Below are 144,179 nucleotides of genomic sequence, written 5' to 3' on the forward strand. Positions count from 1 at the left end.
GGGATCAGGACTCAGCAACACTGTTTCCTTTGTTTCCATCTATTCTCTATATTCCCACCCACTCTAAGCAGTCTTACTTCAAAAAATTTTTCTCCTCTTTGTCTCTTTCCTGTTCTCTCACACTCCAATGCTGATCTCCAGGCCACTCCCCTTAGCCTAGGGCATTTATGCCTGCCCCATATCCAGCTAGGTGAGCTCCACCCTGTATCACTAGCCCGAGACTAGGGGAAATCCTGATTTCCCTCCTGGGGATAATCTGTCCAACTTCTTACCAGGGTATTCTTGCTGTGTACCTGGGGGCACAAGGCAGCTCAGTCAACATTCTTGGTCAACACTCTTCAACATTCCAAGCTATTGCAGGAACCTCTTCCCAACCTCTGCAACACCAAAGCAGGCAGCCCAACAGCCTTCTGGGGCATTCCCCTGTGAGGGAAGCCACAGGAGAATAAAGTGATAGGTTAATTCCATAGTGAAAATAGCTGTAGGCAGTTCGAAGAAGCATTCCTACAAGTCTCCCAGAGAGCCAGTGCTCTTCAACTTCCTGGAAATGGCACTTGGCTCCTCTAAAACAACACAATGCAAACAGCCATTAGCCCCCAATGACTTTAACAAAAAAGAAAAAAAAACAGAAGCAAAAAAGGCAATGGCAGAATATGTCCCGAACATAACAAAATGAATAGAAGAAGCAGACATTGAGCTACCACAGAAAGAAATTTTCAGAAAGCTGCTTGAAGTCATACAGGATATGAGGGAAACAATACAAAAAAAGGATGAAATGACAGAGAAGATAAAGGCCATACACCAAAGGGAAATACAGGAGCTTAGGGAGGAGATAACAAAAACCAGTATCAGAAACACGGACCTCGAGAATTGATTGGAGGAAGCAGAGAACCGCATCAGTGACTTGTAGGACAGCTAAGCAGACTTTACAAGCACGAACAAAAATCTAAAAAACAACTAGAGAAGCTGAAGAAAACCTAAGAGCTTTGTCTGATGCTACGGAGCAGAACGACATTAGAATTATTGGCTTACCAGAGGAAGACACAACAAAGAAGTCATCTGCAACAATAGTGAGAGAATTCTTGGAGGAAAACTTCCCCAGTTTAATGAATGAAAACCAGGAAACCATTCAGGAGGCTGAAAGAACACCAGTTATACTGAATCCCAAGAAGTCCCAAGGCACTTAATAGTTAAACTATCCAACTTTGAGGAAAAAGAGAAAATCAAGAAAGCAGCTAGGGAAAAACAAGCAATCACATATAAAGGTTCCCAAATAGGAATATGTTCAGACCTATCAGCACAAACAATGAATAAGAGGACAGAGTGGAATAACATATTCGAAAAAATTGAAGGAAAACAACGCAAAACCAAGAATACGCTACCTAGCCAAATTATCGATCAAGATAGATGGAGAATTAAGAGTCTTCCCAAACAAGGAAAATCTCAAAGAATACGTTACAAGAAACCCAGCCTTACAAAAGATCCTTGCCGACCTAGTATGGGCAGAAAACCAACACTCAGCAAGCATAAATAAGAGACCATCACATAGAACAGCCTCACCCAGAGAACAAAAAAGAGAACACAGACCCCAAGATAGCAATGGCTCAAGGATGGAAAGTACTCAAGAATGATACACATACACATGCGCACCAGGCTAATGAGAAAGGAAAGTAGGAAAACACCCAACACCAAAGGTATAAGAGGACATCACAGAGTCCGCAGATGAAGATAATAACCATGAATTTCAATGGCCTGAACTCTGGCATTAAAAGACTTAGACTAGCAGACTGGATTAGAAAAGAAAACCCATCAATCTGCTGCCTATAGGAGACACATCTCTAGGCTAAAGACAAAAAATAGGCTGAGAATCAAAGAGTGGAGAAAGTCATACCAAACAAACAGCAATTCAAAAAAAGCAGGGGTTGCAATCCTGATCTCGGATAAAATCGACCTCAAAGTGCAAACCATAAAAAGAGATAAGGAGGGACACTATATAATGCTTAAGGGAATGGTAGATAAAGAACCACTAAGCATTGTAAACATATATTCCCCAAATGAGAGACCCGCTGAATATGTCACCCAAACACTCCAAAGGTTAAAAAAGAAATCACTGCTTCAACAATTATAGTGGGTGACTTCAACACACTGCTGTCTGAAAAAGATAGATCACAGGGAAAGAAACTCAAAAAGGAGGCTCAAGATCTAAACACTACAATTAAACAATTTGACTTGATAGATATTTATAGAGCTTTTCATTCAAATATTAAAAAGTCACATTGTTCTCAAGCCCACAGGCACATATTTGAAGATAGACCACATACCGTGGCATAAGGCGAGGGGGACCTACATAAATTTAAGCACATTGATATACAGACCTCTCTTTCTGACCACTGTGCCATAAGGCTGGATATCAACAAAAGGAAGATGAAGAAAACCAGAGCAAACAATTGGAGGATGAATAACTCTCTACTACAAAAGGAGTGTGTACTGGCACAGATCAGAGATGAAATTAGAAAATTTCTAGAAACCAATGAGAATAAGCACATGACAGACCAAAATTTATGGGACACAGCAAACGCAGTCATCAGAGGAAGGTGCATAGCAATACATGCACACCTGAGAAAGAAAGAGAGATTCATGATTGATATGCTGGCACACAATTAACAACAACTAGAGCAGAGTCAGCAGGACAATCCTACTAATAGCAAAAGAAAAAATAAAAAGCAGGGCTCAGATTCAGGAGAGGGAAAATAAGAAAACTATGGAAAAAATTAATGCTGCTAAAAGTTGGTTTTTTGAAAGGATAAACAGAATCAACAAACCACTGACAAACTGAACCAAAGAAAGGAGGGAACACATTTCAATAGCAAGCATAAGGGATAAAAGAGGGGACATTACAACAGAACCTAATGAAATCAAAAGGATAATCACACAGTACTACGAAGGATTGTACTCCAATGAATTCAACAATTTGGAAGACATGGACAAATCCTTGGAAAAACAATGCCTCCCTAGACTATCCTCAATGAACGTGAACAATCTCAACAGACCCATAGCACAGGGAATACATAGGCTATCAGAAATAGGGGTGGACACAAACACAGAGGAGGCACAAATTGACAAATGGGATATACTGAAGATAAAACATCTGTGTACAGCAAAAGAATTCACCAAGAGAGTAATAAAAGAGTCCACGGACTGGGAAAACATCTTTAGCAATGATACATCAGACAAAGGCCTTATTACTAAAATCTACAATACTCTGCTAGCTTACAAAAAGAAAAACACTAATTGCCCACTTGAGAGGTGGGCAAAGGACCTGAACAGAAGTTTCACAGAGTCTGAAATCCGAATGGCCAATAAAAATGTGAGAAAATGTTCCCGATCTTTAGCCATAAGAGAAATGCAAATTAAAACAACAATGATGTACCACCCAACACCCTCAAAGGTAGCCCAATTCAAAAAATCAGAAAGCAACAAGTGTTGGAGAGGCTGTGGGGAGACAAGAACCCTCATCCACTCCTGGAGGACTTGTAAGTGTGTATGACCACTGTGGAAATCGATCTGGTGATAACTAAAACAGATGGAAATTGAGTTACCATATGATCCAGCAATCCCCCTACTGGGCCTATACCCAGAAGAGGCAAGAAACAAACCAAGGCCAGACATCTGTGCTCCAATGTTCATGGCGGTACAGTTCCCAATTGCAAGGAGCTGGAAGCAACCCAAATTTCCACCAACTGATGATTGGATTAAACAAGTGTGGTATATACATACAATGGAGTATTACGCATCACTTAAAAGCAGTGATGAACATATGAAGCACATCGCCACATGGGAAGAAATAGAGGAAATCATGCTAAGCAAGTAAGTCAAGCACAAAAGGACAAGTACAACAGGAGTCCCCTGACGTAAGCTTAAAAAAAAAAAAAAGATGCAAGGGGCATAGGGAAAAAGATACTATATAGAAACGTTCCTGGGGTGAGGATCAGGTAATATGGCAGGGACCAGATCAAATACAGAGATACATGTGGTAGACAACTAAAAAGGAGGTAGAGAAATGAAAATAATAATAATAAAGAAATGGGTAGTGGTGACACAGGGCACTAACACACCCAAGATGAGGGTATTGTTTATGTCTCCACAGGGAAAGTGAGACCAGACATCAACCCAGTGTTCCAAGATGTGAATGCAACATGCCGGCGTGGAGTAGGGAACCAGTGGAGAGGCCTGGGGGGTTGGCCCCAATCCCAACTACTAAGTGGGCACCCACCCCTCTCCCCAGAAGAATTTATTTCAAAGGATGGCATTGAATCTGTAGCTCCGGGAGAGGGACATATCTGATCGGATCACATGGGTGCTGATGAAGGGGGAGGAGGAGAGAGTGCAGCACATTCTGGCCCACAAGGCCTTGAGGACAATGTTTCCGATTAGAGCAGCCAGTCCACAGAGAGTACCACATGACTGGCCCCTCTATGAGACATGACATCCCTCACTGACCCATACCTCTACAGAGGACAGCACTGGAGACACAGTGTGGGAATTTCACCCAATCTGATTCGGCCACACCGAGGAAAAACACTAATGGAGTGCAACACAATAGCAAAGGAGTGGAGCAGCCAGGTCACCAATGAATGCTGAAGATGCACTTTGGGGCCAGGGCGTGGTGCCCCAGCAGACTGGACTGGGAAACACTCCTAAAGGTCAAAAAATGATCCTTGAACTAATAAGTTTTTCTTTCTTGTTGTGTTTTGTTTTTGTCATTGGTTTGTTGTTGTTTTGTTGTATATTGTTGCTTGGTTTTACTCTGTCTTGTTTTTGTGCACGTTATTATCTCCACAGATCTGTCTAAATAAGATAGGCTGGATGAACAATCTGGAGGAGAAAACAACAGGACTGACAGTTCTGGTGGAACATGGGAGAAGGAGAAGTGGGGGGAAAGGAAGTGGTGTCAACATACCCAGGGACAAGGGAACAACAAGTGATCCAAATTGATGGTGAGGAGGGTGTGGGAGGCCTGGTAGGACATGATCAAGGATAATGTAACAAAGAGGAATTTCTGTAACTCTGATGGGGACTGAGCATGATACTGGAGGAAAGTCAAGGGAAATAGAGGAAAGAGCTGGGAGGCAAAGGGCATTTATAGAGGTCTAGACAAAGACATGTATATATGCAATTATATTTATATTTGAGGATCGGGAAATATATCTATGTGCATGTATTTATAGATTTAGTCTTAACGTAGCAGAAAGATATTGGGCCTCCACTCAAGTACTCCCTTAATGCAAGAATACTTTCTTCTATTAAGTTGTCATTCTATGATGCTAACCTTCCCATCACAACCACTGTAGACAAAGTGGGTGCATAAGCAAATGTGGTGAAGAAAGCTGATGGTTCCCGGCTATCAAAAGATATAGTGTTGAGGTCTTAAATGCTTGAAGCTAAATAAGTGGCCATCTAACCCAGACACAACAAAGCCACATGGTGGAAGCACACCAACCTGTTTGATCATGAGGTGCTGAAGGGATCAGTTATCAGCCATCAAAGAAAAAAAATCATATCATTGTGTGCTCACCTCCATGATATGGTTGCTGGAGACAAATGGTTGCATAAGCAAGTGTGGCAAAGAAAGCTGATGGTGCCTGGCTATCAAAAGATATAGCATCTTGGGTCTTAAAGGCTTGAAGGTAAATAAGCGGTCGTCTAGCTCAAAGTTCACATGGAAGAAGTACACCAGCCTCTGTGATCACGAGGTGTTGAAGGGAATCAGGTATCAGGCATCATCAGAGCAAAAAATCTTACCATAGTGAAGGGGGCGGGGGTTGAGGAGTGGTGACCAAAAGCCCATTTGTAGGCCACTGGAGATTCTTTCAGAGGGGTCTTGGGGAGGAGACAAGCCAGACAGGGTGCAATGTAGCAATGATGAAAAATACAACTTTCATCTAGTTCTTAAATGCTTCTTCCCCCCCCCATCCCCCCATGATCCCAATTCTACCTTGCATGTCTGGCTGGACCATAGGATGGACACTAGTACAGATAGGAACCAGAAACACAGGGAATCCAGAGTGGATAATCCCTTGGGGACCAGTGATGTGAGTGGCGATACTGGGAATGTAGTTGGAGTCTGGTTTGAAAAGGGGGACCTAATTACAAAGATCTACATATGACCTGGGGGATGGATAACATAAAAGTGAGTGAACGGAAATGTTGGACAGGGCAATATATGACAAAACAATAATTTATAAATTATCAAGTGTTCATAAGGGCGGGGGTAGCGGGGATGGAGGGTAAAAAATGAGGACTTGATGCCAGGGGCTTAAGTCGAGAGCAAATGTTTTGAGAATGATGAGAGCAATGAATGTACAAATGTGGTTTACACAATTGACGTATGTATGGCTTGTGATATGAACTGTATGAGCCCCTAATAAAATGATTTTTAAAAAGGAAAAGGAAAGGGAATGGAAGCACACAAGACAGTAGAAAGTGTGCGTACGTAACCCACAGAATGAGCACAGAACATGTTTTGGCAGAAGGCGAGGCTACAGAGCTAAAAAAATCTATAACAGTGGCATATACAGGGTGTGCTAGTTAGAGCATTTCTGTCAACTTTAAGATGTATAAAAGTGTAGGAACGGAATCCAAGCTGTCAATTAGGTCACAACTTGACACTGTTCCCTTGGAGGTGGAGTCTTTGCATAATGAGGATCTTGGGAACAGAGCATTCACTCTGCCACTCTGCCTTCCTGCTTGTTGGGGCTCTGGTCATTACGCTGAGAGTAGTTAGTGCCCTGCCATGTTTCTGTCGATATTGGGTTCACAGGATTCTGCACCCATCGACTTAGGATCTTCCTGCATTCTGCGTCACACATGTGACTGTGTGCATCTGACGAGGTAGTATCAGCCTTATGAACTTCAGTTGGATGAGGCTAGTATGCTTTCTTGATATATGAGTATCGATAAGAATAATGGCTTTCACTCTGCCAGCACGATGTCAGTGTTCCAGGGGGCCAGCTAGATCACAAATGAATGTAGCATTCATCGAATGGTTGATGCCAGTAGGTGCATGTGTCTCATTTCTAGTACCCTAAAGTCTGCCTGGAAGGTTGAGGCATAGTCTGTCAGTGTGTACAATGCAGATACATACCTGTGCATACAGTGCCATTCACAGTCTTAATACAATATATAATTCATATTGTTAAGTTTTAACGTATGTTTAATTACTCTAAGAGGTTGGAGAACAGCCTTTATTGAGATGTCTGAAGTTAAAGTATAACCATTATATAATATAGTTTGAGTAGTCTGCTTAGAGAAAAAGATGAATCATTGTATTTCAGATGCAAGGACTCTAGGATTCATTAATTATTATGTAAACATGTGACCCAGAGAGCAAATGTGGCTTGTGATTGCAACTGCATCCACATGCTAGTGAAGGTCAAGACAATGGCATATGTCCAACCTAAATGACTCTCAAAATAGAAAAGATATATCTGAAAGCATCATTTTCTCTGTAATAAGAACTCTACCAATCATCAATATATATTGACCAGCTTCTTTGTGTTTTCATATCTGCTGGCAATAATGCAAGAAATAGGAGTACTGTCTTCAGATATTCACTATCTGAATGGACAACACTGCCATAACCCTACACGAATGTAGTGCATCTAACTGTGTTACATTAGCTATGAGTTCTTGTGAAATTCATAAATAGTGAAATTTGGTGAAAACTAGTGTAGTCATATTTATATAAAATGTTAATGGTATTAATATGAACTAATGTAATACGAGCTAATATCTTACAATGTCAGGCATATAACAATAAACACATAGTTCTTATTACTAAATCCCAGGCACTGTGATAAGAATGTTTTCTGCATTTTATAATTATAATCATCATCACACATATTATTATTTTATAATAATCATAGCTTCTATTAATGACACAAATTCCACCATATGTGTTTATTGTATACATTAATGAACAAAGTGGTGGAAAAAATAAACTGAACTCTCAAATGATTAAAGAGCTTGTGTAAGTTCATATGACAGAAAGATTTGAAACTTGCGCTTAGCTCAAAATGCAGAAAGCTGTTGGACAGGAGAGGAGGAGGAACATGCTAAGCAAAGCAAATGACAAGAGGGACGGTTCAGAGGTGAAATGAGCCCCATATTCATATGGGAAAAAGAGATTGAGACAAAAGTGCACGAACTAGGTGTGTATTTTGGTAACGATGCAGTCTGTTGAAGGAGAGGAATAAAATGATGCCACAGTGGCAAACTGGTGCTTAATAAAAGTGCAAACTGGTGCTTAATAAAAGTGCAAACTGGCAGCGCCAAGCAGCAAGGATTTGGCAGAAAGACTGTAATTTGATCTAGGAAACAGCTGCAGCAGTCTAGACATAATTATAAGATGTAGATTTCACCAGTGATTACAAAGGAAATAGAGAAGTCTGAGAGTAATTTCCAATGAAGAATATAGACATAGAAGAGAAAGAAATGAAATTAATGAAGAAACTAATGTTTCTTGGGCACCTATCAAATTATGACTTCACTAAAAAACACATCCTAAGAATAACATAGTTATTGGGATATGTTGCTTGATCCTTCACAAAAAGAAAATTTATTTATAAAGAATACTTGTTTGAGGAAAGATAGTCATATGGAACTGGAGGTGATAGTGTCACCTGAAAATTACAATATTCTATGCCTGGCTAAAAGAAGAAGAAGGACAAAAATGGTATTCATCGTGCTTGCATCCTCTCCCCACACTCATTCAATCTGTATACTGAGTCAATAATCCGAGACCTGGACCATATGAAGAAGAACTTGCCATCAGGATTGGAGGAAATTCACTAACAGCCGGATATATACAGATGACACAATCTCACTTTCTCAAAGTGAGGAGGACTTGATGCACTGGTTAATGAAGATCAAGGATGGCAGCCTTCAGTATGGATCACAACTCAATGTAAAGAAGACCTAAATCATGACAACTATATCAACAGATAACATGATCAATGGAGAAAAGTTGAATTTGTCAAGGATTTTGTTCTACTTGGATCCACAATCCATGCTCAAGGCACCAGCAATGAAATGAAATGACGCAGTGCTTTGGACTAATCGCTGCACAAGAAATCTTTAAAGTGTTGAAAAGCAAGGATGTTACTTTGAGGACTTGTGCCTGCCTCAATCCATGCCTTTTTCAATTGCATTAAATGCTTATGAAAGTTTGACATTAAATAAAGATGACCAAAGAATAACCAATGCATCTTAATGGTGGTGCTGGTAAATAATGAAAGAGCATGAACTGCCTAAGGAACAAACCAATCTGTGTGGGAAGAAGTATGGCAGACTGTCAAGCAAGAGCCAAGGATGGGGAGATTTCATCTGGAGTGCATTGGACATGAAAAAGACATCATACTTAGGAAAAAAAAAGTGGAAGGCACTGGACAAGATGGATTGCCAGTGTTTTTAACTCACATTGGGCTCCTTATGGGGATAGCACAGGGTCAGGTGACCTTTCCTTCTGCTGGACATAGGGCTGCCCTGAATTAGAATGGACTTGAAACACCTAGCAACAACAATACACATGATTGCAGTAGGACACTGGTGCCAACTCAGGCTGACTTATCAGATTTTTAAGGCATGGCATGAAAGAAGTATTTTTAAGAGCATGGGTAGCACCCAGTTTAATTTAGGATGGGATTTAGTTCCCAAGACCCAATTATAAATGGGTTCTGAATACCCTTTTAAAAATACTTTTTTGTTATTATTGCCTTTTTAATCAGTATTTTAATAAATCAGATTGCTATTTGTCTTTGGGGATTGGCATGAGAATAACAACACCAACAAATTACAAAGTGTAATTTGTTGTTGTTTTAGGGTGCCGTTAAGTGGGTTCCAAACCTTAGTGACTGTCTGTACAATAGATGAAACACCGCCTGGGCCTTTGCCATCCTCACAATGGTTTCTGTGCTGGAGCCCATTGTTCCATCCAGTGTCCATCATCTCCTCGAGAGTCTTCATAGTTTTGACTGCCCCTCTACTTTAGCCAACATCATGTCCATTTCCAGGGACTGGTCTCTCTTGACAACATGTCCAAAGACAAAATCTCACCATCCTTGCTTCTAAGGAGCACTCTGGTCATATTTCTTCCAAGACAGATCAGTTTTTCTTTCTAGCACTTTAAGTCACTTTCAATTTTCTTCTCCAGCACCACAATGCAAATGTATCACTTATTCTTTCTTCGGTCTTTCATATTCAATATCCAACTTTCATATGCTTATGAGGCAATTGATGAAACATTGAAATAGCAAATGGAGTTAAGTGCTGTTCTCCTAACTCCAATGCATCTTAAATATGTAAATATATAAGAGGGGATCCCTGTTGGAGTAGTGATTACATGCTGGACTGTCATACTCAAGGTTAGCAGTTCAAAAGGGCCTGAAAGACTGGACTTTTTACTCCCATAAACAGCAATAGTCTCAGAAACTCACAGGGGCACTACTGCCCTGTTCTATTGAGTGGCTGTGAACAGACACCAACTTGATGGAAGTTTTTTGGACCTTGTGTTAGGCCAGGCTGAATAGAGAAACAAATGCAGGGATATTCATATGTATGTAAGAGAGAGCTTTATATCAAAAAGCAATTTTATATTCAGAAAACATTCCAGCCCAGTCCAGATCAAGTACATAAGTATGATATTAGTCCATATGTCTGATACTAGTCCATAAATTCCTCTTTAGACTCATGCAGCACATGCAAAGATGCTGAATGCAGGAAGATCACAGAACAGTGGGTGGAAAGTCCTGTGGATACAATGGTGGTGGACCCATCTGGTGAACAGCTGTGGCTGTCATCAGAGTGGCCCCATGTAGCTTGTCAACAGGAAGGTAAAGCAGAGAGAGAGAGAGAGAGTGAGTGGCCCAGATACAGGTAAGAAGAGAGGAAGTTCCCAGAATCTTCATGAGAAGGCCATGCCCACAAGGAGGCATCAGGCTGTGACCTGATTGACAGGCTAGACTCCACCCCTTCACTCTTAATATCATCAAGTTGACCCCAGATTATGTAATTACCACAGACCAATATAAGAAGCAGACTTGACTGAAGAAAGGATCAAAGTTGAATTCTCATTGTGAAACTGAACTTGGGCAAATCACTCACATTTCTGCTTCAATTGTTTTTGTCCGGTGTCATCGAGTCAGTCCCGTCTCGTGGTGATACTATGCACAACAGAATGAAACATTGTGAGGTCCTGCACCAGCCCCACAATTATTCTGATGTTTGAGCCTCAGTTACTTCTCCTTTAAAGTAGAGAAGATAGGAGCTACTTTACATTTTGCATATATAAAGTTCAAGAGTTTTACAACCTATAGCAGTGGTTCTCAACCTTCCTAATGCCTGGACCCTTTAATACAGTTCCTCATGTTGTGGTGACCCCCAACCATAACATTATTTTTGTTACTACTTCATCACTGTCATTTTGTTACTGTTATGAATCACAATGTACACAATGTTACAAAAACAATATGTAATTGTATATGGTGAAATATTTATTTCTAATTACAAATAAATGAAATTTTGTCTTGAAACATGGTATAGCACAGGTAACAGTCTTCATGCTGGTTACTTGTACATGGGCGCATCTGCATGTGGACAGAACCACCTGGAGACAGATAGAGGAGCACTGTCTCAATTCCAAAGACCATTGGAAATATGTGTTTTCCGATGGTCTTAGGCAATGCCTGTGAAAGGGTCATTCCACCCCCAGAGGGGTCATGACCCACAGGTTGAGAACCTCTGCAGTGTAAATCTGTACAGATTAATATACTACTATATCCTTAACATCATGAGAATTGAGAGACTTTTTAAGTTAGATATAATGGTGTCTCAGTTGTTTAATAACTCCAAGCTTGAATTTTACAGTTCTTTATATTCTGTCCTTTAGAGGCCACACCAGAAGGAGCCGGTGTAGAAATCCCCATTCAGCAAACTGGGCTTTACCTCAAATTCACTGGTAGCAGATTTAAAGAACTGACATATTCCCTTGTACTGATGACTGAATTTCCCTAGTGTGAGAGGAAGCAGATGACTGCTATCCCAAGGTTATGAAATTGGTGGTCATTGGACTTTGGCTTGGAGCTTTTTCTTTGATGGTGGCCTATACTATACATTTGTTAAAAACATGGAAGTTGAGAGGTGAGTCTCCTTATTTTGGACCACATCTTACTATACTACAGAATAGATGATTCATTATCCCTAAGAGACATCAAAAGGTCAGTTGGCTTGATTTCTTTGGAGTTTGCTTAATTGATGAAAAACAACAAACTATCCAAATTTGTTTTAAAAGTCCTATATCATATTTCCACAGCAAAAAACATTTAATATTGTTTAAACTTATTCTATATTACCTTTCCAACCTTGAAATTATATAATAATTGTAAAACAAAAACACACACATCGAGTGCTTGATTTAATCACACACAATCTATTTATAAATTGCATTAAAATTAATAACACTTTTTGAAAAATTGAAACTTAAGATGTCTGAAGAAAATTTAAATTCTCAGAGAAGTAGAAAAAATAACTATGGTATTTTTGTCCTTACACTGTAGACAGAATGTCAACATTTTATTTGTAAGGCCTGAATGGAAAGTATTTTTAGCCATTGTAGTGGAATAATACTTAAAGGTCTTAATATTTAAGGAAATTACATCAAATTTGGGTAAATAATGACAACTTGTCTAGTACAAATTCCAAATAAATTATAATTATATTTCATTTCCCTTTATTTTTATATGCTATAAAAATTCTCACCTACTTATTACAAATGCCATTTTCCCAATATCCAGAAATATTTAAAGGAAAATAAACCAATTACCTTAATTCTCACCAAAATGCTGATGTCTTCTTATCAATAGGGACCATTTCTTAACTTAATCCTTGCTTCCTCAGAACCTTGGACAGTATTGCGCACACACTGGGCACTTAACATGTATTTTGAAAGACGAGAATGCTAGAGTGATTTTAATGTGATAGCCATCTGTGTACTATGATGTCACTGAAGAACCGAATCACCACAGATTGAACACCTTTCACTTTTGTTCTAATCATATTCTTGTGTGTAAAACACTACCAAGCATTTCTGTTTTACTCAATGCAAGATGTTACGTCTAGAAAATAGAATCACTCATGTTAACACAATTTTTATTTCAAGATAATATCCTCATTTCCTCTAGATACTACCACATTTCATGGAAATGATTATAAGTTTAGAAAATGTCCTTTCAAAAAACAGTGTCACCACACGGTGAATGTATGGATTGTGCTAAGAAATGCAAGGGCCCCAATAAAAGTTTTGTCACTTTTATTCTCATCTTCAATATCACAATGGAGTTTTAGAGGCAGGGCGACATCAAGTCTCTGCCTTTTGGGTAAGATCAAGTGTAGAGGTAGCGTGAAGTCCCCATAAAACTGGGAAGAAGGATTAAGAAATAAACTTGAGAGAAGAGGATTTTCTATGGAAATTTAAAAATATTACTGTAGGACAAAGTGAACTAGGATAATTTTCGAGGGCGTATATTCTAAATTATGATTCCTGGTACCCACAGGCACTGAAATAGAGCTATTGGATGGATACTCCGGCAATTGTTCCCTGTCTTCACAGTAGAACCTGGAACGTAATAAAAGAGAAAGGATGAACACATCGAAGGCCAATCTGCCTGCAAACGGTCTCTGTATACTGGTTATTTATTCGTGCACGATATCAGTCTTGACTTTGTAGAACCCTTTGTCTGTGGGATGTGCTCTGGGACCCGGAGTCTGGTGGCTCCGCCCTGGATGGCGGAGGGGGCGGGGCACCGCGTGGAGAGCGCGGCTGAGAATTAAAGTGAGTGAACAAAGGGAACTCCCCGCAGCCGCCCGCCAGCGCCTCGCAGCTGCGCTAAGAGGAGACGCCCGTCCTGCCAGGATGGCTGCTTCGGATCCGCCTCCCAGGGAAAACAGTTCAAGTAAATAATTGATGGACATCAATCCGGCCCGGACAAAGCTTTGCAGAACCAGAGTGTCCGATTTCAAGTCGTTTTGGAAGCTGCTGCCAAGTACGGGACGGATCCGGGTGCAGAGCGAAGATTTGGAGCGCCGCTGTAGCGCTCACATCTCGGGCGGGGCTCTGGCTTTTTTGTCTTCTAGCCCAGCCCTGTCTACTCCACCCCACCCTCACTTCCACCCCTCTACACCCCACCCCTGATCGCTCTTCTCTTTCCGCTTCAAAGTAACCTCCCTTTGGCTACTTCTGCGGGTACTCCCAGCAGCCCCGCCCCTCCCTGCACCCGCGGGTGAGGTCAGCCCATGAATCTCACTGCACTTCCTGGGGAGCGTCTGGCACCGCTTGGTACCTCGCTCAGAGCCGCAGCTCCAGCCTCCTCGCCGCCGAACGCCGCCAAGGAAAGCGCCCTGGGCCTGCCGAGCTGACGTTAACGTCTTTGTTCGGAGAAATCCCTCCAGTGCGGAACTGGGACGAACAGGTCCTGCTCAGACAGAAAGTCGCAGCCAAGACAAAGTCGAACTTTCCAGGCCTCTGGAAAACACCGTCCTGTGGTCCTTGAAAGATCAGAAGAAAAGCTATTGGTTTGCTTCAACTTCAAAGCTTCGCCTCTGTTGAGAAGTGAGCGGTTCTGGGTTTCTAAAGGCATGAGGATGAGAGATGGGCTGGGTCAAAGTGTTGGTTTGAGCCCCACTGGGGTTGGTTGGTTTGCAATTTCTACTGGGGAAGCCTTCAGGAGATGCAGCGTCTTGTCACTTGTGACAACTGCCAGGTAACCTTGACTGTGGAGTAGAGATCCAGAAACGCTAGAGTTTTCTACAGGGTAAAAGCTGTCTGGGGACTTAGGTTTAAGAGGTCCCCAATTGTATCCCAGCTCCAAGGTGATTCTGCGCAATTAGATGTAGAAATAAGGTTGCACTGGCAATGTAATTTGCCGTTAACTCTCCTTAGGGTGACTCATTAGGATGAACTAGGCCGGACAGTTTAAGAGCTCTATGGTTCCTTGGGAATAAGTTGATGGGTAACATTTTCCCCTTAATGTCTTCTTTGTGCTTCATTGTTTTCCAAAGTGAGTTGGAAGGAGATTGGGGGAAGAGAACGTAGGAGAGCGCCCTCCAATACTATTTCTTTATAAAATGAGAAATTCTTGCATGTCGACTCTGTTATAACCTTTGAAATTAGCAAAAACAGGAATAATGCAAGTAAAGGGACTGGCAAGCATCTCTCAGCTTAATAGGAATAATTTTTTAAGGAAAATATTCCGCCTAGTCATGGCATTTTCCATTCTTTAGAGAGAAATAATAGTGTTAAAGAAGTTTCTAGTTGATAAAGCGGGTCAGGTTACTAAGGAGAAGAAACCACAGGCAGTTAGCTGCCTGTTTTCCAGACTACACAAACTGATGACTAATTTGTCTTGGAGGAAGAAACAATGGAGATGTACCCTATCAAGAAGAGTGAGGCTGCTACACTCATGGGCGCATGTTATTCTGCTATCATTTAGGTCTATGGAAAGAAGTAGGTATTTTAGAAATACTATTGTGTCCATGAAGTCAGCACCTCAAAGATGATTATGAATCAAAAGATGAAGAGATTTAGCTATTTAACAATTATACTTGAAATTAGAGTGATTGGCAGCAAAGAGGAAACCCAGTCATCTTCTGTAACAGAAGCCCAGCGACCTTTCTATAAGTACTTACAATATGTATTTCCCAAAGACGGAACAATCCCTTTGTGGTTGTGACTGACTAATCAATATAGGCGATTCTTGAGGTTGTTCTCTTAAGCCTTAAGTTGATATATTGAAAGTCATCGTTGCTTGCATTTCTTTTCAGTGCCACAGTGTGAAGAAAGTGAGTATTTTGTCTAAACAAAGACAATATTAGGAGTTGGCACTATGAGAGAAAAGTGCCCTTAATCCATAGAAAAATTCCTGTAGGAACCCAAATCATAGCCATTTTCCTTCCATTGAAACATGGCAAAACTACTACACTGTACCTGTAATGCACATTGGATGCTAAAGCATATCAAAACAGAAAACCACATGCTGACAACTCTGGCATGTGGGTATCACTTTTTCCTTTTGAAGTTGTTTTTTGCTCTCCTCCTCCTCCTCCCCCTCCCCCTCCCCTCCTCCCCCTTCTCCTCCTCCTCCTCCTCCTCCCCCTCCTCCTCCTCCTCCACCTCCCCCTCCTCCTCCTCCCCCTCCTATCGCCTGCTCTATCAATTCTTTTATGATTATACACCTCTCCTTTCCTAAAGCCTGCTGTTGTGAGAATAGGTCAGGTGCAACTGCTTTCAGATTGGTCATCATTGTACTGAGATGGCGTGAGATGGAGACAGCGCCCCCCTGGATGAAAAGGAAAATGACACCTTTGCATTCGGCCTCTTCCTAGTACCAAGGCTCATTTGGTCCTTTCCCCCTTAAGTGCAAAATGCTTAGTCGGCGCCTTTCAGATCTCATCATTTTCGAGTGTTTCTCTTTGCTCTCTAACAAGACAGACATGCTGTGTGCTTCCTTTCTTTTGTCTCTGTTCTAGCCCAGAAAGGAAGGTTTGTGGTGGCGAGGAGGGACGAGGATGACCCGGTAATGGACGACTCCAAATCGCATCCGGTAGGTTCTTCCTATACGACCATGAGTCAGCCACCGACCGGGGGCGCTGCCCCTGCGACTGCAGCTTCTGGCGCCGCCGGTGTCGCTACGGAAGCTCGGCTGCACCCGGAGGGGAGCAGCAGAAAGCAACAGCGAGCTCAGTCCCCCGCCAGGCCCAGGGACAGTGCGGCCCGACAGACCACCCCGGCCAGCCGGTCCCTCGTGGGAGCCGGCACGAAACTGAATTCTGCCCGGCAGCAGCAGCTGCAGCTGCAGCAGCAACAGCAGCAGCACCAGGGCAACAAGACCGGTGGCCGAGCCGCGCCTACGACCAGCGCTCGGGGCGGCGGAGGTGGGGCGGAGAAGGCTGCGGCCCCAGCGCCCAAAGGCCCTGGCTCCGGAGCTGTCCAGTCTGCGGCTGGTGCTGAAGCGGTCCCCGCAGGGACCCTGGCCGCTGTGGGCGGCCGGAGACCAGGCCAGCAGGAAGAGTCGCCCCGGGAGGTAGACTCCGTGCCTTCGAAACTCGGGGAACCCCCTCCGCCCCGAGAAGGAGGGGGAGGAGGGGGAGGAGCCGGCAGCGGGCCGGGGGAGCGGGAGGGGGGCGCGCCGCCGCCGCCCAGGGGCTGGCGAGGGAAGGGCGTGCGCGCTCCGCAGAGGGGCGGCAGCGGCGGGGAGGAGGCCTCCCCTTCGCCCTCGTCCTCGGCTGCGGGCAAAACCCAGGGCCCCAGCGGCAGGAACCCCGGCAGCGGCGTTGCGGGGGCCGCCGCCGGCGGCGGCGGGGGCTACTGGAAGGAAGGATGCCTGCAGTCTGAGCTAATCCAGTTTCACCTCAAGAAGGAGCGGGCGGCCGCGGCGGCGGCCGCGGCTCAGATGCACACCAAGAACGGCGGCGGCGGCGGCGGCGGCCACAGCCGCAGCTCCCCGGTCGCCGGCGCCACCGCCGTCTGCGAGCCCCTCGCCGTGCTCTCGGCCGCGCCTATGGCGGCGGCGGCGGAGGGCCCCCAGCAGAGCGCGGAGGGCGGCGCGAGCAGCGGGAACATGCAGGCAGGGGCGCCCGCGTCGTCCCAGCCGCACCTGCAGCAGCTCCAGGAGCAAGAAGAAATGCAGGAGGAGATGGAGAAGCTTCGGGAGGAGAATGAGACGCTCAAGGTGAGGGGGTGGGGGGAGCCGCGTGGGGGAAGGGAGGTGTAGGGAGGGGGAGGGGAGGGCGTGTCCGGCGGGCCTGTTGGAACACTTAATGAGGGAGGGGGCCAGACAAGGAGGAAGAAGGCATCCTAGGCCTTGCCCAGACTGGAAACGGAAACGGAGCAGAGCAACATTAGGTTTAATTTAAATCTAAATCGGGACCTGCCTGCCTTCCATTTTCATGAGTTACACCCATCTTCGGAGCTAAAGCGCTAGGGGCCCGTTTTCCTAGTGAGCTCGCTGCTCAGCTCCCTGCTCAACTCAGGCCTTTCTCATGGAGAGCTGGCAGTAAAGCTGGGCTTTTGGGAGCTGGGATGGGGTGTGTCTGGTGCCTGTCGGAGGGACTGGGGACCAGGCTGGTTTTGACCCGCCACCTGTCCCTGCCTCAGAACGAGATCGATGAGCTGCGGACCGAGATGGATGAGATGAGGGACACTTTCTTCGAGGAGGATGCTTGTCAGCTGCAGGAAATGCGCCGCGAGTTGGAGAGAGCCAACAAAAACTGCCGGATCCTGCAGTACCGCCTCCGCAAAGCCGAGCGCAAAAGGCTCCGCTACGCGCAGACAGGGGAGATCGACGGGGAGCTGCTGCGCAGCCTGGAGCAGGACCTCAAGGTCTGCAGCGGGCGCTGGGGCTCAGGGGCGTGGCGGGGCGGTGGCTGGGGGAGCGGTCCCTGCCATCAGTGGGGCGCAGAGCCTCTCGGTGGTGACTACGCATTGCCAGGCTCGCGGAAGGGGGAGGGCAGGTGGGTCTGAAGAGTGGAGGGTGTGTAGGCCTCTAGGAGACTCACGTCCAAGTGCTCTCCGGTGAGTTAACAGCGGCTCTTCCGGAGCTCTTGGGAGAGGGCGTCACCCTCTGGGCTGAAACAAAGGCGTGGCTCAACACAGACTAGCCCTGATCTGCCTTAGTCTGAGTCAATTAAAGGCCAGGTGAATTCTGGCCTTCAGATCTACGTGACAAAGACAACTCAAAACGATGCGGCGCCACGGGACCCAGAATAGCAACGGAATAGATAAGAGTTAGGATTTCTCTCTACAAGTGATACCCTCCGTTTTCTTCTTCCAAGATTCCTTCCTTTCTGTACATAGCCCTGGAAAAGTCACATAAATAAAGGGACCCCCTTCTTACTAATAAATTGCTCCTTTAAAAGCTTACTCAGTTGAGAAATCCCAATCTTAAAATGCATTTGTTTCTCAACAGATAATCCAGTTCAGTGTGACCACAAGCAGATTCATTGACTATGCAAACCAGATATTTTCTTGTGGCCTTGAACATCCAAATGAATATAATTTTATTTGCATTAACCACGAAACATGAACGTTACACATAGTTATGCTGTATTTCTTATAAAGAGAGTTATGATGAAACGTCTTATGAAAGTCATTATATGATTTCCCCCCCAGAAACATTTACTGAGAGGTCACTGTGCACCACGCACAATGACAAACAGTTACGTGTTATTTTACTTGGAATAAAGAATCCTATAAAGGGGAGATTAATCCAAGCATCATTTTGCAGATGCAAAAGCTGAACCTTTGTAGAAGTTCTGGGTATAACTCTCTGGGAGGGCGTAGGTGGCCTGACTGGCTCCCTGCCCAGATTAACAACAGTATTCTAAGCCTTTATACCAGGTCACACCACTTCTTTTACACTAGCTGAAAATTTCCAAAGATACACATAAAGCATTGGTCAGAAATGGCTTTCATCGTTAAGAAAAAGAAATAAATAATCCCAGGACTACCACGTGCTTCCAAAAGGCATCTGAAGTTATATTTACGGGTACAAAATTCAAAAACTGCTCCTCACTTGGAATTGAGCACATGCATTTTCCATTCTTTCCAAACCAAAACCCAAATCCACTGCTAATTGAGTTGATTGCAACTCAGCAACCTTGTAGGACAGAGTAGACCTGCTTCCTCGGGTTTCCATGGCTATAAATCTTTACAGAAAGAAGTATATTGCCAGGCATCTCTGTCCTATGGGCTTTTTTTTTTTTTGAGAATTAGAACCTGTGTGTAAAATTATTTACATGTGATAAAACACAATAGGAGGTTTATAACCCTGGTGTGGTGTAATAGTGGAAGAATCCATTCCACAAAATTGTGTTAGGATGATAAACCATAATAGGACATTTATGATTATGGGGTCACAGAGAGAGAAAAAGAGAATAAGTAGAGTCTAGCCAAGAATTAGCACTATATCCCTGAACAAGTTACTTCAGATTTCGGAGCTTTAGTTTGCGCATCTTAAAATAATGCCTATCTTGTGGGATTGTTATGAAGGTTGAATGGAAATATATGACTTGTTCAAAAATAAGGCATTTGGCACATTGCCTGGCACATGATAAACTATGTCAGACTATGCTCTTAATGGTTGTGATACGATAAACTCACTTGTAGTGTCATTGACTCTACATAATTGTTACAAACACTTTCATTTAGGTTGCAAAGGATGTATCTGTGAGACTACACCATGAATTGGAAAATGTGGAAGAAAAGAGAACAACAACAGAAGATGAAAATGAGAAATTGAGGCAACAGCTTATAGAAGTTGAGATTGCAAAGCAAGCTTTACAGAATGAACTGGAAAAAATGAAAGAGGTTAGTATTCACTTAGCTCATGGTTTGCTGTATATTTTCAGAATCTCAAGGACTAATATGATTGTTGGAAAAATTCTCTTTTTTAAATGACTAAAGGGACAATTTGTTGTCCTCACACAACATAGCAAAGACATGATTCTGTACTGAAAATGAGCAGAAAAGAAAGATGAGCAGAGGCTTTTGATTGAAATTCATCTTAGCCTTGCCTCTCTGTGAGCTGTACTTGTAAGCTGTGACTAGGTTTCATCAGTGTCTTATTGAATATGCACAGTCAAATCAAACAAAATGTATAAAGGAATAAGCTTGGGTCCATTGAAGGGAAAATTGCTTTTAAGGTCATTGAACCATAAAATTTTAGAATTTAGAAAAGGGCCAGAAATAGAAAAGAAGTATGTTTAGAATTCAGGTGTTTGTCATTAAAATGAAATTTTTGCATAACAATTTTTGCTATCCTCCAGGGAGAAAACTAAAAAGACAACTTGCAACAATAAATTAGGGTAGAGTCTGTGAGCTTGGCTCTTGATTTGTCCTTGTATGTCTTGCAAAAGCTTCTGTTAACCATCTGCTGGCTGGGTTGTAAAATGCAAGCATGTTCAATTTCTTGATGAGTGTTAACCAAATGGACTATTTTGTCATTGTCATATCCCATCAGTGGAGAGAATACAACTGGCCTCTATTCTTCATTATGAAGAAATGACACTAGTTATGAAACAAAATCATAAAATGTTCAAATATATTAGAGAAAAACAGTATTCCAATTACCAGACTTTAGTTCCTTATGTAGAGTCGTATAGATGTGGAACTGTGTTACTGGGACCAATTAACCATCTGTTAATGTTTGGAAGCCATTTGCTAATGGTTTAACTGGCTTCAAGGGTCTCTATACCGTCTCACATCCATCTGCTAATCTTCTCTTGAGAGTCTGGAGTAGGCTCCTGGGAGTAAGAAAAGTTGATCAAAGGCAGAATGAGGGTAATTAGTTGAGTGTACTGCAACCAGTTGCTGGTTTTGACTCAGTTGATATCCTGCCAGATGCTAACAAGAGAGACCTCTTAGGATGCTGTCTTAGAGTCTCAATGGTGTTTTCCTCCAGATTGCAAAACACTGATTGCTAGTTACTACCAGCATTATCCTTTCTTGTTGTAGTAAAATGACTTTAGCTTTATGTAACCTGGGGAAAATGATGGGCTCTCTTTCAGTGTCACAGAGAGAGCTAGGTTATTGTACAAGTTATTATTTTGTGGAAATAACAGGTTGTTTTAGTCCAGGTTGATGTACAAATCGGATCGAGTAGGATAGGTAAGAGCGGCTCCAGAACACTTTCCCTTTGAATTTAAGTTGAGGGTTGCAACCTTTCCTGAAGTTCTGATTTTCAAAGATCTGAAATCCCCTGTGGGCTTCAGAATGCAGAAATCTTTTCATATTACTTGAAAGGTGTAGCACTTAGAGAAACATTAATGATGTACATTTCAGCAGATTAATAAATCACCCATCAGAGAAAGAACCTTTGACGATGGAATAGGAAGAAAGAATAACTGAGATCGGATGATAGGAACTCTTTGCTAGATCATTTTATTTTGAATCTGTTCATTGAAGTGACTTTTCCATCACCCTCCCATGAGTCTTAAAAGAAAATAATTATCTTAGCATTTCCCAGTGTTTGCTCTAGAGGCTCTTAAACAGCCTATTGCAATAGCTGTATCCATCTTGGGACTTTAATTTTCTGTGCACATGGTTCATCTCTTGTACCATAATGTACTTTCATTCTAGAACACAAAAATAATTAGTACTATAAATTTCAGCAGTGGTGTCTCTCTTGTCTGTCTTTGTACAGATCCTTTTTGCATATAGAATATTATAGTACATAAATATTTGCTCAGTATATTTACGGTGAGGCTATAGGTTAGGCAAGGTTAACTCTTCAAACCCGTCATCTGCTCTGAGGGAGAAAGATGAGATTTACAGCGTGAGAAACTCTCCGGAACGATTTCACTGTATCTTACAGGGCAGTGCTTTGTTCTGCTGTACACAGGATTGTTGTGAGTCAGAACCGACTCGAGAGCACATAGCAAAAACAAAAACCGCTGTGAGATTGAATAGACTAGATGGAAGGGAGTCTTTTGGGTGCTTTGTCTTCTTATGTCAAATAAGTAACTCATCATCGCTATATTTAATATTTATAGGGTGTATTCATCTAAAACATAAAGGGTAAAAAAAATATATCAAGTAGTACATTAGGGGGAAAGCAGCCCAAGAGGTAGTTTTAATGGTGGATTTCTTTGGCATTGTATTATTTCTCTGGTTCTGATCATTTGTGTATACCTAGTTTTAAAATGAAACACTTTTTAATAAAAAGTTGCCTTAAATCTTTCTAAATGGATCCACTAAACGTAATCACTTTAGTCACAGCTTCTCAGACCTAATAGTTGAAAAATGTAAGCAGGAATAACAGAGACATTAAAGCAAAGAAGAGTGTGCTGGGAAGTATTAAAAAGTTGTCTTCCAGTAACAGCATGCATTATGAATGGATATTTTAAAATGTTATTGGTTTTATTCATGAAATTAAAAATACAGTTATTTATACTCTGACATGATTATTCAACATACACTCTTGGGTCAGTGGCTCTCCTTTATTTTTGCAAATTGCATCTCAGCAGAAACACAGTAGTAGGCAGATCAGCAATACCTGTTGGCTAATAATTTAATGGAACACATTGAAATTTTATTACAAACTGCACATTTCTTGTCATTTACTGAAAACTACAATCAGTGTTATATTTCCTGTATGTGATGCCACAAAGTTGAACCTTTTTTGGCTGTAATTTTTAATTGTTTATATTCTTGAAGCTTTAAAGACTAAAGCCACTCTAGAAATATAGGTTGTACCTGATTCAATATTTCCATTTGAGTACCTTTGTTCTTATTCAAACTACATATCAATAATTATACATTGGAATGTTTGTTGCGTTCTCTGAAAAGATGTACACCATTGGAGAAAGTCTCCAAACCTGGAGTCGGCTTGCCATTGTGACAAAGTGCCGTTCCATCCGTCCAACTCCCAGTGACCACATGTACAACAGAACCAAGCACTGCCCCGTCCTGTGCCATTCACAAACCGATGGATTGTCCACTGTTGCAGCCATCGTGTCAATATGTCTCACTGAGTCTTCCCTTTTTGTGCTGACCCTCTACTTTCACCAAGCATGATGCCCTTTCCAGATTCAGAATAGAATGTTCAAAGTAGGGGAGACAAATTCGTGCCATCTTTGTTTCTAAGGAACATTCTGGCTTTACTTCTTCAAAGACAGATTTTTATGTTCTCCTGGCAGTCTATATATTTTCAAATTTCTATGCTGCACCGTAATTTAAAAGCATCCATTCTTCTTCGGTCTGCTTAGAGGCCATTTTGACATGAGCCTCAGACTCTAGGCTGACCGCTAAGTGCTCCTGCTCTTATCTGGATTTATCATTCCCGTGGAAATATGTTCTTTATGTAATTATTGCAAGTTTTGATTTTTGTACCCCACCCATCTTAAAAATTGATTTGAAATGGTTCATAATAAAATCATAAAACTATTGAAAAAAAGGTTGATAAAAACAAATATCAACATGTGATTAAAAAAGACAGCCTTATATGAGGGAACTTCAACAAGTTTATGGAAAAATTCCATTGTTCCACAAGCCTTTTGAAGCTACTGGTATGTGTTATATTTTGACAATGCCTCTGCTGTTCTGTTCCACATACTTAGATTTGTATTTTCTCAGTAAATCCTCACAACACTATCTACCCTGTAAGCTCTATGAGGACAGGATGTACACCTATTTAGACCTGTAGACCCCTGCCACCCATCTGCACCCAGTGTGCATGAAGTCAATTAGCCTATAGTATCTTGTAGTGTTATATTAACTATCACTTAATACTTATTTTATATGACTTTGTTCCACTAGGCTTCCTGAGGTTAAGTTTTTCTTTGTTCATTGTGTGTTATAACTTCCAGAAGAGAACTTGGCACACAACTGATATAAAAACTAATTAAATTTGAATAACAAATAGATGAAGCATTTCAGATCTTACTTTGTAAATGGAAGTAAACCAAAATTGGACAGAATCAGAACTTCCCAATAGCGCTTAGTGTTGTACAAACAAAATGAGAAGAGACCTTCCAGAATTAACAGTCTGCTGACAGTACTCACCTTCTAGAACCTTCTAATCCTACATGTTGCTTCTTTCATCTCACAGTTATCCTCCAGCGCAGTGAGCCTTTTGTGAAACAAAGTCATATAGGCTTGTCAGGAAGGGGCTCTAGGGCAAGAACTCAAGAATTAGAGGACCACTCTGGTGGTCTGGACATCAGCTCTCCGATTTAATTTCTGGGTACTTTGGGGAGAAAATATGAGAAGCAGACCTAGGGAATAAGAGGACAGCATATCCTGTGGCTTCCAAAGACTATCCAATTTAATTTACTTTAAATCTTCAATATTCGGGACAGTCAGTTCAGCAATTAATTTGGCTGGAGAGATGGAAAACTACCCCAGGGCTGCAAATGCTCAATGGCCACCAGTGCTGAGTGCTAATTGTGTTCTTGTCTCCGCACTTGTGGTATGTTGCTAATATTTCTGTTTTATAGATGAAAAGTCTAGGGCCAGGTTCTCTGCCCAAGCCCGCCTGGTTCCAGATCTGTGCTGGCCAATAGGCCACCACAGTCAGTCGGTCATAGTACAGGAGTCCTCAGCCCCGTCTGTCTCCACGACCACACCCATGCTCTTTGTGATTCCAAAATGGCCTCCTTTCTTTAGGGACCTCAAAGCTCCCAGAGCTAAGTAATGGAGCATATTCAGAGCATATCCCCTGAGTGCGTTTTGAAAGAAGATATCCAGCTGCTTACAGGAACTATCTGCTTTGTCTTATGGCAGGGGTTTCCATGAAGTGCTAACTAGAAGCAGGTCTAGGACAGGGTTTCCCAAAGTGGGAGATACTGTCCCCTGAGAGCACTGAAATGTCCGGGGATGGGGGGGTGGGGGGCTGCAAAAGCAGGTACCTGCACTTTACCCTGAACTATGGGCTATCGGACAAAAGGTTAACAAAATATGTAAGGGGCGGGGTAGGCTAAATAAGATTGTGAACCTGTGGAGTAGAACACGAATCAGCAAACTTCAGCTCTCAGCCCATACAGCTTTTTCGGTATGTCTCCATATGACTCTGAAGTAAAATTGAAACATTTTAAAGCATATTATTCATATAGTGGTGATTTCATTTGTTTGTAAAAAATATATTTATGACTTTCAAATATCTTTAAATTGTGAGGGACGGGATGTGCTCTTCTGTCGCAAAGTTTGCCAACTTCTGGACTAGAACGTTATATTCAGGTCTTTTGGTTCTGCCTCCTGTTTCAACAGGCTTAATAGTCATTTCAATCAAGTCACTTTATACTAAGCCTCAACTTAACTGTTAATGAAAATCAATATTTTCCTTATCTAGTCCAATCATTGGCATAACATACAATAACATGGGTGAACGTGCTTCAGAAATGGTGAGACCAGACAATGTTTTTATATGTTGGTTACACAATAGAACAGCACCATTGGGTTTTACACAGTAAAACTGCACCGTTGGAATTTTTCTGCTACAAACTTTACAGAAGCAGTTTATCGAACTATTCTGGGGGAGATAGGTATCAGATTACTATTTTTGTTACTATCATCACATAGCTTTACATAAGCTGATTTAGATTTCTAGAAAAATTTTAAGTCTAAGAGATTGAAACTTCAGCTCCATCGTCTATGATTCTATTATTTTTTACAAGCCTAGCCTAATGAACACTTTCGTTTAGTTTTTCCCATGCTCTCTAAAGTTCCCCTTTACCCTTCACTACATTACAAAGTTCCTCTGACTCCTTCCACTTAGACACCTTCTTCTGCTAGGTGTATTCCTAGTTGTTAGTGTTTCACTACCTATTAGTTTTGCATTCTCAAATATGCAAGCAATTGACATGCACACAATCCAGGGACACTACTTCCGCATTCACTGACAGAGCTGGATTTCTTTGGCTAATTGCCTCTCCTATCTTGCTACTCTATGAATATTTTTACTGATTGGAAACATCTGAGCAGAGAGAAGCAGGCTGTTCTTTGATCAGAAGTATGCAAACACAAGATACTCGGATTGTTGTGTAAAATCTATTGACGTCACAGCTAAACTCTGAATTGGAGAACCATTTTAATCTTCGCACACATCTATACTACCATGCACACACAATCATTCTAAAATATTTGAACACAGAAAGAGTTGTGAAGATAAGATTGCTGTTAAAGGAGCCCATTTTTTTTAAACAATTTATTGGGGCTCATACAATTCTTATCACAGTTCATACATATACATACATCAATTGTATAAAGCACATCTGTACAGTCTTTGCCCTAATCATTTTTTTCTCCTCTTTTCTTTTTTTACATTTTATTAGGGACTCATACAACTCTTATCACAATCCATACATATACATACATCAATTGTATAAAGCACATCCATACATTCCCTGCCCCAATCATTCTCAAGGCATTTGCTTTAAAGGAGCCAATTTTTATCTCCTTATATTAGAATTTTTTTTTACTGTTTCTTTGTTATCCAATATTTGCATTATTCTTCAGTAAATACAAAATGCAATGCCACTGTATACTGGGAAGTATTTTCAGCTATATTTTAAAGATTTTAGACTCAATTATATTTTAATAGCAATACAATCCATCATTTGATTCTGTGTGCTAATTCCACCACTGCATTTCAGGGTCCGTTAAACTGATCTTTATCCAGATGATAATGACATTTAAAGATGACATTTGAAGTTATCATTTAGCTTCTCTCCTGACATTTTTCATTTTATATGTAGGTCTTTCACGTAATGAGGTTATTTATATTCAGCACGATTCAACTCAGAAACACTTAAAATTAAAATTTTAAAGTGTGCAATATTCAACTGGCTGGCTCAGTTATTCCAATTTGTCTAGCCAATTAATGATAGTGCTAAATGGCTATTGAAATTAACTACTTTATTGTTTTGCTTCCTTGTACAAAGCAAGCACCATTAAGTTGGCCAAGAACCTTGAATAATAGTTACAAATTAGGCAGCCCAATTGATTATATAATTCAAGCTCATAATGAGTGAGTAACATGTTGGTGTATGGTTGTGGTTACTTTCTGCTTGCTCAAGAAGAACGTATTTTCACAGATGTATTATAGCATTCATCCTTATGCATTTAGGAGGTTTTATATTATGGAAAGTATTGGCATACAAGGGTAAAACAGCAATTGGAGTGGCTAATTTTGAGGCATAATTACTACATTTAATTTAGCATAATTATGTTCTAAAATGATATGGAGGGCAGGCATGCTACTTTTAATTCTACTGGTGTTAACTTTTAAGGATTTTTTTTGCAATACCTGTATGATTCTACGTTATCCAATTTACCAAAATCAATTAAATAAGGAGCTAAGAAATATTTCAGTTAATCCGACCCCTAACACCACTGCCTTGGCTTTGTACTATAAACCCTAACATTATACTATTAAATCACACTTTTTTATAGCATATGTCAATTTCTGCTAACCACATGGTCACCAGTTCAAACCCACCAGCTGCTCCTTGGGAGAAAGATGATGCTAGGCTGTGTGCTCACATAAAGATTCAGAGTCTTAGAAATCCATCTATGTCGCTATGAGTTGGAATCCACTCAGTGCAGGAAGTAGTTTCATTTAGTGGAGATATTTTGCTTCCCTGTTCCATTTTAGTCACACAGACAAGTCTCTATGCTCAGACTATCTCAATGCTTAATTTCAATGATTTTTAACCATAATGTTTACATTTCTGAGATTTTTCCCTTGAATTATTTAGATAACTTTCTTTATAAAATAGTTCTATTGACATAATTCATTATCATTCAATCCAATAGTTTATATATATATATTAAAGAGTATGTTTATCACCACAATTTTAGTGCATTTTCTTTTCATCTTTGTACCCATTATTGTTAGCTCCCTATTCACCCCAACCTCCCTTGTCATAACCCTAAACAACTATGGATCGAGTTGTTAACTCTATAGATTTACCTATCTTAATTTCATATAAGAAAATTATACCAAAAAAAACCCAACAACACAAAAACTTAAGAAAGCAATAAAAAGTAAAATAAGATAAAAGTGACTTAAAAAGGAAAACAGATGGGTCAGCTGTTAAATTTTAAACCAACTATATCTGTAATAAAATGCTTTCCAAAGCACTTTGTCTGAGGAGAAGACTATTCACATCTTTGGTCAATGGACTGAAAGAATTCAATACAGGCTTAATCCTTGTGGGAGCCATATATATGGATTTTGGAATTTCACCGTCATCCACAGCCTTCTGCAAGCCAGGTACTCCTATTTTAAGCTCTCATAGAGTCACCCCATCTGATTGTGGATTTTATTGTTAATAATCCTTTGATCAGACTGGCTGGCACTTCTTCCTGTGATTTTGCTTTCACCTCACTGAGATGGCTGCTTGTTTTAAGACACGCCTTTAAGACCCCACACCAGTTATATAACATTCTTGACTTCACTACCCTGACTGCCTGCAGCTCCGCTTCCACGTCCACCGCCAGATTACTGTGTGGATGTTATCTTTATTTTTGAGCCTTTGCCCTTTTGATTGCCTTCACACATGAATGACAGAATGAAGTCATTGCCTTAAAGTTTACCCCACCCCCAAATATATATTTTTCTATTAGCTTTTAGCATTCATTTTGTAATGGAGAAGTTAAGAGATTAGTCTGATTTTTGATTGCTTTGAAGATTGAATTATTTTCTCTCTGAGGTTATACAATATTTTTCTTTACTCTTTGTATTAGTAAGAGTCAATCAGTAGAAAGCAATATTCCCCTGATGGTTCAAGTGAAGATATTTCAAAAAGTAGGCTAACTTGTTATGGTGTGGGATAGATTAAGGGAATAAACCAGGGGCTGATGAGGCATTCAAAGAAAGCTGACAAGAGTTGAAGCCATTGCTGTCTCTGGACGTGAACACACAAGCTGGGGAAATTACTGGTGCCACAACTATGAAGTGAGGTCCACTCAGAGGCAATTATGAGGGGACTTAAAAGATTTTTTAAAATGGAATTAAAATATAATAGTATTTTTTTCACAAACTTATTGAAGCCATCTCATATTGTCCAGAAGAGTTTTAGTTACTACCCAAGCTGTGTTAATAAAGTGAAGGAGTAAAGAAAATATCCCGAACAATCTCTTTTCCCACTCTCAAAATTTCAGCATTCCTGCAAATACCTTCTATTGGTCAAATTCAACTAGGAACCAACTAGTGGGACAGTCTCAATAGAGCACTGTGCAGAAACCAGTTTCCTAGAGGCAAAGCAGGGCAGAAAAAGGGCAAAGTGGATCCACATATCTAAAGAATAGTGGACTCAAAACCAGTGTTAGGGCATATCCAAGAGATATTCTTTTTGATTAATAGTCCTTGATTATATAAGGCTTTATTCTGAAAATTTATCTAAAAGATAAATTTATTCATTTATCTCAGAAGGTTTTCTGGTAGTATCTCACTGCCATCGAGTTGATTCTGATTGACAAGTGATCCTATACTATAGGTATAGGTAAGCTACAGGTACAGTTATAGGTATAGGTGTATAGTATAGATAGCCCTGTCCTTGTAGGTTTCCAAGACTGACTCTTCAGGAGTAGAAAGTTTCTTCTTTCTCCTGCCAGGCAGCTGGTGGTTTTGAACTGCTGACCTCTACAACACTTCCGGGCTCTTTCTTGTACTATAAGGTTGGTAACCCTATGGGCCCTGCTTTTTACTTCTTATTATGTTCTGCATTTGGTATGTGTTACCACTATCTTAAGGAGCTCTGGTGACACTGTGGTTTAAGCAGTGGCTTGCTAACTATAAAATCAGTCATTCAAACCCACCAGAAAGATGAGGCTGTCTGTTGTCATAAAGACTTGTAGCCTCGGAATCCCTAAGGAGCAGTTGGGCTCTGTCCTAGAAGGTCTCTAATTGGAATCCACTCACTGTCGGTGCTGTCTACTATATTTTCGCCATCTTGGCTTTTCCTCTGTGATTTTAGACAATACACCAGTGTGTTCTCAATGTCATTAAATCACTTTTGTACCATGTCAGTCTCCCACTTTAGACCGTAGTGAAAAATTTACTTCTTGTTCTGCATCTCAGATATCCTTTGTGGGCTTTCTTCATCCAAACAGCCCCTACTCCTCCAATCTTCTCTCTCCTGAGGGGCGTCTGTTGGTAGTCCACATAGGTCAAAGCTGTTTTTATCTTATTCAGAACATGTTTCGAAAAACTGTTTGTCTATAGCAAATATTGTCTGGTGTTTTTTTATTAATGGTAAATATAGCCTTAACCAACCACTAAATTATTTCCTAAATCTATAGCTTTGTCTCTTCTGGACTCAATTTGTGGCCTTTTGCATCTGGCTTCTTCCACTATTCTAATGTTTTTAAGGTTCACCAGTCATGGCATGCATCAATAACTCATTTCTTTTCATTTTCAAATAATGTTCTATTGGGTAGGTATGCTGCATTTTGTTTGTCTGTTCATGTAGCCATCATGGGTGCTTGGATTGTTTCTACTTTTAAGAATAACATTACTCTAAAAATTCACATATGAATCTTTGTGTGCACATATAGTTTTCATTTCTCTTGGGTGGGTATCTAAGAATAAAATTGCTAGGCCCTATAGTGAGATTATGTTTAACTTTTCTTTTTATTATTTAAATCATTCTTGGGGAGCTCGTACAACTCATCACAATCCATGCATCCATCCATTGTGTCAAGCGCATTTGTCCATTTGTTGCCCTCCTCATTCTGAAAACATTTGCTCTCCACTTGAGCCCTTGGAATCAGCTCCTCATATTTTCCCTTCCCTCCCCACTCCTTCCTCCCTCATGAACACTTGATAATTTATAAATTATTATTTTGTCATATCTTACACTGTCCGACGTCTCTCTTTACCCACTTTTCTGTTGTCCACCCCTCAGGGAGGAGGTTAGATGTACATCCGTGTAATCGGTTCCCCTTTTCCACCCTCCCTCCACCTTCCTGGTATCACCACTCTCAGCACTGATCCTGAGGGGTTCATGGAGAAATTGGAACCTTCATTTACTGCTGTCAGGAAAGTACAATGGAATTCTTTATAAAACAGTTTGGCCGTTTCTTTTAAGGGTTACACATGTTTCTCTCCATATTTTAGCCAAGGTTTTTGTCTCTCTTATTTATTACAGTTATCCTAGTGTGTATGAGATGGTACCTCCTTTTGACTTTCTTATATTTCTCTAATAATGCCGGCAGCTATTCATGTGTTTATTGCTCATTTATGTATCTTCTGTGAAATATCCATTCAAAACTCTGACCATTTTAATTGCCAAAAAGTCTAATTATGATTTAGTTCTAATTTAGGCTCTTTATATATCCTGGGTAAAGTACTTTATAAGATATGTAGTTTGTAAATATTTTCTGAGATTTTTTAACTTTCTTAATGGTGTCTTTTGAAGAATAAACACCTCTTATGCTGCAGTTTGATAATGGTTTTTGGGATTTTTAAAAATGTCCTTTGAAGCTTAAACACCTGTTGTGCTTTTGGTGTCACATCTAGAGAATTTAACCTAAGATCATGAAGATGTGCTCCAGTGCTTTCTGCTAAGATTTTTGTAGCTTTAGCCTTTGCCTTTAAGATTATGATTTATTTGAGTTGATTCTTGTATATGGTGTGAGCTAGGGAGTAGAAATTATTATTTTTGCATGATGATGTCCAACTATTTCAGCATCATTTGTTGAAAAACTTTCCTTGCAAAAACTTGAATTGCCTTGTTATAACATAATTTTAATCCTTCCCACTTTTCCTTTTTCAAAAATCAGACAAAAAAATCCTCTAATGTCAAACATTCCTTGAAGATTCAGTGTTGGGTCAAGACACTAAAAACTTTTTTCAGGACTTCTCATTGACTGTGAGGAAAATTTGTATCTTAGAATATTTGAGGTAGCGTGTGGTTGTCCTTTGTCTATTTTTAGAATATGATAAATAGTAAACTGCAGCATATATACTCTCAAAGTATTTCTGCCAATGTGTCTACCCATGCAAGGTGATATCTCATTGTTCATTGCAAAATTAATCATCTAATATTTCCCCCAATTCTGATTTGTATGGTTATAGTAACAGAAAACTGCTGGCTGTTAGTTGGATGATCACATCTCCACATGCTTGTTAAAGCAGTCTCTGTGCGCATTGTATGCATATATCGCGGAAAGGAAGATTGAGATGCAGAAGTGCTGCAGTGTTTGTTTATTAATAACTTTTGTGGCATGTTTTACATATATAATTAACTCATTTGAGCTCTATAATTCAGTGATGTTGTATTAAAATTTCCAATGTATGCAACTCTGACCATAACTCAGTTTTAGGACCGTGTTATCACCCCAGTAAGATCCCTTGTGTCCATTTACGTTTACGCACATTTCTCCCTCCCCTCTCCTTGTCCCAGACAATCATTAATTTACTGTCTTTAGCCATAGATTTCCCTTTTCTGGACATTTCTTGACTCTTCTTCGGTGGCACAAATAGTTAAGCATCAACGATGAGTAGAAATGCTGCAGTTCAAAGGCAACTCCAGAGGCATGTTGGCAGGCAAGCCTGGTGATCTGTTTCCAAAGGTCACAGGCCTGAAACCTCTATGGAGTAGTTCCTTTCTGCACACAAGTAAGAGAAGAGCCCGTCAGGGTGCAGTGTCGCACCGATGAAACACACAACCTTCCTCTAGTTCTTTAATGCTCCCCCTATCCTCCACTACCATGGCCCCAACTCTTACAAATATGGCTAGACCAGAACCTGTGGATGGGTACAGGTAAGAGCTTGCAACACAGGGAATCAAGAACAGTTAAAACCCTCAGGAGCAACAAGGGGAGCAGTGATACTAGGAGGGTAAGGGCGGTGGCGGGGAGTAAGGGGAAACCGATCACAATGATCAATGTATGGCCCCCCTCCCAGGGGGAAGGACAGCAGAAAGTGGGTGAAATGAGACAGTGTAAAAAAAAAAGAATTTATAAATTATCAAGGGGACATGGGGGAGGGAGTGGGGAAAATGAGGAGCTGATGCCAGAGACTCAAGTAGAACAAAAATGTTTTGGAAAAGATGATGACAACATATGTACAGAAGTGTTTGACACAATGGATAGATGTATGGATTGTGATAAGAACTTTAAGGGCCCCCAATAAAATAAAATTAAAAAATAGAGGCATTGACCTCTGAACTTATATTTATAAGGCAATACACTGAGGTAGCAGACAGACTTCAGGCCTCTGCTCATGTCCTTCCTCAATACTCATGATTTAAAAAAATAAATTTGTAATGACTTAGCTCAGTCTTTCTTCTTATACAATTTATTTTCAAGATACTTCAATTATGTCCCTAGTTAATGTCTATCATGTTCTTAGTAAAAGTATAGATGGAATTCTCTGTTAGTAGCCAAACATACAGGCAAAGATAGAAAGAAAATCTAGCATGATTTCAACATACTGGTATGCTAAACTCAATAAGATAAAATTTAATATGAATGCATGTGAAATCTGTGGTTGATTTATTTATTTATATTTTTAAAAATTCACACCAATAAAAAAGGAGAGAAATAAATACCTTCACAGATATTTACAAAAATGAGACTCTGAGTGATGTAAACAGTTAATATGCTCAGCTGCTGACCCAAATTTTGCCAGTTCAAGTCCACCCAGAGGTGGCTCTTAAGAAAGGTTTTGGGATTTACTTCATAAAATCAACCTTGAAATCCTAAGGGGGCCAAGTTACCCTGACACATATGGGGTTGTCATGAGTCAGAAGCAGCTCAATAGCAACCAGTTAATTCTATACACACACACACACAAATACACATAGATAAAAAAATACTTCGAGATCTTAGTTTACTAGAAGGATATGAAAATATAAATATGACATTGATTTTATATGAGGAATGTGTGAAAGAACTGGGGGTTTTACTCTGGAGATGAAAATACTTGTTCTGTAATCATTTTCTTCCAATATTTGGAAGGATGTTATGTAGAAGATAAAATACATTTATTCTTTGAGTCACTATATAGCTATCTCACCCAAAGTAGATTTGATGTCAGGGTAAAATCATTTGATCCATTATATAATCCAGAAAGAGAATGCAAGCATGTTCTTGGTCACCGGAAGGGCTCAGGTCAGGCCTGAGTGGTGTTGTTGGTAGGATTCGTGCAACGTAACGAAGAGGGAGTGGGTTTCCGGGCTCTTCCAATCAAGATGTGACCCTAATAGGCCAACGCCACCACTTGTCGTTCAGTTTGTCATACTACAGTGACTCATGTGTTACTGTGATGGTGCAAGCTGTCACTGATATCTCAAAAGCCAGCAGGGTCATCCGAGGTAAACAGGTTTTGGTAGAACTTCCAGACTAAGACCAGAAAATGAAGAAGAAATTGTCTGTCCAATTCAGGGCAATTGGCTGCTGAAACCTTTATGCATAGCAAAGAAGCCTCATCAGATTCAGAAGGCATTGTGTGAGGTACTGCCAGAGGATGAACCCCTTAGGGCAGAGAACATTCAAAATATGACTGAGGAAGAGGTGTCTTCTCAAAGAAAGTCAACCGTGATGAAGTGAATGGAGTAAAGCCTGTGGGAGTAGAGCCTTCGATACGTTCATTTACTGAGGGGTCATGACTCAAAATTAGGTGAAATAGCAGCAAAAAGCTACTAATAATCAGAACTTGGAATATATGTAGTACGAATCTGGGAAAATTAGAAGTTGTCAAAAATGAAGTTGAATGCATAAAGACTGATATCGTAGGTATTGGTGAACTGAAATGGACTGGTGTTGGCCATTTTGGATCAGAAAATCATGGTTTACTAACTGGAAATGACAATCGAGGGATGGCATTGCATTCATTATCACAAGGGAGATTTCAAGATCTCTCTTGAAGTATAATGCTGTCTTGAGATAGGAGTATATCTATCTACATAGTAGGAAACCCAAGCAATACAACTCTTACTCAAATTTATGCACCACAACTAGTGATGAAGACGTTGAAAATTTCTACATCTTAAATCTGAAATTGACCAGATATACAATCACAATGCATTGATAATTATTAGTGATTGGAATTCAGAAGTTGGAAATTAAAAAGACCAAAGAAGAACTAATGCATGTGGGAGTTACATAATCTGGTGTCAGTTTGAGGATTCGGAGCGTAGGAGTGAAGTCTAGCCTGTCAATCATGATATAGCCAATGTGGCCTCTGTGTGGGCATGGCCTTCTTGTAAGGATTCTGGGAACTCCTGTATTTCCTTCTTGGAGGTGGGAGAAACACTTTCTCTCTGCTCATTCCCTTTGAGACATTTCTGAGGAGAAGCCATATGAGGCTACCCTGAGGCAGTCAGAGTTTCGTTGCAGAAGGAACCATGTGGAGACCCCTGCCGGCACTAAGATGCTTATAATGCCACTGTATCCACAAGACTTCCAATCCACTGGCCAATGATCTTCCTGCATTCTGCATCATTGCATGTGTTTTGTGAGTCTGAAGAGGACTCTATAGATTGGTATTGGACATATGGGCTAATATTGGACTTATGGACTCGATCTGGACTGGGCTGGGATGTTTTCTCAATATTTAATTGCTCTTATAATTAAGCCTCTTTCTTATACACATGAGTGTCTCTGGATTTGTTTCTCTAGTCGACCCTGACTCACACAATGCATTGGAATTATGGTGGTGGCAAAGAATATTGAAAGTGCTGTGAACTGTCAAAAGAACAAACAAGTCTGTCTTGGAAGAAGAGCAGCGAGAATGCTCACAAGAGGCAAGGATGGCTAGACTCCATGTGAAGTACTTTGGACATGTTGTCAGGAGATAGCAGTCCTTGGAGGACTCATGCTTTGTACTATAGAGAGGCAGCAAAAAGAGGAAGACCTTCCACAAGATGAATTGATACTGGCTGCAGCAATGAGCTCAAACATGCGAGTAAGAACAATTGTGAGGATGGTAGAGTACAGGCTATGTTCCATTATGCTGTACATAGGGTGGCTATGAGGAGGTACTGGCTGATGGCGCCACCACCAGGCTAATGCAGAGATGGAGTATTCCAGGGTCACTGGGGCAAGCAGCTCATAGGAACGAGTGAGTATGGCTGTGTTCATTAATGATCATGGGGCAGACTAGAAATGTCTGTCTCAATGGTCAGATTTGGATTTATTTAATACCTAAATCGCTCACATTAAAAAAATTAGCAATGCATAATTTTGTAAATTTTTCAAACACATTTGTGGACTATGACTTTCAACCTAATCGAGCAATTATCTGAGTAGCTTGCTTTTACTCCCTTTTTAGTACATTTAAAAAATCATCTTATTGGGGCCTCTTATATCTCTTAAAACAATTCATACATCAAATGTATCAAGTACATTTGTACATATGCTGCCATCATAATTTTCAAAACATTTTCTCTTCATTTCTACTTGAGCGTTTGATATCAGCTCCTCTTTTTCCCTCCCTTCTCCACCCTCCCATCTTTGTGACCCCTTGATAAATTATAAATTATTATTATTTTCATATCTTACATCATCCGCCGTCTCCCTTTACCATGTTTCTGTTGTTCATCCCCAAGAGGCAGGGGAGGAGGTCTCACATTGATTGTTGCAATTGGTTCCTGCATTCTACCCCTTCTCCCCCTTCTCCTCCACCTTCTCCCTACCCTCATGGTATTGTTACTCACATTATTGTTCCTGAGGGGTTTATCTGTCCTGGATTCCATGTGTTGAGAGATCTATACCAGATCTGTACATGCTCCAGTCTAGCTGGTTTTGTAAGGTAGAACTTGGATCATGATAATGGGAGGGAGGAAGCATTAAGGAACTAGAGGAGTGTTGTGTGTGTTTCAGCGGTGCTATACTGCACCCTGGCTGGTGCATCCCTTCCTTGTGACCCTTCTGTGGGGGGATGTCCAATTGTCTACAGATGGGCTTTGGATCTCCACTCCAACCCCCTTGTTTGCATTGATATGATTGTTTGGGGTCTTCTGATGCCTGATACCTGATCCTGTTGACACCATGTGATCACACAAACTTCTGTGCTTCTTCCATGTGGCCTTTGTTGCTTCCCTGTTAGGTGGCTGCTTGCTTAACTTCAATAGACTGTAAACTTGTATGGGAGCAGATAACCTGAACTCTCTCCTATGGAGCAGCTGGTGGGTTTGAACCTCTGACCTTGTGGTTAGCGGTCTAATGCTTACCAGGCAGCACCACAAGGACTTGTCTTCTGTTTTAAAAGAGTGTTTCTCCAATGTTGTGAGCATTGACCTTTATCAGAACTTGTCTTCCCACTAACCTTGAGTCCCTTCCCAGAGAAACATAGAGAACCAGACACCAGTTCTAAGGACCCAAGAAAGATTTGAGTCCTAAGATATGGACCATTCAATAAAATGCAGAGAGTTACTTTGTCCAAATTTGATGTTTAAAGGGAATGTTATCACAAACTTGTTATAAATAACGCTTTAACTCTCATGGTGTAAACTCTAGTTCCTTTCTATTTCTACTTCCTCTGATTTTATAGCAAGCACATTCCATCAATGGAGAAGTCTCTGTTTCTTTTCTTCTCTCTGATCCCCCATAGCACTTAAGAACTCATAGAGTTTCTGGAGTTCATTTGAACATCTTGATTTTCACTTTTCTGGTTCACCTAAGTTTAACTGTCCTCATCATTGACTGTGAGTCTCAGCGCTATTAATTAGGAATGTGCTAGGAAGAGAACAGAGATATCCGTTTTTCTTTAAATCATTTTATTGGAGGCTCTTACAGCTCTTATCACAATCCATCCATCCATCCATTGTGTCGAGCACATTTGTGCATATGTTGCCATCATCATTTTGAAAACATTTTCTTTCTACTTGAACCCTTGATATCAGCTCCTCATTTTCCCCCATCCCCACGCTCCTTCCCTCATGAACCCTTGATAATTTATAATTTTTCATGTCTTACATCAACCCCTATCTCCCTTCACCCACTTTTCTGTTGTCCATCCATCCCCCTGAGAAAGGGTTATATGTAATCATCTCCCCCCACTTCCCCTTCCCCTTCTGGTATCCTTATTATTGGTCCTGGGGAGTTTATCTGTCCTGGGTTCCCTGTGTTTCCAGCTCTTCTGTGCCAGTGCACATGCTCTGGTCTAGCCAGATTTGTAAGGTAGAATTGATGTCATGATAGTGGCAGAGGGAGGTTGGGGTGGTGAGCGGGGAACTATTAAGGAACCAGAGGAAAGTTGTATGGTTCATCAGTCCTATACTGCACCCTGATGGACTCATCTCTTCCTTATGACCCTTCTGGAAGAAGGGGGTATCCAGTTGTCTACAAATGGGCTTTGGGTTTCGACTCTGCACTCCCCCTTATTCATATTGATATGATCTTTTTTTCTGAGTCTTTGATGCCTGATACCTGATCCCATTGACACCTCTTGATCATACAGGCTGGTGTAAGAGCAGAGATATTCTAAAGCAATTATTGGCACCAAAGAATGACTTAAAAACAGACACTGTATAACTCTAGTGCTATTCAAAGTCATTTGGCCTTAAAGAATTAACCCTGATTGCCCCACAGAAGATTAAAAAGTTGTCTCATCACAGGTAGCCTGGTTCAATAACATAATCTGTAAAGTTCACTTGTTAATAATATTCCTTATCAGTAAAGAACTCACATAATTGCATAGTGAACCTGATCTCTGCTAGAGATGTCTACTGCAACATACAGGGAAAGACACAAAGGAGCCAAGAAAAGAGAAAGTAATTGGACCCACTTAAAAAAATAAAAAGGAAATGATTCCTTTCCATTTGGCATTGGTTTGAGGTTTTTTGAGCAGAAAAGTAGTTTGCTGAGCTTTTAGATGAGGTTTTCGGTGGAGTTGGGGAAAACTGTGCAGTCTCCTAAGTCAGGAGTTAGGAATAGGGTCTGGGGTTAGGGAGGGGAGGAAGGAGATAACTGTCTGGCATAAGGGAGGCTGAGTTATTGTTGCAGATGTGGCTCCACACCTCTGTGATACACAGTTCTATCAGCCACGTATGCCTCTCCATCGCTTAACATATTCTACCATATCAGTGTCCAGAAAGAGGGGGGGTCAAGGTGCGGATTGCCACCTTTCCAAGATTGAGATATCCATTGTTTATTTAATGATTATTATTAGTGCTAGGGAACAAATTCAAGCTTTCCATGATCGAGCAACATCTTCTCTTTTATTAAAAAAATCATTTTATTGGGACTTTTAAAATATTCCCTTGGTTTACATCAATTGTATCAAGCATATTTGTACATACACTGCCATCATTATTACCAAAACATTTTCTCCTTGAGTGCTTGGTATAAATTCCTCTTTTTCCCCCTCCCTCCCCTACCTTCCCACCCACAGGAATTCTTGATCAATTATATATTGTTATTATTTCATATCTACACTGTCTGTTGTCTTCCTTCACCCGCATATCTGTTATTTGTTCCTTTGAGGGGGTATATATCCAACTTTGTGATAGGTTCCCTCTTTCTCCCCCTTCCTCCTCCCCAACTATCCCCCTACCTTCATGATAATGCTACTCCCACTGCTACTCCTGAGGGGTTTACCTGTCCTGAATTTAATGTGTTGAGAGCTCTTATCTGTACCAATGGATGCCCTCCAGTCAAGCCAGATATGTAAGGTAGGACTAGGTCATGGTAGTGGGGAGTAGGGGGGAGCTTTCAGGAACTAGAGGAATGATGTGTGTTTCATCGGTGCTACACTGCACCTTGGTTGACTCATCCCTTCCATATAACCCTTCTGTGAGGGGATATCTAATTGTTTACAAATAGGCTTTAGATATCCACTCCAACCCCCCTCATTTATATTGATATAGTTTTGTTTTGGATCTTTTGATAGCCTGATACATGATCCCATCAACATCTCATGATCACACAGGCTGATGTGCTTCTTCCATATGGGCTTCCCTTCTAGATGGCAGCTTGCTTAACTTCAAGCCTTTTAGGCCCCAGATGCTATGTCTTTTGATAGCCAGTCACCATCCGCTCTCTTCACCACATTTGCTTATGCACCCATTTTGTCTTCAGTGTTCATGTTGGGAAAGTAAGTAACAAAGAGTGCTAGGTTATAAGAGCAAAGTTCTTGTGTTAAGAGAGACTTGAGTAGAGGCCCAAAGTCCATCTGCTATCTTAATACTTAACATATAAATATATGTACATTAGCCTCTGTCCCTTTAATATATTTACATATGGAAATGCCTATAACTATACCTCTATAAATAGCTTTTGCCTCGTTTCTTTCCTTGATTTCCTTTCACCTTTCTCCTATCCCACTATCATGCTCACCTTCCATTCGGCTGTCAGTAATTCCTCTCGGATACATTGCACTTGATTGAATCCCACCAGGCGTTATACACCCTTCTTGGCATCAATTTTAGATCTCTTGTTGTTCCATTTTCCTTGAGTTTGTCGGCTCCCCACTTCCCTTCCCCGCCCCCTCCTCTCCCATGTCCCCCCAGAGTCACCAGTCCCCATTGTTTTCTTCTTGGGATTGTCCATCTTGCCTTATATAGATAGACATAGGGCAAAAGAAAAACCAACAAACAAAACAAAACAATGGGTAGTTCCAGACCTGTCTGCTGACTCTTATGATGTTTTCCAATCTAGTCTGATGAGGTTCCAAGCCCAGTTCCCCAAGTCAGACATCTATTTTCAGGATTCCTTGGGGACTTGGTTACATTGCTCCCCTTGCTGCTCTGTTGCACTCCCTTTGCATTACACCCTGCTATGCATGGGACAGATTGGACCCCTTTTCACACAGTGTTTCCAGTGCTGTCCCCATAGTGCTACGGGTCAGTGAGGGCATGTTATGTCTCCTGGTAGGGCCGGCCCGAAGGTCCCCTCTGTGCCTTGGCTGCTCCGAGCCAGGATGTCATCCCTTGGGTTTGGTGAGAACTTCCTTTCTTAGAAGGAAGGTGTGAAGGACGTTTCCTAGTATAAATGAATGAATGACAACTTCCTTTCTCTCCTCATTTCATTCTTTTCTAAATCCTGACTTTTTTGACTAACAGAGGACACTGGGGAAAAAAACTAACCTGAAATCTCAGTTTTCGCTTTACTGGGTTCAACTTCCATGCATTTATCGTTGTGTTCCGCCTCTATAAGTTAACATAAGTAGGGAGCCCGCTGGAAATATTTTCCTTCCTCTCCTTAGGGGAAGCACAGAAAGGGAAGGGAAATAAAATTTGCTAAAACGAAGGGTGGGATTGACGGACATAAAACAGCCTGAGCTCCAGGGGAGCACTGTGAAGTTGTATGTGTGCCTTCTCCCTGAAAATGAAGGTTAAAGTGAAGTGTAAGGAGAAGAACACTTCAAAACTGCGCCACGCCAGCAGATCCTGTAATGAGCTGGAGTGTTAGGATGAGTTTTACCAGCTTTAAGTCATATCACACCTTCAGTGATAATTAGACACCTGCTGCTATTAAAGGAAGTGTATGCAAGTTCGAAGTTTCTCATTTGAATAATTTAACAAATTATTTAAAGCTCAGTTTTATTTCAACAAAACCTTTTGGCAATCATAATATTGGCAGAGGCAGTCAGGAAAAAAGGAGACTATACCGAACTTTGTTTTCTCCTACATCAGATAACCTCCATTAACTCCTTTCCTGGCCTTTCACAAGTAGATCTTTTACTTTTGTGGGCTCACAACAAGGAATATTTCTTGGAGATATCCATTGACTTCACTTTTTCTTTTTCATTATCCTAATGAATATTTCCATCCCTATGGTGAGAAACAGTTGAGAAATGTCATCAGTGAGCTCTCAGTGTGCAGCAAACCATCTTAAAACTTAATGACTTAAAACAAAAATAATTTATTTAGCTCATAATTCTGCAAGTCATCTATGTGTTATTTTGATCTCAGTTGGGTCCTTGCATGTAATTGTAGTTAGCTGGTCATATGGAGCTTTTGCCTGCAGGGGTTGGATGGCCAGTTGCTGGGGCAATAGTAGAACCCACTATCTAGACTGCGCTTTTCCTCTTGGATTAAAGAAGTCTGAAGCCAGATGACTTGCATTTGAGTCCCATTTCCAGTTGACTGACTTGCCTACAAAGTGTTTAGAAAGTACATGTTGGTGTTGTATTGTTTCTGCTGTTGGTTCCAAATCATAGCGACCCGGTAAGGCAGTGTAGAACTGCCACCCAGAGTTACCTAGGTTGTAATCATTGTGGACGCCTATTGCCAGGTCTTCTGCAGAGCTGCTGGCAATCAGGTAACTGTTAGCAAGTGAACTCTTAACCAGTGTATGTCCAGGGCTCCTTGAGAAAGTACATGATCTATATTTAGTGCTCCTTAAAGTCTAGTGTGTTAGGCCTGGTTGACTAAAGAACCAAATCCATTGATACTTGCTCATTGTATACGGACGAGCTTTCTGTCAAGAAGTAATTCTTTATGAAGATAGCATCCACGCCCAGTCCAACTCTAGTTGGTCCGTAAGTCCCATCCTAGTCCATAAGTCCCTCTCCAGACTCACACAGCCACATGCAATGATGCAGAAAGCAGGAAGGCCACAGGCTGGTGGGTGCGGACTCAAGTGGGCCCAAGGTCTGTGGAAACATGGCAGTTTCTCTGGGTGGCTAGCAGCAGGACATGGACATGGCAGTTTCTCTGGGTGGCTAGCAAGCAGGACGGTGAGGGGGCAGAGTGAGAAGAGTCCCCAGGGCCCTCCTTATAAAACAGTCACATCCCCAAGGAGACAGCATCTGCTGTTCCCTGATTGACAGGTTTGACTCCACCACTAGTCAGGAGTGTCTAGTTGACAAAAACCATGTAACTGCCACATGTAGTTAATAATTATAGGTTTCATCTTGATTGAATCATGCAAGTGAACTTTTAAACTTAATCACAATATAGACGGCTTTTGTGCACACAATATGTCTTTCAGTCCACTTTAGCTTCTCTGTTGTTTAATTACTGAAAACATAATAATGTTGCAGGTTAGTAAATGGACCAAATTTCAATTGACAAAGAGAGAAACATTCAAAATATTTCTCAAACATAAGCAATCCATTTAATGTAATTGCGGTGCAAGCATAATTGATCCCTGGCCTTCACATCAATAAAACAAAAGGAAACAAAAAGCCAGCAGTCTCCTTTTTTCCAAGCTGAAGTTGGGAAAGCTAAGAATTAAGTTGACAATCACACACACGCAAAAAAAAAACTGAAGAATTTTTTTCAAAACTGTGTATTCAATTTTTTTTTTTTACAAAACAAACAGCACTTTCAAGGTACTCTCCATTACACTTCATACATTTCTCAACTCTGTGATTCCATTCTTGGAGACGGTTTTCAAACTCATCTGTTTGGATGACTGACAGCACCTCCCTCATTTTTATCTTCACCTCTTCTTCATTGTCAAATCACTGTCCTTCCATGTCCCTCTGAATTCATGGAAACAAAAAGATGTCACACGGCACAAGGTCAGGTGAGTAAGGGGCGCGGGACAAGAGAAGCATGCTGTTTTTTGGACAGAAAATGGCACACTGGGATGGCTGAGTGAGCAGGTACATTTTTTGTGGTAGCAAAACCAGTCCCCTATCTGCCATAAACCAAGACTTCTTTGGTGCACGCTGCTCTGCAATTTTTTCAGAACTTCTCCATAGAAAGCTTGATTCACAGTCTGACTTGGTGGAAAGAATTTCAAATGTACTACCCACCTCACATCAAAAAAACAAATGAGCAGTGGGTATTTTTGGGAGGGGGTATCCCTTTGTATATATCTAGACAACCTTCAGAAGTGCCTGGATTGCAAACAAAAATAAAGTAAGATTTTGTTCTGGATCCCTAAGCCTCTTTCTGTGTAGAGGTTATTAGGCTTAGGGAATGAAGGTGTCCAGGAGGAGTGGGTGGATGCAGGCAGCAGAAGAGACACAGTTCCAGCCTCACAGGAAAGGGGTTGTATCAACCTTCGCTCCTGCTTTAACTCTGTCGAATAAACTGCTGCCCATCTTTGTTTTCATGGGAATCAAAAACTGAATGGAAGTTTATTGGAATATGCAAAGGTGATTAAATACTTATGGAAACTTTGTGTATGGTACTTGAAGTCCTTGTATTGCGGGGGCACCTTGAAGGCAATATACTTTTCTCCAAGAGGAAATCTTTGTGCAAAGCTTTGTCTGAATTTGACACCCTTCCTGATTGGTATTTAAATGAAATATAATAGACAATGCCTCCTAGGGAAGAATGGCCTACTTTCAGCATATCTCTGATACTAATTTACCAGGCTCATTTAAACATTGCCCACAGGATAAAGTCTAAATTTCTCACCTCAACATGCTGACCTCAATCTTTCAGCAGCATCTTCTATCCCATTTCTATAGTGACCCTACCTCCATGATGGAGACAGGAAGGGTTTTCTCACTTTCCACATGGGAAACCTTTGTTAAGGCTCTTATTGCTTTGACAGTGGTTTGAAGCTCTGCATAAGGCTTTCAGGGGCTGTTTTCTCAGCAGTGGGGGGCTAAGTCCTTCTTCATCTGTTCTTAAACTGGAAGCTCCATTGAAGCCTGTTCACTTTGAGTGACCCTGCTAGGGTTTGAAAACCAGTGGCTTGGCTTCCAGCATGCCAGCAACACACACGCCACCACACTATGAGAAACTGACAGGCAAATGGTGAAAGGAATTAAGAAGACCAGAAGCATCGATGCATTTGAATTATGGTGCTGGCGAAGAATACTGACAGTACCATGAACTGCTGAAAGGACAAACTGATCTGTGTTGGAAGAAGTACGGCCAAAGTGCTCCTTAGAGGCAAGGATGACAAGACTTCATCTTACATACTTTGGACATATTGACAGGAGAGACCAGTCCCTGAACAAGGACATCATGCTTGGTAAAGTGAAGGGGCAGTGGAAAAGGAAGGCCTTCGATGAGATGGATTGACACAGTGGCTGTAATAATGGCTCAGACATACAACAATTGTGAGGATGGCGTGGGACCAGGCCATATTTTGTTTTGTTGTAGATAGAGTCACTATAGGTTAGCGCCGATGCAATGCCACCTAACAACCATATCATCCCCTAGTCTATCCCCCAGATCTGTGTTTATGTGTGTATAAACACTGTGTGTGTTTGCATGGGATGTTTGATTGAGGATAGATTGTAATTATTTCATTCTGCATAAACTCAGGGAAAGTCTGTCGTTTCAAGCTATAGTAACTCCAGAGCTGGAATTAATGCCATACCCCCTTACAACCCACCTTTTTTCCCAATTATTTTATTGGGGGCTCGTACAACTATTATCACAATCTATCCATCCACTGTGTCAAGCACATTTGTACATTTGTTGCCATCAGTGTTCTCAAAACATTTTCTTTCTACTTGAGCCCTTGGTATCAGCGCCTCATTTTTCCTCTTCCTCCCTCATGAACCCTTGATAATTTATAAGTTATTATTTTGTCATATCTTACACCGTCCAATGTTTCTCTTCACCCAATTTTCTGTTGTCCATCCCCCAGGGAGGGATTTATATGTAGATCCTTGTAATTGGTTCCCCCTTTCTCCTTCCCCTTCCCCTCCTGGACTGAATGTAGTAGCAATTTTACAACACTGCTTGATGTGACTGAACTATGGGATGTTATGATATCTATAAGAGCTCCAAATAAAATGATTTTTTAAAGGAAAAAACCCCAAATACCAACCATCTTCAATTGTTGATAACAAAGCCTTCCTGAAAGTGAGGAGGATCTGAAGCACTTTCTCATTATTGGTCCTGAGGGGTTTATCTGTCCTGGATTCCCTGTGTTTCTAGCTCTGATCTATACCAGTGTACATCCTCTGGTCTAGCCAGATTTGTAGGTAGAATTGGGATCATGATAGTGGTGGGGAGGATGCATTAAAGAACTAGAGGAAAGTTGTATGTTTTATCAGTGCTATACTGCACACTGACTGACTTGTCTCCTCCCTATAACCCTTCTGTAAGGGGATGTCCAGTTGCCCACAGGTGGGCTTTGGGTCTCCACTCCACTCTCCCCCTCATTCACAATGATACGATATTTTTGTTCTTTGATGCCTGATACCTGATCCCTTTGACACCTCGTGATCACACAGGCTGGTGTGCTTCTTCCATGTGGATTTTGTTGCTTCTGAACTAGATGGCTGCTTATTTACCTTCAAGCCTTTAAGACTACAGATACTATATCTTTTGATAGCTGGGTACCATCAGCTTTCTTCACCACATTTACTTATGCACCAACTTTGTGTTCAGCGATCATGTCAGGAAGGTGAGCATCATGTAATTCCAGTTTAGTAGAACAAAATGTTCTTGCATTGAGGGAGTGCTTGAGTAGAGACCCAATATCCACCTGCTACCTTACTTCCAAACCTATAAATATATGCACATAGATCTACTTCCCCATTGTCATATATAAATATATTTACATATGCACATGCCTGTTTTCCTCCCGGCCCCACCTTCCCACCCTTATGAACCCTTGATAGATTATAAATTATTATTTTCACATCTTACACCGTCTGCTGTCTCCCTTCACCCATGTTTCCGTTGTTTTTATCCTAGGTTTGTGTATTGGGGAGAGGAGAGTAATATGTTGGTCATTGTGATTGGTTACCCCTTTCTCTCCCTACCTTCCCCCTACCCTCATGGTATCACTGCTTCCATGTTGTTCCTGAATGGTTTGGCTGTCCTAGATTCCATATGTTGAGAGCTCTTTTCTGTACCAGTGTACATTCTCTGTCTGATCTTCATGAGAAAGTGCTTCAGATCCTCCTCACTTTCAGGAAGGCTTTGTTATCAACAATTGAAGATGGTTGGTATTTGGGGTTTTTTCCTTTAAAAAATCATTTTATTTGGAGCTCTTATAGATATCATAACATCCCATAGTTCAGTCACATCAAGCAGTGTTGTAAAATTGCTACTACATTCAGTTTCAAAACATTTTCTTTCTTCTTGAACTTCTTGATATCAGCTCCCCATTATCCCCTCCCTCCCATCCAGGAACTATTATTATTACTATTTTTGCCATATCATATACCAGCCAATATATCCATTTATTTACATTTTTGTTATTCTTTCCCTTCAAGTGGGGTTATACAATCATCAGTGTTATCAGCTGCTAATGGGACATTGTATGATACCTTTCTGACACAATTGCTGAAGACAAAATGGGTGTAGAGCAAATGTGAAAAAAACGGATTGTGCCCAGCTATCAAAAGATATAGTGTCTGGCATCTTAAAGGCTTGTAGTCAAACAAGCAGACATCTAGCAGGCAAGCAACAAAGCCCACATGGAAGAAGCACACCTGCCTGTTGGGAAAAGGTATCAGAAATTCAAAACCAAGCAACCAAATTGAAGTGAGAGGGGTGAGAATGCAGTGGAGACCCAAAAACCACCTGCAAATTAAAAATTGTACAGTCCCTCTCAGAAGGGCCACACAGACAGGTTGATAAACCCAGGGTGTGGTACAGCACTGATGAAACACATAACTATCCTCTAGTTTTTTAATACTTACTCCACTTACTTTTATAGTTTTTATTTGTTTTACCTTATTTATCATGTTAGACTTGCGTATGTTCATTTGTATAATTAAGATAGTTCAATACATGAAAGCCAAGATAGATAGCCCTTCAGAAAGTGTAACTGAAGGTAGTTAATAAGCCTTCCGCTGACCCCAGGCCACAGTCTTCTTCATATACTCCAACTTCCCAGATTATTTGCTGAGCATACAATTTGAAAAATATGGTCAAAGATACAACCCTGACACACACTTTTTGATTTTAAGTCATGCAATTTTCTCTGGTTCTCTCAGAAAAACTGCCTTCCTCTTGGTCTGTATACAGATTCCTCATGAGTAAAATTGATCTGGAAATTCTGTTCTTCTCAATGTAATTCATAGTTTGTTATGATCCATACAGTTGAATGCATATTCGATGTGTTCGTCTGGGTAGTTTAGAGAAACAAATCCACAGAAACTCATGTATAAGAGAGAGTTTTATATAAAGGTTAAGTGTGCATCAAGAAAACATCCCAACCCAGGGCTGCCCAAGCCCACAAGTCCAACATTACCCTATTAACCCATATGTCCAACACTAGTCCACAAAGTCCTCCTCCATCTCATAAAACAGAGGCAATGATGCCTACTGCAGGAGAAAAGCCGAGTCAGGGAATGTGTAAGCATCTCAGTGCTGGCAGGGGTCTCCACATGGCTGCTCCAGCACCCAGGGCTGCATAGGCGTAGGTCCAGGGGGCTTCTCCTCAGAGATGTCTTGCAGGAAGTGAGCCTTGCCAGCAGGGAATTGGTTAAGGCAGCTGCGCCCTGGTGCCACCATCACAAAGCAAGAGACCGAAGAACGAGAAAAGCGAGGCTCGCTGAGCTGTTTATCCCTCCGCCCTTCAATTAACCCCACATATGTTTATCAGCCAGGTTGATACAGTAAAATAACTACCTCAGTCAATAATACTCAAGTAAACATGGTAGTTTTTGCTTTCAGCCAAGATCCATTTGACACTGACAGTAGTATCCCTCCTTCCATGTCCTTTTCTGAATCCAGTTTGAATGTCTGGCAACTCCCTGTTGATGTGCTTCTGCAACTCTGTCTTAATTATCTTCAACAAGACTTTCTTTGCGTGTGATATCGTCATATTAGAACCCATATAAGTTTAAACACACACACACAAAATAAAACTCAGCGCCAAAGAGTCAGTTCTGAGTCATCAGGAAGGGTCATACAGCCCAGGGTATCACTGTACCTGTGAGTTTCCAAGACAGTAACACTTTACATGAGTAGACAGTCCAGTCTTTCTCCCTTTTAGCAGCTGGTGGTTTTGAACTGCTGGTCTTGTAGCTAGCAGCCAAACATTAAAGGCCTTAAAAGAATAAAAATGGAATGAAAATTAATCTTCCCAGAACTATTTGTGTTTATGCTTTGTTTCAGTTATCTTTAAAAAGAAGAGGAAGCAAAGACTTGCCAAAGTCTGAAAAGAAGGCTCAACAGACTCCTACAGAGGTATGTGTAAATAAAATTCTATTTCACAAATCACACATTGCTGAATGTGCATAATAGGCTACATTGTGAATGGAAATAATAAAGCTAAATGTTGTATATTCAATTTTGTAACTACAGACAGAGACAGTGTTCAGCATCCCATACATGTGCGAGTAAGGCTGGGCTCACCTTCCTGTTGCGATTGCTTTAGCGTCGTACATGCGTTCCGTGTGACTGTGCTCATAGTTGAGAACCGTACCCGTGGTGCTAGTCTTGTTCTTTCATCACTAATAAGGTCAATAGAACGGCTGTCTATAATTATCAGAGGGGAGAAAAGAAAGGACTGGCGAGAGAGATGGCAAAGCTCCTGCTGTCATCCGATCTCCCGAGGATGAGCCATTTTTTTATACTAGTAATTAGGGAAGCAGAAAAAGGAACGGAAAGGATAACAATAAAACAAAGCTTGCCCTCAATAAGGGCCTGTTAGGAACCATGGGAACACAGCCCCCGTAAAGGCTGCCTCTGTTTCCAAGGTGAGCAAAAAGTACTGATGGCTTTAATGGAAGGGACTTGAAAATGGAAAAGGAAAATATTTGGGACAGAAGTGGTGTTGTAGGAGATGCAGCTAAACACTTGGCTAGAGACTGAATTTTAAGCATGCATGTTGGCATCAGTAATAATTTTGTGTATCCTCTTTTATACCTGTGATAATAGTGCTAATAAAGAAATGTTTGCATATTCAAACTTTATAAAGCTGATCTCAGTTGGGGAAGGAGAAAGTGGGCCATATGAAGATGCTCCTGATACTCCTCTGTACTCTGCTCCGTGCTCTGTGCTCTCCTTGTTCCTCCACTAGAGTTGGTTTTCTCCTGATATTTGCACAAAGAACATTTAGAGCTGTCGGCATTTCTAAAATACCAGGAAGTTTCATACCAGGATCTTCACTTCTCATGTACTTTTCCTACAATGTCTCCACGTATGCTCTATCACTTCAGCTGTCTCTGTCATGTTGACTGCCTCCCTCTAAATGCTTTGCTCGATCACTTCAAGTGAGCCCCTTGAAGTCCCCACACCACTCTGTTCTGCGTGTGCTCCCTGCTCTAAAACCTTAAGTTTACTTTAATCAGCAGTTTTCTTACATCCACATATTAAGCCTCTTACCTTTAAACGAATGCAAACAAAAAACATTTCTGTCCAGTCGTATCCAACTGATAGTGGCCCTATAGGACACGATAGGCCCTGTAGGACAGCTATGGACACTATAGCACTACCCCCAGGATTGATAAGGCTGTCAAGCTTGGCCGAAGCAGACTGCCACGTTGGCCTGGTGGGTTTGACACCCAAACCTGTTAGCAGTCAAGCACTGAGCCATTCTACCACTAAGGCTCCCTGCTTCTCATGTTAAAGTTTATTTCTTTCAGCAATATTCCTTGATCCATGAATTTTACCATTTTATTCATTGTTCTGCAGACCCCCTCCTACATGTGTGCACTGTTATGCAAAAGACATCTACAGCTTTCATCAGTCTTTAAAAGGACCTGGGACTTCACAGAAGATCAGATAGATTGCAATCTACCCACTTTTATTCCATGGACATAAACTTTGGAGAAACATATAAATGTACTATAGTGACACATATAAAGTCTGTGCTATTTTCAACATACTTGGTTTAAGAAGTTACTATTTTTCAAATGTTCAATCCAGGATCTTGATCCAGACTCTTGGATATTCACTCTCACTCACTGCCAGAGTGGATGCTGACTCAAAGTGACCCTGTCAGACAGGATGTAGCTTTGGGTTTCTGAGACTGTAATCCTTATGGGAGTAGAAAGCCCCATTGTTCTCCCCGACTCATGGATAGGAGATCTGAATCAGAAAATGGACTAGACCTGATTCTGTTGCTCCATCAAGATTAAGAACCACTGATTTCTACTTACATTACAGCAGGCATCACAGTCTGTTGGAATTCTTGTTGACGCAGTCTCTCCTTCTTAGCCAAGGTCATTCTACAGGCAGAAGTCATGGTGTTTAATTTTGAATCATCACTGTCTACAGGAATGCCTGGTATTCTGCATTTGTTTAATGTGCACTTTTAAAGACTCTCATGTCCCCATTTTCTCATTTGAACCACATGAAATTACCAGCATGCTGTGACAGGCCTTGACCTACAGGAATGGTGATTTCTTATGGCTCAGTCTAATATTCAGAGAATTTTGTATTTCATTTTGATAATATACTTTAGCTTCTTTGCTCTATTCCTTACATATGACTTTCCTGTACCTCAGTTTCCTCATCTCTAAAATAGGGATCATAAAAGACATATGTTGTGAGGGTTAAACAAGTTATTATAGGTAGTATTTAAGCCAAATACAGTATACCATATTTCTTACTAGCATTTCGTCTTCAAGTTCCACATTCTTATCTTCTCATGAGCAAATCTTTAACATATACAAAATTAAGAAACAGACTTCAGAACAGTAAATATTTCGTGTGCCTGTCATCCCCTGATCTCCATCAGCAAGAGCTGCAAGTCTCCCTCACTTTCAGCACGCACGGTTATGTAATCCTCACCTAACATAACAACATTCCCTGAGGAAAGCAGGAGCTAGCACGCACTGTGCTTTTACCATAGACTGGGCATGTCCTATGAAATCGTTGGTAGAATGTTGCAGCAATATATCTGCTACTTTCATACTCAGTTATAAATGCGGCCTAAAGAATTAGGTTATGAGAGTGTAAGTCATGTCCACCTACAGAATTCCTGAACTCTTGATTTTCACGTGGTGTCACGCTTTGGGATATTTTTCCCTGAACAAAATGATCACTCTGTAGTGAATAGCATAGGGGTCATATCTGACTTCCCTATTGCCCTGAACAGACATGCCCCCAGGCTCCATCCTTCTTTACTGAATCTGACATCAAGGGTTCCTCCCATGACATTACTTTTATGTTGGATTCCATAATTTGTTGTAATGAGCACCCAAAACTCACAGACAAACCTCACAATTGTGGCACTTAGGGACGTCAATAGGCTACCACAAGTCAGGATCAGAAAATAATACGTATACCGTCATCGGTCCACAGCCACACCTCTCCTCAGCCAGCAGCCAAGTCTCTCTCAGGTCCGAAGCATCTTAGCCCTGTTTTCTCTTGGCCTCTGCCTCTGTGAGTCAAGAAGCTCTCCAACCCCTCTGTCTCACTGTCCTGTAGTCTTGGCTCTGTTGCTCCTCCTCTGCCCTACCGCCTCTGGTGTCTCTGGTCTTGCACTTGAGGCAGAGATCTGGAACTTGATTTTCCAGTGGTCCTGGTCCTTCTCTTTCTCTGCCTCTGCTCATACTTATAGGCAGGGGGGTGACAATGAAAACTGACCACTCCCTTCTATTCCTATTATACATGCCCTATTTGCATAGTCCCACCCAATCATTTGTGGGAGTTAACAGAGAAATTAATAGAAGAGCCTTGTTAAGAAATTTCTCTCCTCCACAACCCCACCCTCCATTCCCTTGATGCACTTCTCTTGACAAGGACTTTATTCCATGCAGCCCATTATCCAAGTTAATTCCCTTGGACCAAGAGTTTGCATGCATACAAGTCAACTTTTCATTTTCATTTAATTCAACCCAGTGAAGTATTATTTGACTCCAACCTGTACCTCATATTTTCACACCATTATTCTTTTGGTTAGTTTCACTCTGGAGCATTCTGCCAACATCGTTTTTTGTATTAGCTAATACAGCATTTGTTCTGCAATCAAGGACTTCCACACAGTTGTAGCCCTACCATAGATACCCACCAAACCCTAGGTTATAAAACATATTTACTAGTTTGGGTCATCTTTCTTTTTTTTTATCATTTTAGTGGGGGCTCATACAACTTTTATCACAATCCATACATACATCCATCGTGTAAAGCACATTTGTACATTTGTTGCCATCATTATTCTCAAAACATTTGCTTTCTACTTGAGCCCTTAATATCAGCTCTTCATTTTCCCCTCCTTCCTCCCTCCCTCATGAACCCTTGATAATTTATAAATTATTATTATTTTGTCATATCTTACACTTTCCGACATCTCACTTCACCCACTTTTCTGTTGTCCATCCCGCAGGAAGGAGGTTATATGTAGATGCTTATAATCAGTTCCCCCTTTCTGCCCCACCTTCTCTCCACCCTCCCAGTATCGCAACTCTCAGCACTGGTCCTGAAGGGATCATCTGTCCAGGATTCCCTGTGTTTCCAGTTGCTATCTGTACCAATGTACATCCTTTGGTCTAGCCAGATTTGTAAGGTAGAATTGGGATCATAATGGAGGGGAGGAAGTATTAAAGAACTAGAGGTAAGTTGTATGCTTCATTGGTGCTATACTGCACCTTGACTGGCTTGTCTCTTCCCCACGACCCTTCTCTAAGGGGATGCCCAGTTGCCTACAGGTGGGTTTGGGGTCCCCAGTCTGCACTCCCCCTCATTCACAATGATAGGATTTTTTTTCCTTTGATGCCTGATACCTGATCCCATCCACACTTTGTGATCACACTGGCTGGTGTTCTTCCATGTAGGCTTTGTTGCTTCTCAGCTAGATGGCTGCTTGTTTATCTTCAACCTTTAAGACTGCAGACACTCTCTCTTTTGATAGCCAGGCTCCATCAGTCAAGCATTGTTTCTTATCTGTTCACTTCTATGACCCTATACTGTCTCTTGCTCCAAACCAAACTTTTGACTTTTTCTTATTCATCTCCCTTTATTTTCTTCTCATTGGGTGACTTTCTAGTAATTAAATCATTTTCAGCCATCACTCTGTGTATTTGATACACATGCAAATCTTTGGCCTGAAATCTATATCCCGGTTGAAAGATATTGTCACCATTCTTAAAGATGGTGTTCTTAAAAGTCAAACCATATTCTTCACAGAAAACATGCCCCCCCCCTTTATCCTCTGTCCCTATTATTGGAAGCAAATCCTGCCAGGCGATGAAACTTAACATTTCAGGAGCATCTTTATCTATGGATGGGATACTAACGAATGCAACTTGTTCTTGGATTCAGTCGCATTGAATTGGAAATCCCCATGCATAGTCTCTTGTAGGACCATGGCTTCTTTCTTCCTCTGTGAAGTGGATTCTCACACCAGACCTTCGCACACGTTCCCTCTCAGCCTCCACTGTGATGACTGCGGTGCTCTCCTCTGTTCTTCGGTGCCTCTCTTTTCTGCTAGCAAGCGCTTCTAGAGGAATGGGACAAGCTAGCGCATTTTCTCCTTTAGTTTTACATCACTGGCCTGCTACTTGTCTCCTCCAGTGCTTGTTCTGTGCTCTTCTGAGGCAGCATGTGCAATGAAATGAGCATGGGCCGAAATATAGATTGGGCTCTGTGTATTTTTCCATAGTAATAAGCTGATCGAAAGCTCCTCTGCCTCATCTTTTAAAGGGCAATAGTGTTACTTAAGGCGCCCTGGTGGCCGATTGGTTCCAAGTTGGGCTGCTGACTATAAGATCAGCAGTCCAAAACTCCAGCCATTCCACAGGAGAAAAGTGAGGCATTCTACTCCCATAGATTTACAGTCTTGGCACCCATGGAGGCAGTTGTACTCTGTCCTCAAGGCTTGATCTGAGTCTAAATCAGCTCAGTGGCAGCGAGTTTGAATTTTTGTTTGAGTATTACCTGCCATAGCTGATGTGAAGACTGAATGATATATGTGAGGGTCAGGCTCTGCACACACCCAGCAGCTTTCACCCCCCCCCCCCATAGGCCTCTTCGTAGATGGGGAGGATGAGCGATAAGTGCCTGTTCTCCACTTGTTCCATCTTAGAGGCTCTGGGCCCAGTGTACTGGGCATCCCTGAAAGGAGCTTATTTTTCTCCTCACCTTCAACAACAGTGACTTCTGCTTCTTTTCTGAAGTGCATCTTAAACACAAGTGACTGTGCTGTAGCAGACAGACTATTTTATTTAAAGACGAGGCCACCAAAGTCCACAACAGTTTTTTGATTTGTCCAAAGTATATACTCAACTTAATGGCTTAAGACTAGAACATTTTGTAGGAGTCGTCTAGTCTCACTGACTGTGAAAATGTGCTTCTGGACTGTCTGTACCCACACATGCGCAAGCATAGCAACACTGTGAGGACGTCACAGGACCAGGCAGTGTTTTGTGCTTTGATACATAGGCTCGCTGTGGGTCAGAACCGACTCAATGGCTCCCAACAACACCAACGTCATCTCTGCCAGAGGAAAACAGTTGACTGCTGTGTCACCTATCCTGTGCTTTTCAATTTAGCAATAGTCGCTAGGACTCAAAGGTTGTCTTGAGAAACATGAACGGAATGCCTATGGCGATAATTTCCTTATCTGCTCCCCAGAAAGGACTGACTCTGGGCATTTCAGACTAATGGGAATACACCCTATTATCACAATGACCTACACAGAATACCTAGCAATGCCTCCTTGGATGGCCATTCCAATGTAAATCTTTTCCTGCTGAAAAGGTCTTTTAACAGGGCTTTCTGCCTCTGCAAAAAATTAGTCTCAGCTCTACCCTGTCCTATAAGGTTCCCTATTAGTCACCATTGACTCCACAGCAGTGAGGTTGGTTTAGAGCAGACTAGAGAGCAGATTATGTTCTGTAAGGCAAATGATAATGAACCTGAGCATGGTGCCAGTTAGAACTGAATTAGCTGTGTGACCTTGACCTTCTAGCTTCCTTAAACCAGAGATTTTAATGTTTACTCTGCACATTAAATTAAGTGATATGTGTCAATAATTTCACATCATTTGGTCCAAAGTACATCCTCAATAAATGACACTGATTGCAAACTCACCATATCATCTTTCCAGGATATAAGTTTCTATTAATTAGTTAGAAACATTCGAACCATGTGAAACAGCCAGGCAAACACACGGAAGCAGTGCTGGTGAAGTGACTGCCAAGCAGCACAGGCAGTTTCAGCCTGTAACACCAGAGTTCTGCAAAATTAAAATAGGTGTTTCACGGTACAGCGCCCTCGCTAATTTCTTATGACTGCCTGCGATATTCATTGGAATTATGTATGAGTGGAAACTGCCTTAAAGTCTGTAAACTGTTGGCCACGGTTTTCCTTTATTTGTTCCCTGAGCTCCCCCACCCCGCCTGCTTCCTTTTGTTTTGCATTGTTTCTAGGGTGAGGTATTGTTTCAGGGAATCCTGGTGGGGCACTAGTTAGAGCATTTGGCTGTTAACCAAAGCTCCCCACTACAAATTCATCAGCTCCTCCCTGCAAAGAAAGATGTGGCAGTGTGCTTCTGGGAAGATTCACCGCCTTGGCCACCCTATGGGACAGTTCTGCTCTGCCCCATAAGGTTGCTTTGAGCGGGCTCTTTGCAGGAGTACAGACTTGGAGAAAAATGTACAGCATCCTGTTTCGAACGAACCCTTGACTCGAATTTTCGTTACAAGAAAAGGAACATGATTGTTACAGGCATCCTTTTTAGATTGTTCTTTCATCTTACATGAATATGCTCTCTAATCCCCTCGCCTTCTTTCCCCCAAACGAGGAGGACAGTGAAGATCTAAAATGCCAGCTGCAGTTCGTCAAGGAAGAAGCCGCTTTGATGAGAAAGAAAATGGCCAAGATTGACAAGGAAAAGGACCGATTCGAACACGAGCTCCAGAAATACAGATCCTTTTATGGGGATCTGGACAGTCCTCTGCCCAAAGGAGAAGCCGGGGGGCCGCCAAGCACGAGGGAGGCTGAACTCAAGCTACGGCTGAGGCTGGTGGAGGAAGAAGCCAACATCCTGGGCAGGAAAATCGTGGAACTGGAGGTGGAGAACCGCGGCCTGAAGGCCGAACTGGACGACCTGCGGGGCGAGGACTTCAACGGCTCGGCCAACCCCCTCCTGCGCGAGCAGAGCGAGTCCTTGTCGGAGCTGCGGCAGCACCTGCAGCTGGTGGAGGACGAGACGGAGCTGCTGCGGAGGAACGTGGCCGACCTGGAGGAGCAGAACAAGCGCATTACGGCGGAGCTCAACAAGTACAAGTACAAGTCGGCGGGCCACGACAGCGCGCGACACCACGACAGCGCCAAGACGGAGGCCCTGCAGGAGGAGCTGAAGGCGGCGCGCCTGCAGATCAACGAGCTCAGCGGCAAGGTCATGCAGCTGCAGTACGAGAACCGCGTGCTCATGTCCAACATGCAGCGCTACGACCTGGCCTCGCACCTGGGCATCCGCGGCAGCCCCCGCGACAGCGACGCCGAGAGCGACGCGGGCAAGAAGGAGAGCGAGGACGACGCGCGGCCGCCGCACCGCAAGCGCGAAGGGCCCATCGGCGGCGAGAGCGACTCGGAGGAGGTGCGCAACATCCGCTGCCTCACGCCCACCCGCTCCTTCTACCCGGCGGCGCCCGGGCCCTGGCCCAAGAGCTTCTCCGACCGGCAGCAGCTGAAGGACATCCGCTCGGAGGCCGAGCGCCTGGGCAAGACCATCGACCGGCTCATCGCCGACACGAGCACCATCATCACCGAAGCCCGGATTTACGTGGCCAACGGGGACCTGTTCGGACTGATGGACGAGGAGGACGACGGCAGCCGCATCCGCGAGCACGAGCTGCTCTACCGCATCAACGCGCAGATGAAGGCCTTCCGCAAGGAGCTGCAGACCTTCATCGACCGCCTGGAGGTGCCCAAGTCGGCCGAGGAGCGCAGCGCCGAGGAGCCCATATCCGTGAGTCAGGTACAGTTCTGCCTAGTGCGAGCCTTGGCGATGGCGAGCTGGCCCGCGGAGCTGCGCTCGCTGGTGGGGCGGCCCCAGCACCCCCTCCAGGCCCCGCTTGCGGGAAGGGTTCTGGCTGGGCGCTGAAGCCCACCGTGTGCCCGTTCTTTTACACTGCCCCTTCTCCAGCTTTTTGTCACTGGACCACTTTTAATGATTCTCCCCTGTCCCCTGTCTCCCTGTTTTTTTGGGGGGTGTGTAAAGATGAAAGGTTGTTTGAAACTTCTTATCTTTAGAAAGCCAACACTTCCTATATTACCCTAACTACTTGTTCAACAGATCAAGCTGCAAGGAGACTGAATGGCAATCTTCGTTTGTAAATTTGTAGTCTCCCCAACAAGATATAAGATGAGGTTAAGCCAACAAAATCGATGCAGAGCTACTGATGAGATGTAGGAAGCCGTGCTGCAAGAGAGATGACGTTGTGTCTAAGGCCCCACCAAAAGGAGCAAATGGAAGAGTGTCTCACTACAGGTTAAAGTAGCATGGTCGTTCTTCCTAGAGAAAATCATTGTCCACTCACTCCATGGTGGAGAAGCTTAGGAGCCGGGAAAGAGCGTTACAGTGTAACTCAAAGAGGACAACACTCATTCTACCATCTGTGGGAAATAGTAGCACAATTGCAGGAACAGGGAAGACTAGCATTTTCCCTTCATCCTGGTTTGTAGAGGCACACCTGATGAATTGGACTGAGCTGCTCTGGCCAGGTATGGGGGCCACTTCAACACCGATGTGCTTTGCCAGTCAACCACATAAGAAACCAAACAGGCATTGCTTCACCTCTGCTAGCATGGTGCTCGCTGCCCATTGGGGAACCAAGGAAAGAACAACAGCATGCATGGCTTTGAAGGAGATGCAAGGCGCTGATGTTTAACAATCAGCTTAGAAGTAGGGGTGGGACGGAGATGAACTGCCTGCTAGTAGCCACAGAGACATGCTGTGGTTCTGTTACTTATTTATCTTGCACGCTTCTCTGCTTTGCTATGGGAAAAAATTTAGTTTGATGATATAACTTGTTGCCAATTTCTTGAATAATGTGGGCATATGTTTTTTATATTTTATTCTCAGAGTGGATATATTAAAAATGGAAGTCAGAGTGAGAGCAAGCATCTTGGGTAATAACAGGCTGTCAGCTAGGTACCAATGGTAAATAGAGGCTTAAAGAGGGGTATTTCTTTTAAATTGAGTGAATACTGAGATTGGTTGGTATGAATTTAATTTGAAATTATTATTAATTAACTCTTTCTCTTTGCATTTACCTTCCCAGATGTTCCAGCCTATCATTTTACTTATTCTCATTCTTGTATTGTTTTCATCACTTTCTTACACTACAATATTTAAACTTGTCTTCCTTTTCACACTGTTTTTTGTGCTGTAAGTCCTTCATCATTTACCTTTCATTGTAGTATTTTTCAGTTTGTTTATTTTGTTCATCGCTCAAGACAAGCCATTAAAGAAGTTTAATTTCTGTAGTAACTAATGCCCTAAAAACACTGAAGACTGATTATTTCTTTAAAAAGACAACTCATCTTACCACTACAAAATTCTTAAAGGAGTCCAAAACTAAAATTTCAGGTAAGGAATTGTTATGATTTTATATATATTTATTTTTAACTTTTGATGTAGGTCATTCATTTTTGCTTCTTTCAATCACATCCTTGTTTGTATTCTTCTTGATAAATCATTGGCCAGATTGATAATAAAAGTCTGCTAAGTCTCAGAAAAGTTTCTGTTGATTGTTATAATAATTCAGAAGTTGAATATTCCCCAATTGACTGCATTTCCAACAAATAGATAGCTTTATAAAAACTTCTTTGCTATGAAATGATTTTGACCGCCAATTAATATGTGTGCAAAATACAGTGAATCTCAAAGAAACTTAAGTTATTTGCTGCAGTGTTGCTGGCACTCTGGCTAAAGAAGTGTGATAGTAGGCCTTAGTTCATTGAGAAAACTCAACTGTGTTCGACCAGCTTTTCAACCAAACTCGCCTTTTCTGCCTATGATTATTATGATACCTAGAGCCTTATGTTCTTCATCAGTTTTGTTGCCTCAAGTAATGCCCTTTATGATAAATTGCTTAACAGAACTTCCTCCAGACAGGAAATACATTTAAAATATGGTCTATAGTTGAAAAAGAAAAGGTAATTCTGTTGAATCCTATTGAATTCCAATCCAAGGCTAGTGGCATTTTTCTTGAGGAAAACCAATTTTCTAGGCATTAAGCTATCTCTTGAGTGACTAACCATCCCATTTCTTTCCTATATCAGAGTAGCTTGGGTAGGCTCCATGACCCCAAAGGTGCCATGTACCAAGAAAGAGAGATTGGCACTTGACCAATGAGTTGTAATGTACCGGTGCCACTCAACAGGCCGTTGTAGTGATGCACTTGTAGACAGTCACATGGTGGTAGGTATGACCATTAAAATTTCTTGTGCCCTCATCCCCACCTTACCAGGGATCGTGGGGAGGAGACGAGCCAGTCAGGTTGCAGGGCAACAACAATGAAACATACAACTTCCCTCTACTTATTAAATGCTTCCTTCCCCACTATGGTGATCCCAATTCTACCTTACAAATATGGCTAGACCAGAGGATGTACATTGGTACAGATAGGAACTGGAAACACAGGGAACCCAGGACAGATGACCCCTTCAGGACCAGTGGTGAGAGTAGCAATACCAGGAGAGTGGAGGGAAAGTTGGGGTAGAAAGGGAGACCCTATTACAAGGATCTACATATAACCTCCTCCCTGGGGGATGGGGGATGGACAACAGAAACGTGGGTGAAGGGAGGCATCAGACAGTGTAAGATATGACAAAATAATAATAATTTATAAATTATCAAGGGTTCATGAGGGAGGGGGAGAGGGAGAGAATAAGGAGCTGATATTAAGGCCTCAAATAGAAAGCAAATGTTTTGAGAATGATGATGGTAACAGATGTACAATGTGCTTGACACATGGATGGATGGATTGCGATAAGAATTGTACAAGCCCCCAATAAAATGATTTTTAAAAAGGGGAAAAATTTTTGTGCCCCAAGATAAAGACTAAAATGTGTGAAATCTTTGGTCTTCCACAAGAGTGAAATGGCCTTTTGAAACCCAGGAATGTAACTTGTAAAGGGTCACAATTAAATTTTTTTTAATTTTCTAGGCATTTCTTTTTTTTTAACCATTTTATTGGGAACTCATACAACTCTTATCACAATCCATACATACATCCATTGTATCGGGCACGTTTGTACATTTTTTTGCCATCTTCATTCTCAAAATATTTTCTTTCTACTTGAGCCCTTGGTATCAGCTCATTTTTCCCCTCCTACCCCACCATCCCTCCTGAACCCTTGATAATTTATGAATTATTATTATTTGCTCATGTCTTACACTGTCCAAAGTCTCCCTTCACCTACTTTTCTGTTGTTCATCCCCCTGGGAGGGGCTTGTATGTAGATCATTGTGATCGGTTCCCCCTTTCTCCCCCACCTTCCCCTTCCCTTCCTGATATGGCTACTATCATTATTGGTCCTGAATTCCCTGGAAAGCTGTTATCTGTACCAGTATACATCCTCTGGTCTAGCCGGATTTGTAAGGTGGAATTGGGATCATGTTAGTGGGGGGCAGGGTGAAGCATTAAAGAACTAGAGGAAAGTTGTATATTTCATTGGTGCTATACTGCACCCTGACTGGCTCATCTCTTCCCCGTGACCTTCCTGTAAGGGAATGTCCAGTTGCCTACAAATGGACTTTTGGTCTCCACTCCTTGCACCCCCCCTCATTCACAATGATAAGATTTTTTGTTCTGATGATGCCTGATACTTGGTCCTCTCAACACCTCGTGATCACACAGGCTGGTGTGATTCTTCCATGTGGGCTTTGTTGCTTTTCAGCTAGATGACCACTTGTTTGTCTTCAAGTCTTTAAGACCCCAGACAATATATCTTTTGATAGCCGGGCACCATCAGCTTTCTTCACCACATTTGCTTATGTACCCGCTTTGTCTTCAGTGATCATGTCGGGAAGGTGAGCATCATGGAATGCCAGGTTATTACAACAAAGCATTCTTGCATTGAGGGAGTACTTGAGTAGAGACCCAATGTCCATCTGCTACCTTAATACTAAACCTATAAATATGTGCACATAGATCTAGTTCCCCATCATCATATATAAATATATTTACATATGTACATGCCTGTGTTTAGATCTCTATAAATGCCCTTTGCCTCCTAGATCTTTCCTCTATTTCCTTTAACTTTCCTCTTGTCCTCCTGTCATGTTCAGCCTTTAGTTGGGTTTCATTAATTCCTCTCAGTTACTTTGCCCTTGATCAAGCCATCCTACACCCTCTTGTGATCAATTCTGGATCACTTGTTCCCTTGTCCCTGGGTTTGTTAACACCCATTTCCTTTCCCCTGCCTCCCGCTCTCCCATGTCTACCCCGCCTCCCCCCCAACCGTCAGTCCCATTGTTTTCTCCTCCAGATTATTTTCCTGCCTATCTTATCTAAGTAGACCTGCAGAGATAATAATATGCACAAAAAAACAAGACAGAGCAAAGCAACAAAAGAAAAGAAAACAACAACAAAAAAGAAAAACCTGTAAATAGCTCAAGGTCTGTTTGTTGATCTTTAGGAATGTTTTATGGTCCAGTCTGATTGGGTGCCATACCCTGGCCCCAAAGTCTACTTTTGGTATTCCCTGGGGACTTCATTGCTCTGTTCCCCCTTGCTGTTCCATTCCACAACTTAGTATTTCACAACAGTGTGGTGGGGTCAGATCAGGTGCAATTCCTGCACTGTCTCCAGTGTTGTCCCGTGTAGAGCTATGGGTCAGCATCAGTGCCAGCCAGGTGGTCCTCTCTGTGCTTTGACTGCTCTGAGCAGGAATATCATCATCCTCAAGGCTTGGTGGGCTAAGATGTTCTGCACTATCTCTTCCTCCCCTTTCATTTGCTCCCGTGTGCTCTGATCAGACATGTCCCTCTCCCCGAGCTATAGCGTCAGTGCTGTCCCCTGAAGTGAATTCTCCTGCGGGGAGAGGGGCTGCCCTCGTAGTTGGGATTGGGGGTGGGGGGGGGTCACAGTTAATTTGTAATCTTATTCCACAGCACATCCTTTTCCCTCCCTTTGAGTATTACTTTCAAAACAAGACACACTCCATGATAGCAAAAACATTCCATCTTAAATAACGTCTCACACGTTTTTATGCTTTATTTTATTTTTTAAATTTTGTGTTATTCTGTTTTGTTTGGGTTAGAGGGGTGGGGTACAGATTTTAGTGTGAGGGAAGCTTAAGTTGGAATTATTTACCAGTTTCTAACTTTTCATCCTAGAGATCTGTAAAGGTGGAAATTGATGCCAGATGGGGCTGAAATGATAAATACTATGCTTAATTTGCCTCGAGTGTTTGCCTTTTTTCCTAATTTTTATCTCAGGGATAACACCCACTTTAGAAATCAAAGTCAGTGTACTGATCCTTGATAAACCTCTATGCCACTCAAGGACCAGCTTTGGCAAAGGAACCAAAAGGAAATACTTGAGGGCTTAAATTTATCTGAGATGTTTATTGCCTTTGAAACCAAGCAGTGCCTCTCAGATCCTTAGTGGGCCTTTGGAAGTACATGGAGGTGTTTTAGAGTGTTACAATGACTGGGACACTCTACTGGTATTTATATGGAAGAGATACAAATTTATAGCTGCCTTATACAGAAAAGCCCCATAACTCAAATAACTGTCCTGCTCAAGACGCTACTAGTGCCTTGTAGACAAAGATAGTATATGATGCTCTCACTAACTTCAGAAGCTACTTTGGATAGTCCCTACCCTGTGTGGAGTGAGAAGAAACTGCCTTCAGAATGACAGATTTCTTTGTCATAATAGAAACTGGGAACTACATACCTAGATCAAACACAGAACCAACCAAAGATATCAACTGCCATTGAGTTGATTCCAAGCCATAGTGTCCCTGAAGGACAGAGTAGAACTGCCTATTTGAGTTTCTGATATTTAAAAAAATTGGGGGGGGGCATAGTCAACCTCATCTTTCTCCTAAGGAGCAGCTCGTGGGTTTGAACCACTGACATTGCAGTTAGCAGCTCAATGCACAGTCCACTACCCTACCAGGGTTCTTGTATTTAGACCAGTGGTTCTCACTCTTTAGCTGCACTGATTTTTGAGTTAGGTTCCTACCCCAGATCAATTAACTATATGAACCCAGACATTTCATTTCTTGAAACTCCCCTATCAACTTGATGTTTAGTGGAAGGTTAGGAACCATTTCTTTGGCTGTTTGAACTATCTAAAGTATGCATATGGCCCTGTCTTAATCTGAATTCTGTAGAGGAGCAAAACCATTGATGTGTATGCATATTAGGTGCTTCAAAATATTTTTGTAAAAATGAAATTAAAAGATAATGGAATTTTCCCACAAGCTTTTTGAAACCTACTCATATATGGAGAGAAATTTACTTCAAAGAAATGGCTCATAAGTTGTGGGAACTGACGAATCCAGGATTGATGGATCCGACAACAGGCTGAAGACCTCTGCTAATTCACAGGAGACCTCTGCTCATTCACAGGAGACCCCTGCGAGTTCACATGGTTGCAGAGGCTGACAGACTGAAAGCTGGCAGGCAGCTCAGGAGGTCGGCTGGAGACATCTGCTGGGTCATGTAGTTTGAAGGCTTGCTTGGAAAATCCAAACTCTGTGTATCCCTTCGCAGTCTAGAAGCCTCGACAGACTTAAGTTTCAAGGACAGGAGGTCAGGTGATGGAAAAAAAGAGAATGGGCTTTGCAGAATATCCATTAATGTATTCGAGGCAGGCCACACCCCCATGGAAATGCACCTTTCAACAGATTGTTCACATTTGATCACAAAATGGAATGTGATTACGGTGTCCGCCAGACCACAGGAAATCAAAGCCTAGCCAAACTGACATCCACCAGTAATCATCACAGACCCAATCAAGGTCGCAGTATCACAGCTCATGTGATACGAGATGTATAGGATCAGCGCTTGTCTGGGTTGGAGGAGACCTTGAAGGTCCAGCTAGTTGGTGGATGTCTGAATCCAAACCAGAGCATTTTCATCAAAAGCCTTTGCCAGAAGACCTCTGATGACAGGGCAGTTTTGTTTCACGTTGGGTGGGAGGGGGCGTGATATTAGAAAGCTCTCATTAATACAGATTCTTAAAACCAGCAAAATCAGGTAAAACAAGTGACACAGAAGAGAAATGAGGTGAATGTTGTTTGCATGCAGGGTCACATATGTACTCAGAAGCAAGTGCACGTGCACACTGCAAAGTGCACACTCAAGATGACCGACCCCGCACACCAATCCTGACAGTTTACCACCTTGTCCTCACACTGTGATCGGTGTCACAAAGTTCCTCTAGTCTGCTCCCTAGAAAGAACATGGCTTTTTCTAAATTTACCAGGAATGTGGATGCCAGTTGACTCTAGTCTTGAAACCAAGATTGGAAAAGGCATCTACAAATGCCATGAAAATGGAGCGCAAGATAGGGTCAAGGGCCTTTTGTTGACTTAAACATTCTGAATGTTTATTGTGCCCTGTATAATGGACGGGGTTAAGTTGCTGCTCTTTTTAGGACTTTTAATTAGTTGATGGGAGCAACATAGGCATGTAAACAATAACTCTAGCATGTACTCTTAAATGGCATGCAAAAAAAGGACTTGGGTCATTTTTTATTCTTGGACCACTTAGCATTTGTGGGAGAAAGATGAACCTATCTGCTCCTGTACAGATTAAATGTCTTGAAAATCCAAAGGGAAAATCCTACTCTTTCTATAGGCTCGCTATGAGTTGCTGTGGACTCGACGGCAGTGAGTCCTAGTGCACTCAATTTCTTTAAAGCCACAGTAAAACCCGTCATCCTTAGACCGGCTGATACCATAAAACTATGCAAAGCCCACCCACACTTACCGTCGGCTAGGTGACTCGAACTCATGGCAAGCCTGTAGGACCGGGGACAGCTGCTCCCCAAGACAGCGAAGGGAAGCAGATGGTCTCGTCTTCTCCCAAGGAGCAGCTCGTGGGTTTGATTGCTGACTGTGCAGTTAGCAGCCTAACACGTACCCACTACAACGCCTGGGCCCTTTAAATACATGCAGGGGCGGTGTACATGGCAATAATGTGTGACTTCAATAAGGAAGGAGAGGTGTCTGCACTAACACCTCGTCTTCAAATATCTTTTTAAGAGCTGAAGTCATCCTGGAAACAGGGGCATTAATCTTACCTATGAACTCCTAAATGATTGACTTTATAGACGTGTGAGAATCTTGACCCCATCCATCTATAGAACTGCAGTGCGCTATCAAGACAGGAGGCGGACTGAGATGGCACTGATTTGTCTACTCCTCACAGATCCTGAGGGCCTGAAGTTTCTCTGAGAACCGCTCTAAAGTTGGTGAGGCAACTTTACTACATAGTTGAATTCCAGAGAGGACCTTTCCAAAGCCGCCCTCCAGACTGCATCACTGACCCCCGGGTTGCTCCTGGGTGTACACATACACCTCTCCCCGACTGCGGTTTGTACTGAGAAATGCATCTCAAATCCAGGAACTCAAGCCTGCTCTTTTCCTAGGAGGCATGGTAGGACTAGTGGGGTTGGAGGTGGTCTCAAAAAAATGACCAGCAGATATGAGGTGACCTTCGCTATTGTGTTCTTGTCCCTAACCTGTCAGGAAAGCACCCTAGATCCTGGGCACATTGCTCTTTTACACCCTAGAGCCATAGCGTGAGAAGGGACGTTACCAATGAGGATGCTAAAGATCTCAGGAAGGGGTCCTCATCATCTCCTTTCCTGATCATGTGGCTTACATTAGCTGTGCTGAGTTAGGACGCTAGTCCCAAGAGAGGAACATTTAAGCTGTGTGTGTGTGTGTGTGTGTGTGTGTGTGTGTGTGCTTTAAGTTCCCAAATTATTGACACAAGGGCTCTTATTTGCACCTTTGAAGCTGTACTTTTTATACATAATACTGAAAATAAACCCAAACGCATAGCCTTTATTTTAGGAATGTCTTTGCGTGCATATTCTTGGGCTTAGGAAGACGTGTGCTTAGAGCCCTGGCTTAAATTTAAGAAAAAAAAATAATCCACTTGCCTATTTTTAACTGACTCAAACTCACAAATCAACAAAAAATTCATCATTGCACCTGGAATGTGTTTTGGCCTCGGCACTCACTCAACTTCTTAGGATGGAGTGGGATACAGTTCTTCGGCTGTCAAGAAGTTTAGAGTACCAATTTGGTGGCTCAGCTTGAACTCCAAATATTCTTGCAGTGGCTGTCGCTACATTCTCATAGCGCTACACATGGGTTTCTTATCAAAAAGTGAGATAAGTGGGATTGTTTAGTAAAGTGGTTGTTGACACAGTTCAACATTAGTATTCGTGATGATACACTTGCTTGACATTTTGGAAAAGGCCAATAATGAGAGAGTTTTGATGCAATTTGTAATTCTCTGCTTCTGGATAGAGTGTTTTGATGGGTACGGCTGTTTTAAGTAGCCTACCCGTGGAATTCCAGGGGAATCTCATGCAGAATACATGCTTTGTATTCTGGACCCATCGGGAAAAACTTTATATTTACAGTAAGAAAGCCTACATGTTCCTAAGTAGTACTTATGTGTTATTCACTTGGAGGAGAAGGGGAGCATTAGTGGTTGTTTTTTAAATGTTGGTCATTCTGAAAATGAGTGTAAAATCATAGCATCTCTAAAGGTCATTTCTTATAAGTTAGTACGTGCATTTCTGTTCATTCCTTTTCTGCTTCACCTGTTGCCATGGCGTTCATTCTAACCCCCAGTGATCCTGTCTTTCGTTTGTTTTCTCCAAACCCACCATTCTAAAACAGCCCTGTAATGCTCTGAGCAAAATTATCATTTTTTAACACTTCTAGGAACAACTTTTTTAATAGAATAGCACCATCTACTCAAAGAACAACAGCAAATGTGAACCTCAGAGCGCTTTGCTTTGCACTGCCCGCTGCTGCACCAGGCTGTGTTGCTTATGGAATCTCATCTTATTTTCTCTCCCAGTTTATGTTTATTAATGAGTGCACACACACCTAAGACCAGAACAACCAAACATGAGTCACCTCTAGAATTTTCTCCTTGGAAAATTTACAAGAAAATAGTCTGATTTTACTAAATTATTGGAGGCTAGTGCACAAACTGATGCACTTCTGCCCATCCCTCTGGCCCTTTACGTTCATTAGGACAGGACATTTTGACATGAACTTAAAGGACTGTCTTTAAAGTTATATCATGGTGGACAGCCTCAGAAAAAACAAACATTTCTCAGTCTTCAAGAACCAACTATGAATTTTGTTTGTCAACACAGATTATATTGTTGTTGTTGTTGTAGGTGCCACTGAGTCATTTCTGACTCATAGTGACCCGCTGCACACAGAACAAAACACTGCCTGCTCCTGCGCCTTTCTCACAATTCTTCCTGTGCTTCAGTCCGTTGCTGCAGCCACGGGGTCGGTCCATCTCCTTGAGGACCTTCCTCCCATTTGCTGCCCCTCTGCTTTCCCAAGCATGACATCCTTCTCCAGGGACTGCTCTCTCCTGACTTGTCCAAAGTATGTAAGCTGAAGTTTAGCCATTCTTGCCTCTAAGGAGCACTCTGGCCGCACTTCTTCCAAGACAGGTCAGTTTGCCCTTTTAGCCGTCCATAGTACTTTCAATATTGTTCTCCAGCTCTGCAATTCAAACGCATCCACTCTTCCTTGGTCTACCTGATGGAGTGTCCAACTTTCATATGCATGTGAGGCGATGGAGCACACCATGGTTTGGGTCAGGCACACCTTAGTCCTCAAAGTAACATTCTTGCTTTTCCATACTCCAACGAGGTCTTGTGCAGCAGATTTAATACAATGTGCCTTTTGGTCTCTTGACTGCTGCTTCCATAAGCATTGACTGTGGACTCAAGCAAGACAAACTCCTGGACAATTGCAACCGTTTCTCCATTTATCCTCAAGCTAGCTAATGGTCCATTTGTAAAGATTTCCTCCTCTTTATTTTGCATCATGAGCCTTACTAGTGGCTGCAGTCCTCGACCATACAGACAACTAAATGCAAAGCATTCCTTACGAGGCTCCCCAGAATAAGCACACAAAACACACGGAGGCTAGCTGTCACCTATTTAGGCTACTAAAGCTCTTAAAGCCCAGGATACTCTTCCTGAATCCTACAAGGGCATTGGCCACTTTGCTCAAGTTATCCAAACCCTAAACTTTTCTGAAACATACTAGTTTTTAACCCTGTCATGACCCAGTTATTTTTTCCTACTTTTTGGTTGATACCATGTGTTTTCGTTAATAGAAGGCATGCTGAAGCAATAGACATTTCTGAAACTTTGTTATGAAACAAGAATTTTTATACTTTGTGTATGAAAGGCAAACACTCTTCTGGATTCCGGGGTAAGATTATGTGGGACACACATGTGAGTCTGGATCCAGATGTAAAATTATGTAGGATACATATGCCCCTATGGATCTGGGGTGATAAGATAATGGAGTGTTTATGCCCCCCTAGACTCTGCACTGCCTTGTAGCTGCTTTGACAGGTGCACACGATTTAGGATTCCTGAAAATGTGATCTTGCGGCAAGCATGAAATCATCCCATGAACTGCAACTTCCCAATAATGTACCCATCCCACCCCCCAGGAAACAAAGCGCTGAGCTCACTACCATCAAGTTCATTCCAGCGTAGCCACCCTGTAGAGGGTTTCTGATGGCGTGAATTATTCCCGGAGCAGCCAAACTCGCCTTTCTCGTTCAGAGCAGAGAGCGAGTTTAAAGCACCAGTTTAGCAACTGGCAGATCAGGGCCTAGCTGCAGCACCGCCAGAGCTCCTCAAGTCACGTACAGATTCACTGCCACTGAGCCAGCCCCGGCTCACAGCGATCCTGTAGGTCAGGACACAACTGCGTCCGTGGGTCTCCAGGTCTGGAACACCTTACAGGGAGAGAGAGTCTCCTCCTTCTCCGGTGGAGCAGCTGATGGATTCAAACTCTGGTTCAATGGCTGCGTCTACACACAGCATTAAAAACTCACTTCCATGGAGTTCAATCTGACTCCCGAGACCCTGTATGGCAGGGAAGAGCTGCCCCTGCAAGGTTCCATTGAGAGCCTCATCTTTCCCCAGGGAGCAGCAGGTGGTTAGCAGCTCAACACATAACCCCTACACTCTAGGGCTCCTGAAAGGGAACTTGGAAATATACTTACAAGGTTTATCTCCCAGTAAAAAGCCAAAATAGAAAAGTTTTGTAAAGCACACCTCTAGGATTGATCTCCTCAAAAACACCCTGCATAAACTATAATTTGCACCACACACCTGTTTCTTCCATTTCTAACAGTTACAGAGCTTACCTCCAGATGGACGCATGTACTGTATGGGAAATCAACTATCCATTAATCCCCACCCCCGTGGGGAAAAAAATTCACCGCAATTGACACAAAGTGACTCTATAAGAGGAAAAGTAGGTGGAGGCATGGTGTCCCATGAGTCATGAGAGGGTTAAATGAGTACAACCTTGCAACTTATTATCAAAATGAAGCAGTTTACTTAATATTTCAGCCACCCCCAAAATTGGATTTTGCTAGAACGCATGTAGGGAAACGTCAGTGATAAGGAAGTGGAGAAAATTTCAAGGCAGGATCATTGTTTAATAATCATCGGTTTCATATTTTTATAGAACAGAAATGCTATAAAATCCATAGAAGTTTGCCGTTTATTATCAGATGCTGGATTGGGGTAGTAAGTATTCCCCTTTTTGGAAAATTACATGAAAATGCATACAGTAATGAATGAAATGAGCAAAAACTCCCTCTAAAACTGTTGTGATGAAAATTATTAACGGGTAGATGGCAGTGCCTTGAAGCTTAGTAAGCATAAAACCAGCTGACGCTGACTTGCTTCCGACTAGCACTGACTCCGTGGCCATCAGAGTAGACCTGTGCTCCACACGGGTGTCAGTGAGGGAGGTCACCAGGACATTCTTCCAGGTGCCCTTGGGTGACTTTGAACAACCAATCGATTAATAGCTAAGTGGATTTGAACAACCAACCTTTCAGTTACTAGCTAAATGTTTTGTCTTTTAGTTCTTAAAGTCAGGAAATAACAGTTTAATATCTAGTGTTGAATATCTTTCCTTTTTTATTTCCCCTGAGCTTGTGCGATTTTTAACCAATCTACATATTGTCTGTCCACCTCTAACTCCTTGACCGATAAAAACAATGTTAGGCTTTTAAAATACACAATCCTCTGTGCTATCCTAGAATATTGGAAAGGGCGTTTAAAGGTGCCATGTCACCAAAATCCATTCTTTCTGGATTTTCCGTAACTCATAGGATCAGAGAAATGTGTGTCTCCTGAGCCACCGGGCACCTTACACAGGTCCCAAACCTCACCCCAATGTGCTTGCATTTCATATAGTGGGGGAAGCCACCATGAAACAGTGAAGGGACCATGGTTATGAGAAAGGGAGGATGTCTCAGGCTGCAACCCCACAATCCGGAAAATGCGAGCACTTCCCAAGAGGGGAAACTGGGTTTTCTGCTCATACTTCCACTTTGGAGAGAATGTAATGGATTCATAAAGCATATGTGTGTGAAATTACTGATATTAGCAGAAAGTAGGTTCTATTTTCAGCCGGTCAATTCAAAATGATTGGAGAGGAAAGGGTGAGGCTATAGGAATCTCATTATGCAAAAGATACAGATAGTAACAGCAAGAAAAATATATAGTAGAAGAGCCAAGCTCACTTGGGTTTTTCAAGATTTACTAAATTTAAACTGCTTCTTTCTTGAACTTTCCAAACTATCTGGCTAGATTCTCTTATTTTCCTTTGTGGGTGTTGGGGGAGTCCAGGGGCCCTCCAAGGTGCCCTGGTCACAGTCTCTCTGGTTCTTACTGAGCAATCTTAGTTGTAGAGAATGGGCCTGGCTGGCCCTGCCAGAGTTCTCTGATCAACAGAGGCTGCCTCTGTGCTAACGTGTGCCTTTGACACTCTTTTTTCTACATCCTCTCTGCCAGATTCTTTACCCTCATATCATGGGACCCTATTTCTTTTAACTCAGGTGCCAGGACCTTTCCCACCAACCCCTTAGAGCAGCGGTTCTCAAGGGGGTTGCAACCCCTTTGGAGATTGTGACCCTTTCACAGGGGTTGCTCGATTTATAACAGTAGCAAAATGACAGTTATGAAGTAGCAACGAAAATAATTTCATGGTTTGGGGTCACTACAACAGGAGGAACTGTATTAAAGGGTCGTGGCATTAGGAAGGTTGAGAACCGCTGCCTTAGAATCTAATGCTTATTCTTACACTTGCCCATTTTGATTTTCCTTCCTTCTGTACAGGGCCCTGACAGCCTAGTGTGTTAAGCATTGGGCTACTAATTGCATGGTGCTAACCACAAGATCAGCAGTTTGAACCCACCAAGTGCTGGGGAAGCAAGATGAGATTTTCTGCTCCCATAAAGATGTACACCCTCAGAAACCCACGGGGGCAGTCCTACCCTGGCCTATAGCATCTCTAAGGGCCAGAATCAACTCAATGGCAGTGAGTTTGGTTTTTAGAATTTTTGCCTCTCACCATTTCATCTTTGTGAATGAAAATAGTTCTTTCTCTTGTAGCAAAGTTCACCTGTATTGACTTCCTCCCTCCCATCCTTTCCATGTGCCGGCCGGTCTTTCCTGTGCCTGTGTATGACTAGCTAGAGATTGCTTCCTGTATTCATGGCATTTTAGGAGGCGTTTACTGGAATTGTAATACCGTCACCCAGTGATCATAACACTACCATTCCCAGTAGGTATTATTTATGGGAAATCTCCCTGGAGGAGGCTAGGCTAATTCTGCATCTTCTGAATTGTGCCTTGTAAGTGACCTCCCTTAGCCTGCTTTCCAGCTGACATTTCCTAGCAGCAAGAAAGTGACTCAGGGTGGCCCTCTGGTGGTAAACACACATTTTCAGGGCCTTGTCCCAGTCTTTAGGGGCCTTTTTTCAGCCACAGTATAAAAGTGGAATGGTATTTTTATTATTTCCATTTCATTCCCATCTTTGTGTGAAAATCACCAAAGTCAAAAATCTGGAAATAATATATTGAAATACTAAAACAAACAAACAAAAATACTTGAAATACATTTTGAAAATCTGCCCTAGTCTTAAGTAGAGCCTACATTTCTAACATGATTCAAAGTTTTGGTTTTGCTTTAAAGAAGCAAATCATTTGAAACCATTTCTTTTGAATATTTCTGTCATCTGGAAAGGCCTGTACATAAGGTTATGACAAATTTACTTGGCTAAAAATCTGTTGACATGTCCCCAGCTTGAGACCAGAGAACAGAGCCAGCATCTCATGATTCTAGGGAGTACCATCCAGCGCTGGGCAAAGAGCAGCATCGCTGAAACCGTCCTAAACCAGCAGCTCGCAGGAATAAGAACCACTCTCACGTGCGACTCTCATCACTGTGTGGCCCCAAACAGTCTTACTAGTGTCGTAGTCTCGCTTGTACTAACTCAAGCATCTGAAGTCTGCCCTTCTAGGATTTAAGATTGCATAGGTCCAAATTGAACAGAATCCACTGTTAAACTTTAAGAAGATTCAGAAGCCCTGGCCTTCCTACTGGCAGGATGGTCACAATCAGTTCTGGTAGAAAGCTCCAATTTCATTTTTTTAAAGATAGTTCTCTGAGTGGTGGTAGCTGGGGCTGACAGAAATGCCGACCTGTGGTCCTTCTGGTGAAATGCTATGGAAACTACCAGTTCTGTTCATTTGTTTCTAGGTTGTCAGCTTCTCGGGATACAATTAGCCAGAGTGTGATCATGTTCAGGCCTCCTCAGTGTTGTTTGCACTCTTGAGAACAAGGGTTTGTCTTACCCTCTTTGGATCCCTGGAGCTTGAATGCTGTACATGAGACAGAAATCGTGCTCACAAGTTTATGTATTAATACTTGTTCTTGACGTGCCAAGACCTCTCCCTAGAAATTGAAAATTGAGACTTGAGAGAATCCTACTATAAATACTGAGATCACATATCTTAGAGTCCTGGGAAAACTGCAACCCAAACTCACTGCTATCGAATCCGTTTCAACTCAGAGTGACTCCATAGGACAGAGAAAAACTGCTCCTGTGAGCTTCCTAGACTACAGCCCTGTGACAGCTTGATTATCATCCTCCCTGTGGAGCAACTGGTGGTTTCCAGCTGCTGGCATTTCCTTAGTAGTCCAACAAGCAGCGCACGACTGCTTGGCGCCATCTTTCTTCTAATCTTTTTGAAGATAGAAGTACAATATCACTTGTATTCATAAATACGTTTAACAGGTATGTAAGAGGGAATAAAAATGTTATATAAACAAGAGGTCAGCTCTATCTGAGCTCACCCACAGGATTACCACAATGTAAAAAGAATAAATGTTTAAACTGTCTATGGTGCTTCGGGGCCCCCGTGCAGGCAGAATATGACTATAAGGTATGTGCTTCCTGGCATGCTACCCAAGGCAGGGTTGCTGCATGGATCATCAGATTTTTTTCAACCTATCAGGATCCTACTCTCTGTATTTTGACCCAGAATTTATATTGGCCACGGACACAAGTCTCCTTAGGTGAATAGTAGTCAAGACACGTAAACTGCTTTATGACTCTTATTACACATGAAAGAAAGGGGAAAGAAGAAAACTGAAATTTAAATTTAGCAACCCCCCAAATCAATCAACCTTTCTCTCCCTCCCCCTCTCCCTCCCACTCTCCTCGTGGCCAGTGTTCTGCTCCCTTCTCTTGTACAGTTCAAGGCACTGCACAGGAATGAAGACCTGGATTCTGTTCCTGACGTGACTTATAAGTGGCATGGTGACCGTGAGCTTATGACTTCATATCAGGGCCTCTTTCCTTAGCTTTAAAATGAGAAAGCCTTCAGAGGTTCTTTCTGGCTCTGAAATACAAGTCTGGAGACACTTGAGAGTGACGTTCATGCAGTCATGGTCCCTCTCTTGCCCTTTCCACCGAGACTTATTTGTGGATACTGCCATTAATAGAATAACGTGTCATGTCCTTTTCTGCATTCTCTCATTTTTTAACTTCTTGACAAAATCAGGTGCTTCCAATAAGTATTATTAGTTACCTTTAATTACGTATCTGTTACATAGTATTATTTAGTATGTCATTAGGCATGAATGTTGTAATTTGTTATGAAACAGTAATAATTTGAGTCAATCGAATTTTAAAGGTTCAAAGGTTTAAATGGTTTAAAACTAACCTGAATTACACAAACAATGTGCATCTTTCAGCCATTCTGAAACCGCTCTGGAAATGTCAAGACTGTCAAGACATCTGAATGTCACTCTAGGCTCAGTATAGAAGCATCGGTCTTGAAATCTCTTTGTTCCATGTATGTATATCACTAGGAACTTCTCATATAGCCGTTTCTGAAATGATATGTTTTTAGGTAGAAGGTACTAAATATTTGTTGATTTCAGAGACTATCACCTCACTGGGTTGCTCTATTTCCTTTATGCATAAATGTTTAGCTTGAAACATAGTTTGAAATTTTAGGTAATTTATTCAACAGAAATTACTGGTAGGTATTAGAATAAATAATAGACATGGAGTAAAATGCATGTCAAATCCCTTGCTTATTTTTTTGATTCAGTATACAATTTAAGATCAGCTTTATCAAGGCAAGAATTATATGAATTATATGAATAACTGAGACACCCGCAAAAAAGAATACTGAACCATGACCCTGGAGTGACAGTGTTATATCTGACGCAGCAGAATGTCTCCTATAACTTAGCCTGAATTTATGATGGAATTTTTTTAAACAGCCTTAGTTAGGTTTACAAAGTTGAGAGCGAGCGGGGAGCTCTGGAATGGCAGAGAAGGTGAAGGGGAGTAGTGCTGTTAGGCAGCCTCATTGATGCTGTGGGGAATCCCCGCTCCCAGCCCACAGGCTCTGCCGGGAGCAGAGAGGCGAAATAAATTCACATTTCTCATCTACTTGCACTAAATATATTCCTTCAAATTATTCCAGCACCTCATGAACTACATATAACAGGTCCTTTGCAGAAAAAACTGAGGCTCGCAGGTCACACAGACACATACTTGGTGAGCGTAGAGTGGAAACAGAGACCGCTGGGACAAAACTTCAGGGAGTCCGTTAGCTAAGAGAAATGGTTTCCAAGCCTACTTGGACAGATTGGTTTGTTCTTCGGTCAGCCCACTTTCCCTTCTACGGACGCTTAGCCAGCACCACAATTACAACGCTTCGAGCCGTTAGTCTTCCTTATGTAGAGGACAGCTTTCGTATCCAATGCAGCTCATCCTCCCATGATCGCTTGACTGCTGCTTCTGTGAACTTTGATTGGGGAGCCAAGCAAAATTAAATCCTTGACAACTTCAGTCTTTCCCCCAATAATCATGATGTTATGTATTGGTCCGGTTCTGAGGATTTTGATCTTGACATTGAATTGTAATTCAAAATGAAGGCAAGTGCTTCAAATATTCCTCACTTTCAGCAAGCAAGGTTGAATATAAAATTGTATTAATAAGCCTTCCTCCGATCCTGACACCACATTCTTCGTCATATTACACAGCTTCTCTGATTTTTGCTCATCATACAGATTGAATAAGTAGGATGAGAAGCTATAACCCTTATGCATACCTTTCTAGATTTTCAGCTCTTGTTCTGTTTGTATCAGTGCCTCTTACTCCATGTGCAGATTCTGCATGAGCACAATTAATTATTCTGGAATTCCCATTCTTCTCAAGGCTATCCATAGTTGCATGGTCCACCCAGCTGACTATATCAAGCCCGAGAGATCATTACTACCAGTTAAGAGTACACATCTCATCAAAGAAAAGCAATTTCATGTGTTATCTGTCTGTTATTAGGTGCTATTAAATCTGATCCGACTCAGAACCGAATCAAATACTGTATCACCCTTACATTGTTGCCTCTACTCGGTCAATCTAGCTGTTAAGGGCCTTCCTCTTTTTCACTGCCCCACTACCACATGGAGCCCATCGTGGTAACAGAGTGGTTAGTCATTGGGCTGCTAACCATAAGGTCAGTGGTTCAAAACCTCCAGGTGCTCCACCAGAGAAAGACAATGCTCTCTACTCCTATAAAGATTTAGTCTCTGAAACCCACAGAGGGCAGTTCGACCCTGTCCTATAGGGTTGCTGTGAGCTGGAAGTAGCTCAATGTCAGTGCATCTCCTTTTCCAATCATGGGGCACCCATTATGCGTTGGGCTGATAACCAAAAGGTCAGCAGTTGGAGGCCACCAGCCCCTCTAGGGGGACAGGATGCGACAGTCTCCTTCCCTAAAGATTACAGCTTTGGGGACCATATGGCGCTGCCCTTTTAAAGAACTCATGGAGGAATCCCTTTGTCCGACAGTATGTTGTTATGAGATGCCATTGAGTTTATTTTTTCCACTCAAAGTGATTTGAGGATCTTAAAACCAAATCCACTGCCACTGAGGAGATTCTGACTCATTGCAACCATGTACAGGGTTTCCAAACTTATCCATCTTTTCAGGGCCAGAGAGCCTCACCTTTCTCCTAAGGAGCAGCTCCCGATAGAACCGCCAGCCTTGTGATTAGCCCAATGCCTAATGCACAGAGTCACCAGGGCTCCTTCCGAACCACACCACCATCCCTGCTGTTGAGTTGATGCAGGCTCATAGCGACCCTATAGGACAGGGAAGAAAGCCCAAGTTTCTCCTTATTACTTACACGTCAATCACTTTGTTGACTGAATTTGCTACAAAGTGTCTATGGACACTTTAAGCAAGAAACAAGTATATAAACCCAGGAAATATTTCTGGGGAGGCAATTCTAACTTTTCCCTCCTCGGCTGATTGGGTCCTGGTGTAGGGCATCTCTCCACACATTTGGGTCGTCTGTTTGCTGCTTTGACTGGGGCACCCCTCCACTGAATGAAGCGTGTATGACCTGGCGGCACCACCCCTTCTCGTGGTTCTGATTTCTTCGAGCCTTAGTACACCACAATCAGTGTAGATGCAGGCGTCAAGCTGTAGAAGTTGGATATGTTTGCAAATATCTTTTAAGACACACACACAGAAGTGGCTACACGTGTTTTTCTGCCATGTCCAGACATAAACTATGAAGGGCTCCGGATGATTCCCAGCAAAAGTGGAATGTAATTTAGGAACTTTTGGAAACCTCCCCATCTAGGCACTGAAAAATGCATCCTGAGGCTAGCTGAGGAGGCAGAGGAGAGATGCCCAGGGGAAGGGATTCTTGCCTATTTAAAAAAAAAAAAAAAACCACCCAAGTTTACTTTTAAAATCTAAAATTGACCATTGTCATTGTGTGACATTAACATCAGCTCTTCTGGCGAGTTTGAAAGCGCTGGGCTCCGTTATAAAAGTTAAAAATGGCCTGGCCCCGGAGTTGTTTACTCAGCGTGAGCGGCTCTAGAGTTACAGCGCTCGGGTTGGAAGAGGGCTGAAGGCGGCCTCCGGCGGCTGACGTCATGAGCTCGGCGGCTGCGGTGCCACTGCGCCCGCCGCCGAGCTGCCTGCGCTCCGGGCCAGCGCCTCGCTTTCAAGAGGACTTGTCGGGTCCGCGCTGTCGAGTGGCTGTGCTTATTTAGTATTCCCATTTCTCTGCCGAAGCAGCCTCGCCGAGCTGAGCGTCTCCTCTTTAGCTGCCCACCCTGCTTCCTTCCATTGCTAGATTGGCCAGTGGTGCAACGTCCCCCCCTGCAAACAGGTACGTGCTCTCTCTGGCAGTTAGAAAGCAGGCGCCGAAATTGTGGCCAAGTGTAACGGGACTGCCGCGTGTTTTAAAAACATGGGTCCTATGAGCCGAGCGCTATTTCAACATCTGTCTGTGTCCATGTCAGTGGGGCGGGGTGCCTAACGGACTGTACTGGCCGCCAAGTAAGAGGGGGTTCAGCTGCCGATGGTGGATTTCCTAACTCTGGACACAGGGCCACCCACTCTCTGAGCTTGTGTTTTTCCAGCGCTGCTTCTCAGCACACTAGGATTTCCCTCAGTATCCTTGTTAAAATGCGCTTTTTCTTAGAGTGAATATTTTTCAAAGATCTGCAGAGTGATGGTTCCAGCCCTAGAGGTAACTGGTATTTGGAGATTGCAATGACAAGGAACTAAGCGTCCCTTTCAAAGTTTGCTTGCTGTCTGGCTAGGGCTATTGTGATTCAAGTGCCATCCTCCTGAAGAGCAGGGAAGCGGACCGCTACATCTGCTGTTGTGTACGCTGGTTCCTTTTAGCCATTAAGCCAATGTAGAGCTTTGTTTCAAAACATTTATTTTATAAGCTAAATTAACCTAGTAGCTTGGGAGTTTTCTATTTAGAAAAAAAATAAGGAAAAGACAATTAAATGAGGCAGAAGCCTTTGTAACTTTGATCTTGTCTGGAACACAAGTAACATGCTAAGTAGCAATCAATAATAATTTACTGGAGGGCGCATTTTTAAACAATAGGATAATTATTACTAGTTGAAATCATGGAAGATATCTGAAATCACCTGGAGAAATGGCAAGAGTATTTTGGAGGCAAAAAAGAGCATTACTCTGATGGATATGGCATGGGGTTCCTAGTTCAAAGCTAATCAGAAGCAAAACCTTCCCAGGGCAGATGATCCCTCTAGGAACGTCAGTTTGGCAGTACCCACTGCGTGTGGCATTTTCTTATTCAAATAAAAGGAATCACCTACAGATTAAAAGTAATCACTTGTGTAAAAACCAATATGCTTAGAAAAAGGAAATAAGAAAGCAAGACACAAGGATCAGGGACAACAATCTCAAAATTGAGAAATAGCTATTGAAAAACCTCCCCTGACTCTTGTTTCATTGTTTAGCTACCAAAAAAAAAAAAAAGTGGTGTTCAATGGGAAAATGGAGATAAAGAAGATAGCAGTGATGGCGGCAGGGCAGTAAAGGTGCCCCCGCAAATGGAGTCGTATTCCCGTGACCAAACTGAAGCGAATTTGAGGAATGCAAAGAATCTTGTCTTGTGCTCACTGGTGGGCACCAGGACTGTCTTTCTGCCATCCTCACCCTTGCTTCCTCCACTCATTCACAGCCCTTTACAATCCTGACTGTGGGGAGTGTGCAGGGTGGTGGGGAGGGAGGGGGGAGCTGAAAAGGGTTTACTTGGTGTTAGGTTGAAGACTCAGAGGACTGTGCACTCCTCACACAGTGCTCTAAGAAATTTTTAATCTGAATGAAATTTGAGAAGAAATGAACTGGAAGGCAAAAGATAGAGGGTAAAGCAGATAGCAGAAAGCCGGCTCTCCCACTAAGATGCCGATATCTGTGGGAGAACACAAGTGGCGAGCAGCAACAAAGAGCACATTTGTGTGTGCTTCTGTGGAGAGTGCTGAAGTTGAACTTTCTCCAGGTTGCTGTACCAGTTCACCCTATAACTGTTTGGTAGAAAGCATTCTGTTCCTATAAACTGGGGCCTTTGATTTAATTTTTAAAACATATTTAAGTTAGTATGATAACAAAAGATTTGTAAAGGCTTTTCTATTCACGTTTTAACCTTTAAAATTCACTTATTATTTAATTTGCTGCCAGAGTTTAAGAGGCATTAGCCATAATTTGAGAGTTTCCCGTGTTCAAGTTCTACAAAAATCTAAGATTATTAAGAGTGTTTCAAGAAACTCTGTCAAATGTGTAGGATGAGGCTTTCAATCAGAAAGCAGTCAGACATGATTGAAGAACTACTTGGAAGTGTAAGCATTGAATTCACTGTCACCATTGTCATGCGTTTTCCAGATGTCTTTATGTGCACTGGCTACTGTCTCCTCAGTCTGGGGGATTCTGGGTCCTTCCACCTGGGTTAATCCCTCATGGTAGTCTCCCTGTGTGTTAGTCACTAGGCAGTGGTGCTTCACTAGTTAACAAGGTTATCTTTTTTTTTTTTTTGCTTATTCAAATATTTGCTAGAACTAATTTTTTCCTCTAAATTCTTAAATTGCCATGTGTCTTTAAAGTACTTGAAAAATGCTGAGGCCAGAGGACAGTCATTGATAATAAAAGAGATGTCAAACAGTTGCAGGCTTGCTTGTATAAAATTACTAATTAAAGCTCAAAAAAGTAAACATGGGGATGTAGCTGAAGGAAATGCAGGGGAGAAGAGAGAGGAAAAGATGAAGCAAGGGTTATTATAAGAAACCAAGAAACAGACACTTACTTAGTACCTACCCTGAGCCAGAATAGAGTTAGGCACTTTCTCATTAAGCTTTGTCTCTTGCTTGCTTAATGCTCAAATCCTATGTCCCCAATCTGTTTGTAGAGGATGTTACAGTATACTCAGCCACATGAAACTTTGTGACAAGGCAGAGATGCTGAGATGGCTCCATACATTCTGCCATCAAAATCAACACAGACTTTTGTTCTGAAGAGTTTTTCCAAAGCCTTGGTTTGTTTCGTTTCTTTATTTGGAGCCATCACATTCCCTGGCACTGGAACTTACTCTGCCCCCAGAAACAGAAGGCGTCGTTGAGTGGCTATCTTCTGTATAAGTGATGAATTTCACTCTGTAAATTGATGCAGAATTCATCTGCTTCTTGAACAGTGCCTGATTAGTGTGGCCTGGTTTTTACTTTCTGCATTCTTTTGGATTGAGGTTTTTCTTTGTTTTATTTTGTAAAGGTTGTTGGATGGCGGGATGGTGGTAGTGGTATGATTTTCTTCATATGAAATCAAGGATAGGAAAAACTATATAAACATAACTTGAATAATATTTTCATAGCGTTATGACAGGGTGAGATGGGGGAAATGGGTAGCTAATATCAATGAGTACAAAAATGAAGCGAACGTTCCGAAATTTATTGTACTGATGATTGCACAACTCCTTTTGATATATTTGAGCCATTGAATTGTATGGTATGTGAATTATGTGTCAATAAAACCTGTTTTAAAAAAGCAAGGGAGAAAAGTACATGGGTTCAGATATAGTCTTATTATCAACAAGCTTTAGAATGTTTCAGGAGGTAAAAAAAGAGAATGGCCCGACATTTCTCTCTGGTTTAGAAGTCATCCAGAAGAGGTAGGCACAGGAAGGTAAGCATGGTGCCATTTGCTGTATAATTGTAGGAAAAACTTCATGACGATTTCGGAACATTACTGATGTTTATTTAAAGGTGCTTTGGATAGAACATAGATGGTCAAAACACCTCTTTCCCAGACAGTGTGATATTGGCTCACACCCTTTTATAACATCCCAGATAAGTTTGCAACTACTGATTTTATTTCTTATTTTATGTATTTCATGCCTTCATCGATATTCTTCTCCCCACCCCCACGGAGCTATCCTACTTGCCCTTAAATGTTCCAGTGAATTAGTCAGCAAGACTTACCTGCTTACAGTTAATTGCCTAGTTTTAAATTAATCTTCTAGTCTGAAAAGAAGCACTGTCTCCTCAATTTCCCATGGGTAGTTCATAGATGAACCCGAAAGATTATTGCATAATCAAGGTCAGAAAACTTTAGCCACAACAACAAAGAAAAGCAAATGCTGTATCTTGTTTCCCCTCTCCAGCTTGTTGGAGCTCCATCGGCACCATTTATTTTATTGCAGCTGGGCATTTGTGGTGGCAAATGCTGTGCTCACCAGCTCAGCTTGGTGGAAGGCAGCAAAAGGAAGGAGGAGTAACTGACTTTAGAGACAAGGAGGTTCGAAATTCAATGTAGCAAAGTAGACAAAACGAGGTGGGATAGCATCTTCAATGGCTGAGTGTGATATCTATGTTTCATGACTGAATTAATCATAATATGTGAATGCCTAATAAATAGAGATGATTTTCATCAAAGTGTCTTTAGCATATAGTTTAAGAGTAGCATTACAAATTCCAAGTTTAGTAGGGCCTTTGAGAGGTGAAGCTGGGCATCAAGAGTTAACATTTTCTTAATCTTAATTACTGAAAAACCAACCCCCCTGCCATCAAATAAATGATCACTCCTAGTGACCTTATATTGGATTTTCAAAGGGTTTTCAAACTGTAAACAGCTAGAGAAGCAGATAGCCTCACCTTTCTCCCTTGGAGTGGCTGGTGGTTTTGAGCCACTGGCTTTGCAGTGAGCGGTCGGTCTGTTACATGACAGCACCACGGGGGGGGGGGGGGAGTCCTTTAATCTAGTGGTTCTCAACCTGTGGGTCACGACCCCTTTGCGGGTCAAACAACCCTTTCACAAGAGTAGCCCATTTCACAACAGTGGCAAAATAACAGTTATGTGAAGTAGCAATTAAAATAATTTTATGGTTGGGGGGTCACCACAACCTGAGGAACTATATTAAAGGGTTGCAGCATTAGGAAGGTTGAGCACCACTGCTTTAATCTTTCCTGGTGGAATAGTGGTTACATGTTGGGGTGCTAGCCCTAAGGTAAGTAGTTCAAAACCACTGACTCCTCCTTGGGAGAAAGATGAGGCTTTCTACTCCCATAAGAGTTACAGTTGTGGAAAACCACAAGAGTAGTTTTACTTTGTCATGAGTTTGAATGGACTTGATGGCAATGAGGTTTGGGTGTTTGTTTGTTTTTGTCAATAATTTACAGCTCAAAAAATGTATGTTCAAAACATTTAACCACTCATGAATAAAGCTGATGGTGCCTGGCTATCAAAAGATACAGCGTCTGGGGTCTTAGAGTCTTGAAGAAGGTAAACAAGCTGCCATCTAGCTGAGAAGTAACAAAGTCCACATGGAAGAAGCACACCAGCTTGTGTGATCACAAGGTGCCAAAGGGATCAGCTATCAGGCATCAAAGAAAAAAAACATATATGAGGGGGAGTGTGGAGTGGAGACCCAAAGCCCATCTGTAGGCAACTGGACATCCCCTCACAGAAGAGTTGTGGGGAGGAGAGCCAGTCAAGGTGCAGTATAGCACCGACAAAACATGTAACTTTCCTCTAGTTCTTTAATTCTTCCACCCCACCACTATCATGATCCCAATTCTACAATGACAAATCTGGCTAGACCAGAGGATGCACACTGGTACAGATCAGAGCTGGAAACACAGGGAATCCAGGACAGATGAACCTCTCGGGACCAATCATGACAGTAGTGATATGAGTAGGGAAAGGAGAAGGTGCGGTAGAAAGGGGGAACCATTCACAAGGATCTATATATAACCCCCACCCCCCTTGAGGACGGAAAACAGAAAAGTGGTTGAAGGGAGACATCAGACGGTGTAAGACATGAAAGTAATAATAATAATTTATAAATTATAAAGGGTTCATGGGGGAGGAAGGAGGAAAATGCGCTGATAGCAAGGGCTCAAGTAGAAAGCAATGTTTTGAGAATGATGATGGTAACAATCATGCAAATATGCTTGACACAATGGACGCAAGTATGGATTGTGATAAGAGTTATACGAGCCCCCAATAAGGTGATTTAAAAAAAAACACAAACATTTAACCACCCAGATATGTTCGGAACAGTCATTAAGATATGTTTGTGTTTATCATATATTTTGAATGTATGCAGCCACCTTTTGTAACGACAGAAGCAGCCTTTTGCTGCCTTGATACACTGGTTTATTTCCACAGCGCCAATGCTCATGAAGCTATAGACTCTCAGATACTTTTGCCCATAATTAGTGTAAACTGCCACCTGTTAAATTAAGGCAATTTGGTAATAAACTAGTCAACTGAACAATTAGACTCCCATGGGCATGCTTTTCTCAAATGAAGATTCAAACATTTGAAACATACGTTTTCTACCTATTTAAAAAAGTGCATGACTTTATTAACAACCAATTATTTTAAATTCAAAGAAGAAGATGATCCCTAATGCCAATGTTAGGGACAGATTATATTTCACAAATTACGTGCATTCATCATGACATTTAATCTTTATAGCAATCTTGTGAATATTCCCTGTGTTGCTGGAAATAAACTAAAACACAGAAATATTACTTAACTTATGACAGTAACAGATTGACATTTTAAGCTGCATCTTTAAACTCTAAAGATTAAAACTCTGAATGCTAGAAATCGAATGACTTTATCCCAAACAGACAAACGTCACTGCCAGGGAGTCAATTCTTACTCAGAGTAGATAGAAGTTCCCTCTGGCTGTCAGTTGTTCCAGGAGCAGAAAGCCTCCTCTTTCTCCTGTGGATCCGTTGGTTGGGCTGGAACTGCTCACCTCACAGTTAGTAGCCCATGTGTAATCCTCTATGCCACCAGGGCGCTTGCTATTTCATGTAATCAAGACTTTCCTTTGTGAACTGAGTTTTGGGTTTTTTTTTTTCTGAGTTCAAATATCATAAACTGGGGTGTGTTACATCTTCTGTGAGAAGGAACAAAGAGCATGAATAAAATTTAACATATGACTCAGAGGCTGTTTTGTTTCATGTTTTCGGATTTTATAAAATAAAATAATGAAACTGTTTCCTACGATTTAGTGATACATCAGTCCGAGAGGGACTGTCGATGTTGGAGTCATCGATTCCGCTTAGCATCGTCAGCATGGCCTGGTCTGTGAATCTAGAGTTGGGCCTGTCGTTCAGACTGACTGGGGATATTAGGTCACAGACACACGGCTCTCATTAGAGCTGCAAGAATGAGTCCGTTGCAGCAGAATCTCTCACAGTTGTGCAGATGTGACCATACAGTGTGATACTTCCGCTCTCAGATATTCATTGAAAACTCTCTTTAGAGGAAGTGATAATTAAAGGAATACATATGTCCCACACATGCATTTAACCCTCTTGTCCACTATAATTTTGCTGTCTGGTCTTAGAAAGGAGAGAAGGGAACAATTCGGAATGCTCTTCACTTGTTTGTTTTTTGTTCTCAAGCAGATCCGTATCACCTCTTCTTTTGCGTCCAATTTTCTTAGAATTTCTTTATGTCAATGATTGTTGACAAAAGGAGAAAAGTTTCCAGAAAGCATATGGGTTTGGAACTCTCTCTTGTTATACTTACATTAGGCTTTATTTTAAAGGCAAGTGAGACTGCTTCAAATAAATCAACTCCAAGCTTCCAAGGAACCGTTAAGAGAAGGGAGAGACGAGCAGAAACACCTCCTCACTGACGCGCACGCGGCTGCCATGGACGTCCAGAAGCAGTGGGCCAACGCCGCGACTGGCTGGCACAAGGAAAAGATGGCGCTGCTGGACCAGTTTGACAACGAACGGAAGGAGTGGGAAAGTCAATGGAAGATTATGCAGAAGAAGATAGAAGAGGTACAAGCTGATTTGTTTTGAATGTATTGTAAATGTCCAGCTCAGAATTAAAATTAGAAACCTTTTATTCGTTTTTAGTTCAACCTAATATATGCATATCTCAATAGAATTTACTAGACCAAAGGTCATTAGCTGGAGGTGTCTTAAGACCTCTCTTTCTTTTATAGCCTTAAATGGAAATTAAGAATTTGAAATGCCAACCCCACATTTATCAACTTAAAATCTCATGGCTGAGAGCCTTTACATCAAAAACAAGCTCTGTGTTTTGCATGTGTTTTAAAACACCAGGGCCCGGGGGAAAATCCAAAAGGAAATGTGTATGAGTGAAATGGCAACTGGTCATTAGAATATAGATCAGCAGTTCTCAACCAGTGGGCTTGCCACCCCTTTCGGAGTCAAAGGACCCTTTCACAGGGGTTGCCTAAGACTATCAGAAAATGCGTATTTCTGACGGTCTTAGGAACCGAGACACCGCTCCTCTATCTGTCTCCAGGAGGATATGCCCACATTCAGATACGCCCACATATAAGTACTCGGCATGAAGACTGTTTGTTACCCATGCTACACCATGTTTCAAGAGAAAATTTCATTTATCTGTAATTTAAAATAAATAGTTCACAATATATCATCACATTTTGTTTTTGTGATTAATCACAATGCTTTAATTATGTTCAATTCGTGACAATGAAAATACATCCTGCATATCAGATATTTGCATTATGATGCACAGCAGTAGCAAAATTACAGTTATGAAGTAACAATGAAAATGATTTTATGGTTGGGGGTCGCCACCACCTGAGGAGCTGTGTGACAGGGTCGCGGCCTCCGGAAGGTTGAGAGGCACTGCCCTAGAGCTTCCCTTTCGCGAGACAATGGATGAATACTGAGGGCTACACAGGGGGACCTGGTGGCAAATGCAATGGCTCAAGGGCTTGGCTGCTAACCCGAAAGTTCAGAATCACATTTAGTTTTGGAGGAAATGCCATGCAGAGCAACTCCTGACCATCTGGGAAGCTTTGATCCTCACAGTCACCCACAATCCTAGAATCCAAGCAAAAAAGCCAAGCGAGACAGGATGTGTCTACATGGTAGCATGAACCTTATGCCTGGTTAAATTTGCTGCATTCAAATAATTACACTGAAAACTTTGCAGACTCCGTTTCTAATGGATCTTAGCCTAATGATCAGGCATCAAACATATTCAAAGCTGGATGATTTTTCATATAGATACTGTCATTTTTAAGACACTTGAGTCAGACACAGAGCCAACAGCACTTCCTGGGCTGTTTACAGGTAGGTACAGGTCTGTTTGACTTTTGAGAGTTGATTTGTAGTCAGAAAGGTACCACTGAAAGTCTTTTGAGGCTTATCAAATTTATTTCAACTCGCCGGATTTCCAAGCTGCCATTTAGAAGCATAAGCACGTGGCGTTGTGATAGTGCGTGCTGCAGCGGGCGATAGGGCGGAGGAGAACATGCCGCCTTGGGGAAAGGCCGGGAAATTTATTTCATAAAAATCGGCCATGAAGAACCCTAGGGAGCGCCTGTGGATGACACCGATGAGTTTGCCACACGTCTGAGCAGACTTAATGTAATTGATTTTTGATAGTCCCTAGGTGGTATTAGCAGTTAACCGCCTCAGGCGAGGTGCTTGAGTTGACCCAGAGGTTCCTCAGAAGATGGGCCGGCTCAGCCACTGAGAGCCCCATGGTGCACAGCTCGGCCTGCCGTGGATTGGAGTCAACTCCGTGGCACCTGGTTTAGTTGAAGTGAACTCCTACCCAGGGCAAAGAGCACTCAAAACTGTGTGCTTAGTACCCAAAGTACAGTTTCCTTTTTATAACCTTTCTAGCTTTGCCAAGAAGTAAAGCTTCGGAGGAACACCAACTTGAATGAACGCGCTAAGCCCATTGGCCTGGATGGTGAGAAGGCCCGTCAAGACAGAACGGTGCACTGGTTTCCGAGCTTCCCCGATTCAGCACAGCGTGAGTGCACAGGGATGGACCACAAACTTGGTCTGGAAAGAGAAACTGAACCAGAACAGAGCTTACTCACTGGAGGAGAATACATGTGTAAGGAACAAAAAGCAACGAGAATGTCAAAAGTAGGGTTTACAGCTGCAGACCAGCAAAAGGAAGGGGAAGCCCAGCCTGACCTGAGGATCTCTGAGGGGGAGGGCCAGAGCTGCTCCAGCGCCCTGAGCACGGTAAGTAGCCTCGTCCTGGCCCAGAGCTGTTTCTAAAGACACATTAATCGTTCAGAGTCCTAACATGCTATTGCTTATGTGCATAAAGGCCCTTGAAGAACTTGCCAAAGTGAGTGAAGAATTGTGCAGTTTTCAAGAAGAAATCCAAAAGCAGGGTCACCACAGAAGGTAGGCTGACACAACTCCCGGATAATTTTGTGTTGGAAACTCAAGAAGTGTTTTTAGCTAATAAATTGAAGCTGCCTCTGACATATACTCTGTAAATGGCATATGAATTATAAAACTCTGTTACCTTGAATGGTTAATAGAAACTCTAATGGTTTCTTTCTTTGTTTACTAATTCCGTACCACAAGCCTGCCGACTATTAATAAGAACTTAACTCTTTTGATGTTCAGTGAAGGTAGACACCCTGCCCCCACTCCCACCCCAGACTCCCACACGAAGTTAACCAGTATCCTTCTAATGTGGTTCTTTTTCATTTTCAGTATCTGGCCAGATAAAGTGCATAGAACTAGGCTAATGATTTAAACACAATTTAAACTATGCCAGATTTGACAATATCATGTTAGCTAGAGTTCATAGTGGTTCTCTGTGGAAGATATGATGATTTTTCTTATCTTATTTTTCTTTGCCTGTTAGGAAGTCCAGTGAGATTTTTGTTCTCCTTTACAATAGACTTTCATAGCCAGCATGATTTATTCATACATTTACCCTGTTCTTGCCCATTTAAATATTTGCTGCTATTCTTGGTTAGTGTCATTTATCTACCTCCACTTTATTGTAAGCTATCTCATAATATTGTATCGGTTGAAGTGATACAAATAAATCAACATGAGTAAGTGATTGTGAATTCACATTGTAGCTATTTATAGGTTTTTATTTCAGTAACTCAGAAAAGATGTGTCAATGTCCTTCTAGAATCATCCCTTATACAACGCTCTCAAGGCTGTTTCATGACCTTTAAGAAAAAGTTCAAAATTCCAAGTATGTAATTCAAAGACATTACGATGTGCTAGTGACTTGATGTTCCACTCCTAATTCCCATCTACCTCCCCATGCTGCTTTATAACGCATCCACACCGCAGTACTGCTTGTCTGTCCCTTGAGGAGTCACACTATCAGTCTTAAAGTTTACTTGGCTCCTTTTTATTAGGTGCCATCAAGACCGTTCCAACTCCTCGACTCTTAAACGCTGTGAAATGAATCACTGTCTGGTGCTGTGCCGTCCTCAGAATCTTCCCTGTTTGAGCCCATTCCGGTAGCCACTCGATCGTCCGATTTTGTCGAGAATCTTCCTCTTTTCTGGTGATCCTCCACCAAGCACGATGTCCTTTTCCAGGGGTTGGTTCCTCATGAGAAAATGTCCAAAACTCATGAGGCAAATTCTCACCATTCTCACTGTACTTTTTCCAAAATCCTGATCGCACCAATTTCCAATCCTGGCTGTACTTCCAAAGTCCAAGTTGGCTGTTCTTCTCACAGTCCATGATACATGTAATGTTCTTGACCTCTGCCACAATTTAAGGGCACAATTATTCTTCTTGATCCATTGTTCAGCTTTTATATATGTATGAGGCAATTGAACACACCATGACTTGGGTCAGGACCACCTTAGTCCTCAGAGTGAGATCTTTATAATTCCATAAAGAGGTATTTTGCAGCACATTTGTGCAATGCAATATGAATTTGATTTCTTGACTGCTGCTTCTACTGGTGTCAATTGTGAAATCCTGGACATGTTCAATCTTTTCTCCATGCGTCTTGATGTTGGTAGAGGAGCCCTAGTGGCATAGTGGTTTATGCCTTGGGCTCCTTACCACAAGGTCAGCAGTTCAAAATCACCAACACTCCACTGGGGAAAGAAGAGGTGCTCTATTTTGTAAAGAGTTACCGTTCTGCTCTATTCTATAGTGTCGCCATGACTTGAGATCAACTCAGTAGCCATGAGTTTTCAGTTTGGTTATTTGGTCTAATTGTGAGTATATTTGCTTCCTTTACATTGTGATGCAATCCAATGAAGGATGGAGTCTTTGATCTCCATCAGTAAGTTCGTAAGTCCTCTTCCTTTCAGCAAACAAGGTTGTGTCATCTATGCATCACAGATTGTTAATAAGCCTTCTTACAATCCTGATACCGTATTCTTTTTATAATCCAGTTTCTCAGATTACTTGCTCAACATACAGATTGAGGAAGTGTGGTGAAAGGCTGTAACCCTGGTGCACACCTCCCTGGTTTTAAACCATTCCCTCTCCTCTGTTCCTTTTGAATGACTGCTTCTGAGTCTGTGCCTGGCTTCTGCAGGAACACAGCCTTGCCTGTATGCTCTGGATGCATGCATCAAATTCTTACTAGGCAGAAGGCTCTCTTTGCAACTACTCACGTCTTGTTGGGCTTTTATTCAGATGTATCACACTACTTAAAATATTTCACATTCTGAATTCACCTGACATGACGGATGGTAATTCAAAAAGCAGAGCAAAGGTAAGTGATCATCCTACGCAAGGAATGGCAAGATAAAATCTGTAGAAATAGTAATGTCAATAGTATAAACCCAAGACACTACACCAAGGAGCTTCAAAATTTTCCTGGAAAAAAATATTTTTAATTCCATTAAAAAGAATTTAAACTATTTTTCCAGGAACTTTTTGAAGCCCCCTCGTCTATTCTGGTCTGAGGGTAGGTGAAGATTTAGGTAATGAAAAAATTGAGGTTTGAAAGATAGCTTGGGTCAGAGTAAGTAGGGCATTAAATACAACAAGGGAAAGTGGTCTTTATCATATAATAAAAGGGACTCGAAGTCTTTGAATAGAAAGTTTATTTTAAAATTGGGTTTGAGGAAGTTGTGACTCCTTTTCCTAGGGCAGAAATCCATAGCTAAAGCAACAGTGGCTCTGGGAAACATACACTAAGTAAAGTTATCACTAATTTACCATGTTTTATATTTTAGGATGAAGTCTGATTCTTCTCTCCAGGTCATGCCAAATGTAATTAATAAGCCTCCTGGGGACGAGATCCTTAGCAATGACCAGTGCATTCCTCCTGTAGATATAGGAAAAGATAAGCAGAAAAATAGAAAGAAGCTGAATGATACGGATTTGCTCCAGAGAAATTCTAGAGGGAAATGTGGAAGTGGTGCAACTGATTTGCAAAGAAATGAAATTCCCCCAGTCCCTCCTCCAAGAAGCACCTCTAGAAACCTGCCGATCGCCTGTGCTGCAGGAAGACAAGCCTGGGCAGGGTCCCTGGGAAGTTCCAGTAGCAGTCCGGTTGCCCAAGAGGATCAAAGCCAGGAGAACTGCAATCCTCATTTCCCTTGGCGGCAGCTCGAGCTGCCAACGCGGTGTCCCAGGGGCGGGGAGACTGTGAAAGACGGCCTCATATTTTCTTCTTTTGCACAAGAAGCCAAAATAGACAGTAAGCCTCTGTGTAGTGAAGATACTGGCCTTCACAGGTGGTCAGGCAACATTGGAGCTGGTGTAAAACATAGCCCTTCCACATTATGCCTACAGAAAACCTGCTCTACGCCCAGTAAGCCAAGGTCTGAGAAGGTGATCCCAAATCATCCTGCCAAATCTCACCCCAATCTTTATGTGAGCTATGACTGCAACTCTTCTGAGAGACAAAGCAGTAGCCCACTGCCAGGTCTCATTTGCAGCTTTGAAAGGACCACAAGGAATGAAAAGTTAGCAGCAAAAACTGATGAATTTAACAGAACTGTATTTCGAACAGATAGAAGTTGTCATGCCGTACTGCAAAGTCATAGCCTCTCAAAATCAGCTGAAGATCCTAAGTTCTGTGACACCGTAATGGCTCGTGCAGAGAACATACCAGAAAGTGACCATGTGTCTGGTATTCTGAAAACCAGTGTCCACATGCCTGTGTCCACAGAAAATGTGCCTGATGATCTAACCAAAACAGTCTCAACGGGCCAGGTCAGACAAATGCAGGAATGCCTCAATCCAGGCAGTTATCGAAATAGGCTCCATGAACATGACTGGAGACCAAGTAATTTGTCTGGCCGTCCAAGGTCAGCTGATCCTAGATCAAATTATGGAGTGGTGGAAAAGCTGTTGAAAACCTATGAGACATCAGCAGGGTTGGCTGTGGAGAATTCTAAATGCTCCCAGGAGAGTTGGACAAAGTGTTGCCATAATGTCACTGGTGGGACTACCTTAAACCAGCATTTAGAGATGAGCCAAATGGAACAAGACCTTCTGCGAAATCCAGTTATTCGTGGGAGTCAGCAAATGAAGAAAGGAATTGATCGGAAAAAAATGATGGAGGTGAGAAAGTTAGAATTGTGTCCATATTTAACAGTAGCTTAGAGTTTAGTTATCAGTTGTCCAACCATAAATAGAATCCAGGCACATATTTTAGAATCTTCTAAACTTCTTGACCCATCATTTGTGAAAAACTAGGAACTAACTTGTAACTGAACATGAACTTTAGTAGAACAACTTAAGTATAGTAAATAGGCTTAAGAATACGAAGATGATCAAGTGTCTTAAGTCGCTTTCTTGAAGAAAAAAATCCTCAGAATGCACTTTTGTTGGTTTATGGAATTTTAAGGCACTATTAATATTAAAAAACATAAGGAAATAACTGTTCAATAGTCTGCACTTTTCTGTAATTAAATTCTATTGGCTCAGTTATTTATAGCATTTGACTTTTCTTTGCACAGGATTAGTCACATTAATATGAGTTAATAAAATTTTTAAATTATGTTTTATTAAGTTCTCTTATGTGTGGAACCAAAAGACAGTGCAATGGAAATAAAAAGTAATATTATAGTTCTTTTTAAATTAAGAAATTCTTATTTATATGTATATTTAGGAAGGAAATTGTCACAGAAATAAAAATTGTTAATTTTGTTCTGTTCTATTTACAAAATATTATCATCTTCACTAAGGAGCATTGGTGGCTCTCTCAGGTAAACATTGGACTGCTAACCACAAGGTTGTCAGTTCAAACCCACAAGCCACTCTGTGGGAGAAAGATGAGGTTGTCTGTTCTCATAATGATAACAAAGACTCATAAACCCTCGCTGGGATCTCTATGTATTGGATATGACTCAATGGCAATATGGTTGATTTTTCTGACTTTATACTCACTCCATAGTAAAGATTATAGGAAACTCAAAAGAGAGTGAATACCTACCCAGTATTACCTTGTTATGCATAGACTTTTAAAGACTATAACATAAAAGTTACAATGATATTGTTATTGGATTGCTATCACACAGTCCAATCAAAAAAATTTCTTTTCTTTGTGTGTTGGTTTTTCAGTCTGTTCCTGGGGTTATTTGGGGTGTTGATTCAGAAAACGGCATTGGTTAGTCTCTTTCACCTCACGTTCATTAGATACAGTTTTCCACTATATTTTCAGCTATTAAGTTTTACTAATTTATTAATTTATCATCCTAGTTTTAAATATGAGAAGAATTCAGACCCACAAATTACAGGATAAGACAAAAAAAGGTAAGAAATATTTGAAAAAAGATTAGGTACTAAGGGCAACTGTATATGGACTCAGGGTGACCAGTTAGTTACTCATTGAGCTGTCAATCATAAGGTCAGTGGTTCAAAGTCACTCTGCAGCTTTTGCAAGATTTGAGGGTTTGGAAACCCAAAGGGGCAGGTCTTTGGGTCTGCCCTAGAGGATCTATTAGATGGCAGCAGGTTTTTCTCTTTGCATTTTTGGGAAGCTGTGCAATATATACAAAGACTACAAGTTGGATACTGCAAAGTCAGAACACAGCTCAAGAGGAGTGGAAAAGGGAATTGAGAGGGCACATATATGAAAGATATGAGCGCAAGTTAGAATGCAGAAAATGTGCGACTTCAGAGAAATTTTCATGAACATTTTTAAGATCTAAATTTTTTCTTCAAAGTATGCAGTAAACATTTTGTAACACATTTTAATATATTCAAGTCAAATGGTAAGTAGGTAAATGCTTCAGAGATGAGGTTTTCTTGATAAGAAAAATGCTAACATTTCTTTCCAGAGTTTCTGTGCCCATGTGGAGAAGTTGTGCCATCTCATAAAGAGACTGGAATATTTTGATTTTAATAAAGGAGTTTGAACTCTGACAGGCCCATTTTGAAGCTCAGAACATTGATTACCTTTTGTACCCAACTCCTTACAGTTAATTATGACTCGTAGCAACCTTATGGGGTAGAGTGGAACTGCTGTTGTGATTTTCTGAAGCGGTCAGAAGCTGACCTGTGGACAGCAATCAAACATAGAGCCCAGGGTGCTGTCAGGCTTCTTTCTTCATTGCACAGAACCTCTTATTTCTGATCCCCTTTTAAGATAACAAACTGGAATTTCCTGCTATTCAGTTCCTAATAAAAGTGAAGTGATACTTGGGGACTTCTCAGTTCATGTCATTTGTACTGTTCAAATACAGCTTTAGATCAAAGGACGCCATGTGAAGTATGACTTGACCTAAATATTTTGCGCAACACGAACTACTTAGAATAAAACTGGGGTGCACATCCTCTACCCTGGCTAGCTAACCCCACCCTACAGTATCCTGATTTTGTTATGAGCAAGCAGAGTAAAGAGTGGGATATGGCATATATTCAATATCTCAAAAACTAGAACTGAACGGGGAAACTGGTGCTGTTTTTTGAATCAGCAGGTCAACTACACCCAAAAACAAGCCTCACATTGGAGGCACTACAATGTGTGCCAGCCAGTGTGATTTACCTGATGCAGTGTGAATTCGGCATTGTTTTGAGTTCTGCAGGTCGCCTCCTTCTATATAAAAAAATGTGTGTCTTCGAATTCTATAACATCATTTTTTTCCCATTGTACCAGTAATTATGCTTATTTGTCCACAAATAGGAATAATTACCTTTCTTTGATAGCTCTCCATTTTTATGCTTGGGCCCATAAATACCTGTAAGGTTTTATAGCTGGAGATAGGAAATAATAACCAGCCACAATTATAAACTAATAAACAAAATTGCAAAATGTTTTCTTGCATTGATTAGGAGTGAGGGAGGGGGTCGTTTATTGTAACTCCCTAAAAGTAGTATCTTTTTTGTTTTTGTGTTTTGTTTTGTCTTCCTCTGGGAAATGTTTAAAACATACGTCTCTACCGAGAAGAAGAGAAGTGCAGATTACTGTCAGCACAGGGCCATCGTCAAAATAGCCAATCGAGACCATCCGCAGAGTCTGTCTCAGCCACGAACAAGCTGGTTAAGAGTCAGCAAGAAGAACCAAGGGAATGAAATGTATTGTTGAGGTTTTCTAGTTTTTTATTGGAAATACCAAGTGCTTTTCTTCCATTAAAGTTTTGAAAGGAAGGAAAGGAAAGAAGAGAAAGGAGAGTGCAGGAAATGTTTCCCACAAGGAAGGAATTATTAGTGGAGGAAAGACATAGACTGAGGTTAATCATTTTGTTTGCTTTTGCTTATGGCCTCTTAAAATGTCCATAACTTGCTATGTGGACAAAGTATATTTTATAACTCAATTGGTTTTATTTTTAAGACTAAAACATTCAAATAACCCACTGAGAAACTTCTGTGGTTCAGTCATGTCACTCTGTCTCAACTGTTTGAATCGTGAGTTCATCATTATTTCTACAGAGATCTTCTTCCTAAAATTTATGTGTGTGATCCACCAGATTATCAATGCCATATTCCACAATAAAATATAATTGCTTCCATTTAAAGCCTTTGAGCGCACAGAGTATTAGCTAAACATTGCCCGTTGACTTTTGCGTGTTTTTATTTGCATTTAAATACATTAACATATTGATCCCATGATTGAAATCCATTGTTGGTGCTTAGATGGTGAGATGAATCTCTTCATTTTTGCACTAGGGACCCACGGCAGTGAAATGTTCTCATGGAAAAGGGTTTTCCAGACCTGCTAGGCCAGCAAATCGCCGTCTCCCATCCAGATGGGCATCCAGATCTCCATCTGCACCCCCAGCTCTGCGGAGAACTGCCCACAACTAGACCATTTCTCTGAGGTCCGAAGCGTCAGTGGTCTAAATCTGGCCTGGATTGCTCCATTACAAAAGCGCTAGTCCCAATTGCCGAACAGCATCTGAGTGTCTCCAGCTGTCCCTATTCTCTTCTGTATCTTTCAAGATCACTAGGACACGCAAATTCAACCTTAACTTTCCATCAGTCTTCAGTGTTTTTAATCTTTGGAGTAATTATCTTCCTGTATTTGGATTTGTTAGATCAGATTTGTTTAATACCATTCTCATTAATTTTCAAATATGATTTAAGTTTAAACAATGTACAAAATTGTATATTCTAACTTTCTTGCAAGTGACAGAAAGCAAGTGGTCATGTGCATGATTATATGTTCACAGGTGCATGTGTTAAATAGAGAGTATTCCAGTATGTATTTAGATGAGAAAAATGTATGTGCTAGTGTTGACTTTGAAACAATAATATGTATACCTATATATTCTTTGTGCTTATTTTATATTTTTGAAAATATACAATACCATTTATATTTTGTATGCCTCAGGTATTCCTCTAAAGAGGTATTTGAGGTCCATACATTAACCACTGTCAAAAACCCAAACTACATCGAATAGTAAGAATTATACACCTCTAATATTGATGGACTTTTAAATAGGACTTCTAAATACCTTCTTAATCCATATAAGGAGAAACTTATACCATTGATCACTTTTGCTTTTAAAGAAAAGTGTCACAATTTTTTAAAAAATCATTTGATTGGGGGCTTGTACAGCTCTTACCACAATCTGTACATGCATCCATTGTGTCAAGTACATTTGTACATATATTGCCATCATCATTTACAAAGCAAAATGTCTCACTTTTAACAGTTCAGCTTCCTGAAGCAAGCATAAAATGTTCACAATTGCTTTGATATCTCATTGGTAATATATTGTGACTTGAACTTTATGCTTGTCTTCAGAGCCAGTATTTATGAGACCGCCTTATAAATGACATTCATAAATAATAATTTTATTTTTCTTCAGAAGCAAACATTCCTCAAATGGGATGTAAAAAGATTTGAATTACATTGAATTCCAATTTATGTTAAAAGTGTAATAAGCCTTTAGTTTCTTTGTACAGATTTAACGATAAGGTGGTCACATTTTATTCTTTCTTTTTTTCCCTAAAATTATTCAAAGGAAGGACTAATTCACATTTATATTAGTAAGAGAGATCAGGAGTAGGACTTCATTGAGAACTGAATTGTAGTATCTGTCTTATGCTGTGCTATATTAAAAAAGCCTTAACCTAAATTTTGCCAATTATGTGTAGTAGAAGACAGAAAATTGTATGTAGAGACTTCAAAGAGATCATGGAAAAATTAAAAGATATTTCAATTTTTCTTTTTTTTACTGTTTACTTTATTTATTTGTTTGTTTATTAACCATTTTCTTAGGGGCTCATACAACTCTTTTTACAATCCATACATAAACATCATTTGTGTCCAACACATTCATATATATTTTGCTATCTTCATTCTCAAAACACCTGCTTTCTACTTGAGCCCTTGGTATCAGCTCCTCATTTTTCCCCTCCCCTCCCTTCCTGCTCCCTCCCCTTGAACCCTTAATAATTTATAAATAATTATTATTTTATCATATTTTACACTATCCGACATCTCCCTCACCCAGTTCTCCGCTGTCCATCCTCCAGGGTGGAGGTTACATGTAGACCTTGTCATGTGTTTCCCCTCTCTCTCTCACCCTCCCTCCACCCTCCCGATATCGCCACTCTCACCATTGATCCTGAGGGGTTCATCTGTCCTGGATTCCCCGTATTTCCAGTTCCTATCCATGCTAGTGTACATCTTCCGGTCCAGCCGGTTATGTAAGGTAGAATTGGTATTATGATAGTGGGGGGGGGGGGGAGTAGGAAGCATTCAAGAACTAGAGGAAAATTATATATTTCATCATTGCTACACTGCACTCTGACTGGTTCATCACCTTCCCACAGCCCTTCTGTAAGGGGATGTCCAATTTCCCCCAGATGGGCCCTGGGTCCCCACTCTGCACTCCCCATCATCCACAATACTATGATTTTTTTTTTTGTCTTTGATTCCTGACACCTGATCCCTTCGATGCCTTGTCATCTCACAGGCTGGTGTGCATTTTCCATGTGGGCTTTGTTTTTCAGTTAGATGGTCCCTTGTTTATCTTCCAGCCTATGGGACCCCAGATTCTATATATTTTGACAATTGGGCACCATCAGCTTTCTTCGCTGCACTTGCCCATGCAGCCGCTTTGTCTTCAGCGCTCAATCGGGGTAGACTGGTGTGCTTCTTCCTTGTGGGCTTTGTTGTTTCTTAGCTAGATGGACGCCTGATTGTCTTCAGACCTGTAAGATCCCGAATGCTATATCATTTGATAACCGAGCACCATCAGCTTTGTTCGTAGCTTTTGCTTATGCACCCACTTTGTCCTCAGTGATCGAGTCGGGACAGGCCGGTGTGCTTCTTTCAGGTGGGTTTTGTTGTTTCTCAGCTAGATGGCTGCTTGTTTATCTTCAGGTCATTAAGACTTCAGGTGCTATACCTTTTGATAGCTGGGCACTGTCAGCTTTCTTCACCACATTTGCTTGTGTACCCATTGTCTTCAGCGACTTCAGGTGTTATATATTTTGGTAGCCGGGCACCATCAGCTTTTTCTTCACCACATTTGCCTATGCACCCATTGTTATCAGCAATCGTGCCAGGCAGGTGAGCATCTCAGACTGCCGAATTGTTAGAACAAAGTGTTCTTGTGCTGAGGGAGTACTTGAGCAGGGGCCCACTGTTCATCTGTTCCCTTAATACTACACCTATAAATATATGTACATAGATCTATTTCCCCCTCATCATATATAAATATATTTACATCTTTATATGTCTGTGTTTAAATCTCTATGACTACTCTTTGCCTCCTAGTTCTTTCCTCTGTTTCTTTGTACTTTCCTCTTGTCCCACTATCATGTTATGTCTTCATTTGGGTTTTAGAAATTCCTCTCGGTTACATTGTCCTTGATGCAGCCCTGCCAGTTCTCCCTCACCCTCCTTGTCATTGATTTTGGATACCTGTTGTTCCCTTGTCCCAGTGCTTGTTAACACTCTCTTTCTTTCCCGTGCCTCCCCTACCCCCAGGTCCCCCCGAAATTGTCATCTTGTTGTTCTCTCTTCTGGCTTGTTTATTCTGCATATCCCTTCCAGGTAGACATGCTCTGTACTATCACAAGACTGAATACCACGAAGCAACAACAGAAAGTAAAACAATAGCTATAACAACAACTCACACACACGCATGCACACATAAACGTATGAATTGTTCAGGGTCTATTTGTTTTCCTTCGCGGTACTTTCCAGTCATATCTGATGGGGTGCCATGCCCTGGCACCACCTCTATCACTGGGAACTTCATTGCTCTGTTTTGCCTGCTGCTCCTGCTGCATGCCCCCAGAGGCTGGCTTCAGCGTGGTGAGCTCATGGTGGGCACAATCCCCGCTGTGTGTCTCTAGTGTCCCCAATGGTGCTATGGATCAATGAGGAATGCTATGTCCCACTGTGGGGCTGGCCCTGTGGTCATCTCTGTGCATTGCTTTTCTGAGCAGGAACATTGTCCTCGGGGCGTGGTGAGCCAGGATGTGCGTCACTCTTTTCTCTTTTTCCCCTGTGTCCCCTCCTTGGCTCCTGTGTGCTCTGACCAGACCAGTCCTCTGACCCTCTTCTTGAGCTGTAGCATCAGTGCTGTCCTCTGAAGTGAATTCTTGTTGGGGGGGAGGGTGCTGCTGTACACTTAGTTGGTAATGGGGCAGGCCCCTCGATCTTTCAATTTTTCAATGAACTTTTTGAAGCCCCTTCATATTTTGTCAACAATTTGCATAACACATAAAATCTCTATTGAGAATTGACAGAAATAGGAAAACTGGGGTGCCTAAAAACCCTACATGGAATAGCTTAGAAGCTACTTTGCTCTCCACTGTCTCTGTGTTATTAGTTAGATACTAATTCTATTTAAGCATTTATTACCAAAAAAGGACAATAAATCCATATTCCAAAAGTATTCAAGGAGCCTTGTCAGTATGATGTATCATAACCATTTAGAGAAAGTCGCTTTCATTATACACCATGACTTGAGGTAAAGTAAATAATTTTTGAAACCCAAACTGCCTTAACGGCTCAAGACTGTTGCACAGTGATGGATAGAGTAGCACTTCCAAATGTTGAATTAAACTCACAGAACATGAATTTGGATTGAATAGGAAGCAAGGGCTATCAATCCACTATTTTACCAAGTAATACCACACTCCTAATACACTGTTCATCTGGAGGGGAGGGAACACTGGAGAAGCAGTAGCCCACTGAGTTAGATGACGGATCTTTATTAAGGAAGATACCGTGTGCAGCATGGAGGTCTGCCCGAGAACCCCAGAACCTGGTGGCACCGCTGCCCCTCTCCATCACTCTGTCACCTAAGTCTAATGGGGCTTCCCCATAGCTATAAAGCAGAATATGGGGAATTTCCTAAAAACTGAGTTCCTTGACTTTGCTCTCTAATTACTAAAGGGTAGTTTCTAGCATTGGAGACCAGGAATTCTGAGTCTTTAATAAAAGAAAACAAAGCAAAATGTATGATGACCAAGCATATTGAGAGAACCGGTGACATTGTTGGACACGGCACCCCTAAGTGGATGACCTTCCTTGGGTTTCCTGAGTCTCACCTTTACTATCAGTAAATTAAGAGGGTCATATTGTCAGTCTTTGCAATGATAAGTCTTTCTCTATTCTATTTCCATTTGATTGGAACATGTTCCAACATTTTATGTTTGCTATAGTCATGAAATATTAGAACTGGGGAAGGAAAAGAAAAAAAGCTTAGCATTTCGTCCAATCCTCTTTAATGTAAGGAGAAAAATACTAAAGCAGGAATCTTTATCCTTGAAAAAATGTTGATGTATTATATTTTAACTGGTCTTTTTTTTTTTACTTTGGATGATCACTATCAGACCAATGACACATTCTTCATTATATGCTATTATTGCTGGATTAAAGGTATTTGTAAATATTTTCAGAAATATTTGATTACAAACACTTTTGTTAATGTTTCCTTAGCAGATTTTGGGGGAAATTTGTTAGGTTGTCTCAGTAGAGGATTGATTCCTGTTCCTATGGGCTGAGCTCAGAAAGTAAAAAGAATGAAGCACCACAGAAAATTGGTTGTGTGCGTGTGTGTGTGTGTGTGCGCATGCTCTTGTGTGTGTATGAGTTTGTGTGCATGTGAGTGTACGAACATGTGCATCTGCAAAAAAGTTCTCTAAAAAAAAAAAAAAGTTCTCTATTCTGCCTTAAGTCCCAAAGCCTGATATAAAAATATAAATCGTGCTTTATATAATTTGCTTTGTTAAAAAGTATCCAGGACTTTCCTTTGTTTTTATATAGAGAATGAAGATCACCATATTTCATTTTGCAAATATTACATATATTGTCACAAAGCATTTACTTGTACAAGAGGTTTTAAACAAGATTCTTTATCATCCTGTAAAAAAAATTAGTGGACCCCAACAAGAAAAGGGTTACCTACAAAAAATTTTTCAAAATTTTATTTTAAGCACATCTGATAAACAGCTATAGGTGTGCCTCACTTAACATCCACAATGCTTTATTTGAATTGGCATGTTGTGTGATGTGGATGCTATGCAAACACCATATTATATGTTTATCAAACACATTCCTAAATCTCAAGCAATAGCATTCAAAATTTTCCACCTTCATATTGTTTCGCATTGAACTTTGAACTACTTCATTACATTTCAACCCTGTGCTGAGAATTTGTATATCCAGCCCAGAATCAGAATCTACATTTAACAAAACCCCCCAAGGTGATGTTTACAGATCCCTAGATGGTTCTTAGAGATCTCCACAAAATTTTTCATGTATACATAACACTGCATACCTACGGGTAGATGATTCTTTCTGCTCATAGGTAGAGAAGGGAAGGAAGAGGATAGGGAAGAACTTCCCTTGTGAGTTTCTGAGACTGTAACTATATGGGAGTAGAAAGCCTTGTCTTTCTCTCTGAGAGTAACTGGTGGTTTCGAACAGCGGACCTTAAGGTTAGCAGACCACTGCACAACCAGGATTCCTCTGTCTACATAAGAGTACATAATTATGTATATATTAGAGTCATGTAAGAATCTTTTAAAAGTGTAGAATGAGAGCCAATATATCTGGGATGAAAATGCAAATTCTCTGCAGAGGGTTGAATTGATTCAACTCCCTGTTGTTTCATTCCAGTTCCATACTTTGCCTCATGCTGGTATGCTGACCCCAGCACTGATTTTGCTGTTTCGGGGAGCCTTGAAATGCTTTTGAGCTAATATTTTCAGATAGAAACTAACTCACTAAACATTCCAGAAAACTGCAATGCGCAAGATGGGATTCTGCTGCCTACAAGTTGAAACATACATGGTTATATGGTATACTTTTTATTTGTAATTAGGGAAAATTCACAGTAAAATAATGATAAAACATAAAGCTCAACATACTCCAGGAATGAAGGTATTTATTATGATTATCAAGACAGCATGGATTATAAATTTTATATGTATCACTATATGCCTGGCAATGCACTTTCTTTGCATATGAGACATGACATACACATGCTATATGCAGAAAACTGTTATGTTCACTAACTCAATTACTTCTGCGATGTCCCATTCTGTCAGAATTTCTGAATTCTAATAGGATATGGGACCACAAATATATATGTAGTTAGATGGTGCATAAACATATGTTAAGAGGTGCATGACTGTACATGATATTGAAATCCCCTTCAACCATTAGAAGCCATCAAATACAATAGGTGTGTAAACACTGAGTGTGGCATTGATACACATCAAACACATTTTTATTTTCTTCCTTTTCTACAGTGACCTTCAGTTAAGCTAAGCGTCTTTCAAAATTTTAACTCAAATATATACACAGCCTCTCAAAATAGCTCTCATTAGTAAAATCTGAAATCAATCTAACTTACATTCCTCCATCTCACTATAAACAAGCCCATACAGTTTCTCCCACACTTACCTCTACTCCCATTTGACTGCTAATTGAGTATGATTCATTTTTTGTTGGAAAAGAGTATACACTTAACAAAATTTACATTTACCTGATTAAATTGGATTAATTATGATAAACATAACCAGATCTCTATCACAGAGCTATTTGGCTTCAAATTCTGCCTACTTCGTAAGTTGGCAGTAATTTTATCAGAATTAACAGCTATGACATCATTCAGCAAAAAAAAAACAAAAAACTTCACAAAGGATCAAAATTAAAGCCAAAGAAGTAGGGGGTTGGAGGGTGCTCCAGGCAAGTGCCTGAGATGATTTCTACTCATTTTTACCGTATGTAATTTTTTTATCACAGAAAATCATTCTGTTTCAGTGTGGGGGGTTACAAATTACAAGACTTTCTAATACACATCACAGTTTTCTGATAAATTTGGCAGATTCTAGGGTTGAGAGATGGCTGTTTATAGGAAGCTATGGAAGACTAGAATTGAAAGGAAGACATGCAGAACAGTTGCAATTCAGAGGCGAGACCCTGAGACGCAGAGTTCTGCTTGGACAGCACCCAAGCCTGAGCTCAAATGTAGTGTACCGGCCCCGTATAAATACATGCCCATGTGCACCCATGACTGGTGTCTGCAAAGCAGAGCCTTGGTCCTCAAACTGTTTGCTTCTCACATAAAACTTGCAGCGGTGATGTGATTTCGAATTACAGAAATGAAAATGAAATAAAACTCTAAAATAATAGAAGTGAATGACTCTTCAGCCTCCCTGCTTACATGAGGCTGCAGAACCTTGTTTTGGAGCAGGTGGTGATGGAATAGCAAGAGAGTTAACAGTTCTTTCACTTCTATGTTCTGCATGACTCTGAAACGATTTGTTTTCGTTAAGAGTTTCTCCTAATTCTTACAGCAATCTTAACAACAGAAAGTCATCACACATGCTTTAGATGGTCTCAACAGAAGAGCAGTCAGGAAGTTGTCGACAAGGTACATTTAATCAAAATTTTTCACTTTTAATACCTATCGTCCGATTTTATATAAGTTTTACATGTAGAACAAGATATTGAAATAAAGTCAATAGCAGCTAAGAAAGCCTCATTTATAGAATCAACTCTGAATCCTGGCTGCCTCTCTTTTAAAAAGAATCACCAAAAAATGCCCATTATGTATGGCTGCCAGACTCTGGAATTAATGAAAACCCTTCCGGGTCTGCAGTGATTTCTAATGTATACCCTTATTCCAAAATTACTTTGACCTCTAACAAGTTATTTTTGGAGTTTAATTTTCCAATTAAGTTATGTACCTGATAGTTTTATAAGAAAGTTTAATCTAGATGTTTGGGATTTGCAGTTTTGCATAATGCTCAAAAATCATACCAGCCTCTAAAGCAGTGGTTCTCAACCTGTGGGTCGCGACCCCCTTAGAGGTCAAACGACCCTTTCACAGGGGTCACCCGATTCATAACAGTAGCAAAATGACAGTTATGAAGTAGCAATGAAAATAATTGTATGGTCGGAGGGTCACCACCACATGAACTGTGATAAAGGGTCACGGCATTAGGAGGGTTGAAAACCATTGCTCTACAGAACAGTAAATTATCTTAACCTGGATAATTTTTTTAAACATTTTATTAGGGGCTCATACAACTCTTATCATAATCCATACATATACATACATCAATTGTATAAAGCACATCCGTACATTCTTTGCCCTAATCACTCTCAAAGCATTTGCTCTCCACTTAAGCCCTCTGCATCAGGTCCTCTTTTTTCCCCCCTCCCTCCCTGCTCCCTCCTCCCTCATGAGCCCTTGATAATCCACAGATTGTTATTTTGTCATATCTTGCCCTATCCGGAGTCTCCCTTCCCCCCCTTCTCTGCCGTCCATCTCCCAGGGAGGAAGTCACATGTGGATCCTTTTAATCAGTTTCCCCCTTTCCAACCCACTCATCCTCCACTCTCCCAGCCTCGCCCCCTACACCCCTGGTCCTGAAGGTATCGTCCACCCTGGATTCCCTGTGCCTCCAGCCCCCATATGCACCAGTGTACAATCTCTTCCATATCCAGTCCTGCAAGGTAGAATTCGGATCCTGGTAGTTGGGGGGAGGAATTTTTATTGACCAATCTTTGTAAGAAATGTGTTAGCATTAAATCCAGTAAAGATTTCTACATGCCAATAATGTCTGGAGTGGAAAGTTGGCAACGAAGACAAAGAACGACACCTATATTAGAAAGCGTTGAGTTATAAATTAAGTGAATATGTACAGAGATCAGCAGTGCATACATATTTCGTCTCCCTCACTCACTGCAAACTCGGTCAATGTACCATCGCTATTTCACTTTTGTTTCCTGTTTCCATTCCTCCTCCTTTCTGAACCCTCTGAGCTTGGTCCCTAGGGAAATGCTACCTTTCTGAGCTTAATTGGCTGATTCTTCCCACCACAGAGAGGTCAGTCCATTCCAGGCCTGCAGGGTCCAAAGTTTTGGTGGGTGGCGGCTCACCTGTCTCTATCCAATCTGCAAGCAAGAAGAGTGTTTTAAATGTGATCACTTGTAGATTTAAAATGAAGTCAGTGGCTTCTATCGGTTAAAATTTAGAAGGTAAATCACTCTTCCTAGGAAAAACCAGGCAAGGAGAGAGCTGCTGACACCTGGTATATTAACTATTTAAAGAGGAAACAGGAGAGGGGGGGGACGTGGGAGGAGGAGTCCTGGGAGGCAGAGTTAAATGAATGTAGAAAGCACTGCACTTAGCTAAATCATTTCTAGGGCAGAAGATAGCCATCAAGGAACCATGGTGAACATCCGTTTCTCATTAATGCAGCTGAGACCTGATGCTGAACCTAAGTCTGAAGCAGGAATAAAGTACACGGTGAAGGAAATTTGCAAAAGCAAGACAAAGAAGTTTGGTCCTGAGTCGTTCAGATAGCTGTTGGGCAAGATAACTTGAGAAACGGGAGTGGAGAGTTCTCCATCTCACAAGATCATTACTTAGGAACTAAGGAATCTTGGGGAACAAAAGAGAGACCCATTTGTAGGCAGTTACAACATGAAAACCCCACTGACATCGAGTTGATTCCAACTGATATTGACCCTATAGGATAGAGTAGAAATCCCTAGGGTTTCTAAGAGGAAATCTTTACGGGAACATACAGCCTCATCTTTCTGAGTAGGAGCTGGTGGGTTTGAACCACAAACCCTGCATGCTAGTAGGCCAACACAACCCACTGAAGTTAGAATCTGAGTCCCTGAGAAGTACAAATGGTAAATGAGCTCAGCTGATAACCAAAAGGTTGGTAGTTTTAGTCTTCCTAAAGATGTCTCAGAAGAACAGCCTGGAGATCTACTTCCTAAAATTCAGCCATTGAAAGCTCTCTGGAACACGGTTCTATTGTGACATATATTGGGTCAGCTATGAGATAGAGTCAACGTTGTTCTTTGTTCATTTAATAGGCTGAGATAAAGGCTGGGTGAGTATAGCATAAGCTCTCTTCGGGGATGCTTTGAGACCCTAGACCTGACAGAGACCATCAGAAGACGTTATCATTGCCGGGCTGGAAAAGAAGCACACATGATGAAGTGCGGATGGCTCATCACTTGTCTCTCTGCCTGTATTATTGTTTTCAAGTGACTCTATTTCCAGAACCTAAAGGTGTGTCTAGTTATTCTGCTAAATAAAGTAGCCATCTATGTCTCAATCTAATCAGACCACAAGGATAAAATTAGACACCCAGAAGTTTAAAAGTGATACTTTCCTCAAATTAAAATTTCAAAATAGCAACATAATTAAAGAGTCAGGTCATTTTTTAAATCAATTTAGAAAATTACTCAAAATGATCTGTCTATATGAAGTGGGCGAACATTAGGAACACCCAGGTTGTATGAGGGAGAATAGAATATACTCTTAAGGAAATTAAAATGCAGCATAATTATCATTTAAAAAGCTGAAATTAAACCAGCTGCTCTAAGCTCTATGAACTGCACAGAACCTAGGGAAGGGAGCGCGGAGTGCAAGAATACCCAGTGCTGTGCTATGGGGAAAGGTCATTGTGTACGAACATGAACTTCCTTGCTTTAGGAATATTCCACCATTGGACTCTCCGATGTATCTGTGGCCACCTGGGCGTCATCCCTCATCACTCAGTGCCATAAACTAGTTTCGGACACGTGGAGAAGAGAGAATTTGTTGCATGAATTCATTATTTTAAACATTTCATTATGTTCTTTTGAGTAAAGAAAACACTTGGTTTTGTTTTATTTTGCATTGTTTTCTTTTACATGCTTCCTTGCTTAATCCCTGCTGGACTGAATGGATTTATTTCTTAAAATTTATCTGGCCTCGATTTACATAATTTAGTAACATTTTTTCCCACGGGGTGCCTTCAAATTTCAGAGCCCAAACATACCCAAAATATGTGGTGAGGCTCAATGCAATTACATTTCTTGTCTAAGAGCCCACCGTCAGAAATTGATGAAGCCTTATCAGTCTGAAATATTGTTTTTCATTATTTGGCTAGCCTTATCCACCTATTCACTAAGGCAAAATGACCAGAATGCTACCAAAGAGATGGTACTATAGAATTATTCAAATCGGCTGTTGATATAACTTTTTAACAGTCTTTTGGTTATAAAATACAAGTGGCTTGTGATTTATGGAGCACTGTAAGCTGTCTCTTTTGATTTGTTTTTGTTTGTTTTAAACGTTTTATTAGGGGCTCATGCAACTCTTATTACAATCCATACATACATCAATTGTGTAAAGCACATCTGTGCATTCTTTGCCCTCATCGTTTTCAAAGCATTTGCTCTCCACTCAAGCCCTTTCATTCAGGTCCTCCTTTCCCCCCTCCCTCCCCATTCCCCCCTCCCTCGTGAGCCCTTGATAATTTATAAATTATTATTTTTCCATATCTTGCCCTGTCCGATGTCTCCCTTCACTTCCTTTTCTGTTGTCCGTCCCCTAGAGAGGAGGTCACATGTAGATCTTTGTAATCGGTTCCCTCTTTCCAACCCACTCACCCTCTACCCTCCCAGTATTGCCACTCACACCCCTGGTCCTGAAGGGATCATCTGACCTGGATTCCCTGTGCCTCCAACTCCTATCTGCACCAGTGTACATCCTCTGCTCTATCCAGACTTGCAAGGTAGAATTCGGATCATGGTAGTTGGGGAGGGGAGGAAGCCTTTAGGAACTGGAGGAAAGCTGTATTCTTCATCAGTGCTATGTTGCACCCTGACTGACTCATCTCCTCTCCTAGACCCCTCTGCGAGGGGATCTCCAGGGGCCTACAAATGGGCTTTGGGTCTCCACTCTACACTCCCCCATCATTCAATATAGCAAGATTTTTTTGTTCTGATGAGGCCTTATACTTGATCCCTTCGACACCTCATGATCGCACAAGCTGGTGTGCTTCTTCCATGTGGGCTTTGTTGTTTATGAGCTAAATGGCCTCTTGTTTACCTTCAAGCCTTTAAGACCCCAGACACTATATCTTTTGATAGCCGGGCACCATCAGCTTTCTTCATCACATTTGCTTTTTCACCTGCTTTGTCTTCAGTGGTTGTGTCGAGAGGGTGAGCATCATAGAATGCCAATTTAATAGAAGAAACTATTCTTGCATTTAGGGAGTACTTGAGTAGAGGCCCAATGTCCTTCGGCCACTTTAATACTCAACCTATAAATATAGGCACATAGATCTATTTCCCTATCCTCATATATATATTTGCATATGTACATGTCTTTGTCTAGACCTCTATAAATGCCCTTTGCCTACCAGCTCTTTCCTCTATTTCCCTTGACTTTCCTCCTGTCCCACTATCATGCTCTGCCCCCACCTGGGTTTCAGCAATACCTCTTCGTTACATTACCCTTTATCATGTCCTACCAGGCCTAGCACACCCACCTCGCCACCAATTTGGATCACTTCTTGTTTCCTTGTCCCTGGGTTTGTTAACACCACTTCCTTACCCCACCCCCCACCTCCACCTATCCCATTTCCCCCTGGAACTGTCAGTCCCGTTGGTTTTCCTCCAGCTTGTTCATCCAGCCCATCTTATTTAGACAGACCAGAGGAGATAATAACATGCACAAAAACAAGACAGAGCAAACCAAGCAACAATATACAACAGAACAACAACAAATCACTGACAACAAAACAAAACAGGAAGAAAGAAAATCTTGTAGTTAGTTCAAGGATCGTTTGTTGGCCTTTAGGAGTGTTTTCCAGTCCAGTCTGTTGCAGCAACACGCCCTGGCCCCAAAGTCCACCTTTGGCATTCCCTGGGGACCTTGCAGCTCCATTGCCTTGCTGTTCTGCTGCACTCCCCCAGTGCTTTGCCTCGGTGTGGTGGAATCAGGTCGGGTGCAATGCCCACACTGTGTCTCCGGTGTTGTCCCCTGTGTGGCTATGGGTCAGTGAGGGGCGTCATGTCTCATAGTGTGGCCAGCCATGTGGTCCTCTCTGTGGACTGACTGTTCTAATTGGAGTCATCGTCTTCAGGGCTTGGTGCGCCAGGATGCGCTCCACTCTCTCCTCCTCCCCCTTCATCTGCTCCCATGTGCTCTGATCAGATATGTCCCTCTCCAGGAGCTGCAGATTCAATGCCATCCTTTGAAATTAATTCTTCTGGGGGAGGGGCAGGCATCCACTTAGTATTTGGTACTGGGGCCAGCCCCCCAGGCCTCTCCACTGGTTCCCTACTCCATGCCGGAATGTTGCATTCACATCTTGGAACACTGGGTTGATGTCTGGTCCCTCTTTCCCTGTGGAGATATAAACAATACCCTCCCCTTGGGTGAGTTAGCGCCCCGTGCCCCCCCCCCCCACCGCTACCCATTTCTTCCTTATTTTCATCCTTTTATTTTTCCCTTTCCCCACCTCCTCCACAGTTGTCTACCATGTGCATCCCTGGTTTTGATCTGGTCCCTGCCATACTACACAGTCCTCACCCCAAGAATGTTTGTAGACAGTAGCTTTTTCCCTATGCCCCTTTTGAATTTTTTTAAATGTGTATGCTGTCTCTTTTGAAGGGAAAAGGAGAAACTCTGTGGGCTAAAAGTTTCAATGTAGATAAATAAAGTTTCAAAAATGTGTGGTTTATAAATTCAAAAATTCTTCAGAATCCTCATACTTTCATTTTGCAACCACATTGTGTGACACCCAAAGAAAACACTTACAATTTTCGTCAAAGAATTCATTCGGACAATATTTCTGCTGAGCATGCTAACTTTAAGGATGACTATCATTAGGCAAGGCCGTTAATCTTCATATTAAGAAAATAATAACCTCAATTAAATGACAATCATTAGCATTTCCTCTGCCTAAGCCAGTACATATAGGTCAAAGGCCAAGTTTTCTTCTTCTTCTTTTTTTTTTGGACTTACAAAAATAAGTTTATTTTCATTGCTTTGTTTTTCAAATTAGATTTGTTTATCTTCCTAAAATCATTTTATTGTGAGCTCATACAACTCATCACAATCCATACACATATCCATTGTGTCAAACACATTTGTACATTTGTTGCCATCATCATTCTCAAAGCATTTGCTTCTACTTGAGCCCTTGGCATTAGCTCCTCATTTTGTCCCCTCCTTCATGAACCCTTGATAATTTATAAATTATTATTATTATTTCATATCTTACACTGTCCAACGTCTCCCTTAACCCACTTAATGTTGTCCATCCCCCAGGGATGGGGTTATATGTAGATCCTTGTGATCAGTTTCCCCCTTCTCCCTCACCTTCCCCTTGATAATTTATAAATTATTATTTTGAAGGATCAACATTTCAAACTCATTGCCAATTCCTTTCTAAGCTGACGAGCAAATAAGTGTAAGTTTTTCTATTTAGCATGGACAAAATTCAGCATTTCTTTCCAGCCCTTTGAGGCACAAAGGAAATCAAGAAACTCCTTGAAGAGAAATACTGTTGGTGAGTAACCCTCTTGAAAGTGGTTCATTCAGGACACAGAAAGTTGCTCTTGTCTCACAACTGTCACCATCATATTCCAGATTTTGTTTCCATTTGTGCACCAATCCAATGGTACTTTTTAATTCATTAAAAAATAAACACAGCTTTCCCCCATATCCTGGATGCTTCCTCCCCCCAACTACCATGATCCGAATTCTACCTTGCAGGACTGGATAGGGCAGAGGTTGTACACTGGTGCATATGGGGGCTGGAGGCACAGGGAATCCAGGGATGATACCTTCAGGACCAAGGGTGTGAGGGGTGATGCTGGGAGAGTGGAGGGTGAGTGGGTTGGAAAGGGGGAACTGATTACAAGGATCCACATGTGACCTCCTCCCTGGGAGACGGACGGCAGAGAAGGGGGGAAGGGAGACTCCGGATAGGGCAAGATATGACAAAATAACAATGTATAAATTACCAAGGGCACATGAGGGAAGGGGGAGCAAGGAGGGAGGGGAAAAAAAAGAGGACCTGATACAAGGGGCTTAAGTGGAGAGCAAATGCTTTGAGAATGATTGGGGCAGGGAAGGTACGGATGTGCTTTATACAATTGATGTGTGTATATGAATGGATTGTGATCAGAGTTGTATGAGCCCCTAATAAAATGTAAAAAAAGAAAATGATTAGGGCAAAGAGTGTACAGATGTGCTTTATACAATTGATGTATGTATATGTATGGATTGTGATAAGAGTTGTATGAGCCCCTAATAAAATGTTTTAAAAAAATAAACTTGCATCTCCCCCAGTATTTCTTTACTGGTGTTTTATATAAATAACCATTATAAGCAAACAAGTATCACATTACTAAGTTATCAATGTTCATGGTTTTCAATTTTACAATATTTAGTATGATGAACATTAATCAGCTATTCACTCCAGAATAGTCTTCAAGCATGTTAGAACTGTTTGGCTAATCATCATTCAATATGGATATCTTACCTTGCCAGTTTCCTCTTTAACTTCAAACAGATTTGACCATCTCTACAAAAGGGTTTCTACTGCCATACTAACTCGACCTTCTAACCCAATTCTGAAACAGACCTTGAACTAGTCATCAGCCAGCCTTTTGCTTCAAATGTGCCTTTCCATTCATATTTCCAAACCAATGTTGATTTCAGCATTTTCTGGTTGTCAGGGGCAAAAAAAGGTTTTTAATGTTAGGACAAAATAAATGATAGTTTCTTCTCCGGGTTTGATTCACTGAAAGGTATGAAAGATTGGATTATAATACTAAAGTTTTACAATGTTAGAATCCATATTTTCAAGAATCCTGTAAGTACATCTTAAAATTGGTATCAATCTACTATGAATGCAGTAGGTACAGAGAGCAGTCTTTAATCTTCATCATCAGTTTCACTGGAAGAGCTTCATTTCTCCAAACTGTGAATTTTTGAAAAATATTAAATCATAGAATCTTATTTTATACATCACGCTTACTGACTAAACATTCTGCCTTAAATCACATAATGTTTACTATTGGAAATATTATTTTTTTAAATTTTAACAATTTATTGGGGCTCATACAATTCTTTTCACAGTTCATGCATATACATACATCAATTGTATAAAGCTGGAAATATTATTTAAGCATTATTATACTTTACATGTGTAAATAAAAACATTACCAACTACAGAATGTTGTGTTTTTTTATTAGCAGGAAATAGAACTAAAAAGCCACCAAGTACTTATCATTAAAACATATTACAAGAGTAATAGTTATTTTATGAAATTTGTAAAGCCAATGACTTGATGTATATATTATACACACACATATCTATATATAATCAAAAGTTTCAAAACAAAATACTGATTCATCCAGTGAAAGATGGTCAAAACTCTTTTCCGAGAGTCTCCAAAGACTGGCTGTGTCAGTCTCTAAGGATGCCCAAAGGCATCACAGTTCTCTGGCAGCCAGTGTCATGAGCAATGTTAACACAAACTGTCCGTTCCTTAGTTGCGTGCCCAGCTCCGTTTGTTGGGACTGCAAATTTAATTCCACTTGATTCTACAAAACATACAAGTATCAAAATTTCCAAACAACCAAACATAAAAATATTGCACTTTATGCGTTGGCAGTTGTGGTGGTTAGTGGCTATTGAGTCAACTTCCAATGTGTGGCAACACTGTCTTCCAAGAAGTTTCTGTGAGGGTTTTATGGCTAAACTCCGCCTGAGCGTCTCAACTGTTGGTGCCACCCAGAAACTCTCTGGGCTTTCATTAAAGCAACAGATTCATCACAAAGGAAACACAGATTTTCTCAGAGTCATATACCAAACACATTTTTAATTTTTTTATTAAAAATAACCACAGACTCAGGAAATTGGAAAATAGTACTAAGATCTCCAGGCAGCCTCGCCCAATGTTTTCTGGGATCGCATAAAACTGCAGTACAAAATCAAAACCAGGATACAAAGCATGCACTTGATTAAATTTTTCTTAAGTAGCTCTGGTGGGGCTGCTAACCACAAGATCAGCAGTTCAAGACCACCATCTGCTCTGCAGGGAAGAAACAAGGTTTTCTACTTCCATAATGGTTATGGTCTCAGAAGCCCACAGGGGCATTCTCGATCCCTGTTCAACAGAGTCACTTGAGTTGAAATTGACTCAATGTCAATGAGTTTTGTGTTGGATCTTCTTTCTTTTTTTTTTTAAGTAACTATTAATTGGGAGTTAATATATTGATCATTCCATAGTTCAATTATTTTATTGATGCTATTATAAATAAGATTGGTTTTTAAAATTTTTATATTTGAATTACCCATTTCTAATATATAAAAATAAATTTTATTTTTGTATATTGATCTTGAATCCTGAATCTTTTCTGAGCGCATCTATCATGTCCTCTTCATACAGCCTTATTTTCTGGCAGCTCACTGTCCTTGTACTTCTGCAAATGCTATGGAATGATATTCAGCAAAATTTTACTTCCATGGAATATCATACTGCTCTATACCTTGTGCATTTTATTAGGTCACCTTTCTTTGCATTGGGTACAAATATGGATTTCTTTCCATTGGTTGGCTAGGTAATTGCTTTCTAAATATCTTTGCACTTCTTGGCTCCCAGTGCTTCATCAACTTGTTGAAACATTCGTAATTTGCTTCCTGTCTCTACCTAGAGGTTTTGGGGGTTGTTTTTTTTGTGCTAATGTCTTCAGTGAAGCGTAGACTTCTTCCTTCTGTACTGATGTTTCTTGGTCATGTGCTATCTCTTGAATTCATTAAATGTCAACTCATTGTTTTTGGTAGAGTGACTGTGTATATTACTTCCATTTTCTTTTGAAACTTCCTGTTGTGTTCAATATTTTGCCGATGGAATCTTTTATATTTAATCACTTTATTGGGATCACTTACAGATATTTTAATGATCTATAATTCAATTAAATCAAGCATAATTGTACAATTGCTGCCATCAGTTTCAAAACATTTTCTATCTTCTTGAGCTTGATATCAGCTTACTTTTATCCCCTCCAATGGAATATTTAAATATAGAAATTGAATTTTTTCTTCAATTCTTTCCATTTGAGATATGCTTAACTATTTTCCCTTTTGGTTTTCTAGCTCCGAGTCTTTGCATATTTCATTATAATGTTTTACTTTATCTCTAACGCTGCTTTTTGGTTTTTTTTTCTGTTCATCTCTTTGCTTTAAATACTCTGTGTTCAAGAGTAAGTTTCAGAGTCTCTTGTTCAGGGTCTACATTTTGGCCTTTTGTTTATTTTCTGTCTTATTAATGAACTTTTGATTTCTTAATGCATGATGTCCTTGTCATACCTTAATTCCTCTCATCTTTGGTTATTTATTAATGCTTAATGCAGCAAATCTGCTCTTGAGATGGTCTCTAACCTTAAGTGGGATGTACTCAGATGTTATGTTGGCTATTATGGACTTGTTTTCATTTTATCCACCTTCAACCCGAACTTGACTTGCATATGAGTAGTTAGTGGTCTGTTCCTCAGTTGACACTGTTTTGCTTTGAATAATTATATCTAGTGTTTTCATCTTATTTTCCCAGATATGTAGTCCATTTGATTCCTATGTACTCCATCTGGTGAGGTCCACGTGGATTGTCACCATGAATGTTGTTGGAAAGAGGTATTTCCAGTGAAGAAGTTGTTGGCATTGCAAAATTCTCTCATGACCTCCAGCTTTGTTTTGATCACCAAGGTCATATTGTCCGATCAGTGTTCTGCTGCAGGTGCTAATAAATGACAGCCACGGTCATGTCTTGAAATTTAGAAGAGTCTTCCTTGGTTATAACCAGATTACAAGAACAAAAAGAGTGAAACTTTGATTGCAGTCCTGAGAGGACATTCCTGTCCATCTTTAAAGGCAAAAACTCATTTATCATTTGTCTAGAACCTAAGCAAGCATGGACAGAAGCAGAGAGCAAAATTAATGATTTTATTCTTTAGAGAAAGTGAGCATTACAGGGTACAGCATTGATTATAACATCCTAGTTAATAAAATAGGAATAGTAATATCCTGGTTACAGTATCAAAATGAACAATGTTATTAATTTTAATATTCTGATCTTGAGAACATGAAAGTACACTCTAAAATCAATCACTAGTGGGACTTTCTGAGATGGGAGGAGAAGGAGGCAAGTCATTCAGCAGTCAACAAGAGGGCCTTACAGTGGCTGGTTCTAGTCTCGCTCAGTTTCTTCCTCTTTGTTTCTAAATTTTGTTTTCCAATCAGTAATTATCAATGTAACTTGATTTCTTATTTTATCAATTGCAGAATTTTAAAAATTCACTCTTTTCATTACTGGCTTCCGTGGTTGGTGCATGGATATGAATGGTAGTTGTATTGACTGAGCTTCCTTGTAGACATACAGGTATTATCCTATCACAGACAGCATTGTACTTCAAGGTAAATGCATGCAACATCATTTCTCTTCAATTTTTCATTCTTAGTCTATTCACTATATGACTGTGCAATTAAAAATGGTCAATGTCAATCCATCTCGGCTCACTCGTGCCTAGGACATTGATCTTATGTGTTCCATTCTGTGTGTGTGTAAGAGAGAGGTTTATATGAAAGAGCAATTGTAGATTAAGTAACCAGTCCAGTGCAGACCAAGTTCAAAAGTCCGACACTAGTCCATAAATTCCTCCGCAGACTCACGCAGCACATACAATGCTATCCAGTGCAAGAAGATAGCAGGCACCTAGGTGAAAAGCCTTGTGGATCCAACGCCGGTGGCAGCTGGCCCAGGGTCTCTGCGTGGTTCCTCTCAGGGACATAAATTGTATTATCCCCTGGTACTTGCAATAGGGCCTAATTCATAAAATCTGTCTCCGGCTATGATTCACTATAGATAGTGGAATCACTTTTTAATGTAACAAAAAATAACCATTCAGTGTTGGAAAATAGAATTCTCAACTCTATTGAGAAATACAGGGTTAGCTCCATTAGCTTCCATTATTTTTCCATGAATATATTATCAAGAAACAGGTGAATGCTTCCTATTGTGCCATTACACAATTAATGCTCATGTTATCACATGTTGCCATGGAGGAAAGGGGAGCTTCCGAGAGCACTGTGATTTATGGAGCCAGGTCTGTGCCAAGAGAGCTTCCATTTCACTTTCACAACATCCAATTTTCCTAGATTCACATACTCCATACATTAATAATGAATGTTTGCAGCTGCTGTATATATATATAAAACCATCCACAGAACAGTCTTTATTATGGATTATATTTTTAAATTATTCGTGTAGTTAATCATATATTGGATTGTGAATGAGTACTATACACACGCCCCCTTTGGGGAGGCAAATTCGTTGTGCTATAAAACATCTAATTACATTGCAAAAAAGTATCCTGTAGTTTCCCTATCAATAAAGAAAACTGTTAATGATATTACTGTTATGCATCAGGAAAGCTACAGAAAAAGAAGTGCAATTTCATTTTTTGTCTTCCGAGTGCTTCCCGTGCAGTGAAACACTGGCCGGGTGGACTGATGCACTGGTGGGTCTCACCCTGGGTCAGAGAGATGCTTTTGAATGTTTAAAGTTCAGGCTTTACAAATCAAAGACTCAAAGGGCACATGCAGTCCTCTTACCACCAGGGTACCGCTGTGTGACTTACCAATGCTGTCTTTTTAGAATATCCTTCAAGACAGTTTTTTTAAAAAAAGCCAGACGCTTATATTTTTAAGCCATACTCTATCAGCAAATGAGAATTCTGAAATACTTTCTGCTTCAAGTCATAAAGATCAACTTTACTTTGAGAAGGCAGTTATTTCTCTGTCATATTTTAAGTGTGGGGCTCACCTTTATGACAGATAATGTTATGTTACTTTTCAGAAGATTTTCAGTGGCTAATCTCTGAGAAATTAATTAGAGAAGCTGGATTATAGGACAAAGAGTGCGGCATCAGAATTGGAAAAAGGTTTCTTAACACCTGCAATAAGCAAGTGCACAACCTTGAATGCTGAAAGCGAAGAGGACATGAAGCATTTGCGGATTAAGATCAAGGATTGCAGCCATCAGTATGAATATCAACTTAACTTTTGATGTTACAAATAGATGACATCATGACAAATGGAGAAAAGTTCAAATTAGACAAAGATTTCTTCTTGCTTTGATCCACAATCCACAGAAGCAATAGTAAAAAAATCAAATGATGCATTGTATTGGGTAAGTCTGTTGCACAAGACCTTTTCAAAGGGTTGGAAAGTAAGGAGGTTACTTTGAGAACAAAGGTGTTTCTGAACCAAGCCACGTATTTTGCATTGCCTCATATGCATGTCAAAGTTGGGCACTGAATAAGGAAGGATAAAGAAGAATCAATACCTTTGAATCATGGTGCTACTGAAGAATATTGAGAGCACCATCAAGTTCCAAAAGAACAAGCAAATCTATCTTGGAAAGAGTGCAGCCACCACCTTCCCAACATAATTGCTGACTGAAGACAAAGCAGCTCCATAAGCAAATGTGGTGAAGAAAGCTGATGGTGCCTGGCTATCAAAAGATCTAGTTATCTGGGGTCTTAAAGGCTTGAAGATAAACAAGCGGCCATCTAGCTGAGAAGCAAAAAAGCCCACATGGAAGAAGCGCAGCAGCCTGTGTGATCATGAGGTGTTGATGGGATCAGGTATCAGGCATCTAAGACCCAGAACAAAATAATATCAATGTGAATGGGGGAGCAGGATGCAGTGCGGAGACCCAAACCCCATCTGTAAGCAACTGGACATCCCCTTACAAAAGAGTCGCGGGGAGGAGGTGAGCCAGTCAGGGTGCAGTATAGCACCAATGAAACATACAACTTTCCTCTAGTTCTATAAAGCTTTCTCCCTTCCCCCACTATCATGACCTCAATTCTACCTTACAAATCTAACTAGACCAGAACACGTACACTGCTACAGATAAGTACCTGCAACACAGGGAATCCAGGACAGATAAACCCCTAAGGACCAATAATGAGAATGGAGATACCAGGAGAAAAAGGGGAAGGTGGGGAGAGAACAAGGAAATTAATTACAGAGAGGAGACTCAAAGCCCATCTGGAGGCAACTGGACATCCCCTTACAGAAGGGTCATCGGGAGAAAAGAGTCAGTCAGGGTGCAGTATAGCACCGATGAAACATACAACTTTCCTCTAGTTCTTAAATGCTCCATCCCCACACTCTCCCCGACCCACCCACTATCATGATCCCAATTCTACCTTACAAATCTGGCTAAACCAGAGGATGTACACTAGTACAAAACAGAGCTGGAAACACAGGGAATCCAGGACAGATAAACCCCTCAGGACCAATAATGAGAGAACTGATACCAAGAGGGGAAGGGGAAGGTGCAGGAGAAAGGGGTACTGATCACAAGGATCTACATATAACCCCCTGAGACAGACAATAGAAAAGTGGGTAAAAGGAGACATCGGACAGTATAACACATGAAAAAATAATAATAATTTATAAACTATCATGGGTTCGTGAGGGAGGGCAGACAGGGAAGGAGGGATAAATGAGGAGCTGATACCAAAGGCTCAAGTAGAAAGAAAATGTTTTGAGAATGAAGGCAACAAATGTACTTGACACAATGGATGGATAGATGGGTTGTGATAGGAGTTGTACAAGCCCCTGATAAAATGATTTTTTTAAATAAAGAACAAAACTGCAAATAATAAGTCCTTATTTATTTACTGGAAGTGTATGAGCAAGAGGCAAAAGGTAACACCTACTTCCCAGTATTGAATTTCCCCCGACACAAAACAGCACCAGGTGCTGAGGTTGATCAGTGCAGACAGGAAGAGCAGTCATAAGGCCCGGGAGCCTCCAGTAAAGGATTCCTGTTCCTGTGGATGCTAGGCCTCGGAGGAAATAAGAGGATTTAGGAGGGAAAGGCTCTGTGTCAAAGCAGTCAGCAATGTCCAAGATAAGAAGAGAGTGGCAGAGGTACCTGGAAAGTAGCTTTACTGGGACCCCTAATAAAGAAGGCTCTGAATAAGGGATGCTGGAATGCACATGACAATGGCTGGCCCAGGGCGTGTGGTGCTGAGTCTGTCCATGCCTGCGCTCCATGTGCCCTGTGCGAAGGGCATCTTCCCCCGTGAGGCATGTCGAGCACAGTCTGGTGAATGTCTATTTTGAGACCTGAAATATCCCACGGAGGATGTTTGCCTGAAGTCAGCCTCTTTAATACTACTTTATACCATGTTCCCATCCAGAAGCATGTGTCAAATTCATTTACTCTTTGGTGAAACCATTATACCTTGTCGCAAATGAGTGTAGTCTTTATGGTGCCTCAGTATGCTAGAGTTAAAGACAAATTCATTCTCTGTGGCATGTAAAATTTCAAAAAGCCTTTTATAGGTTCTTTGTCAGGATCAAGCCAGAAAAATAGAAGCAACACTGTAAAGTTAAGTGCCTCACAGCAATTTAGTAAATCTGAAACAGGAGATCAATTACAGAGGTACTTAAAGAAGAGGCTTTCTACTCTCATAATGATTTATAGTCTTAGAAACACACAGGGACAGTTCTACTCTGTCTTATTAAGGTTGCTGTGGGCTGGGATTGAAATGATAGCAGTGAGTGAGTGAGTGAGTGAGTGAGTGAGTGAGTGAGTGAGTGAGTGAGTGAGTGAGTGTGTGAGTCATGCACAATGCATTTTCCTGGGCTCACTAGTGGTCTGCCATGCTGAGTTTAAGACTTTGCCACCATCTGATCAATTGAACTTGAATTGGCAAGCATCTGCTTTCTTCCTTGGGTTTTATGCTTCCATGTTGGGAGGTTAACAATTAATAGATAATGTGAGGCCTTTGGTTTTAATATTTGTATATAATTTTTGGTTGCAATATTTTTGGTTCTATTAGCTTTCATTTTATACAATAGTTAATATCATGGTGAGTAAAGCTTATATTTCTTCATAAGTATGACTATTTCTCTTTGAAAGTTTGCCAGGAATAGGACTTCTACATATAGAATGATTATTTTCAAGATTTTGATGGGTATTGCTGTATTACTGAAAACTTATTCTAAATAACACAATATGTTTATCAAATATTATTTTCCCTGTGTTGGCAATTGCCTGGTTTTGATGACTTTCTTAAGTGAGGTTACTAATCCTTCTTTTGTTATCTTTTACTGCCTCAACCCATTCCACAACATTGCCAAATGTGAAAATGAATATCCGTGTCACTTTTTTTCTTCTTTACTGGGGCAAACACAACTCTCCCTGCCCTCATTGGCAACCCAGGCAGCCAAAATTAATAAACCCAGTTATCCAACAAAAAAGAAAACATATTTGGTGAATTTCAATAGATGCCTTATACTATGCTTCAAAGTCTGAACCAAATCTTGTGGCCACTTTCTATGCATAATATAGATGGCTGAATCTCATGTTAACAAATGAAAAGTGCTATTTTAAATTAATCTAGTTTGCTCTGCTAACCATTTTGCTGGCTCTGCTCCAGACTGCTGTCATGTTTACCTTAGAGACCTAGTAAATTAATCCTGGGAGAATCCACTGGTCTAAGCCCCTGGAGCAACCACAGATGTCTTGTGATCAATAGACTTTAAAAAATCCTCTGAAACAAAGCATCCCTTTCTCTTCTCCCACTCCACCTCCTAGTGTTTCCACTTTTGTCAGCTGCTTAAAACCTCTAATTAAAGCCAATGAGTCTTGATACACAGCTAGCCCGCAGAAGGTTGACTTACAAATAAACCCACAGGCAAGAGAGAGACTCAAGACTGTATCTTAAATTTTAACTCTAAAACAGTGCCTGTGAAACTACATTTGATCTAATTCAGCATTAATTTGGGGCCATAAGGATGAAAAGGGGGGATATACAATTTTAAAATTGATATACAGAATATAGCTCCTTTTGGTCATAATAATATTACCCTGTGATTTAAACAGCCACCAAGACAAAGCATTACTAACCAATGAATAGGTTCTCGAGCATGGAAAAATCTGTATGAAATGCTACTCCATTAATTAACAAATGTTTTTGTTCATCTACATTAGAAAGAATGCTTGCTTTGACATACTAAGCACAAAAAGTATAAGAACTATTCATCAATATCAAGGATATCAGGATGTAGTAGAGAAATTAAATATTTATTAGCAAAATAAAATAGTGATTAGTCACATAAAATGGTGAGTAATAAAATTATCATGATACATTGAGTACTTCTATAACTTTGGAGTTTACAGTTGCATAACCTTACACACACACACACAATAAATAAAAAACCTCTCTGAATTGGGTATTATTACCAATTTCTTTCAATGAACGAAAAAGTTGGACACTTGCTCAAGATTTCACTGCTAATAACAGATAAGGCCTAATATCAAATCTATGATTCTAAATACGTTAGCAACCTAATGACTAGAAGATCAGAATTGAAGCATGACCCGAAAAAGGGAACATTCATGAACAATGATGTATTTGACTGAAGTTAGAGGTGCAGGTCATCTAAGATGATTTTTTTTTGGCCAACGGGTGGCAATAGGAATTCTGGCAGCCTCTATAGTGCGAGTTTGAAGAACAGTGAGTTGACCAATTATCCTCAAAGGAAGGCTCAAGGTCAGCCTATAATATTGGCTAACATGTTTGTATTTTAGCCAGTAAAATAAATAACATGAAAAAACACGATGGCCTCAAAGAAAATGACACTAGGTTATTAAGTAATTTCCCTGAGTCAGAGTGTTCTTTATTTGCCATGTTTAAGGAGCTTCTAGAAGTCCAGGAACGCAATAGCAGAATAAGTTTTAGACCCCTAATCTTGGTCAGAAATATTATACATATTGCTGAGTTATCAAAATCCTTCGCCAAGAGTTCTGATAGCACAACACTTAAATGCTCAGCTATTAACCAAAGAGGTAGCAGCTTGAAGCCACCTTGGAGCTCCCCAGGAGAAACATCTGTTCATCTTCTCCCATAAATCCACTGCCACTGAGTCAATTCAGGTTCCCAGGGCTTTGTAAATCTTTGCAAGAGCATACAGACTCATCTTTCACCAGCAAAGAAGCTGGTGGTTTTGAACCACTGACCTCATGACCTGACAACACCACCAGGGTTTCTAGACACCCTGTGGAGCAGTTCTACTCTGCTCTCTTGAGGCCCCAGAAGACAGCACAGCACAAAGGAGAAAGCACTATGTTTCCTCTATGTTTCTTCCTGTAATACCTAGAAATTCTAAAAAACTCTTTTTTAAAATTTATTTTTTAAATGAGAAACTTGATTCATTGTTTTGGATAGTATTTGTATTCAAAAGTCTTGCTCCTTCCCTGAGGTACCATACTTTTTCTTGAGATACCAGAGATTATGGACACAATCGCTGAAGACAAAACGGGTGCATAAGAAAATGTGGTGAAGGAGGTGGATCGTGCCTGGCTATTAAATAATATAGCATCTGGGGTCTTAAAGGCTTGAAATTACACAAGACGCCTTCAGCAGAGAAGTAACAAGTCCACATTGAAGAAGCACACCGCAGGTACGATCATAAGGAGTCATAGGGATTGGGTAATAGGCATCAGCAGACACATAACAAACAAACAGAAACATATTTTTGAGAATGAGGGGAGGTGGAGCAGAAATCCAAAGTCCATCTGTAGACAATGGAACAATCCTGCCACAGAGGGGTCACAGGGAAGGGATGAGTCTACCAGAGTGCAGTAAAGTATTGATGAAACACACTATATTCCTCAGGTTCTTGGAGGCTTCCTCACCTCCCACTACATGACCCCAGTGCTGCTTCTCAATTCAGACTAGACCGGAACATGTACACAAGTTTAGATAAGAGATGGGAGCTCACGACACACAGATTCCAGGAACGGGAGTGGGCATAGTGATACCAGAAGGGTAGGAGGGAGATGGGGAGAGAAATGGAGAAAGGGAGAACCGATTGCAAAGATCAACACATAGCCATCTACCCCTCTCCAGGGGGGAAGAACAACAGAAAACATAGGGGATGAAAGTGGTCAGTGTGAGATATGAAAATAATAACAATGTGCAATCTATCAAGGGGTTATTAGGAGCTGATACCAAAGCTCAATAAAAAGTAAAGGTCTATAAAAAATGAAGGCAACATGTACAAATTCACCTGATGCAAGCGATGTATGGATTGTGACAAGAGTTATGAGTCCAAACTTTTTTTAATTAATAAAAGACTTTTTGTTATGATGATGCCTGATACCTGGTCCCTTCAACACCTCGTGATCGCACAGGCTGGTGTGCTTTTTCCATGTGGGCTTTGTTCCTTCTGGACTAGATGGCCGCTTGATTACCTTCAAACCTTTAAGACCCCCAGACATTATATCTTTTGATAGCCGGGCACCATCAGCTTTCTTCACCACATTTGCTTATGCAAATTTTACCATAGTGAATGAGGAGTGCAGAGTGGAGACTCAAAGCCCATTTGTAGGCCACTGGATATCCCCTTACAGAAAGGTCTCGGGAAGGAGATGAGCCAGTTAGGGAGTGATGTGGCAACGATGAAAAATACAACTTTCCTTTAGTTCCTAAATGCTTCCCCTTTCCCACTCCCTCCCATTATCATGATCCCAAATCTACCTTGCAAGTCTGGATAGACCAGAGGATGTACACTGACACAGATAGGAACTGGAAACGCAGGGAATCCGGGGCGGATGATCCCTTCAGGACCAGTGGTGAGAGTGGCAATACTGAGAGGGTAGAGGGAGGATGGGTTGGAAAGGGGTAGCCAATTACAAGGATCTACATGTGACCTCCTCCCTGAGGGATGGACAACAGAACAGTGGGTGAAGGGAGACGTTGGACAGGGCAAGATATGACAAAAGAAAAAATGATAAATCATCAAGGGTTCATGAGGGAGGGGGTAAGAGGGAAGGAAGATAAAAAATGAGGAGCTGATTCCAGGGGCTTCAGTAGAGAGCAAATGTTTTGAGAATGATGAGGGCAATGAATGTACAGATGTGCTTTACACAATTGATGTATGTGTGGATTGTGATAAGAGTTTTATGAGGCCAATAAATGATTAAAAAATAAAAACAAAAAAAGAAACCTAGTCTTCCACTCTCAAATATGAAAGCACAGTTATGGAGATAAAATATGAGAGCACTTCAAAAAGTTTGTGGGAAAATAGAGTGGAAAGGTAAGAAAAATTTCCCAAGAACTTTTTGAAGCCTCCTTTTGTAGATATGCTTTGAAGTATCTTGAAATGTTAGCATGATGGCCACCATAAAAATATTTTAAAAGCATAACTTAAACACATAAACAGAAGATATAACCAAAGTGAAAATTGCCGGCTATAAAGATTGAATAATTCGAGTTATAATCACAGAGTGTACCCATGTACCACCCAGCAGATGGAAGTCTTTGTCTAGTTCCCAGGCTTTACCTAGCCCAATTATTATGACCTAGAAGAAATAGGGTTTCTTTAGCCAATCTCATAAATCTCCAGAAATATGTCAGGACTTTGGGAGGGAGTGGGGGCAAGTAACACCTCTAAGACATGCTGATAATGTGTGACGCAAGGAAATGAAGACCTGTCCTAAGTTCACAGAAAGCAGTAAGAAATGAGCAGCACCTGTAACAGACCAGAAGGTCCAAATGCTGTTATGTTCAATCACTTGAGAAGTAAAGGCCTCATTTGTGTATTTATTCATTCAACAAATATTTTTCACCCAGTCTTATGTGATAGTTCACAGACACAACCGTTTGCAAAACCAGCCAAGTAAGCTTTCTTCATGGTGCCTACATTCAAATGCAGGAAGAAGGAACAGAGAAGAAACACATTAAGCTAGAAGATGGCAGACGGCGAAAAGCAGTGTGTTGTAAAATGAAGGAAGGGACCAGAATAGGCTCAGTGAGAATTCAATTTAAATAATATGACTAAGAAGAACCGACTGAAAGGGCGATATGTGGATTCCCTTCTAGTGTGTTGGTGCTCATCAAAGAGGACATCGTGGCTGGCATGCTAAAGAAGGGGCGAGAAAGAGGGAAGATGAGAAATGGACAGCTGTGTGTGTAAAGTCTACCGTAGGGCGTTTGCCTTCCTTCTAAGTAAAACATTTCTTTTAAATTTGGAGTTACCAACAAAAAGAAAACTAAAATCCTTAAAACTAGAGCAATAAATAAACCTGGATATTGAAAAAAAATTTTGGAGTTACATAATTTTATACATAGTTTAAGAGTAGTCTGACTTATATGCTGACAATGTTTTTGTTTTTTAAGTCTTTGAAAACAGGCCATAAAAGTCTCAGTTGAACAAAGTAACCCTTTGCTTTTTATATTCAAAGATATGAACAACTCATCCTCATTTGGACTTGGAGATGAAGGAGAGTGGGAAAGCTTGAAGTGGGCCCATGCTCTACCACTCTTTTGAGCCCTCCTTGAAGTCAGCTGGTCAGGATTAGGTACTTCCTTTCCATCCTGGAGGATGATGGGAAAGTGTGGGCAGCAGAGAATTATCAGTAGCAGGTGCACATTGAATGACTCGCCTTTTCCTCTGCTTGTACTAATATAAAAATAAACTTACTCTCATAAGCAAGTAAACAACATATTAATAAAGTAATAAGGCCCATTTATTTCAAATACTTTCTCAAAAGAAATTTAGCACACATTTTCTTCCATGTGATTTTGGTAAATCTAGTCATTGAGCTACCTGATACTAATATTATTATCCTTTCTTATTTTCTTTTTTATACATCATTTTCTTAGGATACAATCCTGACATCCTTTAATTCATTCATGTTATTTCTGAAGCAGGAAAGAGGTCATTGTTTTTTCAATACTTTCCATGACTAGACATCAAAAAAAACTGTGTCGGGAGCAAGGGTCAGGGGTCAGGACCCTGGCACAGGATCGTGAGGCCTGGCTCACAATTGATTCACCACTGGCTGTATACGATCTGATTTCTCCTGCTGTGATGATGAGACTGATTTTAGACTGGGAGGGGGACAATGATCAGGGAACGCTGAGTGGAGAATACCCTGTGAACAGACTCACATCTAGAAAAACCTTATGAGCTCTCTCTCTCTCTCCTCTCTTCACACACACACACACACACACACACACACAATTCTGGAAGGAATTTCTCTGTAAAGAAAAATTTCATGAAATTGAGAACAGCATCCAAACTATTGCCTACAAACCTGTATTTCCCGACTCATGAAATGAGGCTCCCCAAGAAAGGCTTACAAAGAAAACTTAAGCAAAAGGAGTTGTAACCAGATTCAACGTGAAGCAGATAGAGCAGAAAAGTTGATCATCATCCCCAGGAGTTTACCTCAAGTTCCTTGGACGAAAGATCTAGGGATCTGCTTCTCTAAGTCTGAGCTTTGAAAACTCTATGGGGCAGGTCTACTCTGCACACACCGGGTTGCCATGAGTCAGAATTGAATTGACAGAAACTAACAACAATTCAAGTTACAACAATGATTCAGCATAAGACTAGTTTAATTTTTTGTTTTAATTGCTCTCTTCTTAATCTGAATTGCTCAGAGTAGATAAGTACTCTAGAGATTTAAACCACATAGAATGTGTGGGCATGGAACTGGAAATAAACAACGAACACCTGGGCAGGGAAAGTACATTTCCTTCTATGTGGAACAGGGAGTGTCTAGGAGCATATTCACAGGCTAGGGTGCACAATGTGTGCTTCTTAACATAACCTAAAGTACACGACGAGGTTAACATGGTGTGGGGAGAAGATAAAACTCTAACAGGAGAACATCGGAATTATGTTTTATTTCTGTTTTTCCCTTGTTCTTCTACCTGATTGCACAAAGACTTCTTTGTGGGAGAGGTACTTTCATAGGAAAATATGTTTGCCCTTGTGAGAAGCAAAGAAATACCACAGCCAGTCTTCCAACAGGTGGAACATAGGACAGCCCTCCTGAACTGTAAATTTGATGTGCAGCTCTAGGCAGATAGAGAGAACTGAGAGGGAAAAGACCAGATTAGAAAGGCCTTAGGAACCGCATGCAAATTAAAGTTTAAAATAACAAGAAAATTAACATTAGTGCAGGGTCAATGAATTATGTAATGTGACTTCTAAGCAAACTCTTTAACTCCCACCTAAAGATCTTTTCCTGCATGGGTTTGGTTAAAAAAAAAGTGGAGGAAGATACTGAGAAGAGTCACCTGTAATTTTAAACAGTATTCCCTGGAATTCCATCACACTTCATATAAAATGGGTCCTCAGAGAAGCAGAAGGAGGGATCTCATCACCAGCAAGAGTCAGGAGTAGAGCATGTCCTCTGAACTCGAGATCCCTGTGCAGTGAACCTCCCTGATCCAGAAGACAGCTATAACATCAGGGGAGCAGCAGCAGAAGGAGGAGGCAGAGCCTGGAACAGAGAGGTGCTCTTGTGCGGGAAACTGGCTTGCAGAGTAGGACACCTCTGGGCACTCATTGGGGACGGTGGTCTTGCTGGCCCAAGACAGTGGAGTTGAGTGTCTTCAGGTTGAAGTTTACTGGGGTAGGGTGCCTCTGATCACTTAATTCAGGAAGCTGGGTTTGCTGAGTCACAGAGCTTAAATCGAATACCTTCTGGCTGTGGCTTACAGTGGAGTAGTATGCTTATTTGAGATATTTATTAATGTACCTGAAAGATCTTTGTAACGTGTCCTGATAAATAACTCTTCTCACTGACATTACAACGTGTTAACTTCCTTAATAAACACTTTAATCATGAATTTGTCTGTGGAGTCTGTGTAGCCATCACCCTGGATATTAGATCCAAGAGAGTTAAAATAGAGAACATTAAGACAACACAATTGGAATCAGGGTTCAAATGCATTTTAAATTAGAGAAAGGAAGAACAATCTTCTTTTGTGATTTTTTTAATATTCTTAATCTGTTGTAAAGTTACTATAGTAATCTATGTTAGCCTGGTTCCTATATTTTGTATTTTGCCTTTTTTTTTCATTATTTGGTCATCATTTACTAAACATTTATTTGCCTTTTTCTTCTTGACAAAGGACAGTGAATAATTGTTTTACAAACAACGTTCTCATCTTTTAACTCATATATTTGTACCATATAATGTAAAAATCATTCTTCTAATTAAGAATTTCAAAAGAGACGATTTTCATATGGATATCAAAAATACGGAGAATAATTATCTCATTTTTACATTTTTCATATGTTCCACTTGGAACCATTTGGAAAACTGGCAAGAAAATACTAAACTATCAAAGTGAGAAGAAAGTATTAGATTTAGAAATAAAGGCCAATCTGATACCTTCAGAAAAGGATCAGTTTAAGAGGGCCTGTCAATCAATTTCAATAAAATATTTTGTCTCTAAATTTCTCACATGATTCAAATTTATTACCGTACAAATATTTTTAAATTTCAATAAAATAGCATACCAATTTATATACTAGTTGGATTAAAATTATTTACAGTCAAATCCCTGTAAATATAAAAGTGTTATCTGTGTATTTAGGTTTATAATGATGCCTGTTCCTACTTTTAGAGAGAAATTTAGAAATTTAATCTAATTTTAAAATTTCTTTTAAAATTTAAGTGATAAATGTTGGGAAAGAGGAAATACTTAGACCTTGTCATCTCATGCAGTTGGAAAAACATTCAGCTTCATATCACCCAATGGTTTCTTTTCTCTTGACCTTTAGGAACTGCTTACCAAGGCTGAGAAAACCCATACACTTTGGAAGATTGGTCTGTTGCATATCAAGAATCCTAGTACCCAAGTAAATGTGGGCTTTGTTACCTAGTGTAACTGGTTTTCTTTTTCTTTTTTTAAAAACATTTTATTAGGACTCATACAAATCTTATCACAATCCATACATACATCAATTGAGTAAAGCACATCTGTACATTCTTTGCCCTCATCATTTTCAAAGCATTTGCTCTCCACTAAAGCCCTTTGCATCAGGTCCTCTTTTTTGTCCTTTCCCTCCCCATTTCCCCCTCCCTCATGAACCCTTGGTAATTTATAAATTATTATTTTGTCATATCTTGCCCTGTCTGACGTCTCCTTCCACCCCCTTTTCTGTTGTCCATCCCCCAGGGAGGAGGTCACATATAGATTCTTGTAATTGGTTCCCTCTTTCCAATCCACTCACCCTCTACCTCCCAGTATCGCCCCTCACACCCCTGGTCCTGAAGGTATCAACCGCCCTGGATTTCCTGTGCCTCCAGCTCCTATCTGCACCAGTGTACAACCTCTGCTCTATCCAGATTTGCAATGTAGAATTCGGATCATGATAGTTTGGGGGGGTGGGCAGGGGAGGAAGCATTTAGGAACTGGAGGAAAGCTGTATTCTTCATCGGTGCTTAGTGTAACTGGTTTTCACAGAAAGTCTCTTTTCCATTGCCCTGAGGACACTTAAAGCCTCGAGCTTCCCAAGCCCTTTACTATTTCATGTTCAACAAATGTCCTCATCTCCTTCTTAAGTCGGGGAAAGAAAATGCAGTTAGCCAAGAACAAAATCACTTCTCCCCTTGTACTCACACCTACCCTCAAAGGCTCTTTCTTTCTCTGAAGATCTAGATGCAATTGCCTGCTACTCTCTGAGTGACTTCCTCTTCATTAAACATCCCTTCCCTTGTTTGTTTTTTCAATCATTATTTCTCCAGGGTTCTTTTTACCAATCAATATTTAAACATGATCTCTTTAAAATAGCTGTCCCTAACCACATACCACCATGGCCCCAGCCTCTTCTACTTTTACAACCAGGATTTCAGAAGAGTCCTGTAGCTCACCATCCCTTCTTCATGCACAGTATTCTAGTATGTGCTCACATTGAGCCAACAAAATAATTTTCTCAAGGACATGAGTCCTATGTTTGGGAATAATTTGAAAAGTTTTTCTTCTTTGCAGAAAGTAAAACATTGACTTCACTCTTCATCTTGACAAACTCTCCTCCCGCGGCTTCCATGTTTTCTTTCCAGACCTCTGGCTCTCCCTCAGGATCTTTTTTTCCCCTCTTTCTCTAATCTTCTCTTAAATATATGTGGACCACCATATACAGTTGTCTTTATTTTTACTACTTATTTGTTCCCCAAGGAATAGCAATCAATATTTTGGCTTTGATCAACATTTGTAGCTCCTTTTTTAATGCTCCCCATCTGCTACGTCACTTGAAAGATATTTCTCTATATCACAAAGGAGCAAGATGGACAAAGATTCAGCCAGCATCCTAATGGGGAACATTCTAGTCTTTCCAAAAGAAAGGAGAGAGTAAAGGAAACTTTTCTCTGGGATCTGATAATATAAACGTTCTCTTATCTGCTCTTTATAAAGAAAACTAGATGTGTTATATTCTTATGTTGGCAAACAGTAGCATGAAGGTTTCTAATGTCATTTGTTCTCATAGATGAGCAATCTATACTGTACATACTGCATTCAGGGGGCAAGGATCTCAATAGTTAAACGCTTTCATTTTATTGGTTTATATATGTAAAAATATTGAATGGTAGTCTGTGCAGGCACTGGTAAAGCACTGGTAATTCTACAATGAATAAGAAAGACAAGGTACCTACCTCTCAAAAATGTTTACATCCAAGTGGGAAGATGAATATTAAACCAATCATTACAGAGATTATTTAATTATACCCTATAAAATGGAAGGAGGTGGAAATACAGAATGTTCAAAGGGTACAGGCATAATTAGCTAAATTTAGGGCATCATGAAAACCTTCCTGAGAAAATTAAACTGAGAGGTGGAAGATGCTTAGTAAATAGTGAAGCAAACTGATGGAGAAAATACCTGCTATGAAAAGTGATCATAAAAAAAATTTTAAAAAGAAAAGTGATCATAAACACCCACACTGGAAGTGGACATGAAACAACTAAATATAAAAGTGGCAAGTAGGGAAGTGTGATTGGAAATTATTGATTAAGAGAAATAAGGATTAAAGAGGGGCCTTACATGGAGTCCAGCAGCAGACTATGGAGGACCATGCTAAAGATTGCAGACATGATGCTATGGCAATATAAAGTTTTGGAGGATGATATAAATTATGAAGGAGCTTATAGATTTATATTTTTAATGTAAATGAATTAAGGGACCATCTGCAAACAAGCAAGGACACATTCCATGGTTCAAAATCAAGAAAGTTGTGAATCAAGGTTGTATCCTCTCATCATCCTTATTCAATCTGTTTGCTGAGTATATCATCAGAGAAGCTGAATTTTATGAAGAAGAATGTGGCAGTAGGATATGAGGAAATAGTAACAATCTACAATACAGATACACAGATGACACAACCTTGCGTGACGAAAGTAAGGAACCCTTGACACACTAGCTCATGAAGATCAAGGATTGCATCATTCCACGTGGATTACAACAGAAGGTAAAGAAGACCCAAATCCTCACAGCTAGAGCCATAGATAATAAGAATCCTCAGAAATGGAGCAAAGATTGAAATGCCAAAGGTTTCCTCTAGCTGATTATACAATTAGTGCTCATGAAAGCAGCAGTCAAGAGATAAAAGGACACATCGTATTTGGGCAAATCAGTTGCACAAGACCTCTGTAGAGTGTTGAAAAGCATGGAAGTTATTTTGAGTGCTAAAGTGTGCCTGATCCAAGCCAAAGTATTTCTTTTCCTTTTAAAATCATTTTACTGGGGTCTCATACAATTCTTATCCCAATCCATACATACACCCACTGTGTCGAGCACATTTATACATTTGTTGCCATCATCATTCTCAAAACATTTGCTTTCTACTTGAACCCTTGGTATCAGCTCTTCATTTTCCCCTTCCCTCCCTAAACCTCCCTTCCTCCCTCCTTCCCTCCCTCATGAGCATTTGATAATTTATAAATTATTATTTTTTCATGGCTTACACTATCCAATGTCTCCCTTCACTCACTTTTCTGTTGTTCATCCTCAGTTCCCCCTTTCTACCCCACCTACCCTTTTCGCTCCTGGTATCACTACTCTCATTATTGGTCCTGAGGGGCTTATCTATCCTGAATTCCCTGTGTTTCCAGCTGTGATCTGTACCAGTGTGCATGCTCTGGTCTAGCCTGATTTGTACGGTAGAATTGGGATCATGATAGTGGGGGTTGGGGGAAGGAAGCATTAAAGAACTAGAGGAAAGTTGTAGGTTTCATCGGTGTTATAATGCACCCTGACTGGCTTGTCTCTCCAACCTGCGATCCTTCTGTAAGGGGATGCCTAGTTGCCTACAAATGGGCTTTGGCTCTCCACTCCGCACTCCCTCTCATTCATAATGATATGATGTTTTTGTTCTTTAATGCCTGATACCTGATCCTATCAACATCTAATGATCACGCAGGCTGGTGTGCTTCTTCCCTGTGGGCTTTGTTGCTTCTGAGCTAGGTTATTAGAACAGTGTTCTTGTATTGAGGGAGGCCTGAAAGTCTGCCCAGTACCTCAGTGTATTGCCATATAAATATATGTACATAGGCTAATACCTCTATTTTTATGAACCAATGTATATACATATGTACACACCTATGCTTATACCTATATACATAGCTTTGCTTCCTAGATAATTCCTCTGTTTCCTTTTACCTTCCTCCTTCCCCACCATCATGCTCAGCCTTCATTTGAAGCCATGCTATTTTCTATGGCCTCATATGCATGTGAAAGTTTAACAATGAAGAAGAATCCATGTGCTTGAATTGTGGTGCTGGTAAAGAGCACTATGTACTACCAAACAAAAAAAGGCAAACAAATTTGTCCCATACATAATTCCAGGTCTGTCCACTGACCTTTATGACTGTCTCCCCACTGGTCCTGGGGGAATTCTGGAGGCTGCCTCTCCTAGCCTGAAGTCTATTTTGGGGACTCTTCTGGGGCTTTGTGGCTTGGCTTTGCTCCTGCTGCTGATCTGCTGTGCATCCCCAGTATTGTCCTCTGTAGCAGTATGATCCAGTGAGGGGACATCAAGTCTTGAACTGTTGTTGGTCCTACAGTCCTCTCTGTGCCTTAGCAGCTCTGTGCAGGAAAGTTGTCCTCCATGCTTGGTGTGCCAATATAGGGTCTAGACCATCCCTTTCTCTTTTTCCTTCTTGGTTTGTTTCTGTGTGGTATTTATGTATAACTAAACACTTCCTGGGATTTGGTTCCTTGCTTTAGAAGTTTGGCATCATAGTTTCATGGGACATCCCAGCTAATTGGCCTAATCTAATGTTTAATGCTTCTATTCAATTCCTAGTTCATTGTATACTCCCTGGGGCCTTACAGCTTGCGGGCAGCAACCTAATCTTAACAAGTGCTCCCTATTCACCTGGAGAAACTGAAGAAAAGTATCAGGAATAGAGGAAAGATATGAATTATGTGGCCAATTTCCACCAAAAGCAACTGTCTTCTTTGCCACAAGGCCAGGCTATATGGTGCCCAGTTACAATTACTAACATTTTTTTTATCAAAGATTCTGTAGAAGAATCCTGGTAAGAAGTGGTGAAATGCAGACAGTATTGCCATTCTCACGGAATCCAGAGCCTTTGGAATAAGAGATGCTGGGAAAACTCCTAAAACTGCTGCTCTATGAGGAGTTTTAAACCTTAAACAAAAACATCCCCACAAGTCTTCTTAAAATGGACTAATAATTTAGCCTAACTAGGAAATAATGTCTCTATGAAGCATTATGTTTTTCTAATATTGATCACTCAATCGATCTATCAAATTGACAACAACAATTCAAAAGATTAGACTGGAACCTTAGGTGGCAATGGCTGTGTATTCATAGAGGATAAACAATCCAGAAAAAAGAGAATGGCCAGACCACTTTATATAGCAACTTGAACTGGTGTGTGTTTTTGCTGTGTGTATTTTCAACAACAAAAATAAAATCTTTTTTTTAATGTAGATAAGTGTGATGGATTGTAAAAATTGCCTCAAATGCTTTCTCTCGTTGAATCCATTACATGTCAATTTGATACTGCAGATCATTCCAAATGGTGGGATCCATTTCAGACCATCGAATTGGGCATGGATGACGTGGACACAGCAGAAGCTGTATAAGCATGTGCACACTGCCATTTGCCCAGGCGAACATGCTGGAGGGTGACAGGCAGCACAGAAGGAGACGCATCAATCCTGCCAGATGAGGTCTCCCAGAGTAACCAGCAGACACCCTGGGCTGACAGGAGACACGTTAGTTAAACTGGTAGAGGCCAGAATAACCAACCAGTTGAACACAGACCAAATCACATGACCCAAATAAATGTTTGTTGAAGTAAGGTCTTAAATTTTGGTGTGGTTTGAATGGCAGCAAAATCCAACAGACATAATCAGTAAAATAGCATTTTTAAGTATGAAAAATAAGAACAAAGATAGGAAAATTTTACCATAACTATGTATGCTGTGTCTCTACCTTGCTTAGCTATGAAGTGTGGGAGTGAGTATAGGACTGTGATAATGAAGGAACAAGAACTAAAAAGAAACGCCCTGCATTGAGTTGGTGAGGGAAATACCAAACTCACTGCCATTGAGTTGGTGAGGGAAATACCAAACTCACTGCCATTGAGTTGGTGAGGGAAATACCAAACTCACTGCCATTGAGTTGGTGAGGGAAATACCAAACTCACTGCCATTGAGTTGGTGAGGGAAATACCAAACTCACTGCCATTGAGTTGGTGCCGACTCACAGAGACCTATCGGATTGGGTAAAACTACTCCTTGAGTTTCTAAGACTAACTCTTTACACAAGTAGAGAGCCTCATCTTTCTTCCAAAGAGTGGTTGTTGGTTTCAACCTGCTATCCTTGTGGTTAACAGCACAACTCATAACCACTATGCCACCAGGACTCCTTATTTAATAGTAAAATTAAGTTATCACCGCTTTGGAACAGCAACTAATTGAATGGAGACTCATTTGGGTAACCATCCTGTGCTTTCTGCCCCAAAACATGCTGGAACATGTCCTACCAGTATCTATAAAGGTTCCTACGTAGGGATAATTTGAAAAGCAGCCCTAAAACTTCTTCCAAGATCAACTTTTAACTCCATTGGTGAAGTGAAAGTTCTAGGTCTTTTGAACTATCACCAGTGATGCTGATAACACATTTTAAAAAACTTGGAAGATTAAGGTTTTAAGGGGTATATTTCCCATATAATTCCAAAGGGTACCACACCACACTGTATACCATATTTCTCTCTTTAGGTATGTTATATCAAAAACTAAGAAGGGGGGGGAGAGGTAGTCCTTTGTCTCTGCTTTCTCTCAAAAAGGTCCAGAATTTTTTTTAATGCTTCTAGAAGGAAACACGGAATTCCCAGAAAAAAGTCAACACATCAGAATTGTTCCTTTGATTACACTTAGGCTTCACATGTGCCTCAGATGTACACTCAAGCTGTGTTATTTGTACTACATACAGCCCTGTGGCATAGTAGAGTGTTGCATAAAGCATTAAAGTAATAAAATTGACCAGTGTTCAATTTCACTTGTTGCTTAATAGTCTGTCTAGTATCAGGCTCCACTTCTTCCCAAAGTTAACTACTTTTTCATTCTAAAGTAGCTTAACAAAAAAATCTATATACCCATTGGTGGGCAAAACTTAAATAACAATCATTAATAAAAAGGCAGAACTATGCCAACAAGATTAATAGATGTCATAAGAAAGTAAAGAGGGCATTAAAATAGTAAATATATGGTAGTCCCATAGCAGCATTTAGTGGGCACCCTCAAAGCATGGGATCTGAACAAAAGTCCGATGACCACCAACTCCGCCACCTTAGGATAGCAGTCATCAGCTTCTCACAGTAGGGCATTTTAGTCTTATGGAAATGGAGTATGTCAGTTCACAAATCTGCTACAGGTGAGTTTTTGAGATTAATCCCAGTTCACTTAGTGGAGTTTTTACATTGGGTCCTTCTGGTGTGGCCAATACAGGATGCTCTGTACCACAACAGAACAGAGTCTAAAGTCCCAGAGATCTATAGGGCATGAACTGGGTCACCAAGGGCTGGACAGAAACTAGGTCAAAATGTCCAGTGAGGAACATAGTGCTAGGTATATTCTTGCTTTGGTTTCTAGACAAGTACTGTTAGGTTGTTTGTTTTGGTTTTTTCCTTATGGGAAAATGCTCCTTCCAGATTATACACCAAAAGTAATGCAATCTCCTTCTCTAAGCTCGACACGGTCCCCTCCCCAACATTTGCTATGTGTATCACTGTTTTAGGAGTGGCTATTGGTTTGGAGTGACGTTTGCACAATGTTCTATGGCACAACTGAATGATCTTCTCCCTCTCCTCCCATCTTGAAAAACTGCCTGATGTGAGGTCCCTTCTGTTGAAGAGCTTTTTAAGATGTACCTGCAAAGGGCGTGATATATGATTCATGAATGCTAGGTAGGCTCTCCACCTTGTTTCTTGGGAGACAAGGTTAGAAGATAACATGACTAGAAAGCAGAAGCCTGCCATCTTCTTGGTGTTTATCTGTATAGTAGTGCATTCATACAATGGTTGTTCTTTTGTGATTGGTTAACTACACTCAGCATGATGGTTTCTAGGAAATGCAGATGTTTTTTATTAATGGGTATATAGGGAGAGTAGAGCCATTATTATATCACATGATAAAAGGAATAGATCAAGGAATGAGCATATAGTACTACACAATTTTTAAAATCAGTGATGAATACACATTATTTTACTGCAGACAGTTGTTACAGAATGTAAAGACATCAGAAATGAAAGGTGTGCTGAACTAATGAACAACAGATATCGGGCTGACATTACGGAGCTCCCCGTTGTTCCCATCAGTTCAGCAATTCTTAATTTTGTGATTAGTAACAGAGTTCTTATTAAAATACCCAAGGATGAATAAAAATAATTCTGATACCTCACGGTATTCTCTGCTTTAAAATTTTATCACATACCTCTTAGGCTTGATTTTCTTTTTTTAATCAAGAGAGTGTGACCAAATTATAAAACATAAGTGGCCTTCTAGTTAGAAGGAGGACACTTTTTTTCCCTGAATGACTCAACAGGCAATAACATGAACTCAATCTAGAATGACAGTAGATTTCAAAGCTTGAACCTGGGAAATCTTTTAAATGACTCAGTTGGCTGAACAATGTTACCTGGTTGATTCCATGGCTGGGGCATGGGAAGTACACAGTAACCTGGGACACTTTGCTGCACTAGAAATTAAGGAACTACATGTATGTGCGTGTGTGTGAGCACACATGCACACACACACAGGATGGCGCATAAGTAAATAAAACAGGAGCACGTCTGAGTGATCTCTCACTTTGGCATCCTAAAAAGATTTAGTATACAAATAAATAAGAAGAGATATCATTGAACAGAATACAAATCTGCAGGTCAATGATGGAGGATGGAGATATGAAAAAGACAGAAGAGTTTTTCCTTACAGTACAATAGTGACTAATAAAGGTGGAAAGTGTGCAGAACTTGGAAAAATATGCTTTGTCCTCATCACAGTAACAATTGATTTGAACAAAAATAATCAACGGGCACTAAACGCAGTGAATCCCTGTGTCCACGCCAATGTCCACCGTAAGTCAGTTTGTTAATAAGTTGAATACATTGGAGTTTTTTTCCAGCTTTTACGAACAGCATAGTTATAATTCTGATCTTAATTTGGCTTTGAGGTTGGAAACATTAAATGAAAACTTCAGTTATCTTTTCATACATCCCCAATGACAAAACAAAAATATTCCACACTTACTGTAATCAAGCCAATTTTGATGGCTAGTGACCCTGTAGGATGGTGTAAGCCTGCCCTTTGGGGTTTCTGAAGCTGTGACACTCTATGGAAGCAAAGAGCCTCATCATTTGGTTTATAGTTACTGACCCACTTACTAACCCCACTATGTTACCAAGACTCCGTATTAATTGCACACATTTAAAATACACAGCTCATAATAATTTGCCTCATATGCAAGTGAAAGCTGGACAATGAATATGGGAAACCTGAGGAGAAATTGATGCTTTTGAACTACAGTTTTGGTGAAGAAAGTTGACTATACCATGGCCTTGTCAAAAGGAGCTTTGGTGGAGTAGCAGTTATGCATTGGGCTGTGATGAACAAGGGCCACAATTTGAAATCACCAACCAGTCCGTGGAGAAAAACTAGACTTTCTATTTCCGTAAAGAGTTACAGTCTGGGAAACTCACAGGGGCAGTTACACCCTGTCCTGTAGGGTTACTGAGAATCAATGACAGTTTTGTTGTTGGTTTATTTGCTTTTGAAACAAACAAAGACTAAATCTGCCTGGAAATAAATAAGGCAGGCAGGCAGGAGGAAGAAAGGAAAAAAGAGGAGGGAAGGGAGGAAAGGAAATAGATAAAATAAAGGAAGTAAATCTAGAGTAAGTATAGCCAAAATATTCCTTAGAAGAATGGTGAGAATTTGTTTCATGTGCTTTGGGGAAACAGTTAAGAGGTACCATTCCCTGGAAGAGGACATCATGCCTGTTAAAATATGAGCCAAAAGAAGAAAAAGGAAGATCCCCACCCGAAACTATTGACAGACCCCGTGGCTGTAATGGCGGGTCCAAGCATAGCAATGATGAGGATGACCCAGGGCCAGGCAGCGTTCTGTTGTCATAGGGTCATTATGAATTGGAACCCAATCTGTAGTGCTTAAGAACAATTACACCAGTAACAAATCCAGCTGTGGAATGTTCTGGATCATCTGGTTCATCCCTAGAATGTTTCTAATTAAAAAAAAGTAGTGGGAGTTGTCTGGATGTTCCTTTTCTCTCTTTGCTTCTTCATGTGTTGCCGTCACATTGCTATGTCTCACACAGTATGCTCTACCTTTCCACTGGGTTTTATAATTCATTAAAATGACCACACGGAACTCACAGTCAATACCCATGATGATGGGATTTATTAAGGAAGATAATAGGCTACAATCCTGGTAAAATATGCTCAGTATACAGTTCAGGCCTCTCTTTTGTCCTCATACTCTTGTCCTTGATTCTGCCTTATGTGGACAATGTTACAAAGCAATTTGGGAGCTGCTAATAAATGTTAAACCAGGCATGCCACTCCACCAAAACCTCAGCCTGAAGTCACTCAGTTTCCGTTTCTGTGGGTCAGCTAAGCGAGCTCCCGCAGCATCCACTCCAGAAGCCAGCCTCCTGCCCAAAGGTACTCAGCTTGACTTGCTCTGAGAACCGAGATGCCTCCTGCTCTGTCTTATGCTCCAGCTCTCGCTCTGCTGCTGTTGAAGCTCCTCTGCTGCTCCTCTGCGCTCAAAGCTGACCCTTGGATTAAGATAGTGTTGTGCACAGTGCTCTTGGGGTCCAAAAGATGTGCTACACTCCTGGCTCTCCTCTTTTGTTGGAAATGAACTCCCCATCTCCTGCTTCTGAGATAGGTAATTTTATGCCCAACAGGATGGCAATTGCAATTAACAATCACCCATTAATAACTGCCCAGCACTGACACATCGTCCAATTAATATCTCCTTTCTTACGCCAATCCATCAGGGAAAATGAAGGTTGTTTGGTAAGAGTAGCAAAGATTGTGTGTAGTTAGAAATACCTAATTTTTTGATTCACTGCACTGAAATTTCACAATAACAACGCACTCCTTCCCGAATCTGCCTACCAACTTTAGCAAAGCAATAAGCATTGGGTTCATGCTTTCATGGAATAGAAGGACCTGTTTTAGTTTAATAAAACATAAAATTAAACATCAGCCAGTGAAAAATCTGGAAGTGATAACATCAGCAAATCACATGCTGCAACATTACATGTAGAACCCCTGACTAATGACAATACATATAAAAATAGGACAATCAGAAGCATGGTTCATCATCATTCAGATATGGTGCTAGTCAGAGGCCACAGGGTGAGTAAGATAAAAAGGAGAATGCTTGTTTAACTTCAAGGCATCTCACGATAATTTGCTTATTAGTTGCAAGTGTTAAAATAGTAATTATATAGTGAAGATATCAGACAGAAATGAGTAGGTGGTCAAAATTAAATCATGGACTGGCAATTAGTATTATGTGAACTGCAAAGAACACTATTGTTTTTATAACACTTTGGGCAGGTAGGCATTATTTGAATCTAATAATTATGAAACTCCGGACAAAAGTTAAAGAACATGGGTGAAGGGAGACATCAGGCAGTGGAAGATATGACAAAATAATAGTTTATAAATTATCAGGGGCTCATGGGGGAGGGAGGAGCGGAGAAGGTAGGGATAAAAATGAGGAGCTGATGCCAGGGGCTTAAGTGGAGAGCAAATGTTTTGAAAATGATGAGGACAATGAATGTACAAATGTGCTTTACACAATTGATGTATGTATGGATTGCAATGGGAGTTGTATGAGTCCCTAATAAAATGATTTTTTAAAATCTCTAGTACAAATTACCATTTTACTATATTGCCTCATATAACATTTTTCCCTCCTACATCAGTATCAGACCATCTAGACTCATCTTTGTAATAAGTTTTCATGTGTCCCAACTTTGCAGATAGTTCTTCAGAAAATGGCACTATTATTTTGAATGATACAGACGATTTATTTTCATACAATGTTCTTTAACTTTTTTTTTAATTGGGGGCTTTTACAGCTCTTTTTTTAAAAATCTTTTTTTTTTGATGGATCATACAACTCTTATCATAATCCATGCATATATCCATTGTGTCAAGCACATTTGTATATTCATTGCCCTCATCATTCTCAAAACATTTGCTCTCCACTTAAGCCCTTGACATCAGCTTCTCAATCCTCTCCCACCCTGTTCCCTCTTCCCTCATGAACCCTTGATAATTTATAAATTATTATTTTGTCATGTCTTATACTGCCCAATATCTCCCTTCAGCCATTTTTCTGTTGTCCGTCCCTCAGGGAGGAGGTCATATGCAGATCCTTGTAATCAGTTCCCTCTTTCCACACCACCCTAACTCCACCCTCCCAGTATTGCCACTCTCAGCACTGGTCCTGAAGGGATCATCCACCCTGGATTCCCCATGTTTCCAGTTACTATCATGTACTAGAGATTTATTAAGTTTTTTACCACCATTAAATATTATAAATTTAATAACTAGGGTTATGTTAGAAAGTATCATTGTTCGTAAGAAATATATATATGGAAGTATTGAGGGATAAAATATTGAGGGATAAAATGAAATTATATATGTAACCTATACTTTTAAATGCTTCTGAAAATTAAATCAAAATTAGTAAATAGACTAAAGTAAGATGCTTCTGAAATAAATCATATAGGAAAGAGAATGATAAATTAAATGTAAAACATATTAAATGATAAATCTATGTAAAAGGTACACATGAGCATTTCAATATTTCTTACAAATTTTATGTCAAGAAGAGTGGGTAAAGGGAAACATCAGTCAGTGTAAGATGTGAAAAATAATAATAATCTATAAACTATCAAGGGTTCGTTGGGGAGGGCGAGTGGAGGAGGGAGGCAGAAAAGGGAGGAGCTAATACCAAGGTCTCAAGTAGAAAGAAAATGTTCTGAGAATGAGGATGACAACAGATGTACAAATGTGTTTGACACAATGTATGTATGTATGTATTGTGATAAGAGCAGTATGAGACCCCAAGAAAATAATTTAAAACAAAACAAATTTTCTGTTAATTTGAAGCTATTTTAAATGGAAATTTTAAGGGAGAAGGCACATATAAGACATGTTCTATTAATTTATGAATTTGTTCCATTGTTATGATAGTACTATGCAGTCAGTTCAAACTCATTGTGATATTCTGTACAACAGAACAAAACATTGCACGGTCTTCACAGTCGTTGCTGGGTTTGAATTCTTTGTTATAATCACTGTTTCAATTCACCTTGTTGTGGGTTCTTTTTCTCTGACCTTCTGTTTTACCAAACATAATGTCCTTCTCTAGGACTGGTCCTTCCCAATAATATGTCCAAAGTATATGAGAGGAAGACTCACAATTCTACATAGCATGCTGGTTGTACATCTTCTAAGACAAGATTTCTTCATTTGGATGCACAATCAAGACCAATGACAGCAGCATTCAAGAAATCAAATGATATTATGCATTGCATTGGGCAAGTCTGCTGTAAAAGACTTCTTTAAAGTGTTCAAAAAGTAGAGATATTACTTTGAGGACTGAGTTGTGTCTGACCCAAGCTAGAGTATTTTCAACGGCTTCATATGCATTCATAAGCTCTACAATGAATAAGGCAAATTGAAGTCAAATTGATGCATCTGATTTATATTGTTGCTGAACTATGTTGGATATTCCTGTCAGAAGCTGCCTTGATCTTCCTTGAAATGCTTGATCCACCTTAAAGGTCCTGCTTTATGTGGAGCAACATTCATGTAGATTTGTAACAGTTTCTATGATTTGGGAAGAAAGACACTTGAATTTTCTTAAAACATTTTTCACCACCAACTCCAAAATTGTTGCTTTCTGTAAAAAAAATATGTATCATTTTTATTTTATTTTTTTTAATTTTTAAAATCATTTTTACTTTTGTTGGAGGGTTTTTTCTGGGGGAGGGGGGAGTGGTGAGGGCAGAGGCCACATCTGAATGAGACTTAGAAAAGTGTGTAACTTGTCTGCAGCCATTCTCTGATCACACAGATCTGTTAAATTTTGTTTAGCACAAAATTTTGCACACAATTATAATAGTAGTACTTTTTTTACTTACCCTTATATATACTGGCAGTTATGTTTTGGATGGAAGCTCTCTCACATCCATTTAAAAAGTTTTAAACCAAACTCAAACACATGGTACAAAGAAAACTGTGAGTACTGAGTTTCCAATAATCCCTTCCACCTGTGTCCTGGCAGGAGCAGTCTTCTTAAAGAAGTCATGCTTCTACAGAGCCACTCACTTTGGCCTGTGACAATCCCTGTGTTCACATCTTACTTATGACCCCAAACAACCTCCCCCTTTCTTAGTGCCTTGCCTACAAACTTGAATCCTCTGAGTATTGTCTAACCATGCTCTGAATAAAATTCTGTAACTTTCATTTATCCAAGTTTTAAACCATCTGAGGCTGACACTGCCAGATTTGAAAAGCTAACTTGCCTCATTTAACAAGAGCCTCCACCAACAGCTGGCTTTGAAAGGTCCTGTTTCTTGCTATCTAAAACAATGTGTGTGTGTGTGTTTGTGTGTGTGTGTGTGTGTGTGTGTGCAGAATTCCGACGATTT

At 40.9% G+C, this 144,179-nt stretch overlaps 2 protein-coding genes across 7 annotated transcripts; both read left to right on the top strand.

Moving 5' to 3' along the window:
* Window positions 1–13,904: 13,904 nt before the first annotated feature.
* On the top strand, window positions 13,905–59,611 carry MTCL3 (MTCL family member 3). Of its 4 annotated transcripts, none has more exons than XM_075554577.1 (7): window positions 13,905–14,662; window positions 16,579–17,780; window positions 18,206–18,430; window positions 20,258–20,416; window positions 49,438–49,509; window positions 57,014–58,192; window positions 59,499–59,611. In XM_075554577.1, exons 2-7 carry the CDS (start codon window positions 16,629–16,631, stop codon window positions 59,607–59,609), a joined length of 2,898 nt encoding a protein of 965 aa, XP_075410692.1. In that variant the 5' UTR covers window positions 13,905–14,662; window positions 16,579–16,628; the 3' UTR covers window positions 59,610–59,611. The 4 variants fall into 4 exon arrangements, with proteins under 4 accessions (XP_075410692.1, XP_075410691.1, XP_075410688.1 ...); XM_075554576.1 differs by having other exon boundaries at window positions 58,511–59,502; XM_075554573.1 differs by having other exon boundaries at window positions 57,014–59,502.
* Window positions 59,612–59,621: 10 nt separating this feature from the next.
* Window positions 59,622–98,502, top strand: KIAA0408 (KIAA0408 ortholog). Of its 3 annotated transcripts, XM_075554580.1 has the most exons (7): window positions 59,622–59,806; window positions 86,206–86,446; window positions 88,298–88,651; window positions 88,740–88,819; window positions 91,600–92,935; window positions 94,076–94,129; window positions 96,485–96,620. In XM_075554580.1, exons 2-6 carry the CDS (start codon window positions 86,312–86,314, stop codon window positions 94,079–94,081), a joined length of 1,911 nt encoding a protein of 636 aa, XP_075410695.1. In that variant the 5' UTR covers window positions 59,622–59,806; window positions 86,206–86,311; the 3' UTR covers window positions 94,082–94,129; window positions 96,485–96,620. The 3 variants fall into 3 exon arrangements, with proteins under 3 accessions (XP_075410695.1, XP_075410693.1, XP_075410694.1); XM_075554578.1 differs by lacking the exon at window positions 94,076–94,129 and having other exon boundaries at window positions 96,485–98,501; XM_075554579.1 differs by lacking the exons at window positions 59,622–59,806; window positions 94,076–94,129 and adding an exon at window positions 78,829–78,996 and having other exon boundaries at window positions 96,485–98,502.
* Window positions 98,503–144,179: the final 45,677 nt, after the last annotated feature.

This window comes from Tenrec ecaudatus, chromosome 7 (assembly GCF_050624435.1).
Source record: "Tenrec ecaudatus isolate mTenEca1 chromosome 7, mTenEca1.hap1, whole genome shotgun sequence".
Taxonomy (NCBI): Eukaryota; Metazoa; Chordata; class Mammalia; order Afrosoricida; family Tenrecidae; genus Tenrec; species Tenrec ecaudatus.

Excerpts from the sequence above, each read along its gene's own strand:
- MTCL3 (XM_075554573.1), top strand. The coding sequence starts at position 16,629 with ATGGACGACTCCAAATCGCATCCGGTAGGTTCTTCCTATACGACCATG. Across the intron at positions 20,417-49,437 it reads AACTGGAAAAAATGAAAGAG|TTATCTTTAAAAAGAAGAGG; the intron begins GTTAGTATTCAC and ends GCTTTGTTTCAG. Across the intron at positions 49,510-57,013 it reads CTCAACAGACTCCTACAGAG|GAGGACAGTGAAGATCTAAA; the intron begins GTATGTGTAAAT and ends CCCCCAAACGAG.
- KIAA0408 (XM_075554578.1), top strand. The coding sequence starts at position 86,312 with ATGGACGTCCAGAAGCAGTGGGCCAACGCCGCGACTGGCTGGCACAAG. Across the intron at positions 88,652-88,739 it reads GCTCCAGCGCCCTGAGCACG|GCCCTTGAAGAACTTGCCAA; the intron begins GTAAGTAGCCTC and ends ATGTGCATAAAG. Across the intron at positions 88,820-91,599 it reads AAGCAGGGTCACCACAGAAG|GATGAAGTCTGATTCTTCTC; the intron begins GTAGGCTGACAC and ends TTTATATTTTAG.